Here is a 103180-nt window from a genome sequence, read left to right on the forward strand (position 1 = left end):
ATAATGTTGCTTTTTGGTCCAGTTGTGAGAATTTTTGATTTATGTTGAAGTGTAAGCCCTACTGAAGGCTATAGTCTTTGATCTTCATCAGTAAAGCTTCAAGTCCTCTTGGATTTTAGCAAGCAAGGTTGTGTCATCTGCATGTTGCAGATTGTTAATGAATCTCCTTCCAATCTTGATGCTGAGTTCTTCTTCATATAGTCCAGCTTCTCATATTACTTGCTCAGCATACATATTAAATAAGTATGGTGAAAGGATACAACCCTGATGCATACCTTTCCTGACGTTAAACCATGCAGCATCCCATTGTTCTGTTCAAACAACTTCTCATGAGGAGCCTATATGTATACCAAGAGGCAGCTGTTTGTATATAAATTTAAAAAACAAAACACCAAACCTGTTGCTGTTTAGTCGATTCCAACTCATAACGTCTCTGTAGTACAGACTAAAACTGCCCCACAGGGTTTTCAAGGCTGTGATCCTTACGGAAGCAGACTGCCACAGCTTTCTTCTGGACAAGGGCTGGTGGCTTTGAACCTCTGATCCTTTATTGGCAGCCAGCTGCTCAATGACTGTGCCACCAGGGCTTCTGAAATACCTAAAAGGGTTTACCAATACTATCCATTGGAATTGATTAGTCCTCAATGAGACTTTATTTCTGTTGCATTGTAAAACTGGTGTTTCCATTTATGTTCTCCTTATCCTAAGTAAGCTGTACATATTTAATTGCAAACTATGAATATTTATAAAACCAGGTAACTGATTTATTTTACAGAATATCTCAGGAGATATTATTATTTTTTTAATGCTAAAGCACTTCATGGAACAAATGAAAATATATATTGAAAAAATTATTTGAAGAAAAGCTGTATTTGATTATAAGGGCATTTGGCGCACACACATTAATAGGTATTTGTGGAATGAAAGACTGGGTGAATGAATATCTACTCCTAAGTTTAACAAAACAATAAGGGAAGGTTGATAACACTTATTGACCATCCACTATGTACCAGACACTCCTTTTAGTCATTCTTCATTGCCTCAGAGAGACAAGTATTAATATCTGAAAGTTTGAGAGCCTGGGGAACACCTTGTCTTCTCCACGTTTTGGGGAATGTTCTTTTTCCAGCAGGGGAAGGCAGTGTTAAGAGCATGCTAACCGCCCTGACGACACTGCAGAGGGCCCTGACCTCCCATTGCGACAACATAGCAGATATGCTACAAAATCCCGTGTGTCCTGGGATGGGCCCCAACCCAACCTCCTTCCCACAAAAGCTTTCAACTAAGCTGTGAGGAATATCTTCATTTTCAAAGAGAAACTTGTTAACCTGTAGCCACTGAGTCAATCCATCTTGTTGAGGGTCTTCCTCTTCTTTGCTGACGCTCTACTTTTCCAAGCATGATGTCTTTCTCCAGGGACTGGTCCCTCCTGATAACATGTCCAAAGTACATGAGACGAAGCCTCACCATCCTGGCTTCACAGAGCATTCTGGCTGCACTTGTTGAAATGCAGATTCTGATTCAGTACGACTGGGCTGGAGTCTGGAATTCTGCATTTCTAACCTTTGCACAGACACTGTTAGTGTGACTGAATTCCAGACTGTAATTTGAGAAGCAGGGTTCTAGAAGGTGTTGCCCAATACAGTGGCCACCAGCCATTTGTGGCTATGGAGCCCTTGAAGTGTAGCCAGTCTATGCTGAGATGCACTGCAAGTGTAAAATACACACCCAACATTGCCTCCATATGCCTCAGTGCTTGGCCCAATGCATCTGAAATAGAAGGCCCTAGACTAAGGAATTGAGGCACCCCAGCCAGCCTCAATCAGCTGCCTGCTTGTCCCCTGTGCCCAGGGAATTCTGAATGACTGTAACACAGACCTAATCAAAATGTAATTAGGAAGGCAAACTCTGCAAAAAACCCATCATCTAGTGCGTTCAGAAAGAGATCTGGGGATTATCTGCACCACTGGCTTCCTCCTTTAGGGTAATTGAAAAGTGATTGAAAAAGAGTCGTTTAAAGCTAGAGACGGTGGCTCCTCTTTCACAGCTGAAATGAGGTTCCACAGAAAGCCCCTGGCTGGAAGAAAGGGCAGCTCGCAAGGACTACGTTATGCCGCTTCCAAACCAGACTTAGCAGCGAAAGCCCCTGGCTGGAAGAAAGGGCAGCTCGCAAGGACTACGTTATGCCACTTCCAAACCAGACTTAGCAGCATTTACTCCTATCTTAAAGAGCCCTGGTGGCGCAGTGGTTAAGCACTCAGCCGCTAACTGAAAGGTTGGCAGTTGGAACCCACCAGCAGCTCCACGGGAGAAAGACCTGGTGATCTGCTCTTGTAAAGATTACAGCCTAGGAAGCCCTAAGGGGCAGTTCTACTCTGTCACATGGGGTCACTATCAGCTGGAATCGACTTGAGGGCAGTGGGTCCAGGTTACTCTTTTCCTCAATCTGAGGTTTAAGTGTACCCCAGGCACATCATTCATTATTCATTCAGTCAGTCAGTCACTCACTCACTCAGTCACCGAACCCTTCTCTGAACTCACAGATTTACTCTTTCAATAAGCAATTGATCAGGCGCTTACAAAGCCAGGCTCTGGGGAGCCCAGGATTCATAAGACAGCCCAATACTAGAGACAGACATGTATAAATTTCTAAATCAAAGGGAATTTCAGACTGCCCTCTTTCCCGACTAATATCTGAACTAAACTCTGTGGTTAGTTTTCCTTCCTTGGCCAATCATCCATACATCTGTATCATCATGAGAACACCTGGAAGGGGTATTGAACAGCCCTGGTGGCACAACAGTTAAGTACTCAGCTGCTAATTGAAAGGTTGGTGTTAGAACTCACCCAGTGACTCTGTGGAAGAAAGGCCTGGCAATCTGCTCCCCTAAAGATTACAGCCTAGAAAACATTATAGGGCAGTTCCACTCTGTCACATGGGGTCGCTATGAGTTGAAATTGACAAGAACAACAACTACAGAGTCACTTCTTAAACTTCCTATTAACAAAAACTCTGTTCAGATTTTACCTTATTTATACTTTAAAAAAACAAAACATAAAATATTCCTTTGAGAACTTATTTTCAATTTAAAAAATGTTTATTTTCATGTGTATGCATAAATTGGAGTCCCTGGGTGATACAAATGGTTATTGTGCTTAGTTGTTATCCAAAGGTTGGTGGTTCAAGTCCACCCAGAGGTGCCTCGGAAGAAAGGCCTGGCAAACTACTTCCAAAAAATCAGCCATTGAAAACCCTATGGAAGACAGCTCTACTGTAACACACATGGGATCACCATGAGTAAGATTGACTCTATGGCAACAGTTTTTTGTTTTTTTTTTAAATGTACACATCAGTGGATCTTGATGGGATCATACCAAAAACAAACAAACAAAAAACCCCAAACCTGTTGCTGTCGAGTTGATCCTGACTCATAGCGACGCCGAAGGACAGAGTAGAACTGCTCCATAGGGGTTCCAAGGAGCGGCTGGTGGATTCAAACTGCTGACCTTCTGGTTAACAGCCGAGCTCTTAACCACCACGCCATCAGGGCTGCTGATGAGATCATGTGGCCCTGTTTTCCTGCAGCTGTGTGCTGTCAAGTCGATTCGGACTCTTGATGACCCCACGTGACGGAGCAGAACCACCCCGTCGATGACCCCGCGTGACAGAGCAGAACCACCCCGTCGATGACCCCGCGTGACAGAGCAGAACCACCCCATAGGGTTTTCTAAGCTGTGATCTGTACAGAAGCAGATCGCCAGGTCTTTCTCCCTCGGAACCACCGGGTGGGTTCGAACCTTTCAGTTACCTGCTCAGCGCTTAACCGTTGTGCTACCGGTGCTCCTCATACGCCCCCTACTACAATATAAGTTCCTGCGGGGCAGGGACCTTGTCTTTTTCAGCACTGTAGCCCCCACAGTGTGCTCAGTAACGTTTTCTAAATTGAATCGACCTTAAGGACAACATAACCCAGGCATGACAGAACAGGCGTTTCCACCCTAAGTCTCGTACCATCGCTGTCGGCAGAACAAATGTAACGTTCCTTCCTTCCGGAGAAAGAAAAAAATCCATCTGCTATTCCAGTGTAATCATAGCGTCTGAGAAGAACGGCTCCGTTCATTACTCAGGAGCCACGCGTGGCTGCGTGGATGACGACCCTGCGTCCCGGCTCTGCACGGAACAGCCATTAATCCCGCAATGACATTTGAACGGGATGAAATTAATTTCTTGCCCTGAGATATATGCAGACAAAGAAAAAAAAAAGAAGAAATATTGAAATCTATTATTTGGACAGCTTTATGCTCTGACCTACTTAGGAAAACTTGTGTTCATTCGTTAGTTAAGGTCCTTTCAGTCTGCATTTTGTAGTCGTTATGTATTTTATATTCATGGGATGCATTCCCTATTAAGCCTTGTATGTGCATGGCACTAATATTAGTAATGAAAAACCTCTCAGTTGCCTGCTTTTCAGCAGCATTGCTTTGAATTCCAGGAAGCCAAAAATTGGCATTAATTTGTCATTTATGCTGAAAGGTTTTTTTTTTTTTCAAAAGCCTAAGCAGAATTAGTTAAGTTTACTTTAGTTAAAAAGCAACAAAGCCAACCAAAATCCATTATATGGGGAAAAGACAGTCTTTTTAACAAATGGTGCTGGCAAAACTGGACATCTATCTGTAAAAAAATGAAACAGGACCCATACCTCATACCATACACAAAAACTAACTCAAAATAGATCAATGACCTAAATATAAAATCTAAAATGATAAAGATCGTGGAAGAAAAAATAGGGACAAAGCTAGGGGCCCTAATACATGGCACAAATAGAATACAAACCGTAACTAAAAATTCACAAACTCCAGAGGAGAAGCTAGGTAACTGGGAGCTCCTAAAAATAAATAGCTAATGCTTACTAATCAAGACTTCACTAAAAATATAACAACTAAAAAGAGAGCCTACGGACTGGGACAAAAATTCTTGGCTATGACATATCCAGCAAGGGTCTAATCTCTAAAATCTACAAAATAATTCAACACCTCAACAATAAAAATGTAAATAATCCAATTAAAAAATGGGCGAAGGATATGAACATTTCTCCACAGAAGACTCTCAGGCAGCTGACAGACACGTGAGGAAGTGTTCGAGGTCATTAGCCATTAGAGAAATGCAAACCAAAACTACAATGAGATACTATCTCACCCTGATGTTACTGACATGAATAATAAAAAAAAAAAGAAAACAGCAAATGTTGGAGAGGTTGTGGGGAGATTGGAACTCTTATGTACTGCTGGTGGGAATATAAAATGGTACAAACACTATGGAAAACAATAAGGCACTTCCTTAAAAAGCTGAAAATGGACATATCATACAGCCCAGCAATCCCACTCCTGGGAATATATCCTAGAGAAATAAGAGCCGCCATAGGAATAGACATATACACACCTATGTTCATTGCAGCATTACTCATAATAGCAAAAAGATGGAAACAACTTAAGCTCCATCTACAGCTAAATGGATAAATAAATTATGGTACACACACACAATGGCACACTACACAACAGTGAAGAACAAGGATGTATCTGTGAAACATCTAACATGGATGAGTCTGGAGCGCATTATGAGAATGAAATAAGTCAATTACAAAAGGACAAATATTGCACGAGACCACTATTATGAAAAACTCAAGGAAGGGTTTACACACAGAAAAAAACAGTCTTGATGGTTCAAGGGAGGGTACAGATACAACAACACAGATGGGGAGAGGAAATCACTAGATAGTAGACAAGTGTTAACATTGGCGAAGGGAAAGACAACACACAATACAGGCAAAGTGAGCACAATGAGACCAAGGCAAAGTCATAGAAGCTTCCTAGACACACCTAAACACCTTTGAGGGACAGATTTATTGGGGCTGAGGGCTGGGGACCATGGTCTTGGGAGAGAGCGAAGTCACTTGGCATAACATAGTTTGTAAAGAAAATGTCTTACATCCTACTTTGGTGAGTAGCGTTTGGGGTCTTAAAAGCCTTGAGTGCCCATCTAAAATACATCTATTGGTCCCACCCAGTCTGGAGCAAAGGAGTATGAAGAAAGCCAAAGACACAAGGAAAATATTAGTCCGGAGGACTAATGGACCACATGAAACACAGTGTCCACCAGCCTCAGCCCAGAACTAGATGGCGGCCAGCTACCACCACCGACTGCTCTGACAGGAATCACAGTAGAGGATCCCGGGCACAGTGAGAGAAAAATGTAGAACAAAATTCAAATTTCACACACACACAAAAAAGACCAGACTTACTGGTCTGACGGAGACTGGAGAGACCCTTGAGACTACGGCTCCCACACACCCTGCTAACTCACAACTTAAGCCCCTCCAGAACTTCACCTTTCAGCCAAAGACTAGGCAGGCCTATAAAACAAACAACAACGCTGGTGAGGAACGTGCTTCTGAGTTCAATCAGGTATACGAGAACAAATGGGCAACACCTGCCCAAAAGCAGTCTCTTCTGACATCCATTTTCGTCTTTTCTTTTTTTGTGTGCACAATTTTTTAAGTGTACAATTCACTGACATGAATGTAATTAGTGTCACTGAATTGTACACTTAAAATGGCAAATTTTTGTTATATATATTTTATCAAAATAAAAGTTAAAATTACATATATTTTAAAAAATCAAAGGTAATGAATAAAGCATACAATTCAAGATGTTAGATAAAGAAAAATAGAACCAATCGAAGGAAAACAAAAAGAACAAAATCGTGAAAATAAGAGCAGAAATTAATAATGGTAACAAGCTAACATTTATTCAGAGCTTACAGTATTCCAGGCACTATTCTAAGTACTTTAAGCATATCGTTGTTTGGTGCTATTGAGTCAATTCCAACTCATAGCGATCCCATGTGACAGAGTCGAACGGCCCCATGGGTTTCCTAGGCTGTCATCTTTAAGGTAGCAGATCGCCAGGTCTTTCTCCTGTGAAGCCACTGTGTGGGTTCAAACCATCAGCCTTTCAGTTAGCAGCTGAGCACTTAACCACTGAGCGGCCAGTGCTCTTTTTAAGTGTATCGGTTCATTTAATTCTTAAGATGACCCTGTATGTAGGCATTATTATTCCATAATTCATATTATGGAAGTAGAAAAGTTGGGGTCGAACACACCCATCTGGCTCCAGACTCTTCTCTCCCGACAACTACATCAGAGAAGTCTCATTAAAAAGAAAATTAAAAAGGCAATAGACAAAAACACATCCAAAGCTGTCTCTTTAAAAAGACTACTGAAATAGATGAAGCTGTGCCAAGATGTATCCAGGAAAATAGAGAGAAAGTAAATACAAGAAACGTTAGGTTTTTTAAAAGTAACATAACTAAAAAAACAATGTAGTTGTTGAGTGTCGTTGAGTCAATTCCGTCTCATAGCGACTCCATGTGACAGAGTAGAACTGCCCCACAGGTTTCGTAGGTTGTCATCTTTATGGAAGCAGATCACCATGTCTTTCTCCCATGTAGCAGTTGGGTGGGTTGAAACCACTAATCTTTCAGATAATAGACGAGCACTTAACTGTTGCACCACCACGACTCCTTTACATATACAATATACAATAGCAATGTTTAAAAGTAATATGAGAGTGTTGTGAGCGACATTATGAGGTAATTGATTTAAGACCTTTGATGGTTTGCTAAGAGCAGTGCAACTCAGTGTGGTCAGCAGACTGATGCCTGTCTGCACATGTCAAGTTACCAGTCTAGAGTCAAGTGAGAAATTGAGAGTAAGTGCTCTGAACCTTTTAGAGCAATTTTTACATTGCTACAGTGTGAAAGCACTTGATTTTGCATTTTACAAAAATATTGGTCTGCAACGGATTGAGAAACTCTTCCTTAGAAAACTATCACTTAACAAAAATGACTCAAGAAATGAGTGGAAACTTTGGTGAAGGGTAAAACAGTACACAATACTGGGGAAGCCAGTACAACCTGTACAAGGTAAGGTCTTGGAAGCTCCATAGACACATCCAACCTCCCTGAGGGACCGAATTGCTAGGCTGAGGGCTGTGGGGATCATAGTCTAGGGGAACATCTAGCTCAATTGGCATAACGTAGTTTATAAAGAAAATGTTCTACATTCTACTTTGGCGAGTAGCGTCTGGGGTCTTAAAAGCCTGTAAGCAGCCATCTAAGATACTCCACTGGTCTCACCCCTTCGGGAGCAAGGGAGAATGAAGAAAACTAAAGATACAAGGGAAAGATTAGTCCCAAGGACTAATGGACCACAACTACCATGGCCTCCACCAGACTGAGTCCAGTACAACTAGATGGTGCCTGGCTACCATCACTGACTGCTCTGACAGGGATCACAATTGAGGGCCCTAGACAGAACTGGAGAAAAATGTAGAACAAAATTCTAACTCACAAGACCAGACTTACTGTACTGACAAAGACTGGAGAAACTCCAAGAGCATGGCCCCCAGATGCTGTTTTAGCTCAGTAACAAATTCACTCCGGAGGTTCACCCTTCAGCCAAAGATTAGACAGGCCCATAAAACAAGACAAGACTAAAGGGGCACACCAGCCTAGGGACCAGGACTAGACGGCAGGAAGGGACAGAAAAGCCAGTAATAGGGAACCCAAGGTAGGGAAGGGAGAGTGTTGACACGTCGTGGGGTTGTTAACCAATGTCATAAAACAGTATGTGTACTGTCTAATGAGAAGCCAGTTTGTTCTGTAAACCTTCATCTAAAGTACAATAAAAACAAAAAAAAGACTCAAGAAGAAATAGAAAACCTAAGCAGACCTATAGCCATTTGAGACATTGAATCATTGATCAAAATCCACCCCCACCCCCCCCCAAAAAAGCCTTCCATTCTCAAATGGTTTATAAGCAAGGTTTTTCAAATCTCCACTGAGTGGATCATATGTATTTTATATAAACCTTCCAGAGATCAGAACAACAAGAGAAGTATTCCAACATATTTTATGATGACAGTAAAATCTTGATACCTATACTAGATAAGGACCGTATAAGAAAAGAAAATTACAGGCCAATCTAACTCATGACCATATAAACAAAAATTCCCAATAGAATATTAGTCAATCAAGTCTTGTGCAGCAAATTATGACCAGGTATTAAATTTGGAAATTCTATTAATATGTCAGCACTTAACGGACTAAAGGCTGAAATATCAGTCACTTCAATAGGATGCAGAAAAGCAAGTACAGAAAAACAACAAAAAATCCTTTCTGAAGAGAAAAAACTTAGCCCACTAGAAATAGAAGGGAAATTCTTAAAAGGCATAATCAAAAATAAAATAGAAGAGTGCTGAATTTAACTATGGAAAACAACAACAAAAAACAAACCTGTTTCCATCAAGTCAGTTCCAACTCGTTGCAGCCCTGTAGGACAAAGTAGAACAGCCCCAGTAAGCAGCCAGTAGATTAGACTTGCCGATCTTTTGGTTAGCAGCTGAGCTCTTAACCACTCTGCCACCAGGGCTCCAAGTTCAACTACATTAAGGAATCAGTTTTAACTACATTAAAAATTAAAAAACACCATAGCAAAGTGGAAAGGAAAGTCATAGATTGGAAAAATCTATGGAAATTGCATATAAATCTCAAATTTATGAAAAACCTCTACAGTAACATGGTAGAAACATGAACAAAATATATAAACAGGGAATTTAAAAAGTAAGAAGCCCAAATGGACAACAAACATGAAAATATGCTCAACTTCACAACTTAGCAGGGAATTGAAGAGTTAAAAAATGAGGAACCATTTGAAATTACCGAATTGGCAAAAAGAATCAATCTGGTGACACCAGGTTTTGGTGAGAATGGTAGACGTTGCTGGTGGGCTTGTAAATTAGCGATGCCTTCTTAGAGAGTGGTTTTCCAATATTTGGTAAAGTTGGAACCGAAATGTGGCCTACCTCAGTAAACACCAGATACACACGGATAAAAGTACAGACACATTCACCACACCTTTGTGATAACAAAAAAGTGGGGAAATGTGTGCTCCTCAATGGGAACTGGAGTTAAAAGAATTGTTTTTATTTAATGGAATATTATGGAAACTTAAAGCTAGATTATAACCTAGGAAACCCTATGGGGCAGTTCTACTCTGTCATACAGGGTTGCTATGAGCGGGAATTGACTCTACTGGCACACAACAACATCAACAACAAAGCTAGATTTACCGACATTCACAGCGACTAATTTAAAAACATCAAGCTGAGTGCAAAAAGCAAACTGCAAAGAGATATTTAATGTATACCAGTTATGGAAAATTTTTTTAAAAGATACAGAATGATTTTATAGATGCATAGTACACAGTATGTATATTTTACACTATATATACACACATGGAAACCCTGGTGGCATAGTGGTTAAGTGCTGCAGTTGCTAACCAAAAGGCAGCAGTTCAAATCTACCGGGCACTCCTTGGAAACTCTCTGGGGCAGTTCTACTCTGTCCTATAGGGTCACTATGAGTTAGAATTGACTCTATGGCAATGGGTCTGGTTTCTTGGTTTTATATACACACATATATAATGCTTACGAATAAGAACATGCATGGTAAAAACAAGGAGTACACGGAAATGGTGTGTGTGCAGATTAAGGTAGGACTTTTACTGTAACTTCAATTTTTATTTCTTTTAAAAAACAAACAAGATGAGGCGGGGCCAAGATGGCGGACTAGGTGGACGCTACCGCGGATCCCTCTTGCAACAAAGACTCGGAAAAACAAGTGAATCGATCACATACATAACAATCTACGAACTCTGAAAAACAAACACAGATTTAGAGACGGAGAATGAACAAATACGGGGAGACAGCGGTTGTTTTCAGAGCCAGGAGCCAGCGTACCAGGCAGGTGACCTTCGGAGCCCGATTGGGGGCACAGACCAGGGGGGCAGACGGCACAGACAAGGGGCCCAGGCCTAGCCCCCGAACTCATCCTGGGAGGGAGCCCAGCCGGTTGGCATGGGCAGCGTGGCGGCGCAACCGCTGGGAGAAGTCCCCGGGAGGCAGTGACTGGTCTTGGAGCGGGGAGAGCAGCGTCCCAGCCGGGGAGCCGTCCTGCTGGGATTTGGGCGGGAAGCGGGCGTGGCACGAGCACGGGGACCAGCTACATTCCCCTGAATTGACCCCGGGGGGGGGGCCCAGCCGTTCATGTGGGCGGCGCCCACCCAGTTCACGCGAGCGGCGCGGCGCACCGGAGGGAGAAGTCCCCGGGAGGCAGTGGCTGGTCTTAGAGCGGGGACAGCAGCATCCCAGCCGGGGAGCCGTCCCGCTGGGATTTTGGCGGGCGTGGGCGGGGCGTGAGCACGGGGATCAGCTACATTCCCCTGAATTGACCCTGGGGCGGTCCCAAACGGTTCGCGCGGGCCCAGCCGGTTCGCGCGGGTGGCGTGGCGGAGCAGCCGGTGGAAGAAGTCCCCGGGAGGCAGTGGCTGGTCCTGGAGCAGGGAGAGCGGCGTCCCAGCCAGGACGCACAGTCGCGACTCAGGCGCGGGGAGCTGCTCCGCTCTCCTGAGCTGACCCCGGGGCGGGGGGAGCCCACCCGGTTCGCGGGAGTGGCGCGCGACGTGGCTGGCGGGACGGGGAGTCCCCGGGAGGCAGCAACTGATTTTGGAGTCGGGAGTGCACCGTCCCGGTAGGGGAGCCATAACCTTGGGGGTGGGGCTGACAGCGGAGGATCTGACTGTGACGCCAGTGGGCCAGACCCCCCGGGGGGCAATCTCCACACAGCCAGTACATATAGGCGATGCGCCCCATGGAAATCTCAGATATAAGAGTCATCCCAAGTAAGACAAACAACTCTGGCTATATTCTGAGGTGCTACACTCCTAGATCTCTGATCCCTCCCCCACCCTCCCCAGGCAGCTCCATTAACATCCGAATAGCCTGAGCCAGAGGGAGAACTCTGATAGGGATCTGACTGCATTTTTTTTTAGCGGATTTTCTGGAAAAACTAGTTTCCCAGTGATGGCTCGGAGACAGCAGTCCATATCAAACCACATAAAGAAGCAGACCATGACAGCTTCTCCAACCCCCGAAACAAAAGAATCAAAATCTTTCCCAAATGAAGATACAATCCTGGAATTATCAGATACAGAATATAAAAAACTAATTTACAGAATGCTTAAAGACATCACAAATGAAATTAGGCTAACTGCAGAAAAAGCCAAGGAACACACCGATAAAACTGTTGAAGAACTCGAACAGATTATTCAAGAACATAGTGGAAAAATTAATAAGTTGCAAGAATCCATAGAGAGAGAGCATGTAGAAATCCAAAAGATTAACAATAAAATTACAGAATTAGACAACGCACTAGGAAGTAAGAGGAGCAGACTCGAGCAATTAGAATGTAGACTGGGACATCTGGAGGACCAGGGAATTAACACCAACATAGCTGAAAAAAAATCAGATAAAAGAATTAAAAAAAAATGAAGAAACCCTAAGAATCATGTGGGACTCTATCAAGAAGGATAACTTGCGAGTGATTGGAGTCCTAGAACAGGGAGGGGGGACAGGAAACACAGAGAAAATAGTTGAAGAACTCCTGACACAAAACTTCCCTGACATCATGAAAGACGAAAGGATAACTATCCAAGATGCTCATCGAGCCCCATTTAAGATTGATCCAAAAAGAAAAACACCAAGACATATTATCATCAAACTTGCCATAACCAAAGATAAACAGAAAATTTTAAAAGCAGCCAGGGAGAAAAGAAAGGTTTCCTTCAAGGGAGAATCAATAAGAATAAGTTCAGACTACTGCAGGCAAGAAGGGAATGGGACGACGTATACAGAGCACTGAAGGAGAAAAACTGCCAACCAAGGATCCTATATCCAGCAAAACTCTCTCTGAAATATGAAGGTGAAATTAAGATATTTACAGATAAACACAAGTTTAGAGAATTTGCAAAAACCAAACCAAGGCTACAAGAAATGCTAAAGGAGATTGTTTGCTCAGATGACCAATAATATCAGGTACCAGCACAATACAAGGTCACAAAACAGAAAGTCCTGATATCAACTCAAACAGGGAAAGCACAAAAACAAACAAATTAAGATTAATTCTAAAAAATAAATAAATAAAATAATACACATAACAGGGAATCATGGAAATCAATAGGTAAAAGATCACAATAATCAAAAAGAGGGACTAAATATAGGAGGCATCGAACTGCCAGATGGAAAGTGATACAAGGCGATATAGAATGATACAAGTTAGGTTTTTACTTAGAAAAATAGGGGTAAATAATAAGGTAACCACAAAAAGGAATATCAACTCCATAACTCAAGAAAAAAGCCAAGAAAAACGTAACGACTCAACTAACATAAAGTTAAACATTATGAAAATGAGGATCTCACAATCTACTAAGAAAAACGTCTCAGCACAAAAAAGTATGTGGAAAAATGAAATGGCCAACAACACACATGAAAAGGCATCAAAGTGACAGCACTAAAAACTTATTTATCTATAATTACGCTGAATGTAAATGGACTAAATGCACCAATAAAGAGACAGAGAGTCACAGACTGGATAAAGAAACACGATCCATCTATATGCTGCCTACAAGAGACACACCTTAGACTTAGAGACACAAACAAACTAGAACTCAAATGATGGAAAAAAATATATCAAGCAAACAATAAGCAAAAAAGAAGAGGAGTAGCAATATTAATTTCTGACAAAATAGACTTTAGACTTAAATCCACCACAAAGGATAAAGAAGGACACTATATAATGATAAAAGGGACAATTGATCAGGAAGACATAACCATGTTAAATATTTATGCACCCAATGACAGGGCTGCAAGATACATAAATCAAATTTTAACAGAATTGAAAAGTGAGATAGACACCTCCACATTTATAGCAGGAGACTTCAACACACCACTTTCAGAGAAGGACAGGACATCCAGTAAGAAGCTCAATAGAGACACGGAAGACCTACTTACAACAATCAACCAACTTGACCTCATTGACTTATGCAGAACTCTCCACCCAACTGCCGCAAAATATACTTTTTTTTCTAGCGCACATGGAACATTCTCTAGAATAAACCACATATTAGGTCATAAAACAAATCTTTGCAGAGTCCAAAACATCGAAATATTACAAAGCATCTTCTCAGACCACAAGGCAATGAAACTAGAAATCAATAACAGAAAAACTAGGGAAAAGAAATCAAATACTTGGAAAATGAACAATACCCTCCTGAAAAAAGACTGGGTTATAGAAGACATCAAGGAGGGAATAAGGAAATTCATAGAATGCAATGAGAATGAAAATACTTCCTATCAAAACCTCTGGGACACAGCAAAAGCAGTGCTCAGAGGCCAATTTATATCGATAAATGCACACATACAAAAAGAAGAAAGAGCCAAAATCAGAGAACTGTCCCTACAACTTGAACAAATAGAAAGTGAGCAACAAAAGAACCCATCGGGCACCAGAAGAAAACAAATAATAAAAATTAGAGCTGAACTAAATGAATTAGAGAACAGAAAAACAATTGAAAGAATTAACAAAGCCAAAAGCTGGTTCTTTGAAAAAATTAACAAAATTGATAAACCATTGGCTAGACTGACTAAAGAAATACAGGAAAGGAAACAAATAACCCAAATAAGAAACGAGAAGGGCCACATCACAACAGAACCAAATGAAATTAAAAGAATTATTTCAGATTACTACGAAAAATTGTACTCTAACAAATTTGAAAACCTAGAAGAAATGGATAAATTCTTGGAAAAACACTACCTACCTAAACTAACACATTCAGAAGTAGAACAACTAAATAGACCCATAACAAAAAAAGAGATTGAAACGGTAATCAAAAAACTCCCAACAAAAAAAAGTCCTGGCCCGGACGGCTTCACTGCAGAGTTCTACCAAACCTTCAGAGAAGACTTAACACCACTACTACTGAAGGTATTTCAAAGCATAGAAAAAGACGGACTACTACCCAGCTCATTCTATGAAGCTACCATCTCCCTGATACCAAAACCAGGTAAAGACATTACAAAAAAAGAAAATTATAGACCTATATCCCTCATGAACATTGATGCAAAAATCTTCAACAAAATTCTAGCCAATAGAATCCAACAACACATCAAAAAAATAATTCACCATGATCAAGTGGGATTTATACCAGGTATGCAAGGCTGGTTTAATCAGAAAAACCATTAATGTAATCCATCACATAAATAAAACAAAAGATAAAACCACATGATCTTATCAATAGATGCAGAAAAGGCATTTGACAAAGTTCAACACCGATTTATGATAAAAACTCTTACCAAAATAGGAATTGAAGGAAAATTCCTCAACATAATGAAGGGCATCTATGCAAAGCCAACAGCCAATATCACTCTAAATGGAGAGAACCTGAAAGCATTTCCCTTAAGAACGGGAACCAGACAAGGATGCCCTTTATCACCGCTCTTATTCAACATCGTACTTGAAGTCCTAGCCAGGGCAATTAGGCTAGACAAAGAAATAAAGGGTATCCGGATTGGCAAGGAGGAAGTAAAGCTATCACTATTTGCAGATGCCATGATCGTATACACGGAAAACCCTAAGGAATCCTCCAGAAAACTACTGAAACTAATAGAAGAGTTTGGCAGAGTCTCAGGTTATAAAATAAACATACAAAAATCACTTGGATTCCTCTACATCAACAAAAAGAACACCGAAGAGGAAATAACCAAATCAATACCATTCACAGTAGCCCCCAAGAAGATAAAATACTTAGGAATAAATCTTACCAAGGATATAAAAGACCTATACAAAGAAAACTACAAAGCTCTACTACAAGAAATTCAAAAGGACACACTTAAGTGGAAAAACATACCCTGCTCATGGATAGGAAGACTTAACATAGTAAAAATGTCTATTCTACCAAAAGCCATCTATACATATAACGCACTTCCGATCCAAATTCCAATGTCATATTTCAAGGGGATAGAGAAACAAATCACCAATTTCATATGGAAGGGAAAGAAGCCCCGGATAAGCAAAGCATTACTGAAAAAGAAGAAGAAAGTGGGAGGCCTCACTCTACCTGATTTCAGAACCTATTGTACAGCCACAGTAGTCAAAACAGCCTGGTACTGGTACAACAACAGGCACATAGACCAATGGAACAGAATTGAGAATCCAGATATAAATCCATCCATGTATGAGCAGCTGATATTTGACAAAGGACCAGTGTCAGTTAATTGGGGAAAAGAAAGTCTTTTTAACAAATGGTGCTGGCATAACTGGATATCCATTTGTAAAAAAATGAAACAGGACCCATACCTCATACCATGCACAAAAACTAACTCCAAGTGGATCAAAGACCTAAACATAAAGACTAAAACGATAAAGATCATGGAAGAAAAAATTGGGACAACCCTAGGAGCCCTAATACAGGGCATAAACAGAATACAAAACATTACCAAAAAGGATGAAGAGAAACCAGATAACTGGGAGCTCCTAAAAATCAAACACCTATGCTCATCTAAAGACTTCACCAAAAGAGTAAAAAGACCACCTACAGACTGGGAAAGAATTTTCAGCTATGACATCTCCGACCAGCGCCTGATCTCTAAAATCTACATGATTCTGTCAAAACTCAACCACAAAAAGACAAACAACCCAATCAAAAAGTGGGCAAAGGATATGAACACACATTTCACTAAAGAAGATATTCAGGCAGCCAACAGATACATGAGAAAATGCTCTCGATCATTAGCCATTAGAGAAATGCAAATTAAAACTACGATGAGATTCCATCTCACACCAACTAGACTGGCATTAATCCAAAAAACACAAAATAATAAATGTTGGAGAGACTGCGGAGAGATTGGAACTCTCATACACTGCTGGTGGGAATGTAAAATGGTACAACCACTTTGGAAATCCATCTGGCGTTATCTTAAACAGTTAGAAATAGAACTACCATACAACCCAGAAATCCCACTCCTCAGAATATACCCTAGAGATACAAGAGCCTTCACACAAACAGATATATGCACACCCATGTTTATTGCAGCTCTGTTTACAATAGCAAAAAGCTGGAAGCAACCAAGGTGTCCGTCAACGGATGAATGGGTAAATAAATTGTGGTATATTCACACAATGGAATACTACGCATCGATAAAGAACAGTGACGAATCTCTGAAACATTTCATAACATGGAGGAACCTGGAAGGCATTATGCTGAGCGAAATGAGTCAGAGGCAAAAGGACAAATATTGTATAAGACCACTATTATAAGATCTTGAGAAATAGAAAAAAACTGAGAAGAACACATACTTTTGTGGTTACGAAGGGGGGAGGGAGGGAGGGAGGGAGAGGGTTTTTTATTGATCAATCAGTAGATAAGAACTGCTTTAGGTGAAGGGAAAGACAACACTCAATACAAAGAAGGTCAGCCCAATTGGACCGGACTAAAAACGAAGAGGTTTCCGGGATAAAATGAATGCTTCAAAGGTCAGCGGAGCAGGGGCGGGGGTCTGGGGAACATGGTTTGAGGGGACTTCTAAGTCAATTGGCAAAATAAATCTATTATGAAAACATTCTGCATCCCACTTTGAAAAGTGGCTTCTGGGGTCCTAAATGCTAACAAGCGGCCATCTAAGATGCATCAATTGGTCTCAACCCACCTGGAGCAAAGGAAAATGAAGAACACCAAGGTCACACGACCATTAAGAACCCAAGAGACAGAAAGGGCCACATGAACCAGAGACCTACATCATCCTGAGACCAGAAGAACTAGTTGGTGCCTGGCCACAATCAATGACTGCCCTGTCAGGGAGCACAACTGAGAACTCCTGAGGGAGCTGGAGATCAGTGGGATGCAGGCCCCAAATTCTCATAAAAAGACCATACTTAATGGTCTGACTGCGACTAGAGGAATCCCGGCGGCAATGCTCCCCAGGCCTTCTGTTGGCACAGGACAGGAACCATCCCCGAAGACAACTCATCAGACATGAAAGGGACTGGTCAGCGGGGGGGAGAGAGATGCTGATGAAGAGTGAGCTAATTAAATCAGGTGGACACTGGAGAGTGTGTTGGCAACTCTTGACTGGAGGGGGGATGGGAAGACAGAGAGAGAGGGAAGATGGCAAAATTGTCACGAAAGGAGAGACTGAAAGGGCTGACTCAATAGGGGGAGAGCAAGTGGGAGAAGGGAGTAAGATGTATGTAAACTTACATGTGACAGACTGATTGGATTTGTAAATGTTCACTTGAAGCTTAATAAAAGTTAATTAAAAAAAAAAAAACAAGGTATGTCTCCAATAATCTAGTAACATCTTTAAAAAATGGTACATAAGTATCAAATTATTTGTGTACTTTTGATGGTTTCATCATTAAAGATGAAAAGGTCTAGTATTATTTACTCATCCACTAACCTATTCATTCATTTATTTTTATTGTGTTTTAGGCGAAAGTTTATAGTACAAATTAGTTTCTCATTCAAAAATGTATACACAAATTGTTTTGTGACATTGGTTGCAATCCCCACAATATGTTAGCACTCTCCCCCTTACCCCCACACCCTGTGTTCCCCGCGTCCATTTATACAGTTTTCCTGTCCCTTCCTGCCTTCTTGTCTTTGCTTTTGGCAGGTGTTGCCCATTAGGCTTCCTGTACTTGATTAAACTATGCAGCACGTTCCTCACATACGTTACTGTTTATTTCACAGGCTTATCTATTCTTTGGATGAAAGGTGGACTTTGGGAGTGGCTTCCGTTCTGAGTTAGCAGGGTATGTGGGGGCCACAGGCTTGGGCGTCCTTCCAGGCTCTGCCAGACCAGTAAGTCTGATGTTTTTTTGTGAATTGAATTTTGTTCTACATTTTTCTACTGCTCTGTCCAGTGGCCTCTATTGTGATCCATGTCAAAATGATAGGTGGTGGTAGCTGGGCACCATCTAGTTCTTCTGGGCTCAGGCTGGTGGAGGCTGTGGTTCATGTGGTCCTTTAGCCCTTTGGACTAATATTTTCCTTGTGTCTTTGGGTTTTTTCATTCTTTGCTCTGGATGGGATGGGACCAATAGGTGTACTTTAGATGGCTACTCAAAAGCTTTTAAGACCCCAGAAACTACTTACCAAAGTAGGATGTAGAACATTTTCTTTTTGAACTATGTTGTGCCAATTGACCTAGATGTCCCCAGAGACTATGGTTTTCAGCCCTCAGTCCCAGCAACTCAGTCCCTCTAGGAGTTTGGATGTGTCTAGGAAGCTTCTATGGCTTTGCCTTGGTTGTGTTGTGCTGACTTCCCCTATACTGTGTGTTCTCTTTTCCTTCACCAAAGTTGATACTTGTCTACTATCTAGTTAGTAATTTCCCCTTTCCATCCTTCCCCCTGTAACCATCAAAGACTGTTTTTCTTTTTTTTTTTTTTCTGTGTGTAAACCTTTTCTTGAGTTTTTCGTAATAGTGGTCTCATACAATACTTGTCCTTTTGTGATTGACTTATTCACTTAGCATAATGCCCTCCAGATTCATCCATGTTGTGAGATGTTTCACGGATTCATCACTGTTTTTTTTAATTATTTCTTATTTTAAAGAAAAAAGTCCAGGGAGGGAACGGTCATTCTTGCTTAGGCGCTTGCTTGCTTGCTGGGAGAGTGCCAGCTCCCTGAGGCACTGCTGAGCCTTTGCTGAGCTCAGATTTGTCACAAGGAGACTTGGCTGAGCACAGATACCAGTTGGCAATGAGCCTGAGGCCCTTTTGCCTTAAGCTTACAGCAGGGATTATACAGAGGCGGGCCTATGGCCACTCATAGGAGTCCTGAAGAGGACACTCCATGGGTCACTCATTGGGGCTTTTGTGGCCTGGGAGCACCCAGGTGTTTGTTTGAGTTTTGTTGTTTTAATGTGTTCAGATGCTTATCAAAAGTTGGAGGTTCGAGTCCACATAGAGGCACCTTGGAAGAACGAGCTGGTGACCTACTTCTGAAAAGTCTGCCATTGAAAACACCATGGAGCACAGTTCTACTTTGACACATGTGGGGTCAACATGAGTCAGGGACAACTCCTTGGCAGCTGATGTGGTTTGGTTTGGGTTGTATTTCTTTTCTTCCCCTGCAGGTCAGGACGGAAGTCATGAAGAGGATCTGAGCATGTCCCAGGGTGGACTCTTTCTCTGCACCCATCTCGGACCCTTCCACAGCGGGACCTGCTGGAGAGGAGACAGCTGGCCCTCTGCCTCTGTCCGTTCAGCCCAGCTCCAGCATCCTGCCCTCTCGGGGTGCAGGAAGGGGTTGTGGAGACTGGCCTTTGGCAGCAGGAATGGAAGGACATGGCAGTGGCAAGGAGACCCAGTGGCGAGATACCACAACCCAGAGGAAGTTACAAGAGAAACAGCATTTTGTTGCAACTCCACCCACTGACCATTTGTGGGTGAGTTTTCAGTGAAACAGAAAACTTCCCAGAACCCTTAAAAGGATTGCTTTGTAACCAGAGGGAACAGCACCACTTCTAAATATAATTGACGCAGCTTTCCTGCCTTTGTTCGGGGTATCCATTTTCCGCCACGTAATCTTCCTATTGTCCCTGCTTATTCCTGTTTGGTTTGGCAGGGTTAACTGCTGGTGGGCTTCCGAGGTGCTAACTTCTCCCCACACCGCTTGCAGGTTGCTGAAATCCGGCAAGCTCTCCCTCTCTCCCCGAAACATCAGCCAGGCGGCACACACGCTGTGCACCTTGTTCCTGGTTATGGAAAATCCAGCTGACTGAAATGCCAACGAAGAAAAGAGGTGGACTAAATTCCTCTAACATCTGAACCACGGAGATATTTTTTTGAGTCTTGGATTTATAGGCTTCAATCCTCCGACTCCCCGCCAGACCCTCACACTTCCTGTTCTTTGCACGACATTATTTGAAAAATAATTTGCGCCGTAAATACTCTTGGTTACTCTACAAGCCATCTACATTGTGCAAGACCACCAGGGTCTGAGGACCTTGCTGAACTTGAAAGGCACAAGTTCCGCTTCTGGCTCATGAACTTGAATTAGGTCTATGGTAAGGGTGCCAACAAAGTCCATGTTTCAACAGCCAGACAAGTGGGTTATTTATCTGGGAAGACCTTGAATCCTTTCCCAGAGTAAAATCCAGCCCTCTGCACTCAGTAGGTTTGAAATAAAAGCTTCTGAACTGACTCCATAGTGTCCTGAATTTAAGAAGCCCTAAACCCTGATGGCATAGCGCAGTGGTTAAGTGCTACGGCTGCTAACCAAGAGGTTGGCAGTTCAAATCCACCAGGCTCTCCTTGGAAACTCTATGGAGCAGTTCTACTCTGTCCTGTAGGGTCTCTATGAGTCAGAATTGACTCTACGGCACTGGGTTTTGGTGGCGTAGTGGTTAAGAGCTTGGCTGCTAACTGGAAAGTCAGCAGTTTGAATCTACCAGGAGCTCCTTGGAAACTCTATGGGGCAGTTCTGCTCTGTCCTATAGGATCACTATGAGTTGAAATTGACTTGATGGCAACAGGTTTGGTTGATTTTTGGGTGGCACAATGGTTAAGCGCTGAACTGCTAACCGAAAGGTCGGGGGTTTGAACCCACCAGCTGCTCCACAGTAGAAAGACCTGATAATTGGCTCCGGTAAATGTTACAGCCTAGAAAACCCAATGGGGCAGTTTTACTCTGTCCCATGGGATCGCTATGAGTTGGAATTGACTCCTGGCACCTAACAACAACAGCAAAGTACTTATGATAGCTTGGAGATGGAAGAAGGGGCGGAAGGCCTTTGGCCAGGAAAGACTTCTTCACTGGGGCTTTGTTAAGCTATTTTCTAACTTAGGAGTAGGGTTTATTTTGTTTGTTGAAAATACTATGTCCTTATGACAATGCCCCAGTCTGGAATGAAAATGTAAAAGGAATGGGAGAAAATGGAATTATACAAAACTTTTTGGATAAAATTACAAAACCCATAAGCATCAATCCTGTCCATATTATTGAGCTGATGTTATGTACCAGGCCTGTGCTAGGTCCTAATGGGATAAGTACAACTAAGACACAGTCCTCATCCTTGAAGAGTTTGGGGAGGGTAGACCAGAAGGAGCCCTGGTGGTGCAACGGTTAAGCATTAAGCTGCTAACCGTTCTACTGTGTCACATGAAGTTGCTATGAGTTGGAATCGACTCAATGGCACACAACAACAACAACAACAACAATGCCAGATGGTAAGAAATAAATAATAGTACTCCAACTATGTATGTGCTATAATTATGGTATATCAAGCCCTGTTTCGCTCTGTTGTACATAGGGTCTCCATGAGTCAGAACCGACTCGATGGCACCTATCAAAAACAACAAGCCCTGTTAGAAGGCAGAGTTGCCATCGTTAGGTGCCGTCGAGTCGGTTTTGACTCATAGCAACCTTCCGTACAATAGAATGAAATGTTACCCTGTCCTGTGCCATCCTTACATCACTGCTATGCCTGAGCCATTCTTGCAGCACTGTGTCAGCCCATCTCATAGAGGGTCTTCCTTTGAGTGAAAAGTAAGCAGGTCAATTCCCCTGGGCTGGGGGCCCCACACACCCCTCGGACCCTGAGTCTGTACTTGCTCCGCCTTCCTGCCCACCAGCCTCTGTAGACCACTTGGGGACACTGGGCTCTGTAGACCACATGGGGACATTGGCCTCTGTAAACCACTTGGGGGTGCTGGCCTCTGAAGACCACTTCAGGGCACTGGCCCACTGGCCTCTGTAGACCACTTGGGGACACTGGCCTCTGTAGACCACTTCGGGACACTGGCCTACTGGCCTCTGTAGACCACATTGACACACTGGCCTGGGTGCTTTTCTCCCCTGTGGCCAGTAGGAAAATTCTACCTACTTCTGGAGATCAGCTTTGTCACAGGGATTTCCTAACATAGCGCCACTGGGATCCTAGTGGCATAGTTCCCTCCCCCATACAACATCTCTTTCCTTCCATGGGTGCCCTGCCAGGCCCTCCCCTAGCCCAACGGTGCCTGGGTAAGAATTAGAAGAGTCACTCCTTCCTAAAGACACTTGGATTTCCTCTGGCGGAACATTGCAAAAAAAAATGTGTGCAATTTATTAAGCAAGTGCTGCCCTCTTATCAGGTGTCTCTGTTCCATGTATAACCCTGATGGCCAGCCATGGTGACCCAGCACCAAAAGATGGGGAAGGGCTGGCCAGGCACATCTTCACCTGAAACCTCGATTCCCGGCAGCAGCCACGCCTAGCACAGAGACCACAACACCTTTCAACCTTTTCCACGGAATGTCATTTCTGTGCCTCATTTTCTTTTCCTTCTGTCTAGCCCCCTTCCCATCACTCTTCCATCCATTTGACCTGCTGTGGGGGCTTGTGTGTTGCTGTGATGCTGGAAGCTATGTCACCAGTTTTTCCAACACCAGCAGGGTTGCCCATGGTGGACAGGTTTCAGCAGAGCTTCCAGACTACGATAGACTACGAAGAAAGGGGTGATGATTTACTTCTGAAAATTAGCCACTGAAAACTCCCTGGATCACAGCAGAACGCTGTCTGATACAGTGCTGGAAAATGAGTCCCTAGGTCGGAAAACCAGACAAACCGAACCCATTGCCATCAAGTTGATTTCAACTCATTGTGATTCTACAGGACAGAGTAGAACTGCCCCACAGGGTTTCCAAGGAGTGGCTGGTGGATTCTAACTGCCAACCTTTTCTTTAGCAGCCATAGCACTTAACCACTATGCCACCAGGGCTGCAACGATGGGCTAGCATATGCCAAGGATCATGAAGATGGTACAGGACTGGGGAACATTTCCTTCTGTTGTTTACGGGGTTGCCATGAGTTGGAGCTGACTTGATGGCAATTAATAAAAACAGCCCCCTTCAGGGAACATACCCACCTACCCAGACTGCCCACAGCCCTATGCATGTCTTTATCCAAATGTTCGTTCATTCAAGCTTTCTCTCAAAGGGCTCTTGGATCTCATGAGAACCGAGGATGACCTGGACATGCATCTTGGGTTCCAGAACAGTCTGGGAGGATTATAAACTCCTGGGGGCTGGCCTGCCCAGAGTACAGGATAATCTGAGGCCAGGATGTTTGTACTCTGGTCTAAGTAATGCCAAGAGGACGTAGGTCTAGGAGACACACATTTCAACCCGAAGGAAGAGCAAGTGCCAAGCCCATGAGCATGGAATTAGCCCAGTGTGTTGGAGAGTCAAAAACCAGACCTGTGTATCTGTGGAGTGGCAGCTGAGTGGGAGCGTGGTAAGAAGAGGGGAGAGGGTTAGGGGGGCCAGTCACTAGGGCCTTGTAGCCGGGGCCATGAGTGGGATTTTATTCTAAGTATTTTGGGAAGCTGTCAGGGGAGTGAAATACAGTCGATTCTGGTTATTTGCAATACTTATGTCCAATTAGGTCACCATAAGGAGCCCTGGTGGCACAGTGGTTAAGTGCTCAGCTGCTAACTGAAAGGTTGGAGGTTCATACCCTCCAGCTGCTCCACGGGAGCTCTGTGGGAGAAAGAGCCAGTGATCTACTCCTAAAGACTATGGCCTGGGAAACCCTACGGGGCAGTCCCACTCTGTCTCATGGGCCTGCTGTGTGTGAAAAGGGACTCAGAGGCATCTAATGACAACAACAACAATAACAACGAACGGGCAATTCTACTTCCAGCAAGCCCTGGCCGAGCGATAGGCCAGGTCTCCAATTCAGCTTCTCAAGGCCAGGCTACCGCAATTCTCATGTCCAAACACCATCACAGAGCAGTTTTCATTTCTAACTGTGTGTCATTGATCAACAAAAATGTCAGTTTGCTAGTAAATTAACAAAGAACCCACACGTTAACTGACAATTACCAGCCACTCTCATTTCCCATGTTATGAAGGAGGGACCACACGGTACGTATTCCTCTGTCCTAACGATGAAATCGCCAGGCGCTGCTCTTTTGTGCTGTTTTTTAGGAAGAAAACAAAGCTGCCAGTTAGACGTTTTTCTGTTTCAGCTTGTCTGTTAGCGACTCTACACGGAGCCAAATGTGTGCTTGGCTTTGACATAAACACTGAAAAGATTCATAATATTTTTATCTGGATTTCATTTTGTCAAAGTCTAGACACGAATATAAGGAGTGCTGGTGGCTCACCAAGGTGCTGACCAACGGGTCGGCAGTTTGAATCCGCCAGGCGCTCCTTGGAAACTCTATGGGGCAGTTCTACTCTGTCCTATAGGGTTGCTATGAGTCGGAATCGACTCGACGGCACTGGGTTTTCTGGGTTGGGTGGCACAACTTAAGTGCTCAGCTGCTAAGGTTGGTAGTTCGAACTCACCCAGCAGCTCTGAAGGAGAAAGACCTGGCAATCTGCTCCCATAAAGATCACAGCCTAGAAAACAATGGGGAAGTTCTACTCTGTCCGATAAGGTGGCTATGAGTCGGAACTGACTCAGCGGTGCAGAAGGACGGACTCGATGGCACACAAGGAACAACAACATAAATGAATGTGCGTATCCTCTAAGGAAATACCAGGGCTTATAAGTTAAATCTACTTTAAATTCGGTAATGACACATATGAGAATTATGGATGACACTATATGGTATTCTTTATCACCAGCACATATCGTATAAGCTGGTACCTTTATATGGGTAAGAATAAAAAAAAAAAAAAAGAAAGAAATGAAATACAGCTAAATTTTAACATCACTTTTTGAATTCTCACGAGCCAAGGAATTGCTTGGCAAAAAATCAGTGTCGCCTCATTGCCTTTGTCCCTGGCTCCATCCTGCCAGAAACACTATCTTGTTCTGTAAATCTTTCATTTGCCTCTAATGTGGCAACAATCTCAGATGGTTTGCGAAGCCTCTCAGAGAAGTCATATGAGCTGAGTATCATTTGGCTACGAACATAAAAGAAATAAAACACATATCAAAGGCAAAAAACCTGTTACTGAACCAGACATAACTTACGTAACACGTTCCAACGGTCCTGTTATTCTTCGATGTTTATGTAATTTTTGAATATTTGCAAAAAGCCTCAAGCTTGCTTTTATTGCCTGTTGCTCACAGCTGCACCGTGAGATCAGTTTGAGTAGCTTGCTTGGAAGTGATGGTGCCAGAGGAATAGATCGAGCTTCCCAGAGAGGCCACGCAAAGCAGCTGCAAAGTCCTGGCCACTCGGTCCCTCAGTCCCTCACTCACTAATTGGTAGGTCCCAGTTCCTCTCTTTCCCTCACATCCTAAAATGCTGCTCACATTCAGCTTATTTTATCGAGGCTCATGAGACTTCCTTTTGGCTGGCTTTCAGTCCCATTTCCAACCATTCCATCACTTCCCCCCCAAAAACCCCCCCAAACAAACAAAAAAAAATTCCATCACTTCCCAGCCCCTAGGAAAGATTCAGAAGGATCGCTGGTGGCAAAAACGTTTAAGTAAAGGTTGGTGGTTCAAATCCAAGCAGCAGGTCTGAGAGAGAAAGACCTGGCGATCTGCTCCCGTAAAGGCTACAGCCTAGAAAACCTTAGGGGACAGTTCTAATCTGTCCCATGGGGTCGCTATGAGCCAGAACTGACTTGACTTCATTTGACGACAACAGGAAAGATGCAGTTTAAAGCTGAGAACAGTTAACTGATTGATACTTATTATAAAATTGGAGTTGGACTTCCTGGTTAGTGAAAGCGGTTAACGCCCTTGGCTGCTAACCGAAAGGCTGGCGATTCCGGTACACCCAGAGGTGCCTTGGAAGAAAGTCCCGGGGATCTCCTTCCGAAAACTCAGCCACTGAAAACCCCGTGGAGCACGATTCTACTCTGACTCAAGCGGAGCTGCTGTGAGTCGTAGTCAGCTCGGCAGCGGCGGGTTTGGTTTCAGTTTATTAGGAAACAGGCCTGCTGTCACAACGAGTGTGGGCTGCGTGCCTTCCCTACTAAGGTCTTACATCACCCTCTCCAAATGCATAACTGAGTTCTGGACAGCAGGTGGCCCTTCGCCCCTCCCTCACTGCCTGCCTCACGACCTTCGCCCCTTTGACCTGAGAAGACAGCCCTCTCCAAGGGTAAACACGCAGAACAATAAACAAACAAAGGAAGAATTGTGCACACTCCTACGTCTGTGGGATTCCATCTTTCTCTTCACAGCGCTGGCTGTGCTCTAGCCACATCTTGTTGTCGTGTGCCGTCACGTGGATTCTAACTCACAGTAACCCCATGTCACAGGGTAGAACTGCTCCATAGAGTTCCCTATGCCATAATCTTTGCAGGAGCAGGTCGCCAGGTCTTTCTCCCACAGAGCTGCTGGTTGGACTCAAACCACCAACCTCTCAGTTAGTAGCAGAGCGCTTCAGCATTGTGCCACCAGAGCTCCCCCTAGCCTAGAGAGGTACACAGAAGTTTTTTCATAAACATTTTGTACTGAGAATCGATGAGTCCCAACTCCTAGTCGTTCTTCACCTCTGCATTGGCTTTAGTCTGGTAGATGCAAGAAAGGGGTTTCTCTCTCTTCTTATGCCTTTCCCATGATTGTCCCACTGCTGGAGACAATACATTGATAGACCACGTGTCTGTCAGTTTGTCCTGCTGTGGTAGATTGTGTGTTGCTGTGATGCTGGCAGCTACATCACAAGTATTCCAAATGCTGGCAGGGTCACCCATGGTGGACAGGTATCAGCAGAGCTTCCAGACAAAGGTAGACTAGGAAGAAGGACCTGATGATCTACTTCTAAAAAATAGACCTGCAAAAACCTTGTGAATAGCAGTGGAACACAGTCAGATGTAGTGCTGGAAGATGAGGCCCTCAGGTTGGAAGGCACTCAAAATACAACTGGGGAAGAGCTGCCTCCTCAAAGTAGAGTCTATCCTAATGACATGGATGGAGTCAAGCTTTCGGGACCTTCATTTGCTGATGTGGCGCGGCTCAAAATGAGAAAAAACAGCTGCGAACATCCATTAACAATAGGAACATGGAATGTACAAAGTATGAATCTAGGAAAATTGGAAGTCATCAAAAATGAAACGGAGGGCAAAAAGATCGATATCCTAGGCCTTAGTGAGCTGAAATGGGCTGGTATTGGCCATCTTGAATCAGACAATCATATGGTCTACTATGCCGGGAATGACAAATTGAAGAGGAATGGTGTTGCGTCCATCGCCAAAAAGAACATTTCGAGATCTTTTCTGAAGTACAATGCTGTCAGTGATAGGATAATATCCATATGTCTACAAGGAAGACCAGTTAATACAACTATCATTCAAATTTATGCACCAACTGCTAAAGCCAAAGATGAAGAAATTGAAGATTTTTACCAACTTCTGCAGTCAGAAATTGATCAAACCTGCAATCAAGATGAATTGATAATTACTGGTGATTGGAATGTGAAAGTTAGCAACAAAGAAGAAGGATCAGTAGTTGGAAATATGGCCTTGGTGATAGAAAAGAAGCTGGATTCACAGGACAGAAATTTGCAAGACCAACGACTTCTTCATTGCAAATATATACCTTTTTCAACAACATAAACGGTGATTATACACATGGACCTCACCCCAGATGGAATACAGAGGAATCACATCAACTACATCTATGGAAAGAGATGATGGAGAAGCTCAATATCATCAGTTGGAACAAGGCCAAAGGCCAACTGCGGAACAGACCATCAATTGTTCGTATGTAAGTTCAAGTTGAAGCCGAATAAAATTAAAACAACTCCACGAGAGCCAAAATACAATCTTGAGTGTATCCCACCTGAATTTGGAGATTATCTCAAGAAGAGACTTGACACACTGAACACTATTGACCAAAAATCAGGCGAGTTGTGGGAGGGCATCAAAGACGTCATACATGAAGAAAGCCAAAGGCCATTAGAAAGAAACAGTAGACCAAATTGGATGTCAGAAGAGACTCTGAAATTTGAACTTGGACATAGAGTAGCTAAAGCAAAAGGAAGAAATGATGAAGTAAAAGAAGTGAACAGAAGATTTCAAAGAGCAGCCTGAGAAGACAAAATAAACCATTATAATGAAAAGTGCAATGGCCTGGAGTTAAGAAACCAAAAGGGATGTACATTCTTGGCATTTCTCAAGCTGAAAGAAATGAAGAAAAAATTCAACTCTTGAGTTGCAATACTGAAGCACTCTACGGGTAAAATAATGAATGATGCAGGAAGTATCAAAGGAAGATGGAAGGAACAGAGTCCCTGCACCCCTGCACCAAAAAGAGTTGGTCGACATCCAACCACTCTAGGAGGTATCATATGATTAAGAACCAATGGTACTAAGGGAAGAAGTCCGAGGTGCATTGATGGCATTGGTGAAAAACAAGGCTCCAGGAACTGACTGAATACGAATTGAGATATTTCAACAAATGGATGCAATGTTGAAAGAACTTACTCATCTATGCCAAGAAATTTGGAAGGCAGCTACCTGGCCAACTGACTGGAAGAGATCAATATTTGAGCCCATTCCAAAGAAAGGTGATTCAACAGAATGCAGAAATTATTGAACAATATCATTAATATCGCACCAAGTAAAATTTTAATGAAGATAACTCAAAAATGGTTACAGCAGCACATTGACAGGGAATTGCCAGAAGTTCAAGCCGGATTCAGAAGAAAACATGGAATGAGGGACATCATTGCAGATGTCAGATGGGTCCTGGCTGAAAGCAGACAATACCAGAAAGATGTCACCTGTGTTTTATTAGACTATGCAAAGACATTCAATTTTGGATCATAACAAATTATGGATAACACTTAGAAGAACTGGAATTCCAGAACACTTGACTGTGCTCATGAGGAACCTGTACATAGACCAAGAGGCAGTCGTTCAAATAGAACAAGTGGATACTGTGTGGTTTAAAATCAGGAAAGGTGTGTGTCAGGGTTGTATCCTTTCACCATACTTATTCAATCAGTATTCTGAGCAAATAATCCCAGAAGCTGAACTAATATGAAGAAGAATGTGGCATCAGGACTGGAGGAAGACTCATTAATAACCTTCAATATGGAGATGACACAACCTTGCTTGCTGAAAATGAAGAGGACTTGAAGCACTTGCTGATGAAGATCAAAGACCACAACCTCCAGGATGCATTACACCTCAACATAAAGGAAACAAAAATCCTCACAACTGGACCAATAAGCAACATCATGATAAACAGAGAAAAGATTGAAGTTGTCAAGGATTTTATTTTACTTGGATCCACAATCAACACCCATGGAAACAGCAGTCGAGAAATCAAAAGACACATTGTGTTGGGCAAATCTGCTGCAAAGGATCTCTTTAAAGTGTTGAAAAGCAAAGATGTCACCTTGGAGACTAAGTAAGGTGCACCTGATCCAAGCTGTGGTATCTCCAATTGCATCATATGCATGTGAAAGCTGGACAATGAATAAGGAAGACCGAAGAATATTGAATATACCATGGACTGCCAAAAGAACGAACAAATCTGTCTTAGAAGAAGTACAACCAGAACTGCGTCTTACATACTTTGGACATGTTGTCAGGAGGGATCGGTCCTTGGAGAAGAACATCATGCTTGGCACAGTACAGGGTCAGTGGAAAAGAGGAAGACTCCCAATGAGAGGAACTGACACAGTGGCTGCAACAATGGGCTCAGGCATAACAATTGTGAGCATGGCGCAGGGCGAGGAAGTGTTTCGTTCTGTGGTACATAGGCTTGCTATGAGTCAGGACCGACTCGATGGCACCTAACAACAACAACAACAAAGCACAATTAAAAGAAAAAAAACAATTAGTAGGCTACTCCATCTATGTAGCATTCTGTCTCTGTATCAACTTGTGTGTATTCAGGATGAGCGCCCATGGAAGCAGCAGTCAAGAAATCAAACGATGTATTGCATTGAGCAAATCTGCTACAAAAGATCTCTTCAAAGTGTTGAAAAACAAAGATGTCTCTTTGAGGACTAAGATGAGCCTGACCTAACCATGGTATTTTCAATCACTTCATACACGTGCGTAAGCTGGACAGTGAATAAGGAAGACCCAAGAAGAATTGATGCCTTTGAATTATGGTGTTGGTGAAGGATATTGAATACACCATGAACTGCCAGAATAAACAAGTCTGTCTTGGAGGAAGCACAGCCAGAATGCCCCTTGGAAGCAAGGGTGGTAAGACTTTGTTGCACTTACTTTGGACGTGTCATCAGGAGGGACCAGCTCCTGGAGAAAGACATCATTGTTGGTAAAATAGAGGGTCAGTGAAGGAAAGGAAGACCCTCAGTGAGGTGGATCACCACAGTGGCTGCAACAAGGGGCTCAGGCATAACAACAGTCATGAGGACGGCACAGGACCCAGCAATGTTTCATTGTCATACACAGGGTCACTACGAGTTGGAACCAACTCGACAGCACCTAACAACAGGCATTCAAGAAAAAATTTTGCTCCAAAGTAGAGGTATTTTATCCTTCAAGTCCAGAAAATGGTTTGGAATCCCAGTGGGAGCAAAATTGCTTTGGATGCCTTCATAGGAAAAACAGATATTGGCAAAATAATAGTCAAATTTTATCATTGATATATATTTTGTTTTCCAGCCTTCTTATTTGGAAATTTTACTCTGCTGGAAAAATGTATTTCAGATGGAGATAAATTGATCTGCTGTCTACTTCTCTACGTGAATAACGTCTCACTGCTCCCCTAAGTACCAATCACTATGTCATGATCTTCCATAATTTTTCTCACCTCTTTTAAGATGCAATAAGTGAAGCATAATTTCTTTCAGGGGCAGAGTGATCATTCACAGAACCGAATTATGATCAATGGAATAATGACCTGGGACCTGAATAAACATATCTCTAGTGCTTGAAAATGTCAACTCTGTTGCTTCCAAAGGGTGAAAGTGTCACCAGGTCCAAGCTGCCATATTTCATTTCGTGTAATGGACTTACACTGAACAGTCTCCAAATAATTCCTCATTCAATTCCCATTAAGGCATGTGGGCTGTAAATAACATTGATGATGCACAATGCTTGGTAACGTCAGCTGCGTTACTCAGCCACACCATTTGACATGACGGCAACGAGGCTTGGGCTTTGGTTTGGGCACTTAGAAGGAGCCCTTGGTACAGTGGGTAAGTGCTTGACTGCTAACTGAAAGGTTGGTGGTTCAAACCCACCAGTGGTTCTGTAGGGGAAAGACGTGGCAGTCTGCTTCCAAGATTACAGCCTTGGAAACCTACGGGCAGTTCTACTCTGTCCTAATAGGATTGCTGTTGAGGCAGAATCAGCTCAGCGGCAATGCGTTTGGATTTTGGTTTTGGACCTTCAGAAACCCCTTATTTTCTAATCTCCTCTTGTGCTTCAGATGCTACCTAATACTATTTTCCAAAGGATCTGATGACCCCAGGTACAAAAGAATGAAACGTTGCCTGGTCTTGTGCCATCCTCACAATTGTTGGGATGCTCAAGTCCATTGTTGAGGCCACTGTGTATTCTGAGTGTCTTCCAACATAGGGGGCTCATCTTCCAGCACTATATCTGACAATATTCTGTTATGATCCGTGAGATTTTCATTGGCTGATTTTCAGAAGTAGATCACCAAACCTTTCTTCCTAGTCTATCTCAACCTGGAAGGTCTGCTGAAACCTGGCCACCATGGGTGACCCTCCTGGTATTTGATATATTGGTGGCATAGCTTCCAGAATCATAATAACATGCAAGCCACTACAGTGACTTTATTCATATATTACCCTTTTTTTATGGCACAGAAATGGAATTCCCAAGCGAATACTAGGGATTTTACCAGATTCTTATAGACAGAAGTATAGATCTTACGCCACCTACCTTATTCATAAGATGGACTCCAGGTACACCTACCACAAAGAACAAATGCACTGGCAAATAAATAAATAAATTCAATCATATATTTATCATACATGCTCACCAGTAGTCAGTTGCTGTGGAGTTGATTCCGGTTCCTGGCTACTCTACTTGTGCAGAGTAGAACTGTGCTCTGCAGGGTTTTCAAGGGCTGATTTTCCAGAAGTAGGTCACCAGGCCTTTCTTTCGAGGCACTTCTGGGTGAGCTTAAAAACCTCCTACCTTTCAGTTAGCAGCCAAGAGCATTAGCCCTGTGTACCACCCAGGGGCTCCATCATCTAGTGCACTTAGTCGTTAACCAGCCACTGGCTGTCACTGTTCAGTCTGTGGTTGTTGTTGTTGTTGGGTGCTGTCCAGTAATTCCAACTCACAGCAATCCCATGTGACAGAGAACTGCCCCATAGGGTTTCTAAGGCTGTAATCTTTAGGCGAGCAGATTGCCAGGTCTTTCTCCTGTGGAGCCACTGGTGGGTCTGAACTTCAGACCTTTCTGTTAGCAGCTGAGTACTTAACTGTTGTGCCACCTGGGCCCCTTCTACATTCAACTCAGTGGATGTTAAATTGTGTGGAAAAAAATGAAGGAAAGCAAAGAGAGAAGAGGGAGGAGTCGGGAAGGAGGTAGGAAGGGAAAGGTGGGCACGTTCCCTGTTGAACGTCCTTTGGGTCCCATCTGCAGCCTCCTTTCCACGTTGCCATCTGCATGAATGACTGGCACAACTTTTAAAAAGTAATCATGGACCATAACAGCTAGGTTATGTTTGAGTCCCTCTTCAGAATAAAGTAAACAGAAAAAAGTAGGAAGGGCAGGTATTCTGAACTTTCCTCTGACGTTTGTTCTGTCTCTCATCATTCATCCATTTTACGTGCAAGCCAGTTGCAGAATGGAGGAATTTAGCATCTCACCTGAGGTCCTACAGAGAGGGTGATGTCAGCCTGGAACCAGCACCTGGACCTGCCTCTCAGCCCAGGGTGCTGCTGGTGAATGGGTTGGCACAGTGGATGTCCCATTTCACTTTTGGCCACCCTTCGGGACGCTCTATCTGAACGCTGTGCACTGGGCTTCTGGAAGGGCCCGGAGATGATAACAATGTTGCATTTGTCTGCATCCTTGGAGCGAATGGATTTTTCAGAAAGTCTAACACTACCCTTTTGTCTCTCGGAGGACAAAACTGCATTCGATGATGCAACGACAGTTTTGAATGAATTGAGAAGAATTTTCATGAAAAGATGGCCACCGTATATACATAGACAGTTTAAACACAATCTCATTTTCCTCTTACCTTCTACCAGAAAGTTAGAATTCTAGCGTACCTGTCTGTGCTACAACCTGACTTATATCCCAGAGCTAAGACTTCTGAGTGGCATTAATCCATAGCAACTGAGAGCTTTTGCCAAAGTCGTGTCAGAACTCCTTTATAGAACAAACCACCCCGTGAATTCTAGACTTACGCAACACCCGCGACCTCACCGCACGAGCGCACCCTAATGATCCAATGGCGGGCGTCGCTCAGTAAATGCCTAGAACGCTTCTCCTTGTTCTCCATGGTGTTTCCTAGGGCTTCTGAACTGCTCCTAAACCCACAGCCCCATGGCTTTTCCTAGGGCTTCTGAACTGCTCCTAAACCCACAGCCGCACGAAGTTTCCAACATTTGATTTAGAAAACTAACAGTCACCTAAGAGATTTTCTGTTCTAAAGCTTTTTTTTTTTTTGGCTAAAGTTAGTGTTAAGCAGAAACCTCAAAGCCATCCGGTGTCACTGAAGTTCTTCTTTCCATAGGTTGAAAACCTTGAAAGGAACAGGGGTGGTAAGTCATTTTATTTAACTGTTTCTAGGTCAGGCCAACGAGTCCGGGTGGTAGAATGGTTAAGTGCTCAGCTGCTAACCGAAAGATTGGTGGTTTGAACCACTTGGCATCTCTGCAGGAGAAAGACCTGGCAGTCAGCTCTGTAAAGATGACGGCCTGGAAAACCCTATGGGCAGTTCTGTCTGTCACATGGGGTTGCTGTGAGTCGGAATTGACCCCAAGGCACACAACAACAATGACAGGTTGGCCCAAACATAAATTACCTCTGATAAAGGATATTTGCTTTTCTTTAAACACACACACACTTCCTGTCTCCTATTTCTCTTCGGCTTGGCTGGATTTCCCTAATGACACAGAGAAAACAACATCCCCTGGCCTCAGGGAAGGCCGTGTAGCAGCAGATGAAGGGTGGAGGGAGGTGGCGGAACAGTGGGGGAAACCATGCAGGCTACAAAGGCTCTCGTCCTGCTGTTGTTGTTGGGCGATTCCTTCTCAGTGCGGCCCTATAGGACAGAGTAGAGCTATCCCATAGGGTTTCCAAGGCCTTAATCCTTATGGAAGGAGCCCTGGTGGCACAATGTTAAGCACGTGGCTGCTAATCAGGAAGTCAGCAGTTCAAATCCACCCAGAGGCTCCGCGGTAGACAGACCTGGTGGGCGATCCGCCTCTGTAACAATCACAGCCTAGAAAACCCTATGGGACAGTTCTACTCTGTTACATGAGGTCCCTAGGGCTCGGAACCGACGGGATGGCACCTAACAGCAAAATTTTTTACAGAAGCAGATCCCCAGGCCTTTCTCTCACAGAGCTGCTGGTGGGTTCAAACCAACAACCTTTCAGTTAGCAGCGAAGTGCTTAACTGTTGCACCACCAGGGTTCATCTTGTCTTATTAAAAAAAAAAAATCTGCTGCTGCTCATAACAACCCTATAGGACAGAGTAGAACTGTCCCACAGTGTTTCCTAGGCTGTAATCTTTGTAGAAGTAGACGGCTGTATCTTTCTCCCACAGAACAGGTGGTGGTTCGAACTGCCCATCTCTAGGTTAACAGCAAAGCACTTATCCACTGTGCCACCAGGGCCCCTTCTGTCTTATTGGTTCCTCCTAATTTCCTTGGGCCAGGTCTGACAGACACGATCTGCAGCGGCTGGTGGGAAAAGCAGCTTGTGTGCCAGCTCCCTCTTGGAGATGTAACCACTGGGGACACTGGGGACACACCCAGCTCTTTATTAAAGCACTTATTATTTTACCACAAATTACAGTCCAAAACAAAATGGATTTGGATCTCTTAAGACTTAAGCCCAACTCTTGGCTTTGCTTTGTTTCTCTAGGCTCTGAGGAAGCTCCTACAATGACTGCTTTCTGAACCCTTCACACCAGAGACAGGGTGTGGGGAAAACAGTTCAGCAGAGCAGAGTACAGACAATGGAGCCAGGCTGCCCTGGGCTCAAATCCTGGCACCTACCACATGTTGCTCTGTATTCTTGGTTCAGTTTTTTACCTCCATAGAGTTGTACAAAATGGATGTAACGCACCCAGCACAGTTTATCACTCACAGCCAATGCTCAGTTGTTGTTGGTGGTGCTGTTGAGTGGATTCCGACTCATAGCGTCCCTGCAGGACAGAGTAGAATGGCCAGGTTTACCAGGTTGTAGTCTTTACAGAAGCAGACTGCCTCATCTTTCTCTCGAACAGTGGCTGCTGAGTTCGAACCACTGGCCTTTCGGTTAGCAGCCAAGCACTTTAACCACTGCACCACTTGTGCTCTTCGTGTTCTGGGTAGAGAAAGCATAAAATCCATCATCCAAACCAGGACACTCTGATCATGAAATAGAAGCCGATCTGATGGAGCATTGGAACAGCAGGCATAAACCGAGGCTGCCCCGGAAAAGCTAGGAGCTTGGTCACCCCGATTATGGAATATTCAGGAAGCTGAGATACCAAACCTTCTTCCTATCTCCAAGTCTGAAATACAGGCAGACGGAAGGTGCCAATTTTCTCCAACATCTCTTCTCCTATTTGAAGAAGAACAGGAGGTAACTGTGCCTGCTGTGTACGCAGAAGTTGCATTTTAAAAAAGTGAATCAGCACAGGGAGGCGTCGGTGCTGCTCTGAAACACGCCTGTGAAGAAGCACCTGGCTGGTCATCCGTCCACCAGTTGGTGCTGCTCTGAAACACGCCTGTGAAGAAGCACCCGCCTGGTCATCCGTTCACCAGTCGGTGCTGCTCTGAAACACGCCTGTGAAGAAGCACCCGCCTGGTCATCTGTTCACCAGGACCCTGGCTGCAGCCACCTGCTGGGCAGCTGACGGCTGTGTATCAGACTCGCCCCACGTGTGACGCCTGCACAGTCAGGGAGGTGGTCCAAGGGCTCTCTGAGGTCTCTAAAACCCAACCCAACCCGTTGATTCAGACTCATAGTGACCCTACAGAACAGAGTAGAACTGTCCCATAGGGTTTCCAAGCAGTGGCTGGCGAATTTAACTGCTGACTTTTTGGTCAGCAGTGGAGCTCTTAACCACTGTGCCACCAGGGCTCTAGCTGCTATGAGTTGTTTTAATATCTTAACAGGAGGAGTACTGTGTGTGTTAAGGAGTTCAGTGGTGCAGTGGTTAAGTGCTTGGCTGCTAACCGAAAGGTCAGTGGCTCAAACCTACCAGTGGCTCCATGGGAGAAAGACCTGGTGACCTGCTCCCGTAAAGCTGACAGCCTAGGAAACCCCATGGGGCAGTCCCGCTCGGTCACGTGGGAGTGCTCTAAGTCAGAACTGACTCGACAGCGCCCAACAACAACAACGTGCTCTCTGATCTCAGACTTCGTATCCTCTGATGGTGGAGCTCCACCTGCTGCTGTTGTTAGGTGCCGTGCAGTCAATTCTGACTCACAGTCAGAATGTGACAGGGTAGGACTGCCCCGTCAGGTTTCTTAGACTGCCATCTTTACAGAAGCAGGTCACCAGGCCTTTCTTCTTCAGTTCCAACCACCAACCTTTCAGTTAGTAGTCGAGTGCAAGTGACCTCGGGACCTATGTTCTTGGTGTTGGGTGCCGCCTGGTCAATGCCGACCCCGTGTGGCAGGGCAGAGTTGGCCCATAGGGTTTTCTAGGCTGTGGTCTTTGCAGGAGCAGCTCCCTTAGGCTGTGGGTAACGTGCTACTCCAGGAAGCACCAGGAAGGAATTATCAACTTACTTATCTTCATTGGGAGCGTTTTGCATGCCGGACATTATTATTTCAGTTAATCCCCAGAGTCAATCTCTGTGGCAGGTACTGTCATTATCTAAGTGAACTGTTTTAGTAGGTTGCTATTTTTGTTGTGTGTTGTCCAGCCCATTCTGACTCAGCGACCCTATAGGACAGAACAGAGCTACCCCACAGAGTTTCCAAGGCTGTCATCTTTATGGGAGCAGACTGCCACGTCTTTCTCCCGTACAGCAGCTGATGGTTCAAACTGCCAGCCTGTTGGTTAGCAGCCAAGCACTTAACCACTGCGCCACCAGGACTCCTTTAAAGAGAGGCAGAAACCTCTAAATTTCTATCACAGGATTACAGGAAAAGAATTTATTTAGATTTTAGAGGGTAAAGGGCCCATTTTCATGGCTTGTACCCTCAAAATGCACTCTTCTGGCCCAGAATGTGAGTCCTAACAGGAGCCTTGGTGGCACAGCGGGTAAAGCAATTGACTTTTAACCAGAAGGTTGGTGGTTCAAAACCACCTGTGACTCCATGGGAGAAAGATGTGGCAATCTGCTTCCATAAAGATTTATAGCCTTGGAAACCCTATGGGGTCTCAATGAGTCAGAATTAACTAGACAGCAGTAGGTGGAAACCTGTCTAAAGCAGAATAAATGACCACGACCTACATTTGAACACACAGCTTCCGTTGTGTGAGTCCAAAGGCCAGGAATGTAAACACCATTCTGGTTCCTCTCCCTGCTACTGGAACTCACTTCAAGGTCTCGCCAATTCTTCATAAATAAAAATCATTTAGAAACACTAAATTCTGACGCACAGATGATATTTCCTAGTAGCATTTGTTACGTGTTTCTATGATGCTTCTGACGGGAAATGCGGAAGTTGAGCACCAACATGGGATCGAACTTGCGACCTCCATGGCATTTTCTACTGCCTCTTAGCAGTCAACACGAATCCCTTGGCAGCTCCTTCGAGGGCTCTGATGGTCACTTTGCCAAAAACCAAGACAGTTTTGAATCAACTGACACATTTTTATCATGGGGAGGAGGAATCCGAGGAGGTGATAACACATAACACTAGCCCTGATAATTCGCTGCCAGGAAGTAATTTAAAAACACAAGTTGAACTGATTTCCCTCACAGCCACAGCGATTTGCATAAACTCTAAAGAAGATGCGTCTAATTTTCGAATCTTGGTCTCTGCGCTGTCAATCTTACTGGAAGTTTTAAATTGTATATTCATGAAACATCATGTACTGAAATCAGACTGAAAGTGGAAATTTGACTTGCTTTAGTCATAACAGCAGTACCGTCTTTCATTTTTTAAACATACATTCAGAGTTGTCAGCTTTCAACTTTTAACCAAATTTATAGCGCTGTGTTTTTGTTCATTCGTTTATTTTATTTAGCTAATTTTTTCGGTCATCTTCTGACTGCTCTTCACATTTCCCTTGTCACAGTCTTTTAACAGCTCTCACGCATGTGGATAAATGTGTGTTGCTTCGTGGTGGCGGGTCCTATCCTGCTTTGAATCCTGTATCTGCAAACTCAGTGTGGAATGGTTGGAGCTTGGCTTCTGTAACTCTAGATCAAAAGTTAGCACACACAGAAGCCTCTTTTACTTGAGACCCTTAGGGCGAGAAGTGATCACATCTTCAGAAATTCTGTTAAGGTGACATTTCCATCATGACTCAAATCACTGTGTTATCAGTTAGAATGACAGACAGGTCTCTTTCTTGGTGCTTCTGCCTGATTTTCCCCTGAGAGGCCCCCAAGGGCAGTGATTTCCGTTTCCCCAGCTTCATTTCTCATTTTGATCCAAACTCTGTGTTGTGTTGTTATTGTTGGGTGCCGTGGAAATGATTCCAGCTCATAGTGACCTCGTGTGTTACAGAGTGGAACTGCCCTCTAGGGTTTCCTAGGCTGTAACTGTGGTGCAGTGGGTAAGCGCTCGGCTGCTATCTGAAAGGTTGGTGGTTTGAACCCATCAGCTGCTCTGAGGGAGAAAGATCTTCCCAGCCTTTGAAACCCCATGAAGCAGTTCTACCCTGTCCCATAGGGTCACTGAGCTGGAACTGACTCCACGGCAGATGGTTTGGTTTGGTTTCTGGTAATCTTTACAGGAGCAGATTGCCAGGCCTTTCTCCAGCAAAGCCACTGAGTGGGTTCAAACCACCAAACTTTAGGTTAGCAGCTGAGCACTTAACTGTTGAGCCACCTGGGATTCTATACAGAGACACAGACATAGATACAGATAGAGATGTCATTGTACCCTCAAGTGGATTCTGACTCAGTGACCCCATAGGGCAGAGTGGAACTGCTCTATAGGGTTTCCTAGGCTGTAATCTTTACAGGAGCAGATCGCCAGGTCTTTTCTCCCACAGAGCAGCTGGTGGGTTTGAACCACAACCTTTTGGGTAGCAGCTGAGAGCTTAATGGTTGTGCCACTAGGGCTCCTTCACCGGGTCCTGATGTGCCAAAAGCTCACCAGTGTCGCCACTTCTTTCTCCTTAAGCCGTAGTTAGCTTAAAATGGAAACAAATGAGCTTTCAAAAAAATCCTCTAATTTGAATATAAGTGCAACATTCCGGTAGCCTGTAATTAGAATGTAAATAACCTTCTAATAGCCTATGCAAATGAGAGTATTAATGTATTATGCACCAGTCAAGGAAAATGGTGCAGTGGTCCCTGCCCCCTTTCTGTCTTCCTGCAGCTTCTTCAACTTTTCACTGGAAGCAGAGGACCCAGGAAGCACAAGAGACCAGGAGTCACTCCCTGCCTTTTAACCAGGGCTTTTTCGGACCCAGGCTGGGAATTTGCATTTCTAACAAGTTCCCAGGCAATGCTAATGCTGCTGGTTAAGGACCAATTCTGAGAACCACTAAACCCCCCTCATCCCTCCCTGCCCCTACAGAAAAAGGAATAATTGCATGGAGTCCAATTCAGTGTGACAGAGTAGAACATCCACGTAGGGCTTCCAATGAGTGGCTGGTGGATTCGAACTGCTGACCTCTTGATCAGCACCCATGTCACTTAACCACTAGGCCTCCACTATTGGAGCGGTGATTCTCAATATTTATCACAGGTAAGAGTCACCTGGGGATCTTGTTAAAATGGAGATTCTGATTCAGCATAACTGGGGTGGAGATGCAAATTCTCAGCAGGGGTTAGAACTGGTATGAGCCTGTTGGCAGCCCTGCTTTTTAGGAAGGTTTTCGCAGAGGGCTTTGTTGGTTGTCAAATGAACCTTGTTTTGCCAATCACTCATGAGGCAATTCAGCAGCAGCTCCTTAGGTTCCAGGCAGGCGTGTAAAGGTCCCTGCTCAGAAACAGGACTTGAGGAAGGCACTGAAGAAGGCCGGAATAAGGGAATACATCAGCCTCCATCTGGGACTGATCCTAATCTCACATCAGGAAGAGAAGGGTGGAAACACACCTTCCGGATGGTGGATGGAGGAAGGGAATTGTTTTTCTTTTTTTCCCTCTGGAATTTAAAGAGAGCAGGGAGACACCCAAACTCCACTGAGTGCCTCCTGCGCTCCTGGAATAACACGCCTCCTGCGCTCCTGGAACAACACTGGGCTCTTCTCTTCTCCCACTGACTTCAGAAATGGTCGATGAGATGTTGTTGGGTGCCATCGAGGTGATTCCGACTCACAGGGGGCCCGTGTGTTACAGAGTAGAACTGCCCCATAGGGTTTCCGAGGCTGTAATCTTTATGGGAGCAGATGGCCAGGTCTTTCTCCCACGGAGCTGCTGGGTGGGTTCCAACCACCAAGCCACGCGCTTAACTGCTGCACCACCAGGGCTCCTAGTTGTTGTTCCTACTCATACAAAGCAGGAAACAGAATTTCAGAGAATTTAAAGGAGTTGCTCAACCCTGTAACTTCCAGGAGCAAAAACCTACCAAGTCCCGGACAAGCTGCTGAAACAGAAATGAACAGTATTGCAGCGATATTTTTGTCATGCTGATGTAAAAGATAAGAAGAAATACTGAATTTAAAAAGAATTAATGTCAAGATACAACTCTCAGGTGACATGAATCCCCATGCTAGACTCTTTGCTGTGGTTAGTTGCCTTGGGGTCGGCTCTGGACTTACAGGGACCCCATGTACAACAGAACAAATGCTTACTGGTCCCACTCCATCCCCGTGATCAGCTGCAGATAGGACCCTTGTCACCCATAGAGCTTTCTTTCTTTCTTTCTTTCTTTTTTTTATTGTGCTCTAGATGAAGGTTAACAGAGCAAACTAGTGACAATGGTTGCCAACTCCATGACATGTCAACACTCTCCCTTCTCAACCTTGGGTTCCCCATTACCAGCTTTCCTGTCCTTTCTGCCTTCTAGTCCTTGCCCCTGGGCCCATGTGCCCCTTTAGTCTCATTTTGTTTTATGGGTCTAATGTTTGGATGAAGGACAAACCTCAGGAGTGACTTCATTACTGAGCTAAAAGGGTGTCCGGGGGGCCATACTCTCAGGGTTTTTCCAGTCTATCAGGCCAGCAAGCCTGGTCTTTCTTTTTGAGCTGGAATTTTGTTCTACATTTCTGTCCAGCTCTGTCTAGGACCCCCTATTGTGATCCCTATCAGAGCAGTCGGTGGTGGTAGCCAGGCACCGTCTAGTTGTGCTGGACTCAGTCTGGTGGAGGCTGTGGTCCGTTGGTCCTTTGAACTAATCTTTCCCTTGTGTCTTTGGTTTTCTTTTTTCTCCCTTGCTCCAGATGGGGTGGGACTAGTGGAGTATTCTAGATGGACACTCACAAGCTTTTAAGACCCGGGGTGCTACTCACCCAAGTAGGATGTAGAACATTTTCTTTATGAATTATATTATGTGAATTGAACTAGATACCCCCGAGACCAGATCCACAGAGTTTTCATTGGCTGAATTTTGGAAGTAGATTGCCAGATCTTTCCTCCTAGCATGTCTGAGTCCAGAAGGTCCACTGAAATTTGCTCAGCGTCACAGCAAAACGTAGGCCTTCACTGACAGATGGGTGGGGGCTGCACGTGAGGTGCAGAGGCTGGAGATTGAACCTGGGTCTCCCACGTGGGAGGTGAGAATTCTACACTGAACCACTGTTGCCTCTGCTGGAACAAAAATAAACAGGACTGTGGTATTTTGTAAAAAGAACTGTGGCATAAAGGTCAAGTGCTTGGCTGCTAACAGAAAGGGTGGAGCCTCAAAGCCACCCAGCAGCTCCATGGGAGAAAGACCTGGTGATCTGCTTCCATAAGGAGTCAAACGAAAAACCAAACTCACTGCCCTCGAGTCGATTCCAACTCATAGCCACCCTAGAGGGCAGGGTAGAACTGCCCCACAGAGTTTCCAAGGAGTGCCTGGTGGATTCAAACAGCTGACCTTTTGGTTAGCAGCCGAGCTCTTAACCACTGTGCCACCAGGGCTCCTTTCTTATCCAAGCCTCCAAACAACTGAGAAACAGTTTTAATTCTCACAGAATCCAGATTTCTGGGTTCCATGGAGGGTGAGGTGACCTATCCAAGATATTGCCCTAAGATGAGTCTTGAGCCTTGAGGAAACTGGTCTCCTAAAAGTCACCTTTAAGTCAAACAACAGTCTAGCTGATCGAGCAGTCTAGATGAAGCTGTTTTGTACCGAACTTAAGCACGGTGTTGTTTTGAAGAAATATCTGTGTGCAGTCAGTTTGAAGAAACAGAAACTCCAAGGTCAGACTAGACACTGTGTTTTAGAATAAATTGTTATCACGTAAACACTGTTCTTGTCCTGTTTCCATGGCAATGCCCATAAGAATCCTTGGAAGTTCTTTTCTCATTGGAACATTTCACTATGAGTCATAGTTGAGTTGACAGTAAAGGTGGGATGGGTGGGGGCAGAAGGGTTTGGCAGTCGAAATATTACCCCGATTTGCAAATTGGATATTAAGTGGACTTCAATCCGTTTCTATTATTGGTTTAACATGATTTTTGTTTTAAAACAACTATTGTTATGTGCTATCTAGCTGATTTTATGGTGATCCCATGTGAGAAAGTAGAATCGTCCCATGGGGTTTTCTAGGCTGTAATCTTTACAGGAGCAGATCACTAGGTCTTTTATCCCACTAAGCCACTGGGTGGGTTCGAACCCCTAACCTTTTGTTTAGCACCACCAGGGCTCCCTCAAACAACTCTATGGGCTGGCTGTTTGTCGCCTCATTTGCAAGTTAATCAGCTCGGCTCAGAGAACTTCAATGACCTTCCCTGTGTCTCACAGCCTGTGAGTGGCACAGGTGGGATTTATCTGACACCCACCTGACTCCAGAGTCTCTGCTGTGTCTACCGAACCATTTTCCTTAACAGCTAGATTGCTGTGGGGGAGGTGGGAGCCCCCAGATACCGCAGAAGGGCCAGGAACTCTGGAAACGAACAGACGAACAGAAAGCTCCTGGCTTGCTTAAGAACAATAAAGCTGAGATCAAGGAAGATGAGCTTTGGATGAGGCAAGAGGTCAGAGGCTGAGATCGTGGAGAATAGACATGTATTAAGCAGTTACCCTGTGCCGGAGGCCTGGAAGAGACTGACCATGGCTTCAGGCTGGCTTAGGAAGGAGAGACGCAAGCCTTTCTTACAAAGCATGCATCATGGTGTGTATGCAAAATGCACAGCTTGTACCTTCAGGTTCTCCTGAATGCCAGTGAAACAAATTACATACTTTCCATAGTGTGTATGCATACACACACACACACCTTGCCATGTTCTATATGCACAGGTCTCTGGGCAAGAGAAGGGCCAAAGTTTTTTCAGCAGAAAGTTGCACACGCACACACACACGTGTGCACACACAAAAGAAGTGTAGGAAAAGCTTGAGCATCTTCTCTGTTTGGCTCTGAGCCTGTTCCAGGGAGTCTGATCCTCTAACACGAGCCCTGGTGCCACAGTGGTTCAGTGCTCGGCTGCTAACTGAAAGATTGATGGTTCTAGTCCACCCAGCAGCTTCGAGTGAGAAAGACCTGGCAATCTGCTTTGTAAAGATCACAGCCTTGCAACTGTATCGGGCAATTCTACCCTGTCACACACGGTTGCTATGAGTTGGAATCGATGTGACTGCAACAGATTTGGGGTTTGGAAACTCTTACAGAGCCCTCTATTAGGTCCTAGAGCCAAGAGAAAGCCGAGTACTTGCCTTCCTAAGGGAAGTTTCTGACCCACTGTGTCTGCTACCTGCTATGGAGTGATAGTTAAGCACTCAGCTGCTAACCCAAAAATTAACCACCCAGCAGCTCCTGGGGAGAAAGACCTGGTGATCTGTTCCCATAAAGATTACAGCTTAGGAAGCTCTATACATCAGTTCTACTCTGTCACATGGGGTTGCTATGAGTCGGAATAGACACAACAGCACACAACAACAACGACTGCTAAAGGGAAAATTCTGAGGCCTTGTTCTCAGTTCCGTGTGACCCTCCCTGGCCACAGCTGCCTGCAGTGGGTAGGGCCTGGTACATGCAGCCAATCCATAAACTGGCTACAGACTTAAAAAGTGGCCCAGACGTCTGGAGTCTTAAACGCTAGCAAGCAGCCATCTAAGATGCATCAATTGGTCTTAACCCACCTTCATCAAAGGAGAATGAAGAACACCAAGGACACAAGGTGATTACGAGCCCAAGAGACAGAAAGGGCCACATGAACCAGCGATTACATCATCCTAAGACCAGAAGAACTAGATGGTGCCTGGCTACTACCGATGCCTGTCCTGACAGGAAACACAACAGAGAACCCCTGAGGGAGCAGGAGAGCAGTGGGATGCAGACCCCAAATTCTCATAAGACCAGACTTAATGGTCTGACTGAGACTGGAAGGACCCCAGCGGTCATGGCCCCCAGACCTTCTGTTGGCCCAGGACAGGAACCATTCCTGAAGCCAACTCTTCAGACATGGATTAGACTGGACAATGGGTTGGAGAGAGATGCTGGTGAGCAGTGAGCTTCTTGGATCAGGTGGACACTTGAGACTATGTTGGCATCTCCTGCCTGGATGGGAGATGAGAGGGTGGAGGAGGTTAAAAGCTGGCGAAAAGGACACGAAAAGAGAGAGTGGAGGGAGAGAGCAGGCTATCTCATTAAAAAAAAAAAAAAAAAAATTTTTTTTTTTTTTTGGGAGAGTAATTGGGAGTGTGTAGCAAGGTGTACATGGGTTTTTGTGTGAGAGACTGACTTGATTTGTAAATTTTCACTTAAAGCACAATAAAAATTATTTAAAAAAAAAAAAAAGTGGCCCAGAATAAAAGTGGAGCAGAGCCACTGAGACCTTCTCTCTTGGGAATGCGAATTGGGACATGTACAGTTGAAATCAGTTTATTGAAAGGGGTGAGCCTGACTCGATGAGGTACAAGAAAGAAAATGGCTTTATTATTTGTTTCTCCAACCAATCCCTTCAAACGTCCTCCTTTCTTCTGTGCCTCTGGAAATATCTCAGGCAGACATCAGAGGCTTCTATTCACCTTCAGTTAGGAATAAATGGCCATATTTGAGCCACAATGGCTTCCTTCAGATACTAGGAAGTGCAGCACATACCAACTCATATTCAATTCAAAGGTTTTACCCACCACTGGACCCCAGTGTGGGACTAACCCAAGGTGAGGGCCCTGCGGTGACTGAGCGCCCCTGCAAGTAGGGTCTATGAGTCCACTGACCTCGCTGTTTCTCCTGCCTAAACTTGTCACTAGAGGAGCCCTGGTGGTGCAGTGGCTGAGTGCTTGGCTGCCAACTGACAATCCAGTGGTTTGAGCCCACCAGGTGTTCTGAGGAAGAAAAGACCCAAGTATCTGCTTCTGTATAGGTTAGAGCCTAGGAAACCTCATCGGGCAGTTCTGCTCTGTCATATGGGGTCCCTGTAAGTCGGTATCGACTCAACAGCCCACAGCTACATAATCTGTATCTGTATCTTCTTTCTGGTTCTGTTTTTCTACAGAACTGCAGGACAAGAGGAGACAGAAAAATAGAGACGTTGTGCATGTGTGTGTGAGAGAGAAAGGAAGAGAGAGAGAGAAGAAGGGAGAGAGGGAGCGAGAAAGAAAGGAAGGAAGAGAGAGAGAGAAAGGTCACTGAGCCAAAAAAGAAGTCAGTTCCCACAGTTGGCTGCTAACAACTTCCCAGTTCCAGCTGTTCCTCCGTTCCAAGCTTATACCTGACAAAGCCCACCAGCAATTACTTGAGGCAAAATGGGTAAGTCTCTGTCCCAAAAAAGCCCAACTAAAACAATGAGCACACCTCCCGGAGCGCTCCGCTCCCTCCAGGGAGTCTCCCGGGCAGGTCTCTGGGCAGCCGGGCTCTGCCACGCTTAGCACTCACAGGAACAGTCAGAACCCTAGAGGCCTCTCCGTCCAGGGCAGAGCCGTTTTTGAGATCAGACTTTAAAGAAAGGAGAAAATCCTGGAAAGGAGTATGAGGAGGGAGGAACAGTTGCTTCCTGGCCCAAGGTGGTTTTAAGGCAGCCGCAGTGGGGCTTTCGCACCCTGCACGGCCCGAGTGACTGAGTCTCAAGGGTTTCAGAGAATGCCGTGCACAACAATTTCGATATCGGCTTTTCTAGAAATGTTGTTGGATGCCGTCGAGTCAATTTTGACTCATAGCTACCCTACAGGCAGGGTAGAAATGCCCCAGAGGGTTTTCTAGGCTGTAACCCTCATGGGAGCAGATTGTGATGTCTTTTCTCCTGTGGAGCTGCTGGCTGGATTTGAACCTCTAACCTTTTGGTTAGTATCCAAGCACTTAACCATTGCGCTACAAGACAAAGGTCCAGTTGCCTTCACTATAACAATATGCGTGGGATCGGTTTGAATTTGTACCATTAGAGAAAAAAAAAAAAAGCTCAAATCAGAGAGAGCAGTTTGAAACAGGGATATTTTCTTTCTGGAATCTTGCCGTGGCTTTATTAGCAGATACTTTGTGAGCAGCCCTTTGCCGTGAGTTGTTTGTGGAGATGAATGCTACATTCCTTTGCAATGTGAGCTTCACATTTCTCCCATCCACAGGTGACATCTGTCTCCCTCCCCTTGAACGACTTGCTTTGACGATAGAACGTGACAGAGTGAAGTTGTGTGCTCTGCAAGTTTCAGCATCAAGAAGCCTTACTGCTCCCACGTTTTTACCCTCTGGTGGCCATGTTCTTGTTAGGTGTCATTGAGTAGGTTCTGACTCATAGCAACTCCATGAAGAACCGAGTGAAACACTGCCTGGTCCTGTGCCATCCTCACTATTGTGCTATGTTTGAGCCCGTTGTTGCATCCACTGTGTCAGTCCATCTCGCTGAGGCTCTTCTTCTTTTTCGCTGACTCTCTACCAAGCATGATGTCCTTCTCTAGGGATTGGTCCCTCCTGATAACAAGTGCAAATATGGAAGCCTGGGCCAATCTCCTTGAGGATGAAAGACCAGATGTAGAGAGACAGAGACTCAGTTGACATCTAGAATCAGTTTCCAGTAAGCTCAGCCATCAGTCTACATACAGCCAAGCTGCCAAATATCTGTATCTACGCATGACCTCAGACAAGACCTGCAGCAGAAGAATCGCCCAGCTGAGTTCAGCCCAAATTGCTACCCCGCAGAATTGTTAGCAAATAGTGTGGTCAAGTCACAAAATTGTGGTGTTTTGTTACACAGAAATAGATACAGGGATACACCACTTTTCTTATTGTAAGAAGGTACCTGTTATAACTGTGCAGCAGGACGGGAGACAGGGTCGGGTCCACTGACATTGCTAACCAGGAGGAGAACTGGAGATGCCTCAGACCAGGGGGTTCTCTAGTTAAGAACTTGGTTTCGGAAAAGTTATTTTATTGTTAGGCAATGCAAGGAGCAGGGGTTAGTCCTTAGTTCTGCCTTCTAAAACTTCCTAGAAGCAAGTGAAGTTCCAGTCGGGTGCCATAGCTTGCTCTTGGGCTGCACTTGATATGTGAAAAAGCTGTCTTCCAGGAATGCCTGACTGGAGGGAGACTATTCCTTAAGCAAGGGTACGACACGGAACTGAACTTTTCATTTTCGTTGTTGTCTTGGTCATCTAGTGTTGCTATAACAGAAGTACCACAAGTGGATGGCTTTCACAAAGAGAAGTTTATTCTCTCACAGTCCAGTAGTCTAGAAGTCGGAATTCAGGGCACCGGCTCGGGGGAAGGCTTTCTCTTTCTGTCGGCTCTGGAGGAAGGTCCTTGTCATCAGTCTTCTCATGGTTTGGGAGCATCCCAGTGCAGGAACCTCAGGTCCAAAGGATGTGTGCTCTGCTCCTAGCACTGCTTTCTTGGTGGTATGAGGTCCCCATGTCTCTCTGCTCGGTTCTCTCTTTTATATCTCAAAAGAGATTGGCCTAAGACACTATCTAATCTTGTAGATCTCATCAATATAACTGCTGCTAATCCATCTCATTACATCATAGTGATAGGATTTACGACACACAGGGAAATCACATCAGATGACAAAATGGTAGACAACCATACAGCACTGGGAATCATGGCCTAGCCAAGTTGACAGATATTTTGGGGGGACACAATTCAATCCAAGGCAGTTGTTCAATGTCCTTTTTCTTTTTTAAATAATTTTATTATGTTGTTGACAATGTACGTGGCAAAACATACACCAATTCAACAGCTTCCACGTGTACAATTCAGTGACATTGATTATATTTGAGTTGTGCTATCATTCTCACCCTCCTTTTCTGAATTAATCTTCCATCGTTAACATGAACTCACTGCTCCCCGTATTTCTTCTAGAACATTTCAGTTGCTGTTGTCCATTTGATCCCACATAGATAGTTCTTCGAAAGAGCACAATGTTCAAGGCAGATGTTATTTACTAATTAAGTTAAACTATTGTTTAAGAAGCCCTGGTGGTGCAGTGGTTGAAGCACTCAGCTGCCAACTAAAAGTTTGGTGGTTCGACTCTACTAGCTGCTCCATGGGAGAAAATGTGGCAGTCTGCTTCTATGGGTCAGTTCTATTCTGTCCTACAGGGCCGCTATGAGCTGGAATTGACTTCATGGCAGTGGGTTTTCATTCTTTGGTTTAAAGAAGACTTCAGGGGATGTTTTTAGCGTAAGGTTTAAAGATTACCTCAGGACAAAAGTTTCAGGGGTTTCATCCAGCCTTTATGGCTCCAGAAAGTCTGGATTCCATGAGAATTTGAACATGGGACTGATCTTTTTTGCATGTATCAGCAGTGACATCATGGGGGGTTTTTCCCTTTCCTTTCCCTTCTGCCAACGTTTGCAGCAAATTGAGAATTCCGTGATGGGTCGATTTTTCAGCTGGAGGGTGTTACGCACAACACATATTGCAGTCCTAAGTGACACAAGCTGTTGGCAAAGGGACACTAATGGTTTGGTAATGGTTTTTTTAAATGGACCCAAAGCTTATCAAAACAAATGTACAACTGGCTAATCCAATTAAGTCTAGAACAAGAGTAAAACCTCAGGTAATGATTCCGTGTACTCCAGAGAACAGGTCTAGGTGCACGCCTCTGACCGACAGCTGGGTCCTGTTCCTTGTCATTGAATAACCACACTGGAATGCAGGTTGTCTTTCTTCAAATAATTCTCATCCTTGGCCTAGAAGAACAATTTCCATGCTGTGCATATAAAATCTTCAAATACAACATGGTGAAATAAACACCCTTTTCCACTTTTTCCTACATCTTTGTGGTTCTTGCATGGGGAATCCCAGCTGCCCCAGGAGAGGGCAGATGTGTGGAAAGGACATTCAGCACTTGGGTTTCAGTACAAAGGGACCAGATGCCTGCAGGAATCTTGGCTGTGGGCTCAGCATGGGAAGAGTCAGACGTCTCCAGGGACGAAAATGTTACTGGCTACTTTGTGTTGTCATACACAGAATTTTGTTTTTGCAGTAGGGATGACACACAGGTCCCAAGGCCACCATCTTGCAGCTTTGGTATCACGTTCAAGTTCAATTTTTAAAGTAATCACATTTAGATCAGCTCTAATCCAGTTGCCGCTGAGTCGACTCTGACTCATGGCGACCCCATGTGCCTCTGAGAAAAACTGTGCTCCACAGGGTTTTTTATAGGGTTCTCAATGGCTAGCTTTTCAGAAGTTGATCACCGGGCCTTTCTTGGCAAGGTGCCTCTGGATGGACTAGAACCTCCAACCTTTCGGTTAGCAGCTGAGTGCTTAACCACTGGGCTCCTTTCTTTCTTTCTTTTTTTTTTTTAGAAAAAAGGTATATAATACAATGTTCTTTGAGAGTCTGATCATTTTATGGGCAAGTGAAAAACTCACTGGTGAGTAATTAAGGATCTGAAAGAAATTCCCCATTCACCATGGCTCCTCATTTTGCATTTAATAACTATATGGAGGAGTATGTGCCCACCTAAAATAGAAAATAAAAAAATCAAAGGAAAATGTCCCTTTAAGGAAAAGATATTTTCACTAGTTTAAACAATTAATTTAAACTATATTTTCATTTTGCTGACGGTAGATCAGTTCTCCTTAGACTTCACTGTGTATAGCTGTAAAAGGAGCTTTGCTTCCATCTGTCTCCCAAGGATTCGATAGGATGCAAAATGATTTCCTTAGAAGAAAAGTGGAATCACACAGCAATTCAAACTATGTTTTTCTTTTATCCACATCTCACAGAACTAAAAATATACATATTTATTTCTAAAAAATATTTCCATTGTACTAATAATTCCTATAATTTACCTTACTTATTCTGTTGTTGTCAGGTGCCTTCAAGTAGGCTCCAACGAATAGCTACTCCACATGTACTACAGAATAAAACATTCCCTGATCCTGTACCATCCTCACCATCGTTGTTATGCTTAAGCCCATTATTATAGCCACTGTGTCAGTCCATCTCATTGAGGGTTTTTGTCTTTTTCACTGACCCTCTATTTTACCAAGCATGATGTCCTTCTCCAGGAACTGATCCCTCCTGATAACATGTCCAAAGTACGTGAGCCTAAGTCTCGCCATCCTTGCTTCTAAGTCACATTCTTGTACTTCTTCCAAGATAGATTTGTTCATTCATCTGGCTGTCCATGGTATATTCAATATTTGCCAACCCCATAATTCAAAGGTGTCAATTCTTCTTTGGTCTTCCTTATTCATTGCCCAGCTTTCACATGCATATGAGGCAACTGAAAATATCATGACTTGAGTCAGGCCCACCTTAGTTCTCAAAGTAACACCTTTGCTTTTTAAGATTTTTAAAGAGGTCTTTTGCAGCAGATTTGCCCAATGCAATGCGTTGTTTGATTTCTTGACTGCGGCTTCCACGGGCATTGATTGTGGATCCATGTAAAATGAAATCCTTGATGACTTCAATCTTTTCTCCATTTATCATGATGTTGCTTATTAGTCCAGTTGTGAGGATTTTTGTGTTCTTTATGTTGAGGTGTAATCCATGCTGAAGGCTGTAGTCTTTGATCTTCATCAGTAAGTGCTTCAAGTCCTCTTCTCTTTCAGCAAGCAAGGTTGTGTCATCTGCATGATACAGGTTGTTAATGAGTTTTCCTCCAATCCTGAAGCCCTGTTCTTCTTCATATAATCCAGTTTCTAGGATTATTTGCTCAGCATACAGATTGCATAAATATGGTGAAAGGATAGAACCCTGCCGTCTAAATTTCCTGATTTTAAATCATGAAGTATCCCCCTGTTCTGTTCCAAAGACTGCCTCTTGGTCTAGGTACAGGTGCCACATGAGCACAATTAAGTGTTCTGAAATTCCCATTCTGTGCAACATTATCCATAATTTGTTATGATCCACACAGTCAAATGTCTTTGCATAGTCAATAAAATACAGGTAAACATCTTTCTGTATTCTCTGCTTTTAGCCAAGATCCATCTGACATCTGCAATCATACCCCTCGTTCCATGTCCTCTTCCGAATCTGGTTTGAATTTCTGGCAGTTCCTTGTCAGTGTACTGTGACAACCATTTTTGAATTATCTTCAGAGAAATTTTACTTGTGTGTGATATTAATCATATTGTTTGATAATTTTCAAATTCTGTTGTATCACCTTTCTTTGAAATGGGCACAGAAGTGAATCTCTTCTAGTCAGTTGGTCAGGCATAGCTATCTTCCAAATTTCTTGGCATAGACGTGTAAGCACTTCTGGCATTGCATCTGTTTGCTGAAACATCTCTATTAGTATTCTGTCAATTCCTGGAGCCTCGTTTTTCGCCAATGCCTTCAGTGCAGCTTGGATCTCTTCCTTCTCTACCATCAGTTCTTGGTCATATGCTACCTCCCGAATTGCGTATTCCTTCCAACTTCTTTTTGATGCTTCCTATGTTATTCAAAGTTTTGCCCACAAAATTCTTTGATATGGCAACTGGGGGCTTGATCTTTATTTTTTTTTTCCAGTTCTTTTAGCTTGAGAAATGCAGAGTGTGTTTTTCCCTTTTGGTTTTCTAACTCCAGGTCTCTGCACATTTCATTATAATACCTTACATTCTCAGGCCACCTTTTGAAATCTTCCGTTCAGCTCTTTTACTTCATCATTTCTTCCATTTGCTTCAGCTATTCTACATCCAAGAGCAAATTTCAGAGTCTCTTCTGACATCCATTTTGGTCTTTTCTTTCTTTTCTGATTTTTAATGGCCTTTTGCTTTCTTCAAGCGTAATGTACTTAATTGTCATTCCACAACTCATCTGGTCTTCGGTCATTAGTGTTCAATGTGTCAAATCGGTTCTTGAGATGGTCTCTAAATTCGGGTGGAATATACTCAAGGTCATCCTTTGGCTCTTGTGAGCTCATTCTAATTTTCCCAAGCTTCAGTTTGAACTTTCATAGGAGCAGTTGATGGGCTGTTCCTGAATTGGCCCCCAGCCTTGTTCTGACTCATAATATTGAGCTTCTCCATTATCTCTCTCCACAAATGTAGTTGATTTGATTCCTGTGTATTCTGTCCATCAAGGTTCATGCATATAAAATAGACTCTGTTTATGTTGTTTAAAAAAAAAAAAAAAAGGTATTTGCAATGAATAAGTTGTCGGTCTTGCAAAATTCTATCATGTGATCTCCATCATCATTTCTACCACTGAGGCTATATTTCCAACTACTGATCCTTCTTCTTTGTTTCCAACTATCGAATTCCAATCACCAGTAATTATCGATACATCTTTATTGTGTGCTTAATCAATTTCAGATTGTAGAAGTTGGTACAAATCTTCAATTTTTTCATTACTGGTTGGTGCATAAATGAAGTTTGAGGTCCCCTATAATTCAGTCTCAGTTTGTATCAGAACGGGACCGAAAAGCTTTTTCCGATACATGTAAAAAACAAACTGATTTGTTCATTATTTTCACTTCATCATATGTTTAGTCAGGACCTCAGTGAACATATTCTTTTAATAGGGTCTCATTCTCACATGGAGCAATGGAAGGTGCGCTGTGCTAGGGTGTAGCACACTGAGGATCTGGTTCCGTCTGCTGTGCAGTTGTGAACAAATAACAGAAAAGCACACCATTTCCTGAAGCCTTACTCTCTGCTAGGAAATTATAGAGTACTGTATGTTATTGTTATTGTTGTGTGCTGTTGAGCTTTTTTTTCTGACTCACAGCCACCCCCCGTGACAGAGTAGAACTGCACCGTAGGGTTTCCTAGGCTGTAATCTTTTTTTTTTTAATCTTTACAGGAGCAGATTGCCAGGTCTTTCTCCCATGGAGAGACTGGTAGGTTCGAACTATCAATATTTCTGTTAGCAGCTGAGCACTTAACCACTGCGCCATTAGGACTTCTGAGCAGGGCACGTAGTTGCTTCAAAATAAATATTTGTTTAATGAATATCTCGGCCTATCTATCTAACTATCCATCCAATATCATTTTTCCTCAAAAGATCTCAAAGCACATTAAAATATAGAAGATGGGTTGGTATTCTAGCTTCTGAAAAAAAAAAAAATAGCTTCTGAATGGGAGCAAAAAATTGAATAATTGATTTTATTAGTTAGGGTGAAGAGATAACAAATGAAACCTAAGTGTCGTCCAAATAAAGGGTGAAGCAAGTACATTCAACTTTGACCTTCAAATGCTTAATCAAAAGTAATAAAAATAAAATAAAAACCTGAATTAAAAGAAGGAAAAAAAAAAGAATTAACAGTCATTACGAAGTTTTATTTTTAGCACATTTTCTTTCATTCTTGTCAAACACTTTGCCCAGGAAGTTTTGTATTCCTTTCCTTCCAGGTTCACAGGAATTAACCCCCTCCAGCCCCCACCCCCCACGCCGCACCCCCACCCTCCACCAAATATGGAGATTGACTTGGGACAAACTTGCTGCCTCAGCTGCTTGTGAGGAAGAATGACAAGCTGTCTCCCTCATTTGCCCCTTAAGTATTTCTTACTTGACTCTACTCCTGGATATAAAATAAATCCAATTTAAAAAAAATGCCTCAAACATTTTGGCCACTTATTTTTTACCCTTTAGAGAGATCCCAGGGTTGAATTCTAAAAGTAAACTTCTTTTTAAAGAGTAACTATGTAAAACTAACATTCAGTTATTGGCGCTTCAGGAAAAAAATAGAAGCAGCAAGGAATAGAGTGGATTACTCCACAGACACGTCTGAGTTTGTTCATCTTATCACAAGGGTTTACTTTACTGAGCAACTTCCTTTTTCGTTTGTTTTCAAGTCAGGTATGTAGAAAGAAAGGAGCCCTGGCGGCAGCGGTTAAAGCGTTCGAGGGCTAACAGAAGGGTCGGCTGTTCGAACCCACCAGTGGCTCAATTAGGAGAAAGTTTTCAGAAGAAGGTTCCAGCTGTTTGTCTCACTGACAGAGTGTAACCTTTTCCTTTGACTACTCTTGGTGTGCACAGGAGCCACGCAGCCGCTCTCACCACAAAACCATTCTCCAGTCCCTTTCTTGGTTGCGGTGGAGTCAACTCTGGCTCCTAGAGGCCCCCTGTGACGAACTAGAACTGCTCATAGGGTTTCATGACCTTTATGGGAGCAGATCGCCAGGTCTCTCACCCTCCAAGCAGCTGGGTTTGTTCAAACCACCAACCTTTTGGATAGCAGCCAAGCACTTAACCACTGCATCACTGGGGTTCTTATACTGCAAGTTGTAACCAAGTTAGAGGCAGCTCCTGCTTCAGCCTGGAGTAATCTTTCCCAACTTGTCTTTAATTCTTCATCTCCATGATTTTCACCAGATAAAGGCCCCAGGTATACAAAGCAAAAACATCCTAGTTGGTATGCCATTGGAGGGCAGATCAAAAGACGGCTTCTACCCGGACATGCTAGAAGACATCCGTAGCACCATGATTTGGGGGCTAATTGAGCTTTAAAATTCATCTTTTTAAAATATAAAAAATTTTTGATTGAAAAAATTACTTTTTACTTTTGCAGCTCTTTCTTCCTTGTCAGAATGACGTTTTGGAACAGCTAATCCAGACCCAGGAGCCCTGGTGGTGGAACGGTTAAGTGCTCGCCTGCTAACCTAAAGGTTGGTGGTTTGAAGCCACCCACCAGCTCTGCAGTAGAAAGACCTGGCAACCTGCTTCCAGAAAGATCACAGCCTAGGAAATACTATGGGGCAGTTCTACTCTGTCACATGAGGTCGCTCTGAGTTGGAATCGACTGTATGACACCCAACAACAACAGTCCAGTCTTGGTCTCCTCTCCATCCTCATCACCCATAACCACATCATTTCTGGTAAAATGAAACTTCACATATGCTACAAGCTGGGAAACCATGTGTATAACACAAAACTTTTCTATCTTACTTCCTCAGGGGCTTCAGTCATCCCTGATAGAGTTTCACAGGCTGTTCTTTGATTGCAATCTTCATTAAATTCCACAGACTTTGATGCTACATTTGAACAGAGCCTTCGAAGAGTTGAGAGTTGCTCTGAGGAACTTAGGGGAGGAGGGTGGAGGCTGGCCGGTAGGCGTGGTGGGTCAGCTATGCCATGAGCACGCTGAGACACTTCCCACAAGGCTGCAGCCAAAGTTGTTGTTGTTAGTTACCGTCAAGTCGATTCTGACTCATCACAACCCCATGTGACAGAGTAGAACTGCCTATGGGGTTTTCTAGGCTGTAATCTGGGTCACCAGGTCTTTCTCACATGGGGCAACTGTGTATGCTCAAATTTAACTGGGTATATATTTAAAAAAAAAAAATCCCTTGCCAGTGAGTTGATTTCAACTCAGAACTGCTCCACAGGGTTTCCAAGGAATGGCTGGCAAATTTGAACTGCTTACCTTTTGGTCACTGCACCAGCTGGGTATAGAACTGCGATTTAATGGATTTTGAACTTTTGTAGCCCTGAACCCACCAGCTATTCCTCAGGAGAAAAGACGTGACAGTTGGCTTCCTTAACAATTACAGCCTTGGAAACCCTATGGGGCAGTTCTACTCTGTCCTATAGGGTTGCTATGAGTTTGAATTTGACTGAGAGCAATACTTTTTTGTGTGTTTGTTTGTTTTTTAAACAGGTTAGTTTTCCTTAGCGGAATTCACATGTATGTTACGTTAATAATACGTCAGTAACATTAATTATTTTTTTAACATTAAGGATTTCTGAAATAATGCTATTATTTATGTTATGCTTATAGTTTTGCTGTCTAAGAAGATTTCTAACAGCTGAAAGTTCTTTAATGATTAAATTTCTTCAATGGCTGAAATCTCTATAAATGTAACAATGCTATGTCAGTGGGAAAGATCCAAGTCTTGTGGTCTGTCTGACTTCCTTCCTTTTTTTCTTCACCTGTTGATCCTGATTTGGAAGAAGTACAGCCAGAGTGCTCCTTGGAAGCAAGGATGGCGAGACTTCATGTCACATACTTTGGACATGTTATCAGGAGGGACCAGTCCCTGGAGAAGGACATCAGGCTTGGTAAAGTAGAGGGTCAGCAAAAAAGAGGAAGACTGTCAAAGAGATGGGCTGACACAGTGGCTGCAACAGTGGACTCAAGCATAACAACGATTGTGAGGGTGGTGCAGGACCGGGCAGTGTTTCATTCTGTTGTACACAGGGGTGGCTGTGAGTCAGAACCGACCCAACTACTACTACAACAGCATTGATCCTGACCATGTGTGGACCCTTGCTGGTAAGGAATTGTTTTCCCTGAGAGTAATGCTTGGTGGTGGTTCATGCTGTTTTATCAGGGATGCAGGACAATAAATAACTATGTGACTTGATGGTATTATTTCCATGGCTATTGTTGTTGCTAGCTGCCATCGAGTCGACTCCAACTCATGTCCAACCTTGTGTACAACAGAACAAAATGCTGTCCAGTCTTGCATCATCCTCATGATTGATGGTACTATCACATCCATCATTGCAGGCTCTGTGCCAGTCCATCTCACCGAGGGTCTCCCTCACCTTGGCTGGCCCTCTCCTTCACCAAACACGATGTCCTTCTCCAGTGATTGATTCCTCCCAATGACGTGTCCAAAGCAAGTGAGTTGAACAATATTCTGTTGTGATCCATAAGGCTTTCACTGGCTAATTTTCGGCAGTAGTTCTCCAGACCTCTCTTCCTAGAATGTCTTACTCTATGGCATGTGTAAAAATGAAGTTAAAGAAAACTTGAAAGTTTTGTAATGGAAGACTATCAGCCATGTTGGGAAAATACCGTTTAAAAGCATTAATATTATTTTCCAAAACAGCCTTGACCAAAAGAGCCTAGAAATCCAAGTTAAGTGTAAGGCCAGGCAAAAGAACAGAGTATTTCTGATTCAAAAAAAAAAAATTGTTGTTGGTGAAAATACACATGGCAAAACATACACCAATCCAACAATCTCTACCTGTACAATACAGTGATATTGATCACATTCTTCAAATTGTGTAATCACGCTCATCCTCCTTTTCCAAATTGTTCCTCTCCTGTCCATATAATCTCACTGCCCCCTAAGTTTTCTATCTAACCATTTGGTCCCATTTAGTAAGTTGTTTTTTTTTTTTCTTTTAAAAAGAACACAAAGTTCATGGCAGACATTCTTTACTAGTTAAACTAGACCATTGTTTGGTTTAAAGACTTCAGGGGGTATTTTTGGTTTAAGGTTTAAAGATTATCTCAGACAGACTTCCGGCCACCATGGCATCATAGAGAAGCACCACACCGTCCATCCACAGCAAAGACCTGAAAAACTAGGTAAAACACAGACAAACGTCATTTCTGGAACCTGACGCTCCAAATGAAGAGATAGATAACTCAGCCAATCACCAAGTGAAATAAGAAACTGACAGAGGATGGAGAGCAAGGAGAGATACCTGCGGAGGACCCCATCAGCTAACATAGCATGGATCTGCCATCTTGGACTGTAGTCGGGGATCAGCAGACGGGGAGCACAGGAAAGTAGCTTCGTGGAACTCCCAGCAGGAGACAGAACACCCGGTAATGAGTGATATACGCTTTCCTCGTCCCCACCGTCTTTCCCTCCCCGACTTCGGCCCCTCTGCTTCCCGCCAGCCGTAGTCTCTCAGGCAGGGAGGCATCTGCTTTGGCCTCAGGCTGCTTGGATTCACTCTGCCCACGCTGGCCAGGCCCCTGAGCTGGTGTTGGTTCTTTTTGTCTCTTTTGGTTTCTTCTGTGCCTCATACCACCTCCCCCTCCTTTCTCTGGAACACCTGGCTCCGTGTGCCATCTTTGCTTTTTCTTGAAAGGCTGTGAAGTCACACTTGACTGGGGAACCACTCCCCTAGCCTGTGACACCGCACTAGTGGGAGCCCTGGGGCTTTTTCTCCCTTCTTTTGCTTTGTTCTGTTTTGTTTGTTTTCTTTTTCTTTTCACAGCTTGGGAGCCATTTCTAGCTGGGCTGCACAGCATGGCTTAGGAGCCACTCCCCAAATCTGCGCAGCTGCATAGGTGAGATTCCTGGGGGCATTTTTTTTTCTTCTTTCTTTCTTTTCTTTTTTTCCTCTTCTCTCTCTTTTTCCCTTTCTGTCTGTCTTCATTTCTCAGATCTCGTCTCTCCACACTTATCTTCTTTTCTTGTCTCCTGAATACCTGGTGCTATGTGACATCTATACTCTCTCTAGCCCAGGCTATCCTGTGCAGCCTGGGAGCCACTTCCCTGGTCTTAGCAGCCCCATTGGTGGGACTCCAGGACTCCTGTGGGCTTTTCTTTTCTAAATTTTTATCTAGTTATTTATTTCTTTCTTGTTCCCTTTTTCTTTTTTTTTCCTTTTTGCTTTTCTCCATTTCTTGGTTTTTCATCACTCCACTCCAACGGAAAGCTCCCTTAGCACTCTGTTTTTCGCTTTCTTTGTTTGCTTGTTTGCTTTTGGCTCCTGTTTTTCTTTCCTCTTTTTCCCATATCCCTATTAGCTCCACATATCACAACCTCCCCCTCTTTCCTGCCTACTTGCACCATGCACTGAACATCACACCCCCAAGCAGCACAGGCACAGCCTACTGGAACCTGCTCAGCACTGATTCCTGGCCCATCCTGTTGGCCGTAGTAGTACGTGCCACAAACAACCCATCCCAGCCCCTCCCTTTCAGTTGGACCTGCCCTGCTGCATCATAGCTGAATGACTGGCCCTGCCCATTGGACAAGGAGGTGGAAAGTATCGTGACTACAGACAAGCAAACAACAAGAAATGCACAGCCTGCCTGCTCAGACATAACCAACAAAACAAAAAATCAGGATGAAACAAATCTACAATCAAGAAACAAAGAAAATAACTACTGAATGTCCAGAAGACAATATCAAAACATATTAAAAAACAGGACAGGATGGGTCCAGTAGACATCCAAAATAAAACACCAGATGACTTTCCAGTAGAAGAAAAGGCACTAGAACTAGTGGACAGGGAATTCAAATCCCTAATATTCATAGCTATCCAAAAGTTGAAGTAAGAAGCAGGGAAAAAAATAGACAAATTCTTGGAAAAGGCAGACATATTCATGGAAAATACAGACAAAAACATGGAACAATTCAGGAAAGTAATACAGGAACAAAATGCCAAAATAAATTCACAACTAGAAATCATACAAAAACAACAATTAGAAATTCAAAAGAAAAACAAGATTTCAGAAATGGACAGTGTCATAGAAAGGCTGAGGAGCAGATTTCAAATGATGAAGGACAAAATCAGTGAAATTGAAGACAAACACTTGGATACAACTGTATTTGAGGAAAAATCAGAAAAAAGAACAAAGAAAAATGAAGAAATCTTGAGAATTATGTGGGATACAATCAAAGTAAAAATTTGCGAGTGACTGGGGTTCCAGAACAGGGAGAGAAAATGGAAAACACGGAGAAGGTCATTGAAGAATCGCTGACAGAAAACTTTCATACTATCATGAATGATGAAAAGCTGACCATCCAAGAAGCTCAACAAACCCTATATAGGATAGACCCCAAAAGAAAAACATCAAGGCATATCATAATCACACTCACTAAAACCACAGACAAAGAAAAAATCCTGCAAGCAGCTTGAGAAAAACAAAAAGTCATATACAGAGGAGAAACGAGACTAAGCTCTGATGATTTGGCGGAAACCATGCAGGCTAGAAGGCAATGGGATGACAGATATAAAATCTTGAAAGAAAATAAGTGCCAACCAAGAATAATATATCCTGCAGAGGTTTTGTTCAAATACACTGGTGAAATTAGGACATTTCCAGATAAACAGAAATTAAGGGAATATGTAAAAACTAAGCCAAACTTAGAAGAATTATTAAAGGGAGTCCTTTGGTCTGAGAACAAACAACACCAGTCCACAGCCTGAATCTAGGATGCAAGATTGTACCAGCCAGATACCAACCTAGGAAATGAACTCTCAAGGACTCTCCAAAACCAAAACAATTGCAACAGGGAACCAAAGAGGTTAACCTGTAAATGACAACAACATCAGAACAACAAACGAGGGAATAAATGGTATAGGTATAGAACTTTCTAATGGAGAGGAAGACGAGGTGATACCAAGTGGTAATGGACTAGTTCAAACCTAGGAAGATAAGGGTAAATTTCAAGGTAACCACAAAGAAAGTTAACAAACCTCCTCATCAAAATAAAGAAGAAAAACATAAAGTCTCAATAAAAACAAAATCTACAAAAAACAAAAGAAATGAAAAAGAAATCCACAAACAAAAGGAACTCAGCACAGAAGAGTAAGAGGAACAAAGAAAACATTTGCACCACACACACACACAAAAGCTCTACAAAATGACAGAAACAAACTCTATGATAAAGAACAAGGATGAATCTGTGAAGCATCTAATGACATGGCTGCATCTGGAGGACATTATGCTGAATGAAATAAGTCAATCACAAAAGGACAAATATTGCATGAGACCACTACTGTAAAAACTCATGAAAAGGTTTATATACAAAAAGAAACAATATTTGATGGTTACGAGGAGGGGGTGGGGATGGAAAAACACTTAATAGGCAAAAGATAAGCAGTAACTTTGGTGAAGGGTATAGACAGTACACAATACTGGGAAAGCCAGCATATCCAGTATAAGGCAAGGCCATGGTAGCTCCATAGACACATCCAAACTCCCTGAGGGACCGAATTGCTGGGCTGAGGGCTGTGGGGACCATGGTCCTGGGGAACATCTAGCTCAATTGGCATAACAGAGTTTATAAAGAAAATGTTCTACATTCTACTTTGGTGAGTAGTGTCTGGGGTCTTAAAAACCTGTAAGCGGCCATCTAGGATACTCCACTGGTTTCACCGCTTTGGGAGAAAGGAATAAGGAAGAAAACTAAAGATACAAGGGAAAGATTAGCCCAAAAGACTAATGGACCACATCTACCATGGCCTCCAACAGACTAAGTCCAGTACAACTAGATGGTGCCCGGCCACCACCACTGACTGCTCTGACAGGAATCACAGTAGAAGGTCCCAGACAGAGCTGGAGAAAAATGTAGAACAAAATTCTAACTCAAAAAAAAAAAAAAAACACCAGACTTGCTGGCCTGACAGAGCCTGGAGAAACCCTGAGAGTATGGCCCCCAGACACCCTTTCAGCTTAGTAATGAGGCCACTTCTGAGGTTCACCCTTCAGCAAAAGGTTGAACAAGCCCATGGTACAAAAGAAGACGAAAGGGGTGCACCAGGTCTGGGGCAGGGACTAGAAGGCAGGAGGGAACAGGAAAACTGGTAATAGGGAACCCAGGGTTGAGAAGGGAGAGTGTTGACATGTCCTGGGGTTGTTAACAAATGTCATACAACAATGTGTGTACTAACTGTTTGATGAGAAACTAGTTTTGTTCTTTAAACCTTCATCTAAATTTCAATTAAAAAAAATTATAATAGAAGTCCTAGCCCAGGCATTAAGAAAACCAAGTGGAATAAAAGATAGAGGAATCGGAAAGAAACAGATAAACGTTTTCAGTTATCGAAAATAAATAGTTAATAAAAAAAAAAAAGGCTATCTCAGACAACAGTCTTGGGGGTTTATGCATCCTCAGCGGCTCCAGAAAGTCTGGATTCCATGAGATTTTTAAATTGTGTTCTGCATCCTCTCCCTTTTGATCAGTATTCTTCTATAGGGTCTTTGATCAGAACATTCAGTAATGGTAGTCGGGCAACATCCAGCTCTTCTGGTCTCATGGGAAATGGGGCAGTTGTTCACGGCGGCAATTAGCCACACATAGAATACCCATGACTGCAAATCAAGTACCTTCCCTTTGAGTCTTTTGCCATTTTCACAAGTCAGTAAGTTGAGTGTTTATTATGTACTTTAATGTGACCTAGAACTGTGTTTGTCTGCTTGAGGATACAAAACAAGATGATGGAACATCTGCTCTTGAAGACTTTCCTATCGCATTCTAATGAGAAAAGCTGTTCCCCTCTTTAAGAGACTTTGTTGTTGCTGTTGGGTGCCCTGGACTCAATTCTGCCTCAAAGCGACCCCAGGAGACAAAGCAGAGCTGCCCCATGGGGTTTTCTAGGCTGTAGTGTTTATGGAAGCAGATCACCAGCTCTTTCTTCTGTGGAGCTGTTAGGTGGGTTCAAACTACCAACCTTTCAGTTAGTGGCTGAGAGCTTAACCACTGTGGTATCAGGTCTCCTTTAACAGACTCCACCCCTAGACTTTTAGCTACCCTCTGAGGAAACAACAAACCACAATCTGTGGGCATAGGTAGGACACCAGATTCTGAACCTTCTCCGTAATTTCTTCTGAAGACAGAAAGTGAGATCACGAAGGGCTTAAATTTTTAAAAGCCTATACCCATTAATTTGAAAACTGCCACAACACAACCGTATTACTCAAATGGGTAAAGAGACATAAAATTTTCCAGGAGAGGAAGTGTAAAAGGCTATTTAGTCTCACTAGCAGTAAACGATAGATAGATCATTTGCCCTATAAACTTAGTAAAGTGTCGAGGGTATGTCAGATTCAGGGCCGCTGAGAGTGAGGTGAGGCGGGTACTTCCACTCCCTGGAAACAGTAGTTAGAGCTGACGCAAGCTTCCCAGAAGATATTTTTTCTAGTATCAAACAACATTGCTTGCAATGCTAGGAATCTTAAAACCATTTAAAGTAAATAATCCAAAATATATTACAGAAAAAAATGGTAACAGCATTTGAAAAAAATGGTAACAGCATTTAAAAAAAAAAAGAGAAAGAAAGAAAAAGAAATACTGCAAGCAAACTAAATGTTTAGCTACTAGGGTATAATTAGTCGGATTTTGTACATGCAAAAGATGAAATATTACATGGTCAAGAAAATGATATTTATGATGAATTTTAAAAACATCGGAAAATGCCTTTGTCGTATTTTTAATTGATAAAGAGTAATATAAATTATATATAGCCTAGGATCAATTATGACCAGATATTAGCAAAAGAACTGAAAAGGAACATACAAACTATGAAAATATGGGCAGTGGTTATCTACAGGACTGTATGAATACAGGGGAGCTTCACTCCCTTTATATTGTCCAGTGTTCTATTACGGTCAGAAAAATTACCAGTCAGAGCATGGTACCAAGACGAGATACTGCAGAAATATTGTTTACCCATTTATTTACTATCAGTCTGGCTTTGGGATAGGTCAATTAATTATTTAAAGCATGAATTTTTAGCTTATCTTAATTAGTAAAGTACATCTGCTGTGAGTATTGTGATCTTTTAAAGAATTATCTGTGTGAGATCAAACTGAGAACAGCAACTCAAAAGGCCAGATGGGAAGCTTAGGGGGCAGTGAGTTTAAGACAATGGTGGTGGGAGAATTTGGAAAAGGACGTCAAGAATGGCAGCACAATGTGAAGAATGTGAACAATGTCACCAATCGTACATGTAGAAATTGTTGAAATGGTGTATCTTTGGCTGTATATTCTTCCACAAAAAGAAAAGAAAAATTTTAAAACAAAAGGTATTGAAGGGAAATCATTTTCTAAAAAGAAATTGGCCCCGTGTGACTCTAATTAAAACAGAAGGGGAGGGGGAGAAGGACAGGCCTGGGGGCGGAGTCACACGCAGGGAAGCAGGCCATGGGAAGAGTCATCTACAGGCAGAGGAACCCGAAGGACTCCCAGCGGCCACCACAGACGGGGAGAGAGACGCGGAATAGCTCCTGTTTCAAAGCCTCTGAGACTGATGTGGGAAAACACATTTCTGTCCTTTAAAGTAATAAATAAATAAAATTTTAAAACAGTGGGCAACTTGGTCAATGGCTGCTGGCTTCCCTAACTTTTGCCCCTGCTACCAACTCAGGGAGCCCTGGTGGTGCAATGGTTAAGCACTTAACTGCTAACTGAAATGCTGGTGATCTGAACCTATCCAGCGGCTCTGTGGGAGAAAGACCGGGAGATCTGCTCCTGCAAAGACGCCACGCACAACAGAAGGAAACGCTGCCCCGTCCTGCGCCACCCTCACAATCATTGCTGTGTTTGAGCCCATTGTTGCAGCCACTGTGTCAACCCATCTCGTTGAGGGTCTTCCTCTTTTTCACTGACCCTCTACTTTACCAAGCATGGTGTCCTCCAGGGACGGGTCCCTCCTGATAGCATGTCCAAAGTACATGAGACGAAGTCTCGACATCCTCACTTCCGAGGAGCACTCTGGCTGTATTTCTTCCAAAAGTGACTTGTTCGTCCTCTGGCAGTCCTTGGTATATTCAGTATTCTCTGCCAACACCATAATTCAAATTCATCAATTTTTCTTTGGTCTTCCTTAGAAAAGATTACAGCCTAAGAACTCTGTGGGGCAGTTCTACTCTGTCACATAGTGTTGCCAGGAGTCGGAATCCACTCTGCAGAACCTGACAACAGTAACTATATCTCTGTGTCTACACCTGTGGAGCCCTGATGGCTGCTAACTGAAGGCTGGCAGTTCGAACCCACCCAGTGGCTCCAAGGGAGAAAGACCTGGCCATCTGCTCTACTAAAGACTACCGCCTAGAACATCCTCTGAGGCAAGTTTGCTCTTCCACATGGGTTGCTGTGAGTCAGAGTTGGCTCGACAGTGCCCAGCAACAAGAGCTCAAGGCCAGGGACCTGTTAATAAAACCTCCAAGAGTAGAATTCAGATTTCTCAAAGGTAGAGTCCTGCTTCGTATTTAAGGTAAGTTCTCGATCATGCTAACGTTCCCCTGTTGGGTGGGGGTTGAATTGGAGAATACCTGTGGCCCTTGAATTTTTATGAAATTTATATAAATTTTTTAGGGAGCAGCTCTGTGGCATTTCTCAGAATCTCAAGGAGTATAGGATCCAAAAAAATGTTAAGAACTTCCGATCTAATGTTGCATGCGGGAGGCTATCATGTTGAAGACAAAAAAATTTAAAAAAACCAGTACAGGTGTTTAACCTTGTCTACCACGGACTGCCAGAGACAGTAACCGCGAGTCTCGGAGGAAGGACATCTCGTCTACCACGGACTGCCGGAGACAATAACTGCGAGTCGAGGAGGAAGGACAGCCGGAATGCTCTCTAGAAGCGATCATGGCAAAGCTTCATCTTGCTTACTTTGGGTATATCACCTGCAAAGATCAACCACTAGAAAAGGACATCATGCTTGCTGAAGGAGAGGGTCAGTAAAAAGAGGGAAACCTTCCATGAGACGGATTGACACAGCGGTGGCAACAATGGACTCGAGCCTAACAAGGATTGTGAGGATGGCTCAGGACCAGGCAGTGTTTTGTTCTGTTGTACGTAAGGCTTATAAAAGTGGGAACCGACCGGAGGGCAACTAACAACAACAATTTTGTTATGGCCAAGAATTAATGGTCATTCTTGTACCTCTAAGTAATAAGAACATTTGAATTCTAAACGAATTGACCAGCTAAAATAAAAACAATCTTTTACTCCACCAATATCCTCCCTGCCAGCTCCTCTGCACTGGTTAATTTTGATGGAAAAGCAAAGCCTAATGGGACCTTTTCAGACGATGGAGCAATTACCACCTAGGAGATGTCTTTCTGCTACAGGGAAAGTGCTCCTTTATTTTGGCTTTCCCATTTTTCTTCCAGTAATGAGGCCAAGAAACGCTGTTTACCCAACTGGGAGCTGGCCGGCTTTTGGGGGCAGCCATTCGAGAAAGGGCTGATTTGAAATGAGAGAAGAGGGAAACATTAAGCTAAAAATAAAATGAATTCAGAGCTTCGACTCTCTTCAGGGGTCTCTTGGGTGCCATAGTTAGGTTAATGGAAGGCCCAAGGGCTAAGGTTGTAAGTCAGTGCCACTTGGCTCCTTCAGGGCAAGCCGCTGGGCGGACTGTGTCAGCAGACACTGCACTTGACCACGGAGACCTGGAATAAACCAGGGCATAAAATGACCTCCACCTGCCCCTGACAGAGGAGAAGCTACTGCTCCGATGAGACCAGGTCACGTGGAAAGATCTGTACCTTTCTTTGACACCAGGACTTCTTGCAGATTTTCTGGGAGTGGCTTTTTACCTCATTGCCGTCAAGTTGATTCCGGCTCATAGGACCCTGCAGGACAGAGGAGAACTGCTCCATAGGGTTTCCAAGGCTGTAATCTTTATGGAAGCAGACTGCCACGTCTTTCTCCCAAGGAGCAGCTAGTGGGTTTGAACCACTCAATTTTCGGTTAGCAGCCGAGCACTTAACCACCGTGCCACCAGGGGTCTTCCTCTGGGAATGGCCAGCCACTGATAGAAGGAGAAAACCTTATAGGGCACCTCCAACGATCTCGGGTGAAGCGGCTGTTTTTTCTCTGGGTTCAGTTCTTGCTGCTGCTTTAATGTTACTAGGTGGTGCAAATGGTGAAGTGCTCGACAACTGGAGAAAGGTTGGCAGTTAGAACCCACCCAGAGGTGTCTCGGAAGACTGGCCGGGCGACCTGCTGCCGAAAGGTCACAGCCAAGAAAACCCTGTGGAGCTCAGTTTTATTCTGCACCCATGGGGTCACCATGAGTTGGAATTGACTCGATGGCAACCAGCACACACGTACACAATATATTCATCAGGGCTTGCCACATAGAATCACAACACTTGTGGGTCAGGAGTGATCCTAGACATCATTTTAATCTGTTGTTGTGTGCTGTCAAGTTGATTCTGATTCACGGCAGCCCCATGTGACAGAGTAGAACTGCCCCACAGGGCTTCCTAGGCTACAATCTTTACAGAAGGAGATAGCCATGTCTTTTCTCCCATGGAACTGCCGGGAGGGTTTGAATTACCAACCTTGCAGTTAGCAGCTGAGTACTTAACAGCTGAGTCACCAGAGCTCCTTTATTTTAGTCTAGGAGTTATTAAACTGAGCTAGAAAGAAGACCCTTTGGTAATATCAATATGTTACTGTTATTAGTTGCCTTTGATTCATAGCAACAGAACAAAACACTGCCTATCTTCACGATCGTTGGTGTGCTCAAGTCCATAGTTTCAACCACTGTGCATTGTGAGTGTCTACATATTGGAGAGTAGTTGGTTGTGATCCAAAGGGTTTTCATTGGCTGATCTCAGAAGTAATCTCCAGGACTTTCTTCCTGGTCTTAGTCTGGAAGCTCCACTGAAACCTGTTCACCATGGGTGATCCTGCTGGTATTTGAAATAGCAGTGGCACAGCACACAAGCATCACAGCAACATACGGGCCCCCACAGTAGGACCAACTGACAGATGGCTGGTGGGATAGCAATATAGCATAATGGGTAAGAACAGACACTCTGGAGCCAGATCGCTTGGGTCTGAATGCTGGTTCCATCATTTAACATTTCTGTACCTCAGTGTGCTCATCTGCAAAATGAAGACGGTAAAGTACAGTGAGACCTGTGACAGGACTACCTCGTTTTTCTGGGCCTCACAAGTTTTCTGTCTTTGACGGGGTGCAGTCTTACCATTTGTTATCACTCTGTGTTGATGGGAAATATTTGAGTTTTCCTTCTCTGCCAGGTCCCGGCTTTTGCAGGCTTTCCTGTATCTCCCTCACAGGGTGTCGTAAAGTGCTTTGAAGAGTATCTGACAATCAGTAAGTGCTGTCTGACGTTTGTTCACATCGTCAAAGAATTCCACAAAGTTCTACACAATATTAGTTGTGTGGGTTTTAAGATTTTTACCAACCCCAGTAAAATCCATGTCTGTTTAACAAGGGGCCATCATACCTGTGGAGCGCATTATCAGTTCAGTCTCCTTGGACCATTCGCAGTTACCAGAAGTAAGTTCTCTCCTCCACAGCATTTGTTCCACAGTGTGGGAATTAATATCATCCATTCATTCATTCAGCATCTACTGAGCACCTACTCTGAGCTGCCCTGTGGCCCTACCATGTACTTCTCTAGATACTGAAATACAGCCATTAATAAAAGGTAAAAGCCCTCGTGTACCCTACATCCAGTGTAGTTCCGAGCTTTAAATCTGCTATTTTTTAACAGAGGAGCCCTTGTGGTGCAGTGGTTAAGCGTTCACCTGATACCCAAAAGGTCAGCGGTTCAAACCCACTAGCCACTCGGCAGGAGAAAGATGTGGCAGTCTGCTTCCACAAAGATTTACAGCACTGCAAACCCTATGGGGCAGTTCTACTCTGTCCTATAGGGCCGCTATGAATGGAATCGCCTCGACAGCAATGGGTTAGGTGTTTTTTCTTTTGTTGTTGTTTTTTGGTATTGTTTAGCAGGAGCATCCCTGCTGATTGCCAGGTCCCATGACACGCCCCCCATCACATCAGACTTAGAAAATTCTCCTTCACTATACAGTTCTAAATGGTTAAGCACTTGGCTGTTCACCGAAAGATCGGCAGTTTGAACTTACTTGCTGCTACGCAGGAGAAAGACCCAGAGATCTACTTTTGCAAAGATTTCAGGCCTGGAAAACCCTGTGGGGCAGTTCTACTCTGTCGTGGAGTCTCTATGAGTCAGAATTGACTCGACGGCAATGTTTTTGATATAGTTCTAAATGGTTAAGCACTTGGCTTTTAACCAAAAGGTTGACCGTTCAAACCCACCCAGAGGCCCCACAGGAGAAAGACCTGGTGATCTGCTCCTGCAAAGATTACAGCCCAGAAAACCTTATCCGGCAGTTCAGCTCTGCCTCATGGGGTCACTATGAGTCGGAATCGACTTCCCAGCTCCCAACAACAACAACGATCGCATACGGTTCTAAAAATGTCCGGAAGATGTACTTGCCTGTCAAACTAGAGAATTCCAAAACCCCGTGGTTACACAAAGGCACCAGCTGCTCTGCCTCTGACTAAACCATGTTCCTCCCAGCCCGTTGGGGCCTCGCCCCCGTCCCCACTTTCCCCTCTTGTCACACTCAGTGCGCCCTGTCCCAGGAGCTACGGGGACAAATGAGGACAGACGTGATGATAAAGGAAGGAGGGTCCTGGCTATGGTTGGGTTACGGGAGGAGAGATGATGCGTCTCGAGAATTTGAGGGTCCGTACTCCCCCTTGGTACGCCTCACACCTGCTGGGATGAACGTGTCTGGTTTTGTCTCTCTTCCACGCTCTCCTGCTTGTGCCCTACGGTGTCCGGAAACATCCGCTTTGTTCTCTCAGAGCTTTACACACTCGGTCTGCTGTCAATTTATGTTCACGTTGTGGTTTGTATAAACGTGTAGTTGTCGTTGGTTGCCGTAGAGTCAATTCAACTCATGGAGACCCAAGTGTGCAGACCAGAACTGCTCAGTAGGGTTTTCAAGGCTGTGGCCTTTCCGAAGCATTTCGCCAGGCCTGTTGGAAACCCTGGTGGTGTAGTGGTTAGGAGCTTGGCTGCTAACCGAAAGGCTGGCAGTTCAAATCCACCAGGTGCTCCTTGGCAACTCTACGGGGCAGTTCTACTCTGTCCTGTAGGGTCGCTGAATCCGACTTGTCGGCAATGGGTTGTCTTGGGGGGGTCCTCTGAGGTGCCCCATGGAGGGTTGAACCGCCACCTTTCAGCTAGTACAGGTAGCCCCTGACTTACAACAGGGCTCCAATCGGATTACTCTGTCCTAAGTCCGCGCTGATGTAATTTGAATACCTAACTTTTTTTTTTTTAGCTTTCATTATTGTTGCCTTTTATTATCAGTATCTTTATAAAAAATCCCACCTTTATTTGTCTTTGGGGGTTGGAAACATTACACATAAACCTAGAGATATGATGACGTCAGCGAATTTGCCCCAACGTTGTAGGCGATACATGACTAATCATGGATGTTAAGAAAAGGACGGTTGTAAGCGCGCTTTGTCTTAACTCAGACATGGCCCAAGTCGGGGACCACCTGTAGTCGAGGACATAACCGTTTGTACCACGCAGACAGTCCTAAAGGAGCCCTCGTGGTAAGCTCGGCTGCAGGCCGAAAGGTTGGCAGTTCCAAGCCCCCCAGCTGCTTGGCTCCATGGGGCAGTTCTACTCTGTCACACGGGGCGACTGTGAGTCGAAATTGACTCGACGGCAGCCAACAAGGACAAGTCGGCTCATCACTGTAAGGGCACCTCTACCTGCAGGCCACGCCCTCCTTTAGGTAAGTGTTTGCTCAGCCTCAGGGGTATAGAGGGTGGGGACAGAAAAACTAAAAACAGCAGCAACGATTACAGAGTCTCACTGAGTGTTACAGCCACGGCGCTAGGCGCTTTATCACTCATTATTTTATGCAATTCTCACTGCAAACCTAGGAGGCTAATGCTATTCTTACCTCACTTTTTATCCATGAGGAAGCACTGAAAAAAGTGCCATTTCCCAAAACTAGCAAGTGGCAGAGCGTGAATATAGCCTAAGTCTGCGCTCGCAATTAAAGCCGTGGTCATCCCGTGGATTTCTACTGGAAGTGACCCTGTGTGATAGACTAGAACTGCCCTACAGGGTTTCCTAGGCTGTCACCTTTACCAGACCAGATGGTCAGCTCTTTCTCCAGTGAAGCTGCTGGGTGGGTTCGAACCATCAGCCTTTCAGGTAGCAGCTGAGTGCTTAACCACTGCGTCACCAGGGCTCCTTGGAATATGACTACAGGTTTGTAATTTACCTAGCCTGAGCTTGGTGTAGGGAGCCCTGGTGGCACAATGGTTAAAGCACTCGGCTGAGAACTGAAAGGTTGGTGATTTCAAACTGCCAGTGTCTCCTCAGGAGGAAGACGTGGCAGTCTGCTTCAGCAAAGATTTACAGCCTTGGAAACCCTTTGGGGTCATTGTGAGTCAGAACCGATTCCACAACAATGGGTTTGGTGTTTTGGTTTGGTTGGGCTTGGCGAATCGCACGTAAGTGCTGAGAAAACATTTGTTTTCCATCTCATACTCCTCCCCTGACCTCCTAAAAATGTCTCCAAAGGTCATGTTACCTTCTTTGTCTATGTGGTATGGATTTACTATCAACCAAATTCTTAAAGTTTTTTTCTCAAGATCTTCTAACTGTTGTTGTTGTTAAGTGCCATTGAGTCGGTTCCGACTCACAGCGACCCTACAGGACACAGTAGAACTGCCCCATAGGGTTTCCAAGGAGTTACTGGTGGATTTGAACTGCTGACCTTTTGGTTAGCAGCCGAGCTGTTAACCACTACACCACCAGGGTCCAGATCTTCTAACTAGTACCCGTGTACTTACCCTTGTGGACCAGAGTAACTGACGTTGTACTCATCACTGTTTTACTTCTCTCTAGGCAGATTCAGCTCATCATTCCAACGCGTTAAGATCTGTTTGTATTCTGATGCTGCTGACACACACGACATTGTTCTCTTTGACTTTACGTGCAGATGTTTGTTCAACACGCCTTTAGTGAAGACTCTGATAAGGCCAAGGACGCGCTTTGTTGTAAGCCACCAGATTCCTCCCTCTAGGTTGCCATGTTCACGCTTCCTCTAAATTTGTTCGTTCGGCCAGCTGCTAATCTGCCTTTACATTAGCTAGGCCCCTATTTCTTCATCTTGTTTCCAATGAGACCATGAAGGATTTATAAGATGGTTCTGCTGACATTCACATGTATTTCATCTATCACATTTCCTTAAACTACTGTCTAAAACTAATTCGACCGGATTCAATTTGGTTGGAAGTGATTTGACAAAAAGCAATTTTGTCAACAAGCCCATTTTGTCAAACCAATAATCTAGTTAACTGGGAGTAATGGCAATTAGTGATTTTTCAAAGTTGGTCATTTTTTGTGTACAACTAGACAGATTTGCTACCATTTTATATTTTTAGGTCCACATTTTTCTTTTTCCCACTAGTGCGATTTTTTTCTTTCTAGTTTATTTTCATCCAGTTATTCCTACCAAGCCTTGCTAACGATAGAGAATAATTGAAACAATCTAAATGTGTAGCAATTAAAGACTGCGAATGCCCGACCACTGATGGACTGATTTAAAAAATTATGCTAGGTTCCAAATACCATATGGTAGGTGAAATGACAAATGTAACAAACCAAACCCAGTGCCGTCGAGTCAATTCCGACTCATAGCGACCCTATAGGACAGAGTAGAACTGCCCCCATAGAGTTTCCAAGGAGCACCTGGTGGATTTGAACTGCCAACCCTTTGGTTAGCAGCTGTAGCATTTAACCACTATGCCACCAGGGTTTCCGTGACAAATGTAGTCATAAAAAAGGCATATAAATGACCATCGCACACTGATGTCAGTTTTGCTTGAATGGGATCATGATTTTAAATTTATTTTTTGGTTTGTGTTTATTATTTTTCCTTAAAGAGCATGTATTGTTCCAAAAGCCTAAAATTAAAAAAATCCTAATTGTAGACAACTGTTCAACCCCTTTATTAGTTTCAAATAATTAGTTTCTATTGTTGGATTTAAGCAGCCATGGTAGCACAATGTTTAAGCGCTCCACTACTAACCAAAAGTTGATGGTTCAAACCCACCCAGAGACGCTGTGGAAGAAAGACCTGGTGATCAGCTCCCGTAAAGATCACAGCCTAGAAAACCCTGTGGGGTGGTTCTGCTCTGTCCCGTAGGGTCACTACGAGTCAGATTCAACTCACAATTACAATGATGACAACAACAACATTGTCGGCTCCTTCAGCTGTCTCCTAAGCAGTTCCTTTAATTGTTAAAACTTTTCACAAACAACACAGAGTAATTAAGGAGGAATTCAATATACATCAGGATAAAAATAAAATTTCTGAAAAACGTAAAATAATGTTTAGAGATCCCTGTAGCCCTGTAAAGCTGCCCCATGCTGTATGATAATTGCCCATCTTGGAATCTAATGGCTGTTGGGCGTATTTATTTTCAGCCAGTTTGTTGTATGGGCCAATTTGCTTTTGACCAAATTATTTTTGGCCCAAATAGCATGCTGTCTCTCTGTCAGGCTAGGACTACATTAAAGGGAAAAATGTCATTATTGTGGCCATTTCCTTTTTAGTGCATCTATGCTGGATTCTAGGTGCCCTGGTGGCACAGTGGTTAAGCACTCAGCTGCTAACCTCAAGGTTGGAGGTTTGAACTCACTAGCTGCTCCTCAGGAGAAAGATGTGGCAGTCTGCTTCTGTGAAGATTACAGCCCTGGAAACCCTACGGGGCAGTTCTGCTCTGTCACGTGGGGTTGATATGGGTGGGAATCGCCTCGATGGCAGCGGGTATGCTAAATTCTGGGGCCACTGGCATTCTGTTTTGGCTGATCTACAAACCATCTTTTAATAACCCATGCTAGAATCTTGCCAATCTGAGAAAATTTAACACTATCCGTAAGTTCCTTTAGAAGCTTTCTAAAGACCCCAGAGCAGCTCTGGTGGTACAAATGGTTAAGCACTTGACTGCTAACCAAAAGGTTGGCGGTTCAAATCCACACAGAAAGAATCACAGCCATTGAAAATGTTACGAAATGCAGTTCTACTCTGACACACATGGGGTCTCTGTGAGTCGGAGTCAACTCAGTGGTAACTATGAGGGAGCCCAGGTGGTGCAACAGTTAAGCACTCAGCCGGTAACAAAAAGGTTGGTGGTTTGAACTCACCCCGTGGCTCCATGGGGGAAAAACTTGGTGATCTGCTCCCGTAAAGGTTATAGCCTAGAATATCTTTGGGGGTGTTTCTACTCTGTTACATGGGGTCGTGATGAGTAGGAACTAACTCAATGGCACCCACTAACAACAACAAAGACACCGATAAGGAACAGCATCCATCTTGAAAATAAACGCTGACATACTCACCTGAGTGCTGTCCAAACACTTCAGTCCAACAGATGTGGGGTCGGTTTTCCAGGAAATTCCTCAGCATCTCCACCCCCGTGTATCTCTGCAGAACCACTCTTAGAACACTGCAGACATTTCATGTTCTCCAGCCCTACAGACTTCCAAATGGTGTTCTTCCCAGGACCAATCTTACCAAAGCTGTACTGTCTACCAACAATGAAAAAGGAAGACCAAAGAAGAATTGGCACATTCAAATTGTGGTGTTGATGAAGAATATTGACTATACCATGGACTACAGGAAGGGTAAACAAATCTGTCTTGAAGGAAGTACAGCCAGAATGCTCCTCAGAGGTGAGGATGGCAAGACTTTAATTTGGACATGTTATCAGGAGGGACCTGTCCCTGAAGGACATCATACTTGGTAACGTAGAGGGTCAGTGAAAAAGAGGAAGACCGTCAACAAGATGGATTGACACAGTGGCTGCAACAATGGGCTCAAACATAGCAATTGTGAGGATGGTGCAGGACCAGGCAGTGTTTCATTCTGTTGCACACAGGGTACCTACGAGTTGGAACCAATGCAATGGCCCCTAACAACAAGATTTTCAGTTATTCCTTCAGGCTTTTATTCATTCAAGAAAAATGAAAAGTGAAAATAACAAAAATAAAGGGAACTATTTGCTCTGGGAAGCCCTTGTGACACAATGGTTAAGAGCTTGGGCGCTAACCAAAAGGTCGGAGTTCCAATCTACCAACTGCTCCTTGGAAACCCTATGGGGCAGCTCTACTCTGTCCTATAGGGTTGCAATTAGTTGGAATGGACTTGATGGCACATAACAAAAACAACACTTGCCCTACAGACCAATGACTCATTCTTTAAATGTGAGTTCCATATTGGTGGTGATTTCGCCAGGGTTTGGTTGTTGACAAAGACAGAAGCTTCTTATTCCTAGTGGTTATAATTCTGGTGGAGCTCCTAAGCTGCTAACCAAAAGGTCGGAGGTTCAAGTCCTTTCAGAGACACCTAAGAAGAAAGGCCTCCTGAGCTACTTCCAAAAAATCAGCCATCGAAAACCGTCTGGAGCACAGTTCTTCTCCGACACATGGGGTTGCCGTGATTTGAAGTCAACTCCATGGCAACTTTTTTTTTTTATACTTCCAGTATCTTTGTTTACCTTTTGGGGAGCTGACCCCCCCAAAAAGAAGATAGAGTCTGAGCGCAGCTATGAGTAAAAAACCAAAACCACACCAACTTCAGTGTGTCTTTCAGTAGGGGAGATCTAGTCTTTGATAAAAAGAAATATAGAAATAGGAGATTTTTGTTCTGTTCTCTGAATAGGAAATTTTTCCTGAATTTAACATAGGCAATTTATCTCACTTCATTCCTCCGCCCCATTTTATTAGAATAAGCAAATAAATTACTGAGCATGGTGCTGATGTAGTTTCTGGTTCATGAAGTTAACACAGTCCCTAAATATGTATTCTTACCTACAGGCTATTTGGAGCCCCGCTGGTGAGAAAGTGGTTAAGAGCTCAGCTGCTAACCAAAAGGAGGCAGTTCGAATCCACCAGCTGCCCCTTAGAGACACTATGGGGCAGTTCTGCTCTGTCTTTTAGGGCCGCTTGGATTGCAGACGTGTGGAAATGTTGCCAAGCTAAAAACAGCACTTTCAGCAGGCAGATGCACACGTGGGGATGTGGTCCAAGCCCACTGCCTGTCCTCTGCAGCCCAGCATCCTGGCATCCTTGCCATGCTAAGCAAACAGCCCTACTCCACTTCCTCAGGAACCTTCACCGTTCTGCTTGAGCCCTTTTAAAAATGTGTGTGAACACAATGGAATACTACACAATGATAAAGAACAACAATGAATCTGCAAAGCACCTCACGACATGGATGAATCTGGAGGGCATCACGCTGAGTGAAATAAGTCAATCACAAAAGGGCAAATATTGTATGAGACCATTACTGTAAAAACTCATGAAAATGTTTACACACAAAAAGAAACAATCTTTGCTGTTTATAAGGGAGGGAGGGGTGGAAGGAAGGGTCAGACAGCACACCACTGGGGAAGCCATACAACTTGTACAAGGCAAGGTCATGGAAACTCCATAGACACGTCCAAACTCCCTGAGGGACGGAACTGCTGGGCTGAGGGCTGTGGGGACCGTGGTCTCCTGGAACATCTAGCTCAACTGGCCTAACACAGATTATAAAGAAAATGTTCTACATTCTACTTCGGTGAGTAGTGTCGGGGGTCTTAAAAGCTTGTGAGTGGCCCTCGAAGATACTCCACTGGTCCCACCTCATCAGGAGCAAGGGAGAATGAAGACAACCAAAGACACTAGAGAAGGATTACTCCAAAGGACTAATGAACCACAACTAACCCAGCCTCCACCAGACTGAGTCCAGTACAACTAGTTGGGGCCTGGCTACCACTGCTGACTGCTCTAACAGGCATCACAATAGAGGGCCCAGGACAGAGCTGGAGAAAAATGTAGAACAAAATTCTAACTCACAAAAAAAGACCAGACTTACTAGCCTGACAGAGACTAGAGAAACCCAGAGAGTACAGCCCCAGGATACCCTTTTAGCTCAGTAATGAAGTCACTCCTGAGGTTCACCCTTCAGCCAAAGATTAGACAGGCCCACAAAGCAAAACAAGACTTAATGGGCACACCAGCCCAGGAGAAAGGACAAGAAGGCAGGAGGGGACAGGAAAGCTGATAATGGGAAACCCAAGGTCCAGAAGGGGAGAGTGTTGCCATGTCTTGGTGTTGGCCACCAATGTCACAAAACAATATGTGTACTAATTGTTTAATGAGAGACTAATTTGCTCTGTAAACCTTTATCTAAAATACAATTAAAAAAAAATCAAAAATAAATAAATAAAAAAGTGTGCTAAGACTAGAAAGAAGTAGTCACCAGAGAAGGATAAAAATACTCTGACAGAAAGCCACTCTCAGTTCCAGAGACCCCCACATCCTTGGGTCATGTGGCTGGTGGGGATGTTTTCCTCTCTCGAGGCCAAAGGTAGCAACATTCTAATCCTCAGAGTGAATGAGTCCCTCGCCTCAGTGGTGCACAGCTCATCAGTTATGTGTCAAAGGGTAGACTCAGGGAAATACTTGGGCCAGGTAAGTAAGCTTAGACCTAGAAGGGTTTTAAAAAGTATGAGGGAAGGGGAATGAGTTTTAGGCCAGGCCTCCCTCAGCTCCTCTTTCAGACTTGAGATGGGGGTCCTACCTCCTCTGGAGTTTCCCTGCTCCATCTAAGAACAGGAGGGAGCCTGCATCACAGGTATATGCCCTGAGGGCTTATATATAAATGCAAACTGCTATAAAAAGGTACTGCCTCTCTCACCCTTTTCTTGCTCCCCACATCATGGTCACTCTTTGCTGTTGAATTTGCGTTCTCTAGCGCATGTGGAAAGGAGCCCTGGTGGCACCACGGTTGAACGCTCGGCTGCTAACCAAACCCGCCCAGTGGCTCCACAGAAGAAAGGCCTGGTGATCTGCTCCTCTTAAGATCACAGCCTAGAAAACCCTATGGGAACAGTTCCGGTCTGTCACGTGGGGCCGCCATGAGTTGGAATCTACCTGATGGAACCCAACCATAATAATAAGTTATTTCTGGGTATCCCGATCTTCCCTTGAGATCTCCAAAGCCCTTTAATAGTGCCTATGTCTTTTCCTTTAAGGTCTCCAGAGCTCAAAAAGGAGATTCTAACCATAAGTAAGAATGCACAAACACCAGAAGGTAAACTAGATAATTGGGGGCTCTGAAAAATTAAACACTTATGCTCGTCAAAATACTCACCAAAACAGTAAAAAAGAGGACCTACGGACTGGGAAAAAATTTTTGTCTATGACATATCCAACAAGGGTCTGATCTCTAAAATCTATAAGATACGGCAACACCTCAACAACAAAAAGACAATTCAATCAAAAAATGGGCAAAGGATATGAACAAACGCTTCACCAAAGAAGATATTTGGTGGCTAACAGACACATGCGGAAATGCTCCCGTCATTAGACATTAGAGAAACGCAAATCAAAACTACAATGAAGTATCATCTCACTCCGACGTTCCTGGCACTAATAATAATAAAAAAAAATGTTGGAGAGGTTGCGGGGAGCTTGGTACTCTTGTGCACTGCTGGTGGGAATGCAAAGTGATACAATCACTATGGAAAACAATATGGTGCTTCCTTAAAAAGCTAGAAATAGAAACACCATACAATCCAGTAATCCCACCCCTAGGAATATATCCTAGAGAAATGAGAGCCATCACACAAATAGATATATGCACACCTATGTTCACTGCAGCATTGTTCACAATAGCAAAAAGGTAGAAACAACCTAAGTGCCCATCAAGAGATGAATGGATAAGCAAATTCTGGTACATACACACAATGGAACTCTACACAATGATAAAGAATGAGGATGAATCTGGGAAACATCTCACGCCATGGATGAACCTGGAGGGCATTATGCTGAGTGAAATAAATCAATCACAAAAGGACAAATATCTTATGAGACCACTCTTATAAAAACTCAAAGGTTTACACACAGGAAAAAACAATCCTCCATGGCTATGAAGGAGCGGAGGGGTGGGGAGGGGAAATCACTAACTAGATAATAAAAAAAAAAGACAAGTGTTAAATTCAGTGAAGGAAAAGACAACACACAATTGGAGGAAGTCAGCACAACTTGACTAAGGCAAGGTCATAGAAGCTTTCCAGACACATCCGAACACCTTGAGGGACTGAGTTACTGGAGCTAAGGGCTGGGGACCATAGTCTCAGGGGACATTTAAGTCAATTGGCATAACATAGTTCATTAAGAAAATATCCTACATTGTATTTTGGAGAGTAGCATCTCCAGTCTTAAAAGCTTTCGAGCGGCCACATGAGACACATCTATTGATCCCATTGTGTCTTCTGCAAAGGCAAATGAAAAAAAAAAACCAAAGACATAAGTAAAACATTAACCCAAAGGACTAAAGGACCACATCCACCACAGCCTCCACCAGCCTGAGCCCAGAAGAACTAGATGGTGCCTGGCTACTAAATGGTTGTATCATTTTGCATTCCCACCGCTCTATGATAGGGATCACAATAGAGGGTCTTGGACAGAGAGGGAGAAAAGCATAGAACAAAATTTAAATTCACGAAAAAAAGCCAGACTTACTGGCCTGACACGGACTGTAGGAATCCCTGAGACTATGGCCCCCAGCCACCCTGCTAACTCAGAACAAAAGTCACTCCCAAAGTCGACCTTTCAGCCAAAAATTAGATAGGCCTATAAAACAAACAATAACATACATGAGGATCGTGCTTGTTAGCTCAATGATGTAGATGAGATCGAATGGGCAACACCTGCCCAAAAGCATAGACAAGAAGGCAGGAAGGGACAGGGAAACTGGACAAATAGACCCAGGGAACCTGGGGTGGAAAGGGGGAGAGTGCTGACACATTGCTGGGATTGTCATCAATGTCACAAAACAATGTGTGTATAAATTTTTGAATGAGAAACTAATTTGTGCTGTAAACTTTTACCTAAAGAGCAATGAAATTAAAAAAAAAAGGATACAAGCTGTACGCAAAGAGAAAATAAAGGTGATTCCACATTTTACTTTTTCCCACAACGGACACATATTGCACACCATTACCGTCTTATAGTTCACATGGATAGCTAAAAGCATCTAATATTCCACCCTTAGAGTCAGGCCACACTTGAAGGGGAACATGAAAAGTTCCCAGAGATGTCCACAGAAAGACTGGATTTCATTAACAGCATCAGCCAGGCAATTGTGTGATACACAGTTGAACTCGTTCTGCTTTATTTTCGTCTGACACGTCTCTGGCTCTTGGTCTGCCCTCTGATCGAGTCTTACTTCCCAGTACAGTTTGCCGCCATTACAAGCAGCTGGCCTGAGCACAGCAACACCTGAACCCAGAGGATTCTCTAGGTGGCGCAGAGTCCTGCCAACAGGATCTCAGCAGCAGGGCTTAACCCGTGCCGTCCATACTCAGTGAGGACCCAGGAACACTCAGAACAGAGACTCACGGGCCCTGACTGACATTCGACCACAATTCCATGGGGGTTTTCTCTCTCCAGGATTGGTCCTGTGCACAGACCCATTTCCAAATCGCAGAGATAATCTGATTCTCTTTCAACGCACCCTGGTAACACTGACTGAGAGCTGAAAGCCCAGCCAAACTACCTCCATAAAAGTTTAAAAGTACCAAAAAAACCCAAAAAACTACATGCCTATTTCATTATGGAAGACTTTTTTTTTTTTTTTAAGCAGTGGCCTTTTTTTCCTTCCCCCCTTTTCTTCTCAGATCAGAGGTGTTGTGTATAAATTTGGCAGTCAGTTGTTATTCTTAAAGGCACATGTTAAAGTTGCACATTAAACAACAAAATAGTTTTCACGTTCCCAGTTTCCAAGTTCAAGATCCCTCGGCTGAGCACTGCTTACCTTACAACGCCAGGTCCCAGCCGTCTCTAAGTTTAAAGCAGTGCGTCAAGGGTGCCAGTTTTGTTTTCTTGCAGGAAGCTCTAATCTGTCACAGCTCCTGGCTGGCCCGGAGGACCAGAACACCAATGAGGAGGCCAGAGCCGCCAGGTGGGACGTGGCCTCCCTGTCACAGCCCACACATGCTCTTTATGACTGAGGTGCCAAACTCACCTTGACGAGGCTAACAAAGCCCTTCATTGTGAAGCTCTGGGACATCCTTGGGGAAGAAACGGTTAGGAAAAGTCCTCAGCCGAGCTGAAGATTTCATGCTTTCATTGAAATGGCCTCTCATTCCTTAACAATAAAGAGGAAATGTCTTTAGCTAATTAGCTTCCTGGGGGACAAGCAAGGCTATTCACTGCCTACCAAGAGGCTGAGATAAGGGGGGCTTTATCTGTTGGAATTCTACTACTGTTTCACGTCTACACATGAAGCCTCATCTCACGATTGGGAATACCTTCACCCCAGAAGTAATGGCAGGATGTTACCTTTGAATGAAGGTCACAACCGTGAGGGTACCATTGTTGTTGGGTGCCTTCTAGTCGATTCCGACTCATAGCAACCCCATGTGACAGGGTAGAACTGCCCATAGGGTTTTCTAGGCTGTAATCTTTACAGAAAGGAGCCCTTGTGGTGCACTGCTTAAAGCGCTCTGCTGCTAACCAAAAGATCGGTGGTTTGAACCCACCAGCGGCTCTGAGGGAGAAAGATGTGGCAGTTTGCTGATGACAGCAAACAGTTAAAGATGACAGCCTTGGAAACTCTATAGGGCAGTTCCACTCTGTCCTACAGGGTCACTATGAGTTGGGATCGACTGGACGGAAGTGGGGTGAGCAATCTTTACGGGAGCAGATGGCCAGGTCTTTCTCCCTCATAGCTGTTGGGCGGGTTCAAATTGGCGACCTTTCAATTAGCAGCTGAGAGCTTAAGGGTTGCACCACCAGGGCTCCTTAAGAGGGTACCTATCACTCAGCAATAGCTCAGTTATGTCAGATGTTCTCATTTTTCAAAAGGTAAAAATTCACATTTTTATGTGAAAACTCTTATGTTTTACACGTAGGCACCATATTCAAAATCTTTCAACACACCATGGATGCTAAACAAAATACATCTTCCGGTCAACTCTGCCCTCAGGGATACCAATTTGTGACTTTAGGACTATATGTATGACCTTGAGTTTAAGCAAATAGAAAATAAACGGTCTTGGGAGATTGGATCTCTAAAGAAGGCGTCTTTGAGGATGCTGCACGTTTCTACTGCGGCTGGTTCTCCCCGTAAAGGTGTGGTTGGAACCCATGGGATCATTAACATTCTGAGAAGACTTTTCATCTGATGGGCAAAAAAGGGCTTGAGAACCCCACTGGGGAGGAAAAAATAAATTGCTCCAGCATTATAAAAACCAACCAGATACAGTGCTGCCAGTCTTGTCTCAAGACCGAAATATCAAAAGTAAAAGCAAAGGGTAGAACAGGGCTTAAGTAGCTAAATTCAAGAACTGGGTAGAAGAAAAGGTTTATTAACTGGCTGAAGAAAAGAGCTGTTGGGGTGGGGCGGGTGGAGATAAAAGGAGCCCTGGTGGCACAATGGCTAAAGCACTCGGCTGATAACTGAAAGGTCAGGGGTTCGAACACACCATCTTCTGAGGGAGAAAGATGTGGCAGTCTGCTTCTGTAAAGATTACAGCCTTGGAAACCCTATGGGGCAGTTCTACTCTATCACACGGGGTCACTACGAGTCAGAATTGTCTCGTTGGCATATGACAACAACATATATATAGATATATACACACAATAGCCATAAAAATGGGCTCAAGCATACCAACAATTATGAAGATGGTGTAGGACCAGGCAAGGTTTCGTTCTGTTATACCTAAGGTCGCTATGACCCTATGGCAACTAGCAACAACAAATAACACGTATGTATCAATGGCTTTGTTCCTCTGGAGAACCCTAAGACAGCCCCAGGCAGAGAACGTGGAAACCTTTATTCATTAGTGTGCCCTTAGGCTGTAGGCCCTGAATAGGTCTCCTCACTGGAGTCTGATGTCTGGGAGACAGGATTCCAGGCTATTGAAGCAACCCTAAGGACCCTGGCCTGACCTATGACCTTCCTGTCTGGTTCACCTGCCCGGACCCAGGCTCGCTGGGGAGGCTACAGCATAGGAGGTAGCTGTCCATGCAGCTCTGCTGGGAGGCTTTCCATGACTGGCACTGAGACATGAGATCAACACTCAGGTTGGCATCACTTCTTTTTCTTGTGTAATAAATCAAGGCAGGAAGTGGTGGTTTTGTGGTGGGATTCTCGCCCTCCATGCAGGAGGAAGAAGGACCCGGCAGTCTACTTCTGAAAAGCATTAGCCAGTGAAAACCTTATGAATAGCAGCGGAACATTGTCTGCTGGAAGATGGGCCCCCCAGGTTGGAAGGCACTCAAAAGATGACTGGGGAAGAGCTGCCTCCTCAAAGTAGAGTCGACCTTAATGATGTGGATGGAATAAAGCTTTCGGGACCTTCATTTGCTGATGTGGCATGACTCAAAATGAGAAGAAACAGCTGCAAACATCCATTAATAATCGGAACCTGGAATGTACCAAGTATGAATCTAGGAAAATTGGAAATCGTCAAAAATGAAATGGAAAACATAAACATCGATATCCTAGGCATTAGTGAGCTGAAATGGACTGGTATTGGCCATTTTGAATCAGGCAATCGTGTAGTCTACTATGCTGGGAACGACAACTCGAAGAGGAATGGTGTTGCATTCATCGTCAAAAAGAACGTTTCAAGATGTATCCTGAAGTACAACGTTGTCAGTGATAGGATAATATCCATACGCCTACAAGGAAGACCAGTTAATACGACTATTATTCAAATTTACGCACCAACCACTAGGGCCAAAGCTGAAGAAATAGAAGATTTTTATCAGCTGCTGCAGTCTGAAATTGATTGAACATGCAATCAAGATGCATTGACAATTACTGGTGATTGGAATGCAAAAGTTGGAAACAAAGAAGAAGGATCAGTAGCTGGAAAATACAGCCTTGGTGATAGAAACGATGCCAGAGATCGAATGATAGAATTTTGCAAGACCAACGGCTTCTTCATTGCAAATACCTTCTTTCACCAACATAAACAGCAACTATACACATGGACCTCGCCAGATGGAACACATAGAAATCAAATTGACTACATCTGTGGAAAGAGTTGCTGGAAAAGCTCAATATCATCAGTCAGAACAAGGCCAGGGGCCGACTGTGGAACAGACCATCAATTGCTCATATGCAAGTTCAAGCCAAAACTGAAAAAAATCAGAGCAAGTCCATGAGAGCCAAAATATGACCTTGAGTATATCTCACCTGAATTTAGAGACCATCTGAAAAACAGATTTAATGCATTGAACACTAGTGACCGAAGACCAGACGAGTTGTGGAATGACATCAAGGACATCACCCATGAAGAAAGCAAGAGGTCACTGAGAAGACAGGAAAGAAAGAAAAGACCAAGATGGATGTCAGAGGAGACTCTGAAACTTGCTCTTGAGTGTCAAGCAGCTAAAGCAAAAGGAAGAATTGATGAAGTAAAAGAACTGAACAGAAGATTTCAAAGGGCCTCTCGAGAAGACAAAGTAAAGTATTATAATGACATGCGCAAAGAGCTGGAGATGGAAAACCAAAAGGGAAGAACACGCTCTGTGTTTCTCAAGCTGAAAGAACTGAAGAAAAAATTCAAGCCTTGAGTTGCAATAGTGAAGGATTCCATGGGGAAAATATTAAACGACGTAGGAAGAATTGAAAGAAGATGGAAGGAATATAGAGTCATTACACCAAAAAGAATTAGTTGATGTTCAACCATTTCAAGAGGTAACATATGATCAGGAACCGATGGTACTGAAGGAAGAAGTCCAAGCTGCTCTGAAGGCATTGGCGAAAAACAAGTCTCCAGGAATTGATGGAATATCAATTGAGATGTTTCAACAAACAGATGCAGCGTTGGAGGTGCTCACTCGTCTATCCCAAGAAATACGGAAGACAGCTTCCTGGCCAACTGACTGGAAGAGATCCAATTTTTATGCCTATTTCAAGAAAGGTGATCCAACCAAATGTAGAAATTACAGAACAATATCATTAATATCACATGCAAGCAAAATTTTGCTGAAGATCATTCAAAAACAGCTGCAGCAGTATATCAACAGGGAGCTGCCAGAAATTCAGGCCGGCTTCAGAAGAGGACGTGGAACCAGGGATATCATTGCTGATGTCAGATGGATCCTGGCTGAGAGCAGAGAATACCAGAAGGATGTTTACCTGTGTTTTATTCACTATGCAAAGGCACTCGACTGTGGATCATAACAAACTCTGGATAACACTGTGAAGAATTGGAATTCCAGAACACTTAATTGTGCTCATGAGGAACCTTTACATAGATCAAGAAGCAGCTGTTGGGACAGAACAAGGGGCTACTGATTGGTTTAAAGTCAGGAAAGCTGTGCACCAGGGTTGTATTCTTTCACCATACCTATTTAATCTGTATGCCGAGCAAATAATTTGAGAAGCTGGACTATATGAAGAAGAACGGGGCATCAGGATTGGAGAAAGACTCATTAACAACCTGCATTATGCAGATGACACAACCTTGCTTGCTGAAGGTGAAGAGGTCTTGAAGCACTTACTAATGAAGATCAAAGACCACAGCCTTCAGTATGGATTACACCTCAACGTAAAGAAACCAGAAATCCTCACAACTGGACCAATGAGCAACATCGTGATAAACGGAGAAAAGATTGAAGTTGTCAAGGATTTCATTTTACTTGGATCCATAATCAACACCCACAGAAGCAGCAGTCAAGAAATCAAAAGACGCATTGCATTGGGCAAATCTGCTGCAAAGGACCTCTTCAAAGTGTTAAAGAGCAAAGATGTCACCCTGAAGACTAAGGTGCGCCTGACCCAAGCCATGGTATTTTCAATTGCATCATATGCATGTGAAAGCTGGACAATGAATAAGGAAGACTGAAGAAGAGTTGATCCCTTTGAATTGTGGTGTTGGCATAGAATATTGAATATACCAGGGACTGCCAAAAGAACCAACAAATCTGTCTTGGAAGAAGTGTGGCCAGAATGCTCCTTGGAAGCTAGGATGGCGGGATTGCGTCTTACATACTTTGGACATGTTGTCAGGAGGGATGAGTCCCTGGAGAAGGACATCATGCTTGGCAGAGTACAGGGTCGGCGGAAAAGAGGAAGACCCTCAACGAGGTGGATTGACACAGTGGCTGCAACAACGAGCTCAAGTGTAACAACGATTGTGAGGATGGCGCAGGACCAGACAGTGTTTCCTTCTGTTGTGCATGGGGTCGCTACGAGTCGGAACCAACTCGACGGCACCTAACAACAACAACATGCAGGAGACCTGGGTTCCATTCCCAGCCATCGCACCGTATGCGCAGCCACAGCCAGGGTGTCAGTGGAGGCTTGCGTGTTACTGGGATCCTTGCAGACTAACATGGACTAGGAGGAAAGTCCTGGTGATCTCATTCCAAAGATAAGCCACTGAAAACCCCGTGGAGCACAAGGGCCCAGCCTGCAGCGGATCCCGGCGGCGGCGGACCCCGGCGGTGGCGCAGGACCGGGCAGTGTTGGTCCTGCTCCCGTGTGTACGGGGTCGCCATAGGTCAGGGCCGGCTCAAGGGCGTCCAAGGGCAACAACAGCAATGAGGCAAGAGCGGGAAGCAGGCTTGCCAGCTCCAACCCAGAGGATCCCACAAGGGAACAGCCGCTCCCAGGTGTTCTGAACAGAGCAAACACATTTTAGGTCTTTCACCAATGTGATCTCTGCTGAGTTGTTCTTTTCCTGTCGCAAGGAGTGCTCATGAGGAACGCGTGTTTGGAAATCCAAAGGTTATTTCCCCCAGCTCTGAGTAAAGAAAACCAGAAGACTCTGGAGTGCTGCGGATTTTTTGGTCGGGTTGGCCACAGCCCCACCCAGCAACTTCTGAAATCCAGTGTCAGGATACTTGATTCTGGTTCCCACGGTCAGCGTTACAGCAGAGTCAGCTAAAAATACTTCCTTTATGCTGAGCACTCTGTATCCCACGTGCTCCATAGGGCTCGCTCTCCAGGTAAACACCATTTATCTAATCCTACCAGTAACTGATGTAATCAGCCTAAATACATTGATACGTTGGCTTTTCTGTTCAGGTCTCTCATCATTATTTTTACATTTTTCATATACGGTTAGTTTATTCAGTCTTGTCCTTCTCTTATTGAGTTCACTGCACCAGAGATTTAACACATAGTAAAAATCCGAATTTTGAGAGCTTGGTCTGCCATGTGACTGGCAGCAGGAAAGCGCCTGGGCTATAACCTTCAGAATTGTATTTGCTTATTCAAAAAGTAAATATAGCCTGTCCTGTGCGCCAGGCACTCTTCCAAGTGTTTTATGAATAGGAAAATATTTCGTCCTAGTAATGGCACTATGAGGTGGTACTCTTCTTGCCCCATTTTACAGACGGGCAATGTGGGCACGCTCCACTATTACAGAGTTAATAGGTGCCCTAGTGGAGCAATGCATAAGTGCTTGGCTGCTAATGGAAAGGTTGATGCTTCGAACCTACCCAACAGCTCTGTGAAAGACCTGGAATCTGCTCCTGTAAAAAATGAGAGCCTAGAAAACTGTATGGTGCAGTTCTGTTCCATCCCATGGGGTCGCTGTGAGTGGAAACCGACTTGATGACACCCAACAACAGCAACAACCTATAGCTAATAGGTGGCAGAAACTGATTAGGCTCTTATTCGTATTTGTTTCAAGTTTGTTCGTACTCATTTTAATTTTTCATACCCTAACTTTCAGTACGGAATAAGCCAACCCCACAAAGGGATGCTCCTCACCCACGAGGGTTTCGTGCACTTGTTGTCAAGGAAAGCATGAACCTGGAGCTGTGTTGACCTGTTTCACAAGATCCTGAAGTCACCAAAAGCAAGTATTTGCAAGTCATCCAGCTGGATGCAGGGAGCAGGAACAGGAACCGGGGAGCAAGCTCACTAGCCCCTGGGGGTCCTACTGGGAGCCGCTCAGCACTGTGGCCTCCCTCCCAGCAGCCAGCCACACACCCATGTCCACGTTCACACCCTTAGCAGAGCTTTAGGTCATTTTTTTTTTTTTTAATTGTGCTTTAGGTGAAAGTTTACAGTTCAAGGTAATTTCTCCTTCAGAAATTTATGCATATATTGCTTTGTGACATTGGTTGCAATCCGTACAATATGACAGTACACTTTCCCTTTCCACTCTGGGTTCCTTGTGTCCATTTGACCAGTTCTGTCCCTTCCTGCCTTCTCATCCTGCTTTTGGACAGGAGCTGCCTGTTTGGTCTCTTCCTTGACATGTTCCTGTTTCCAACCTCGCATCACTTGTCCAGCTTAGCGAGGCTCTTGATTTCTCTTCTGTGTCTTGAAACTCAGCCCTGGACAGAAGTGCTCTCTGCTCTCTCACTCTTGCTGAGTCTAGGAAAAAGACCACAGGTGTGCTGGCCAGTGGGTCCAGTGGAATGGGCCCCACTGGGCATTCTGCCTACCCAAGGCTTTCATGTGGTGCTCAGAGGGCAGCTTCCTTTATTGCCCAGGAAAAAGACCCCTCTGGTCCTTTTAAAGGAAACCCTGTTGGCATACTGGTTAAGAACTACAGCTGTTAACCAAAAGGTTGGCAGTTCAAATCCACCAGCCACTCCTTGGAAACCCTACGGGATAGTTCTACTCTGTCCTATAGGATCACTATGAGTTGGAATTGACTCGACAGCAATGGGATTGGTTTAGTGTTTTTGGTCCTTTTAAGGAGTCCCTGGAAGAGGCAAATGGTTAATGTGCGAGGCTGCCAAGGGAAAGGTTGGAGGTCGAGGTCCACCAGAGGTGCCTCAGAGGAAAGGCCTGGTGATCTCTGAAACACCAGCCACTGAGAACTGTGTGGAGCACAGCTCTTCCCTGACACCCACGGGGTTGCCACGAGTCAGAATTAACTCCGTGGCTACTTCTAAATTTTTTTTTTTTTTTTTAAGCCAGCCCCTGCCCTATTTCCAGTCCATCTGATAGGAAAAGCCCTATAATTGTGAAATTCCAGAATCACTGGGCTGTTGGTGCCTTGCGTGGTCATGGTTATTTAATCTATTTTCTGTTTCTAGCTGACCTGCCCCTTGACTGCACTGTCCTGAGAAGGTGAGATGCCCGCCTGTTTCTGAAGACTCAGGACAGCAGTTTCCATCCTCGTTCGTCGTTTGACAGACGTCTTCCGTGCTTGCTGTGCTGAAGTCCAGTCTCCTCTCTTTTTCCCTTTGGCCCATTCCTCAGCTCCCCACGGGCACACTGCGTCCTAAGAACAAACGGCTCCTCTGAGCCCTGCCTCGGTTGATACTCTGGTGATATGCTTGTCACGTCCTGCACTCTTCCACAGAATTTAACAGAAATAAAGCAACAAAATTAAACTGGAGGTTGCTGGCTAATGCCTGCCTTAACCGCTCGGTTACTAACCCAAAGGTTGGCAGTTCAAATCCACCCAGCAGCTACGTGAGAGAAAGGCCTGGTGATCTGCACCTGTAAAAACTACAGCTTAGAAAATCCTGTGGGCAGTTCTACTCTGTCACATGGGGTCGCCAGGAGTCAGAACTGACTCCACGGCACTTAACAATAACAACTGTTTCTATTTATCCATATCTGCTTCCATAAAGATTAAAACCCATTGCCATCTAGCCAATTCTGACTCAGAGCCACCCTACAGGACAGAATAGGACTGCCTTACGGGGTTTCCAAGGCTGTAATCTTTACCGAAGCCGACTGCCACACTTTCTGCCCTGCAGTGGATGGTGGGTTCAATCTACCAACCTTTCAGTTATCGGTCGAGCTATTAACCACTGTGCCACCAGGGCGTAGAAAATCCTGTGGGGCAGTTCTACCCTGTGACATGGGGTCGCTATGAGCTGGAATCGACTCAATGGCACCCAACTATGACAACAACAACCCCAGCAGGATATGAGCTCCAAAGTCCAGAGGCTGTGTATCCCTAGCTCAGTGTCTGGTGTTTATTAGGTTCTTGAAAAAGTACTTGACAAAAGAATATTGAGTTCACCAGATGGAAGAAAGAAAGTCTTCATGGCTACTAGCCATGTGCCTGAGTGGTGCAAACAGTTATCTCACTTGGCTGCTAACCAAGAGGTTCATGTCCAATCAGAGAGCCCTTGGAAGAAAGGCCTGGAGATCTATTCCCGCAAAATCAGCCATTGGAAACTCTATGGAGCACAACCATGCTATGACACACATGGGGTCGTCAGGAGTCACAGTTGACTCACTGGCAACTAGTTCAACACGTTAGGCATTTCTTCAGCTGGTATGCTAGTTATTAACTCTCTTCTCCCTCACCTTAGGAAGACATGTGGCCCCAAATAGATAAATTACTATTTAATTCTTACTTCTCACAAAGTGTTTCTTCCTATATGAGTGGTTCCTCCTCAGACTAGGCTAAACAAAGGATTCCTCTGCAGTGGTGAACAACCCACAGTAAAGAAGAGCCCATGGGTGTCCTCATCTGTCTGGATGATGTTGGCCATTCAATCACTCAGGAAGAAGCAGCCTTCTCAGACCTGTTTGTGGGGTCAGTTCTTGGTTTTACAAACCTAGATAGGCCTTTATGGCTTTCTCTGGTCAAACTCTTTCTGTTACCATGTTTGATAACAGTGACCACAAATCTTTCCTCACTCAAGAACCACAGCCGTCTTTTTTTTTTTTTTGGCATTTCTATAACTATGTCACTCTTTTCTTCTGTTATTCTGAATAACATCTATTTGAGAACAATTTTAGGAAAATCTTGTTCAAGCCTGACATAGGTTTGTGGTATGCATTGTTGTTATTTGGAAACCCTGGCGGCGTAGTGGTTAAGTGCTATGGCTGCTGACCAAGAGGTCGGCAGTTCGAATCGGCCAGGTGCTCTTCGGAAACTCTATGGGGCAGTGCTACTGTGTCCTATACAGTTGCTATGAGTCGGAATCAACTGGACGGCAGTGGGTTTTTGGTTTTTTGGTTGTTGTTGTTATTGTTAGTTGCCATCGAGTCAATTCTGACTCACAGTGACCCCATGTGACAGAGTAGAACTGCTCCATATGGTTTTCTTGGCTGTAATCTTTATGGAAGCAGATTGCCAGGTCTTTTTCCCACAGAGCCGTGGGTGGGTTCGAACCACCAACTTTTCGGTTAGCAGCTGAGTGCTTAACCATTACACCACCAGGGCTCCTTAGAGACACACTGGGCTTTTACATATGGGTTTCCTCCATGTTTCAGGATCTTTTTTGAATTAAGTAGTTCAGGGGGCTGTGGCTGAATTTCCACACCAGCACCATTTTAAGGGACAAGAGAGGGCAGGATTCCTCGCCTTGGAGACCCACATCTGGGAACATTCTTGTGAAACATAGCATTTACTTTGCCTTCAGAGAGCCGAATAATTTGATTAAGCCTTTGATTTGTTCTTGTCCTATGACTGTGAAGTTTTATATTTTTTCAAAATTTGTGTGTGTAATGTATAGACATCTAGATATATAGACATAAAACCAAAAACCAAACCTACTGTCACAAGTCAATTCTGACACATAGTGGCCCCACAAGACGGAGCAGAGCTGCCCCATAGGGTCTCCTAGGCTGTGGCTTCCAGGGAGCAGGTCACCGGGTCTTTCTGCTGCAGAACCACTGGTGGGACAGATCTGCCAACCTTTTGGTTAATAGCCGAGCTCTTAATCAGTGGCACCACCAGGGCTCCTGCCATAAAGATTGTTGTTATTGGGTGCCGTAGAGTCAATTTCGACTTATAGCAACCCCTTGTGACAGAGTCGAGCTGCCCCATAGGGTCTCCTAGACTGTGCTATTTACAGGAGCAGGTCACCAGGTCTTTTCTCCTGTGAAGTAGTTGGTGAGTTCAGACCGCCAACCTTTCAGTTAGCAGCTGAGTGCTTAACCGTTGTGCCACCAGGGCTCTTTCTCTCTCTCTCTCTCTACAATGTGTGCATACATACACAATGCATATATATAACATACAGTGTTACTTGCTGTTTCTACTGGGCTTTTTCTGCTTAGTTTCTTTCTTTTTCGCTTCCTGTGAAAAGAAACTGAGTTGGTCATAAAATTGATCTATTGGATGAGGTTTATTTGGGCAGGAGACTCAATCATCAGACAGCATCCAATCACACTTGGAAAGGTGCCCTGCCCAGTATCGGCAGTGATTGGATTTTTATTGACAAAACTCGGAAGCAAAGAAGCGTATTTCCAATTGGCTTATACAACACACTGCTGGAACGCTGTCAGGATTTCCCTGGTCAAGGAGGGTGGATGCTCTGTCAGAATCTCAGTGGTCAACGAGGGTGGCCTGATTTAAAGAAAAGCTAGGCTCACGTTGTAGTAAAGACAAGTCTTAGTGGTATTGGCCACTCAAACACTGACACCATTTTGTAGACCACACCACTCCATCTGGATTTCGTTTAGCATTCCTCTTCTCAGATAGAAAAGGGATGTCTACACAGTCATTAAAGCCAACTTGGTTCATGAACAGAATTGCCCAGATAGTGTGCCTGGCCCTGTGACAAAAGGATACAGACAGAGTGGTGGATCAAATAAAAGTAGATTTCAAAGAACCACAGTCCCTTTCTAGGTCTATGTTCTAGGGGCCATTATTTGCTTATAACCTCTATGAGACTCAGCTGATTTATTTATAAAATATAGCCAATAATTCTAATTATATCCTAGGTTTGTAGTGAAGATTGGAAATAATATTTGTAAAATACCCAGCATAGTGCCTTGCACATGTGTGCTCAAAAATAGTAATTTTTATTCATATTAATAATCATAATAGTCTAATATGAGTGTTAAAATAATATTAAACCAATAATAGAAATTGTTTGAAGATTACTTAATACATGATTTACAAATCGGGGCAACGTTTCTGACTAGAGTCAAAAATGTTCCAAAGAAGAAAGATCCTTCACAGGTTTTTATACCTTAGCTTATCATTAGTAATTATACATTGCCATGGAAACAGGGCTAGAATAGTGTTTACATAATAACTTGTGGCCATACAAGATTCCATACAGCATTCACTTGGAGAAGAATTCAAGTAATTATGGATTGATCTTGAAAGATAACTTCTAGTCTAACCTTTGTAATTACTGTTGTCGTAATTGACTGCACATAGATAATTTTTTAAGAGAGCACAATGCCCAAGGCAAACGTTGTTTACTAGACTATTGTTTGACTGAAAGATGACTTTAAGAAGAACAGTTCTGACTCAAGGTTTAAGGTTCAAAGATTACCTCAGGGTGATAGTTTTGGGTGGGTCATTCCAATGTCTGTGGTTCCAAAAATTCTGGATCCCACGATAATTAAAATTTTCATCTATGTGAGCATCCCAGGAGTGAGCATCCCGTTTGGGTGCATAAAAATATATTTGTATGTGACCATGTGAGGCCATGGTCAAGTGTGGCTCAAGCAACCTTCCATCCATGTCCTTGAGGTATGGGAAGATGTCTGTCCACCAAAAGAAGCAAACAGGTCCCACAGCAGCTGTGACAAGCACTGCTGTTAGTAAGGGCCAAATGGCTTGTGCACCGCAGAAACCAGTTGTGGTATGAATTTGTGCAAATTCAGAGGAAGGCCTGTTGGTCCCTGAATAGCCTTATATTGTCTTAGTCTGGGTTCCCCAGAGGAACAAAACCAATGAAATGCATGTGTAAATATATATAGAGAGATTTACTTCAAAGAAATGGCTCATGCAATTATGGGAGCTGGCAAGGCTCAAATCCATAGGTCAGAGAGCAGGCTGGTGACCTCTGTTGGCTCACAGGACTGCAGGGTCTGGTGAATCTGTAATCTGCAGGTCAGGTGGCAGATTGAAGACTTTTGTAGGCTTACACCCCAGGAACCAAGGTCAGGCCAGAAGAAGAGTGCAGGGTCCAAAGAGAGAGCCTTGCCAGAACATCCATTTATATCCTGGGGATAGGCCATACCCCCAATGAAACTCCCCTTTCGACTGACCGGCTGCTCACATCAGATCACATCATGGAAGATGATTATATTATATCACATTATGAAAGAGCTCCCAGTCCAGTGTCTGCCAAACCAAAGACACTGAGAGTCATAACCTGGTTGACACAGGACATTGACCATCAGAGTGAGCACATGTAGAGGAGAACTGTGTTCTGTAGGGTTTTCAATGGCCGATTTTTGAGGCCTTTCTTTTGAGGTGATTCTGGGTAGGTTTGAACTGCCAGCCTTTTGGTCAGTAGTCTAGCACTTAACCATTTGCACCATCCGGGGACTGGCCCTCTTGAATAAAACACCAGGCTTTTCAGCAATAGGAAGAAAACCCACCCCCCAAAGACTCCAGCTCCATTTTCAGTCTTGAACATCAAACTTGCATACCAAAGGATAAGACTTAGATCTGAGAACTCCCTGACTCTTTACCACCTCAGTGCTCGGAACCCATGGATCAACTTAAATCTGAAAAGTAGTGAAATTTTAAAAATTGCACTCATGTTACAGTACTAGTAATAGTAAAAAAAAAAAAAAAGTGCTACTCGATAATATCTGATAAGCCTTTAGAAAATATTTAATAGTTACGAGCTGTAGTCAAGAATTTGAATCATATCACCATCATGTATACATCCCATTTGGGCCACAAGCTGAAATGACCAAGAGCTACTAAAACACTTTCTCCACCCAAATCCAAAAAAAAAAAAAAATCCACACTTGTAGTCACCCAAAATCCCCCAAAAAACAAACCTGCTGCCGTCGAGTCGATTTTGACTCATAGTGAAACTGTAGGACAGAGTAGAACTGTCACATAGGGTTTTCAAGGAGCGGCTGGTGGATTTGAACTGCTGACCTTTTGTTTAGCAGCAGAGCTGTTAACCACTGAGCCACCAAGGCTCCATCTAGTCACCAATGGTCATCCAAACTCCATAAATACCAGGAACTTGCTTCTTCAATTGCCCCCTACTTTAGTTATTTTCTTTTCTGTTTAAGACAAGCCAAAACATTTATTAGCAGCTGGTTTCCTCAAATCCAAATATGACATACAAGCAAATTTAATAAATGTATCCACGTATGTCTACCGCCCGTCGATCAGTCTGTCGCACTGTGGAGGCTTGTCGCTGTGATGCTGGAAGCTATGCCACGGGTATTTCAAATGCCAGCTGGGTCACCCATGGTGGGCAGGTTTCAAAGAAGCTGCCAGACTAAGACAAACGAGGAAAAAAGGCCTGGAAATCTACTTCTGAAAATTAGCCGATGAAGACTCTACGGATCACTGAAAAACATTGTCCGGTACAGTGCTGGAAGACAAGCCTCATAGGTTGGAAGGCACTCAAAACACACGGTAGCCACAACAATGGACTCAAGCATACCAACAGTCGTGAAGATGGTGCAAGACCGGGCAGCATCTCCTTCTGTTGTATGTGGGGACACCATGAATGGGAGCCAACTCCATGACAACTCAACAACACAATGTATGTGGGCACGTTTCTTCTTACACACGAAAAACAATAGGCTAAAACGCATTCCTGCCAACAAGTTGCAGTTGGCTTTCATTTGGAGTGAAAATTTGTCCCAAGGTATAAAAGCTATCTGAAAAGAATTAGTTACTGTGGTAAGTTGCTTGAACAAAAGAAGCGATGCCTGTTTCTAATAAAACTAGAAAGGAAACAGACTTGAGGCTGAGTGAGATTTGAATCTTCTCGGCAATATTTCAAACAAGATAATGCTGTTTCCTCCCCTTCGATAAACAGCTGTCAGCTCATGAGTCACTCTGAAAGCACGCCACAACCGGGCTAATAAATATCAGACACCATCTGTTACCCACATTTATGAAATCCTTGCCAACGTCACTTCAGAAATAAAGATTTGTTGTTTAAAAATGTCTGCCTTTTTCCTCCTCCCCTGGAACATAACTAAAAAGCTAACGTGTTTACATAGACTTGCAGAATTTTATAATAAGAACAAGAATAAACTAAAACATCTTTGTGATCATTTATTCTCAACAGTTATGTTAATTTTTTTCTGGCTGAGCACAATAATGATAATGTTTTTCCAAAGGAAAATTTCTTTTTTTTTGCTCCAGTTTAACGGAAATTATTCTTTATCTGAAGGAATTCCAGATGATTTATTAGATTTAACTAAAAATTATATATTTATATATGTGTATATGTATATATATATATACATATGTATATTTATTTATTTATATGTATTTTTTTTGTTAGGTGCCTTCCAGTGAACTCCGACTCGTAGCCACCCTACGTACAACAGACGGAAATTCTGCCCAGTCCTGCACGACCCTCACAATCGTTGCTGTGTTTCAGCCCATTGTTGCAGCCACTGTGTCAATCCATCTTGTTGAGGGTCTTCCTTTTTTTTTTGCTGACCCTCTGCTTTACCAAACATGATGTCCTTCTCCAGGGACTGATCCCTTCTGATAACATGTCCAAAGTATGTAAGACACAGTTTTACCATTCCAGCTTCTAAGGAGCATTCTGGTTGGATTTCCTTCAAGACAGGTTTGTTCGTTTTTCTGGCACCCTATGGTATATTCAATATTCTTCGCCAACACCGTAATTCAAAGACATCGATTCTTCTTCAGCCTTCCTTATTCACTGGCCAGCTTTTGCATGCATATGAGGTGATCGAAAGCACCATAGTGCTACCAGGGGTCCTTCTATTTTACTTACTAGTGGTATATTTGATTACGAACTAATAAGGCTTGTAATTCAATTATTGTGCCAGACACATACACTCTAATAATGTCATCTCTCAACTTGAGTAAGTACATTGGGCAAGTTTTTTCCTCCGTTTTTTTTTTTTTAAGGTGTAATTTATATACAGCAAAAATCATACTTTTTAGTGTACAGTCCTGTTACTTCTGAAAGAGATGTGGCGAAAAACAGGTGAAACTGCACACTACAGATTCATAATTAAACACAAGTAAGCCTGAGCATACCTTGCTTATTGGATAATTCGGCCCTGATGCGACCCCTCTCCCACCCCCTGTCCAGACAGCTGCTGACCCGTCTTCTGTTCCTGTACTTGGTTTTGTCTTTGAAAGAATGCTACATAAATGGTATCTAAGAGTGTGTAGTTCCTGGAGTCTGGCATCTTTCACTTAGCAAAACACACCAAGGTTCATTCACATTGTTGCGTGACTGCATAGTTCGTTCATTTTACCTGGTGAGAAGTATTCCCCTGTAGAAGTATACCACCATTTGTTTCTCCAGTCTCCAGCTGAAGAACATTTTGATTGTTTCCAGTTTGGGGTTATTACAAATAAAGCTGCTAGATGCATTCATAAACAAGTTACTGTGCAAATATAGGCTTTTATTTCTCTTGGGGAAGTACTGAGGAATAGGACTCTGAACCATATGGTAAGCATGTATGCTAAAGCTGATAAGAAACTATCTTAGGCTGGGCTCTCTGAGAAGCAAAACCAATAAAGCATATAAATAGAGAGAGAGAGAGAGATTTATATCAAGGAAATGGTTGTAGAGGCTGGACCATCCCAAGTCCGTGGGTCAGGCTGGGGGCTTCTCCTGATGCACATAGCCACGGGGGCTGGCAAACCCAAGATCGGCAGGTCAGAGAGCAGGGCTCCAACTCACAGGTTGCCAAGATTGGCAAATCCCAAGATTGGCAGGCAAGACTGCAGATAAGCTGCTAGCTCAAGTCCCAAGGACCAGAGGTCAGAAGAACAGGAGCCACAAACAGGATCCAGAGCAAGCCAAAGCCCACTAGCTTTGCCAGAAAGTCCATTTATATCGGATGCAGGCCGCGCCCCCAAGGAAACTCACTTTCAACTGATTGTCTACCCACAGCAGATCCTATCATGGAGGTGATCACATTATATAAAATCTCATCATGGACGTAACTACATCGTAACTGCCAAACCACTGAGAATCACACCCCAGCCAAGCTGAAATACAACCTTAACTATCACACCCTGCCAAACTCTTTCCCAAAGTGGCTGAGCCATTTTCCATCTGCAACAGCAAAGTGTGAGCATTTCGGTTACTCCAAATCCCCAGGAGCACATGGCCTTACCAGTGCAACCCTATCTTTCTAATAAAAATATACATGATGGTATATGGTTAAATGCTCGGCTTCTACGTGAAGGATGGGCAACCCTGATCCACCAGTGACTCTGCGGGAGAAAGATGTGGCAGTCTGCTTCCATAAAGACTATAGCCTTGGAAACCTTGTGGGGCAGTTCTACTCTGTCCTGTGGGGTCGCTATGAGTCGGAACCACCTAGACTGCACACACCAACAGAACAGCAATAACTAGTGGCGTTGAGCATCTTTCCAGGTGTTCATTGGCTATCTGTAGATCTCCTTTGGAGAAATGTCTATTCAGAGGCTTTGCTTGTTTTTAAATTGGGTTATATGTCTTTTTATTGTTTAGCTGTAAGAGTTCTTATGCAAGTATAAGTCTGCATAAAAGTTCCTTATCATACACATGATTTTCGAGTATTTTCTCCCATTCTGTAGGTTATTGTTTCACTTTTATGATGATTTCCTTTGAAGCACAAAATATTGTAATTCTGATGTAGTCCAATTTATTTATTTTGTCATTTTGCTTTTGGAATGACATCTAAGAAACCATCGCCTGATCCAAGGTCATGAAGACTTACTTCTTTGTTTTCTTCTAAGAGTTTTATACCTTCGGCTCTTATATTTAGGTCTGCAATCCATTCCTTATTTGCTTGTATTCATTTATTTAGAAAGCAAACTGCACTCATTGTTTCTGCTCTCACCATTACCCTAGTTGGAGTTTGCTGATTAGGAAGGTCAGACACACCTGTTTAATGTTGCCATGTGGTTCAATTAACTATCAATTTACACTTTTCTTCTGGAGTATCATCAAGATGTCTTAGTCATGGTTCTTTAGAGATACAGAACCAGTGAGACGTATATACATATACGTGTGTGTGTGTTGTTGTTGTTAGCTGCCTCGAGTCAATTCTGACTCCTGGTGACCCCAGCTGTGCAGAGTAGAGCTGCTCCATAGGCCGTGACCTCTCGAAAGCAAATTGCCAACCCTTTCTTTCAAGGTGCCTCTGGATGGGTTCAAACAGCCAAACTTTAGTAATTGAGCACTTAACCATTTGCACCATCCATAAATATATATACATATATAAAACCAAAAAAAACTAAACCTATTGCCGTTGAGTCGATTTCAACTCATAGCGATGCTATAGGACAGAGTAGAACTGCCCCATAGGGTTTCCAAGGCTGTAATCTTCACGGGAGCAGACTGCCGTAACTTTCTCCAGAGGAGTGGCCGGTGGGTGTGAACCGCTAGCCTTTCAGTTAGCGGCTGAGCATGTAACCACTGAACCACCACGGCTCCTTACATACTTTTATTTGTTTTTTATTTTGTCATATATATACACACACACACACATATATATACTCAGACACACATGCACGTACATATATATATATAAAAACCCAAAACCAAACCCATTGCCGTCAAATCAATTCCAACTCATAGTGACGTTTTCAGTTAGTAGCCAAGCACTTGAACCGCTGCACCACCAGGTCTCTTTTATATAGAGACATACATACATACATACACATACACACAAATATATGTATTATGTATATATATATATATATATATATATATAAAACATAAACCAAAAAACCAAAGCCATTGCCATTGAGTCTATTCCGACTCTTAGTGACCCTACAGGATAGAGTGGAACTGCCCCACAGGGTTTCCAAGGAGCAGCTGGTGGATTCGAACAGCTGACCCTTTGGTTAGCAGCTGAGTTCTTAACCACTGTGCTACCAGGACTCCATATACTACAAACGCACACACACACATACATGCATACGTATTACGTACATATACATACGTAAGAAACCCTAGTGGAGTAGTAGTTAAGTGCTACAGCTGCTAACCAAAAGGTCAGCAGTTCAAATCCACCAGGTGCTCCTTGGAAACCCCGTGGGGCAGTTCTATTATGTTCTATAGGGTCGCTATGAGTCAGAATCGACTAGATGGCAATGGGTTTGGTTTTGTTTTTGTACATACATATGTATATTGCATACATATATATTTAGAGAGAGAGACTAGTTTACGTCAAGGGATTGGCTCGTGGGGTTTTGGGGGCTGGCGGGCCCAGCATCCGCAGGCCTGGTGGCTGGCTGGAGGCCTCTGCAGGCTTGCATCCATAGGTCAAGCAATGAGAAGCGGGCGGGGTAGAGAGACCTGTCAGTTCCCTGAAGGAAAGAAAGCTACGAGTGCAAACCCCCAAATAAATGCTTGTTCTTTCCACAAAGCACTCCTTCAAACAAAGGACTATTCAAAAAAAAATTTTTATCTCAGATTTTAGAAACAGTGAAATTTATATTTGCTTAAAGACTCCACCACTGATTACATTTCTACACTACAATCACTTAAGAGCCTCTGGTAATTGAAACATGGAATTATGAAATTAAGGTGCTCAATCTTCTAGCCCATTTGTGTCCCAAAAACGAACAGAGGAACTACAGATATACAGCATCGAACTGAAACATGCCCAGGACATTCGAGACATCAGACGGTTTTGCACGGATTATCTGGAAAATGGTCTCTTTTTCCTTCTGTATCTTTTACTTCAGCAAACAGAGATGTAGGTAACACATTGCTTCCCTCTGTCCTAATTTTGTGGTTGAAAACGAGGACGCTGGTACTTTTCTCCTTGTCTCAGGGGACTGAGGTGTGGGAGAAGCACAGACTGGCTCTGCCTCAGAACTGCCGGCAGGGAAGATGTGGCTGTGCAGGGCACAGCCCGCTGTTCTTCACGCACAACAGAAACATCTCAGAACAGTGTGTTCCCCAGCTTCCCTACCCTACTCAAAAACACAACAAAACACTCAGAACCTGCTCTGAGCTAAACACAGGGTGTCTTTGGAATGGGCTCTGGGGACTGGCCAGTCATTGTCCCATGTGATGGCTCCTCACTGCTCCACCCCTGAGGTCACGGTGATGGCAAGATGCATCTTTTAGGAAGAAGCTCCTTGTTCCTACTCCTGAAGGTGAGTATGTACCTCAGCATGGTAGATCCACAGCTTACTCCAGGATGCACACACATGCACACATGCACACATGCATGTATGAAACCATTTGTGGTTGAGTTGATTCTGACTCATGGTGACCCATGTGTGTCAGACTAGAAGTGTGCTCCATCGGAATTTTTTCTCTTTGTTCTTTTTCCTCTTCCTTTTCCTCTCCTTCTCCTCCTATCCCTCCCCCTTTCTTCCTTTCCCCTTTTCTCTCCCTCCCTCCCTTCCTTCTTTTCTTCTTTTCTTTCTTGCTTTCCTTTTTTTTTTTTTTGATTCTTGTAACCGAATTTTTAGTGGCTGATTTTTCAGAAGTAGATCTCTAGACCTTTCTTCCAAGGTACCTCTCAATGGACTCAAACTGCGAACATTTTGGTTAGCAGCTGAGCTCTTAAGCACTGTGCTGCCAGGGCTCTGTATATATATTGTCTTTGTTTATCTTAATAAACAATGTTTATCTTAATAAACAATTGTTTATCTTAATAAGAATATTAGTATCTTAATATTGTCAAGAGCTTACATTTTCAAACAGCTAAAACCATAACAGCAGAGAAATTATATCTCATGAATCAAGAAAATAAAAATAAGTTGAGTGCATGGGTGAAGAAGGTGTTTGTGACTTTGCCATGCCAGCGTCTGGGCATCTGAAGACAGCCCTGAGTTTCCATTGATGATGATGGAAGATTTGGTAGCGGATATTGGTGATGGTAGCACAATATGATTGATGTAACTGGTGTCACTGAATTGTACATGTGAAAGATGTTGAATTGGCAAATGTTGTGTTATCTCTATTTTTACAACAACAACAACCACAAAAGTCAGGAACCTAACAGACCAAAGACGAATTGACACCTTACAGTGTTGATAAGGAATACTGAATATACCATGGACTGCCAGAAAATGAACAAATCTGTCTTGGAAGAAGTACAACCAGAATGCTCCATAGAAACAAGGATGGTGAGATTTTGTCTCACATGCTCGTTATATGTTATCAGGAGGGACCAGTCCCTGGAGAAGGACATCATGCTTGATAAAGTAGAGGGTCGGCAAAAAAGAGGAAGACCCTCAAAGAGAGGGACTGACACAGTGGCTGCAACAATGGGCTCAAGCATAACAATGATGGTGCAGGACAAGGCAGTATTTCATTCTGTTGTACATTGGGTCACTATGGGTGGGAGATGACTTGACAGCACCTAACAACAACAGCAGTAGCACACAGACAGACACACAGGCATACATTTCTGGGTGCATAGGTGTGCTGTAATCTCTCTCACCATCTCCATAGCTACTAATGGGCATATACACCTTAGGCGAGAATGACTGCCCTCTGAAAAACCTAGAACTCTGTTAAGCTATCTTAGTGGGGCAAAGGGGAAGGGCTGTCCTCTGGC

At 43.8% G+C, this 103180-nt stretch overlaps 1 long non-coding RNA gene across 3 annotated transcripts; it reads right to left on the bottom strand.

The window, feature by feature from the left end:
* Positions 1-871: 871 nt before the first annotated feature.
* On the bottom strand, positions 872-81735 carry LOC126058072 (uncharacterized). 3 transcript variants are annotated; one of them, XR_007513080.1, is made up of 4 exons: positions 81641-81735; positions 75175-75363; positions 9353-9388; positions 872-4233 (listed from the first exon to the last, which is right to left on the bottom strand). It is a non-coding gene; the product is annotated as an uncharacterized LOC126058072 (long non-coding RNA). The 3 variants fall into 3 exon arrangements; XR_007513079.1 differs by lacking the exons at positions 872-4233; positions 9353-9388 and adding an exon at positions 29083-36362; XR_007513078.1 differs by lacking the exons at positions 872-4233; positions 9353-9388 and adding an exon at positions 41673-53678.
* Between the last annotated feature and the right edge of the window lie 21445 nt (positions 81736-103180).

Source organism: Elephas maximus, chromosome 14, assembly GCF_024166365.1.
Source record: "Elephas maximus indicus isolate mEleMax1 chromosome 14, mEleMax1 primary haplotype, whole genome shotgun sequence".
NCBI lineage: Eukaryota > Metazoa > Chordata > Mammalia > Proboscidea > Elephantidae > Elephas > Elephas maximus.